The sequence below is a fragment of the Argentina anserina genome, chromosome 2 (genome assembly GCF_933775445.1).
Source record: "Argentina anserina chromosome 2, drPotAnse1.1, whole genome shotgun sequence".
In the NCBI taxonomy this organism is placed as follows: Eukaryota; Viridiplantae; Streptophyta; class Magnoliopsida; order Rosales; family Rosaceae; genus Argentina; species Argentina anserina.
In genome coordinates this window covers 22564978-22684122 of record NC_065873.1, presented here as the reverse complement: position 1 = coordinate 22684122, position 119145 = coordinate 22564978, and the positions used below count along the sequence as shown (strand labels likewise).

General features: G+C 37.2%; 20 protein-coding genes and 1 long non-coding RNA gene across 24 annotated transcripts; 11 read left to right on the top strand and 10 right to left on the bottom strand.

Annotated features, from left to right (window-relative positions):
* The first annotated feature begins 1640 nt into the window (after nt 1–1640).
* LOC126784518 (photosystem II 22 kDa protein, chloroplastic) lies at nt 1641–4451 on the top strand. Its single transcript, XM_050509981.1, has 4 exons — nt 1641–1920; nt 2051–2164; nt 3565–3808; nt 3945–4451. Exons 1-4 carry the CDS (start codon nt 1696–1698, stop codon nt 4187–4189), a joined length of 828 nt encoding a protein of 275 aa, XP_050365938.1. The 5' UTR covers nt 1641–1695; the 3' UTR covers nt 4190–4451.
* Nucleotides 4452–7399: 2948 nt separating this feature from the next.
* LOC126781968 (uncharacterized protein At4g08330, chloroplastic) lies at nt 7400–9988 on the top strand. 2 transcript variants are annotated; one of them, XR_007670719.1, is made up of 3 exons: nt 7400–7811; nt 8483–8980; nt 9862–9988. XR_007670719.1 is itself a non-coding variant. In XM_050507098.1 (2 exons), the coding sequence occupies exons 1-2, from the start codon at nt 7720–7722 to the stop codon at nt 8889–8891; spliced, it is 501 nt and encodes a 166-aa protein (XP_050363055.1). In that variant the 5' UTR covers nt 7400–7719; the 3' UTR covers nt 8892–9139. The 2 variants fall into 2 exon arrangements, 1 of the variants encoding a protein (XP_050363055.1); XM_050507098.1 differs by lacking the exon at nt 9862–9988 and having other exon boundaries at nt 8483–9139.
* LOC126781967 (esterase-like) lies at nt 9712–12006 on the top strand. The gene is made up of 5 exons (XM_050507097.1): nt 9712–10028; nt 10560–10769; nt 10883–11052; nt 11237–11501; nt 11612–12006. Exons 1-5 carry the CDS (start codon nt 9740–9742, stop codon nt 11908–11910), a joined length of 1233 nt encoding a protein of 410 aa, XP_050363054.1. The 5' UTR covers nt 9712–9739; the 3' UTR covers nt 11911–12006.
* A 3792-nt stretch (nt 12007–15798) lies between these two features.
* LOC126784383 (esterase-like) lies at nt 15799–18091 on the top strand. Its single transcript, XM_050509846.1, has 5 exons — nt 15799–16071; nt 16514–16723; nt 16815–16984; nt 17146–17410; nt 17646–18091. Exons 1-5 carry the CDS (start codon nt 15813–15815, stop codon nt 17900–17902), a joined length of 1161 nt encoding a protein of 386 aa, XP_050365803.1. The 5' UTR covers nt 15799–15812; the 3' UTR covers nt 17903–18091.
* Nucleotides 18092–18224: 133 nt separating this feature from the next.
* Nucleotides 18225–21446, top strand: LOC126782137 (protein PLASTID MOVEMENT IMPAIRED 1). Its single transcript, XM_050507310.1, has one exon. It carries the CDS (start codon nt 18585–18587, stop codon nt 21243–21245), a length of 2661 nt encoding a protein of 886 aa, XP_050363267.1. The 5' UTR covers nt 18225–18584; the 3' UTR covers nt 21246–21446.
* Nucleotides 21447–22570: 1124 nt separating this feature from the next.
* On the bottom strand, nt 22571–24726 carry LOC126784366 (uncharacterized). The gene is made up of 2 exons (XM_050509826.1): nt 24419–24726; nt 22571–23169 (listed from the first exon to the last, which is right to left on the bottom strand). The coding sequence occupies exons 1-2, from the start codon at nt 24675–24677 to the stop codon at nt 22844–22846; spliced, it is 585 nt and encodes a 194-aa protein (XP_050365783.1). The 5' UTR covers nt 24678–24726; the 3' UTR covers nt 22571–22843.
* Nucleotides 24727–34269: 9543 nt separating this feature from the next.
* LOC126782072 (long chain acyl-CoA synthetase 9, chloroplastic) lies at nt 34270–40170 on the bottom strand. The gene is made up of 12 exons (XM_050507233.1): nt 39891–40170; nt 39018–39514; nt 38746–38826; nt 38259–38522; nt 37716–37847; nt 37380–37553; nt 37014–37243; nt 36227–36344; nt 35855–35986; nt 35603–35737; nt 35328–35534; nt 34270–34808 (listed from the first exon to the last, which is right to left on the bottom strand). Exons 2-12 carry the CDS (start codon nt 39465–39467, stop codon nt 34644–34646), a joined length of 2088 nt encoding a protein of 695 aa, XP_050363190.1. The 5' UTR covers nt 39468–39514; nt 39891–40170; the 3' UTR covers nt 34270–34643.
* A 227-nt stretch (nt 40171–40397) lies between these two features.
* On the bottom strand, nt 40398–48473 carry LOC126783493 (uncharacterized). Its single transcript, XM_050508970.1, has 11 exons — nt 48459–48473; nt 45199–45410; nt 44783–45048; nt 44043–44076; nt 43101–43237; nt 42800–42866; nt 42371–42470; nt 41774–41937; nt 41598–41644; nt 41465–41515; nt 40398–41071 (listed from the first exon to the last, which is right to left on the bottom strand). The coding sequence occupies exons 2-11, from the start codon at nt 45404–45406 to the stop codon at nt 40724–40726; spliced, it is 1422 nt and encodes a 473-aa protein (XP_050364927.1). The 5' UTR covers nt 45407–45410; nt 48459–48473; the 3' UTR covers nt 40398–40723.
* LOC126783494 (uncharacterized) lies at nt 48152–49447 on the bottom strand. Its single transcript, XM_050508971.1, has 3 exons — nt 49289–49447; nt 48834–49160; nt 48152–48548 (listed from the first exon to the last, which is right to left on the bottom strand). The coding sequence occupies exons 1-3, from the start codon at nt 49433–49435 to the stop codon at nt 48438–48440; spliced, it is 585 nt and encodes a 194-aa protein (XP_050364928.1). The 5' UTR covers nt 49436–49447; the 3' UTR covers nt 48152–48437.
* A 4-nt stretch (nt 49448–49451) lies between these two features.
* On the bottom strand, nt 49452–50265 carry LOC126783495 (sister chromatid cohesion protein PDS5 homolog B-like). Its single transcript, XM_050508972.1, has 3 exons — nt 50085–50265; nt 49744–49965; nt 49452–49645 (listed from the first exon to the last, which is right to left on the bottom strand). The coding sequence occupies exons 1-3, from the start codon at nt 50178–50180 to the stop codon at nt 49472–49474; spliced, it is 492 nt and encodes a 163-aa protein (XP_050364929.1). The 5' UTR covers nt 50181–50265; the 3' UTR covers nt 49452–49471.
* A 2123-nt stretch (nt 50266–52388) lies between these two features.
* LOC126784668 (uncharacterized) lies at nt 52389–53062 on the top strand. The gene is made up of 2 exons (XM_050510145.1): nt 52389–52740; nt 52855–53062. Exons 1-2 carry the CDS (start codon nt 52440–52442, stop codon nt 52896–52898), a joined length of 345 nt encoding a protein of 114 aa, XP_050366102.1. The 5' UTR covers nt 52389–52439; the 3' UTR covers nt 52899–53062.
* A 3709-nt stretch (nt 53063–56771) lies between these two features.
* LOC126784662 (UDP-galactose transporter 1) lies at nt 56772–60142 on the top strand. Its single transcript, XM_050510140.1, has 5 exons — nt 56772–57153; nt 57737–57986; nt 58080–58287; nt 59094–59325; nt 59771–60142. The coding sequence occupies exons 1-5, from the start codon at nt 57043–57045 to the stop codon at nt 60011–60013; spliced, it is 1044 nt and encodes a 347-aa protein (XP_050366097.1). The 5' UTR covers nt 56772–57042; the 3' UTR covers nt 60014–60142.
* Nucleotides 60143–60433: 291 nt separating this feature from the next.
* On the bottom strand, nt 60434–61998 carry LOC126784665 (uncharacterized). Its single transcript, XM_050510143.1, has 3 exons — nt 61540–61998; nt 60838–60959; nt 60434–60742 (listed from the first exon to the last, which is right to left on the bottom strand). The coding sequence occupies exons 1-3, from the start codon at nt 61951–61953 to the stop codon at nt 60592–60594; spliced, it is 687 nt and encodes a 228-aa protein (XP_050366100.1). The 5' UTR covers nt 61954–61998; the 3' UTR covers nt 60434–60591.
* A 4177-nt stretch (nt 61999–66175) lies between these two features.
* On the bottom strand, nt 66176–73692 carry LOC126784657 (uncharacterized). Of its 2 annotated transcripts, none has more exons than XM_050510134.1 (16): nt 73412–73692; nt 73218–73334; nt 72754–72927; nt 72353–72622; nt 72141–72226; nt 71866–71950; nt 71525–71716; nt 71150–71209; nt 70666–70745; nt 69622–69929; nt 69437–69528; nt 69212–69341; nt 67649–68859; nt 67272–67570; nt 66745–66910; nt 66176–66657 (listed from the first exon to the last, which is right to left on the bottom strand). In XM_050510134.1, exons 1-16 carry the CDS (start codon nt 73643–73645, stop codon nt 66541–66543), a joined length of 3621 nt encoding a protein of 1206 aa, XP_050366091.1. In that variant the 5' UTR covers nt 73646–73692; the 3' UTR covers nt 66176–66540. The 2 variants fall into 2 exon arrangements, with proteins under 2 accessions (XP_050366091.1, XP_050366090.1); XM_050510133.1 differs by having other exon boundaries at nt 66177–66655; nt 66740–66910.
* A 4191-nt stretch (nt 73693–77883) lies between these two features.
* On the top strand, nt 77884–80274 carry LOC126784659 (lysM domain-containing GPI-anchored protein 1-like). The gene is made up of 5 exons (XM_050510136.1): nt 77884–78558; nt 78918–79035; nt 79116–79277; nt 79380–79411; nt 79795–80274. The coding sequence occupies exons 1-5, from the start codon at nt 77904–77906 to the stop codon at nt 80070–80072; spliced, it is 1245 nt and encodes a 414-aa protein (XP_050366093.1). The 5' UTR covers nt 77884–77903; the 3' UTR covers nt 80073–80274.
* A 5717-nt stretch (nt 80275–85991) lies between these two features.
* On the top strand, nt 85992–90322 carry LOC126784663 (general transcription and DNA repair factor IIH subunit TFB4). Of its 2 annotated transcripts, XM_050510141.1 has the most exons (12): nt 85992–86143; nt 86235–86323; nt 86426–86696; nt 86829–86875; nt 87436–87473; nt 87560–87605; nt 88298–88351; nt 88469–88537; nt 88970–89046; nt 89452–89547; nt 89909–90005; nt 90095–90322. In XM_050510141.1, the coding sequence occupies exons 1-11, from the start codon at nt 86113–86115 to the stop codon at nt 89979–89981; spliced, it is 891 nt and encodes a 296-aa protein (XP_050366098.1). In that variant the 5' UTR covers nt 85992–86112; the 3' UTR covers nt 89982–90005; nt 90095–90322. The 2 variants fall into 2 exon arrangements, 1 of the variants encoding a protein (XP_050366098.1); XR_007670965.1 differs by lacking the exon at nt 90095–90322 and having other exon boundaries at nt 88974–89046.
* Nucleotides 90323–90455: 133 nt separating this feature from the next.
* On the bottom strand, nt 90456–92568 carry LOC126784664 (uncharacterized). Its single transcript, XM_050510142.1, has 6 exons — nt 92231–92568; nt 92028–92139; nt 91714–91925; nt 91602–91629; nt 90949–91057; nt 90456–90704 (listed from the first exon to the last, which is right to left on the bottom strand). The coding sequence occupies exons 1-6, from the start codon at nt 92495–92497 to the stop codon at nt 90623–90625; spliced, it is 810 nt and encodes a 269-aa protein (XP_050366099.1). The 5' UTR covers nt 92498–92568; the 3' UTR covers nt 90456–90622.
* A 204-nt stretch (nt 92569–92772) lies between these two features.
* LOC126784658 (uncharacterized) lies at nt 92773–96981 on the top strand. The gene is made up of 9 exons (XM_050510135.1): nt 92773–92939; nt 93770–93875; nt 94365–94669; nt 94814–94919; nt 95003–95338; nt 95421–95497; nt 95579–95703; nt 96222–96461; nt 96689–96981. Exons 1-9 carry the CDS (start codon nt 92821–92823, stop codon nt 96712–96714), a joined length of 1440 nt encoding a protein of 479 aa, XP_050366092.1. The 5' UTR covers nt 92773–92820; the 3' UTR covers nt 96715–96981.
* Nucleotides 96982–97267: 286 nt separating this feature from the next.
* LOC126784667 (gamma-glutamylcyclotransferase 2-3) lies at nt 97268–99660 on the bottom strand. The gene is made up of 8 exons (XM_050510144.1): nt 99477–99660; nt 99303–99379; nt 98929–98982; nt 98353–98409; nt 98202–98242; nt 98050–98121; nt 97706–97785; nt 97268–97616 (listed from the first exon to the last, which is right to left on the bottom strand). The coding sequence occupies exons 1-8, from the start codon at nt 99583–99585 to the stop codon at nt 97537–97539; spliced, it is 570 nt and encodes a 189-aa protein (XP_050366101.1). The 5' UTR covers nt 99586–99660; the 3' UTR covers nt 97268–97536.
* Nucleotides 99661–101242: 1582 nt separating this feature from the next.
* Nucleotides 101243–103402, bottom strand: LOC126784660 (WAT1-related protein At1g21890-like). Its single transcript, XM_050510138.1, has 7 exons — nt 103116–103402; nt 102963–103025; nt 102744–102860; nt 102398–102632; nt 102124–102282; nt 101882–102033; nt 101243–101717 (listed from the first exon to the last, which is right to left on the bottom strand). Exons 1-7 carry the CDS (start codon nt 103325–103327, stop codon nt 101498–101500), a joined length of 1158 nt encoding a protein of 385 aa, XP_050366095.1. The 5' UTR covers nt 103328–103402; the 3' UTR covers nt 101243–101497.
* Nucleotides 103403–107615: 4213 nt separating this feature from the next.
* On the top strand, nt 107616–108496 carry LOC126784669 (uncharacterized). The gene is made up of 3 exons (XR_007670966.1): nt 107616–107875; nt 107967–108038; nt 108380–108496. It is a non-coding gene; the product is annotated as an uncharacterized LOC126784669 (long non-coding RNA).
* The last annotated feature ends 10649 nt before the right edge of the window (nt 108497–119145 follow it).

The window sequence follows — 119145 nt, the reverse complement described above, 5'->3', positions numbered from 1 at the left end:
TAACAACAAAATACATTCAAACGAGCAATATCACAATAAACTAGAAGAATAAAATAACTAACAATTAATTAAAAAAATAAACATCTACAAAGTGAGAACAATATTTTTATTTGGATGCATGTGAATTATTGAAAACGATATTATCATAGTTCTCCCTAGAGAAGCCCGTTTGAAATTATTAAGGTATTAAAATAAATTGAGAAATCAAATGTATTATATTGATATCTTTGTTTTTGGTTTTTTGTTTATTATTATATTTTTCAATTTCACATTAGTTGACAAAGTTAATATTCATTTGAAAAAAAAAGAAAAAAATATATGTACTGTGTTTTTGAGAGGTATGAATAAAAACTCTTTATACTTAAAAAATATATATATATATATATATATTTTTTTTTTGTCACTGGGCTCGGACAGCCCTTGTTATCTTGGTCAAGCCCAACAGGAAAAGAAGCTTTTTTCGAACCAGTTCATGATTCTGGGCAGATGCTTTGATGCCACAGAAATACTGGTACACTAGTGTACAAAATGTCCTTAAAAGTGTTACGTGGCTTGCTCATTGATTTTGCTTACATTATGAAGATTGCGGAATTATACAGTGGTGCATATTGTGCCACAAAAACAGAGAAATTTCAAGAAGCAAATGTTAGTGTATGTGTTTAAATATGAACTCATAACTTCAATTGTCATTTTGTTACCTTTTGCATCACCTTGTATTGTTGCAGGACTTTTTTAGAATCTGGGTGTGGTATGTGTGGTTCACATCTCCAATACTTGTGTGGACTTGCTCATTCACTGAGGTCTGAATGAGACCCAAAAGAAAGTACAAAGTTTGGACATGTGTTTTTGTATATATTCCAATTATGTTGGTATTGTCGAGCCCCAGAATCACTGTATGAATTGGGAGACGTTTAAGTTTGATGAGCCAGTTTAGTGCACTTGTTTAAGTAAATTTACATGTCTTGAATATTTTATTAGATATGATGGAAAACATATGTTTTATTCAGCATTTAAGAACAAATAAGATCGCGTATAAAAAAGAAATCATTGCAAGAGGTATGTTTCACGCACCTAAAGGTCAAACTAAAACTGTCAAAGTAATAAGACACTATATATTGCAGCATTTCATATGTGCATAAGGATTTACTTCAGCGCCATGCAATCCTTAAATCCTAATAAAACAGAGACGAAGAGATTTTTCCTAATGGTGAATGGTAATTTTCTTTTAACTGTTGGCGTTGAGGACCTGCGTTTAACACTGTTTGCCCATATGAAACAGAACATGCATGGTTGATAGTAGAATCACATTACTCCTGGTACACTAAGCAACAATTACATTGAATGTTCTGTGATATTATGGTTCTCAAGCTCTTGAAACTAGCAACCGTCTTAGTCGACCACTTAAATCTCCACATGTGTCAAATTGTCTGCAAGATCGAATGTAATTTGATTATAGACTGAGGTAGGCTCCAACATTATCTTCAGCATCACAAAGTGCACATACATATAGACGTGGGCACTCTAATTGCCCATCAACTAGCTCACACACCACATCCACAATCTCTTAGTAAGATTGAAGCGACTGGTATCACACACACCTCTAGTTCCCTCCTTAAATTGTGTTTGTGAGCAAAGACAGGAGTCTGCTAGTCTTCTCACTCTTGTGCAAGAGCAATTAAAGCCCTTGGATAAACAATGGCTCAAACCATGTTGCTCATGTCTAGTAGCAGTGTGGCTAAAACCAATGTGGTTGATTTGAAGTCATCAGATCCTTTACTTCAGCTACAAGTTCAGAGACTTAGACCCAAGTCGTTCTCTCAGCTTGTGTTCAGGCCACTCCCTTCTTCTTCGACCACTTCGTTGAGATCATCTGGCATCGTTGCTCTCTTCAAAGCGAAAACCAAAGCCCCTGCCAAGAAGGTATTCATCTCGGCGTTAGCGTCAAGTATATGCTTTCTCTATTCATGTATGCAACCCTAACATAACGTTATATCTGCATTTGTTTGATTTGGATTCGTTTTGTTGTGTTTGTTGATTACCAATTGATTAGGCACCAGCGCCAAAGCCCAAGGTTGAGTCTGGTATCTTTGGAACATCCGGAGGAATTGGTTTTACAAAGGAGAATGAGCTCTTCGTGGGTCGTGTTGCCATGATTGGTTTTGCTGTGAGACATCCTTCATCTCTGTTCCTTTTCATCTACCTAAGTTGCTTCTCTTTTTTCTTTGACCTATATCTGATCTGATTATTTGAAAGTGTATTTTTTTATTGCATTATCTGAATGTGTATTAAAATAAGAAAGAAGTTTGCTTTAAATTAGAGAGTTTCACACGTAAAATCAAATTTACAATGCTTTAAAGTTAAATATATATAATGACCAATGATGGATCCATGATTTGAACATGGGGTAGGCTTTAAGTTTGGTCGAAGGCTTTTTTTACCTCTACAACCATGTAAACTGTAAATGTTAATAAGTTTTTAAATTATGAAAATCAAAGACATTAGAAAACGCACTAATTTTTTCTTTTCAAATTGATTAGATTGAACCTCAATAACTCGTACTTATAATTTCAAAATCAATAGATAGAGAGAAGATAATTAAAAGAGTTTTTACTTAAGAAATTTTGATTATTTAAGAAGAAGAAAATTATTTTACAATATATATATATATATATCAATCAGAAACTAGAAGACATAATAGAATCATAACGGCGCTGGGAAGATCAATTTCTCTTTACGTTCAATAACGAACACGATGTGAACTGCGTCAAGAATGGAGGGTTGTGGAAAATAATAAAAGCCAAAGGTGTAGAATGAGTATAATTAAAAAAAAATTGGCTGAGAACAAATATAAATACCACAAAAATAATTATATATACCTAGTTTTTTTCTTTAAATCCCAAAACATTTGGGTGGGCTTGAGCCCCAATAAACAATGCCTTGGATCCGCCCCTGATAATGACTAATGAGGGTGAGTGAAACTGATACCAGATTGATGAGAGTGTCCAGACTAATTAGATCTATTAGTTTCTTTAAATCGTTTTATATGAGTAATCTAACTCATGAAGTGTGACTAAGATTTTAATCACCAGCCTAACCCATCCAAGAAGAATACTAATGAGAGCGGCATCGTGGAGATGACGTTCATTTATGCAATTGTTCGTCAAGGCAGACCAAATCGGTGTAAAATGTTCGATATATCTTAATAACTCATACTTATTTAAAGACTGATAATTTCGTTTTCACCGACATCTCGAAATATATTTTAAGTTAACTTTAAAATGCTGGAAAATTAGTGCAAACTCATATTCCTCCCTCTAATACTTCTTCAACCTAAAACCAAGCGTACTTTATGAAGCTTGAACTAGACTGCATCAAAGCCTCAAGATCACTAAGTTCTGTACGTTCTAAATTTATAATAATCATTCATGTAATTATCATGATTTTTGTTTTGTTATTCAGATATGCCATGTTCTTTGAGTGACACTACAGAAGCACAAAGCACACTCGAATATTGAGTACTCATGCAACTAATGTTATTTCTCTTGTATGATCTGCAATATGCAGGCGTCCTTATTGGGAGAAGCAATTACAGGAAAAGGAATTCTTAACCAATTGAATTTGGAGACTGGAATTCCAATCGTAGAAGCTGAGCCTCTTCTACTCTTCTTCATCCTTTTCACCCTGCTTGGAGCCATTGGAGCTCTTGGTGACCGTGGTCAGTTTGTGGACGATCCTCCCGCCGGAATTCCAGGGGCGGTTATTCCTCCAGGGAAAGGATTCAAAGCTGCCTTGGGTCTCAAGGAAGGAGGTAACTAGCTAACCTAGCTTGCACTACATTACCAACCTGCTAAGGGATTTTGCACTACATTAAAATTTAGTTAATCTTAACCAACCTGCTAGGATAAATGTCATCGATATCTAAATTTGGTGTCAAATACGTACAGGTCCTCTGTTCGGATTCACCAAGGCGAATGAGCTATTCGTAGGAAGATTAGCTCAGTTGGGATTTGCATTCTCTCTAATTGGGGAGATCATCACAGGGAAGGGAGCTCTAGCCCAGTTAAACATTGAGACCGGAGTCCCCATCAGTGAAATCGAACCTCTTGTGTTGCTCAATGTCGTCTTCTTCTTCATTGCTGCAGTGAACCCCGGAACCGGTAAATTCATCACAGATGAAGATGACGAGTAGAAAACGTGTCGACCAAAAAATGAGTAGGGAACTTTATTATGCTCACAAGAATCATTTAAGATCATGTATGGGATAGATAATACTACTCTCGATCTCTTCCTTCAAATTTGTATCTCATAAACTTCTACTCTTCCCCCTAGTCATGTGGAGGTTTACCTCATAGCAACCCACAGCAACATCAGAAAGTAGGTTCTTCTTTTATAAAGTAGGTTCTTGTTTTGGACATCTAGCTGAAAGACGATGTGTGACGGCATGGGATCTTTTCTTCAACAAGAGATTCCTTGCACTAGCTAGCCTTTCAGTATTCTTGTTGTGAATCATGCTAAAAAAAATAAATTGAATTGAAGAAATAAAGTTGAATCTATACTCCGAATCAGAATTTGTCTATCACATTTTGTAATATCCCGGAAATTTTATAATTTTTTTCTAATTATTATTCGGAGATATTTAAATTAGTGGTGATCCGATTATATAATACGAGGGAGAAAACAAAAGTGTTCGATTGATTTATACACGGAAACGTTACCGTGACCAGTCAAGAGATGAATTTTTATACGTTAGAAATCTCAGAAAACTTCATTCATGGAAGTCGTAGAGTTCGTCAATACGAATTCGTGGACACACATTACGCCTAAATCGGAGTTCGTATGAAGAAGTTACGAATCAAAATGTATTTAGACATTTTTGGAAAATAGTATAAATATGGGAATTAAAGAGAAAAAGGGGAGAAAAATCAGAATTCGGATTGGGTACTGTTCACCCGAAAAAAATTCAGAAATTATCTCCCCGAGCAGCTGATTTTGGGCCGCCAGATCTCTGTCGTTCGGCCACCATAGAGCGGCGCACTGGTCACGTTTGAAAGGTTGTTGCGTCCCTTGTCGATTGGTGGCAGCACCACCCGCCATCTCACTGTCATTTGGGAGCGGTGAACTTCGGAAGTTCTCCCGAAAATGCATATTTTGCCGAATTTCAACTCGTCGGATCTCCCTTCTCCGGCAACCAATCGGTAAGATTCTTGTCCCATTTTGAAGGTCTCATTCCATACTACAAACCCTCCAAAATATTGAACCCAAATCGTTGTGTGCTAAGAGAATCGAAGAAAATAAATCTTAAGTTTTAAATTGGGGCTTTTCGGTTTTTGTTAAATTGAAGTTTTTAGGCTCCAAATTAGACTTTGTGGTGAACTATAAAGTTGTTAGGAATGTCATTTAGATTGTGGTGGTGAAATTTGGTGGTCATTGGTGGTGGTCGGGAAATAGTGGTGTCGCATGAACAGTTACTGTGAACAGTGTTCATGAACAATTATTGTAAACATGGTTCATGAACAAATATTATGAACAGTGTTATGTAAAAACAGTAAACCCGAACAATGTTTAGTAAACAGTAAAACATGAATAGTGTTCTATGAATAACATTTAGCTATACTGAAATCGTCACCTGATATTTTACGTATCGTTTTCTAAGCATTTTATTATGCTATTTGACTGACGAAACAAGTGAGAGAATTGTTTTCGGTGTCGTGGAAGTTGCACGCGGGAAATAAGGTGAGTAAACCTCACAATGATCATCATGATCGAAGTAGCGTTATAATTATTGAATTTAGTTTGAGTTCTTACCGTAGTCGTTGCATCACTAGTTATAAAAATTATTTTTAAAAAAATATGTTTTGGTTTAAATTTGTGAACTTGATCGTCTACGGTTCATGGGTAAGTGAAACACTATTTTAATAAATGATTTTGAAAAAGTTTTAGTGATTATGAACTATGCTGAATGTGAGTAAATCTCACTATGACGAGTCTACCTTTGGCGGTGACTCATAGTTACGTTTTTTTTGTTAAAAGATCGAACTAGGACATGTATATGATATAGTGGGTTGTATATGTGTATAAAATGGTAAATACGATACATATATATGAGTTGCTATATTTTATATTGTCACGTTCTTATTTCCAAATGAATTATACTGTGACAACTATATTTATTTTATTTGAGCAAGAGTCGCTTTGTTGTAGTACAATAACATGGGTGGATTTTTATTGTACGTGATTTTAACATTGAGTCTTGTTAAAACGTTTTCTGTATTCGAATGTGTTTTTTTCTGTCTTCGGACGTATTTTTTTGTCTTCAGACGTGTTGGTAGTAATCGTAACCGAGCTTTGGCCGGGTGTCGTTTACGATTCAGTTAGAGTTATAATTTGTATGCCGGTGTACTGCATAAGAGGTAACAGATGGGTTGCATGGGTCTTATGAGTACCCATATTTTTTTAGTGACATTAGGTACATATGGGCTGCTCAGTGTCTGTCGGTGTACTGCATGGGGGGTAACAGATGAGTACATGGGTCTCATGAGTACCAATGTTTTACATGATTTTAGGTAACCAGATGGGTTGCCCAGTGCCTATGAAGGGTAACAAATGGGTTACCTGGGTCTCATGAGTACCCATGTTTTAAATGATTTTGGGTAACAGATGGGTTGCCCAGTGTCACATGAGTACGTTGGTCTTAAAATGTTATTTGACATATTTTCTTTTGTATGAGATGTGTGTTATATTGTTGGTTTACTCATACGAGCTGCAAAGCTTACCGGGTTTGTGTTTACAATCCCGGTGCACCTATTCGATGGTGTAAGAGATAGTTCTGCAGGTGTGGATTAGCATAACGTGAGTGCTTTCTCTGAAGATTGTCGAAGATTTATTTCCTATGTTTGTGGTGAGGATTGAGTGAATTTTACATTTTCATTGGTTATGTATTTTTCAAGTCGACTGAGTCATGTTGTGGACTCAGTTTCGATACACTGTTATTATAAGATGATTTCAATATATTTGAGATTGTTTTAAAGTTTTAATGACTTCGAATTTGAATTTTTATCTTTCGAAATTTTAAGACCGTGACACATTCACTCTTTTATTATTCAATGTCACACCTACTTACCAAATTCTTCTCTTCATCACCATATTACTAAACGAAAAAATTGCATCATCAGTTGGAGCTGGTGATCACAGTCATCAAAGTTCTACAAAAAAGGATCATGAACAAAAAACTCTACAACCTTATTAGTATAGTCAAAAACTTGAACATGGACACGTATAACGTAAAACTATATGATAATTGATCTTCTATAAATGTCGGTCAACAATCTTATAGTAAAGTCACTATGAATATTATAGCTTGATAAATGAGAAATAATATTCCTGAAAAAACAATGGACTAATGATTTCTTGTTGCCGTTATAGTCCATGACTCCATGTAAGCACCAACCAAGTAAGGGGGAGCGCATTCGGCATTCATTCACACTCTGTTTATCTCCGAATTCCGTTCTTCTTCTTCTTTCTTCTTCAACTGTCTCCGAAACTACGTCGTTTTCAGAAGAGATCCAGCTCAACTTGGCGGTTAAACTCCACCCCGAACTAGACGGGACACAATCACCACCACCCTAATCCAACTCCACCAAACTCTGTTTTACTGTTCAATCTTCTCGGATATCTCCGCCACCGTCTCTGCTGCCGTTGATTTCGAGCTGCTTGTTAAGTATGGAGAATCCGACGGCTTTCAGAGGCGGTTATCTCACCGGAGCTTACCATCCTTCATTGTCTTCTTCTTCTCGTGCCGATGTCAATTACAGGTCCCATTTCAATCTTTCAATTCATATACAAATTGGGTTTGTTTAGCTTTTAATTACCCTGAAGTTCGTTTCTTTGATACTGTTAATGTGAGAGTAAAAATCGAATCTTTAATTTCTTGTGGCTTTAACTGGTGGTGATTGATGCTTAGTTGTTATGAATTTAAGGAACTTTGTAGGATCAAGTTGTGATTGCTGGTGTAAGATTTGATTTTTAAGGTTTTCGGGCCCAGAAAAACATTAAACAAATAAGGAAGCTTTGATCTGTGAAAAGGGTGCTGTTTAATATTGCCACAACTATATATTAAGTTGAAAATTGGGTTTCCCAGAACAAAAATGTGAGGGCTTGCAGTAAGTGAATAAGTAATGAAGGTATTACTATGTCTCCAGTCTATTTTGGAAGTTGGGAAACAGGAAATACATATAGTTATAAACTCCATTTCAGTGATCAATTCTTAGTTTTCGAAACAAACTCATATTAGTCGGAACTCGTATTAGTTTTCGAAACAAATGCTAAGAGTAACAATTTATGTTCGAGGAACATTACATTTACCTCCTGCTTTGCAAACTCTTATGATTCTCGCATTCTTGGACTTTCTGTTTAGTTGTTTTTAATTTGGATCGGAGTTGCAGGACATATTATATGAAAGTGGTTTTTTGTTTCCTTCATGCAGCTGTGGTGCATGTGGCTATGAGCTGAACCTGAGCTCTAAGAACCGGAACACATCTTTGATTGGCTCTAATAAGTATGGGAAATCTATAAAGAGAGGGATCATTTCGTTCTTTTACATTGATGAGAGCAGATTTAGTCAGGTAGATGAACTTCAATGTAAACCCCATTTCTCTAGGCGTTCTTGGGGTTTGTTCAGCCGGAAAACTAAACTTCTTTGTCGCAAGTGCGGTAACCACATAGGAAATGCTTATGACGATTATAATTCTTCGGCTTCTTACTCACTCGTATCGGATGGATCAGATTCTTCATCTTCAGGCCGTGAAAGTTCTAAATGCAGAAAGTATGATGTTAGAATTCGTTCGTTGCAGCCTTCAAATTCTGAAGGATGTGGGCCTTCATTTTTAGATTGACATCCATGAACAACACTATTTGGTATTTCCCTGGTGCTGAAGAAGTTTCTGCAGCAACAGCCAAAAAATGTATTTCTGCAACAATCTGTGTAAGGGTGTTCTCTATTTTGATTGTATCTGTTTTCCTATTGCCCCTGTTTAGAAATCTGTATATAATAATTTTCAATATTCAAAGAGTTAAAGGTGGAATTTTGAAGTGATTTGAATGATTGAGTAAAGTTTCTATTCAAATAACATAGCTTCAGTGGCATTGTAATTTGTGGTAGCTAATCTCTGCACTTTTCTTTTACGTATCTACGAGCTCTTGCTCAAGTGGCTGCTGAAAAATTGGGATCAAATGTTATAGATCTTAGTTCAGATTCTGTAAAAAGTAACTGCATTTTTTTATCATATTCTCTAACGTATTACCTGCAGGAAATGTTGTGTTCTATCCACATCCCTCTATCATTTTTTTATATGTATTTTGCTTTCTATCTAAGAAATGAAGTTGGAATGATTGCATCAGAAATACAAGGTCGTATGATTCGAGCTGCTTTTTTTTTTTGGGGGAGGGGGGTAAAAACGCTTGTGATAAGTATTTGACTCATCTCAGCTTTCCCTTTCCCAGTAATTCCCGAAATTAATCTGTATGTCAAATCCAAAAGGATCACGACATCCTACTCTGAGACTCATTAGATATTCACACGTTCTTGGTCATCTAGTGGCCCCTGTTTTCATTTTGGTTGAATATGTACTTAGACTAAAGCTTAAACCAACAATTAAATCATTTAGATGCCACCTGATAATACAGTGGAAGTAAACTGCACCTTTCATTACACTATATATAACATACACAATTTAGTTCTCATATGCATATATCTTTTTGGTATTTCTCCACCATGGAGTACTTTCCTAAACTTATTGAATCTTTCTTCTGCTACTATATGCTCATATTTCTTACTATCAGTAGTACTGTGATCCCCATCTTCAGTTTGAAAGACTGCGAATTTCCAGCCATCTTCAACTTTGGAGACTCGAATTCTGATACTGGTGGACTGTCTGCATCTCTTATACCAGCAACCACACCTTATGGAGAGACCTATTTCGGTATGCCAGCCGGAAGATTCTCTGATGGAAGGCTCATTATCGACTTCCTGGGTATGTTATTCTTACCTTCATTATACATTAACATGTATAGGTTGTATCATTTGCCAAGGTTTAGGAGTTCTTCCTGGTTGACAATTCAAACACACATGGTTGTAGAAAGATACAGTGCATTTTCTCAAGGTTGAATTATCAAACTTCGTAGAAAGTTGTAGGGCCAGGATGGTTTCTAGACACTCATTTCTTGATGACATTGGACTGCACTTTATGTGTATACAATGAGGAGAAAGTGTTGGTGGATATTAACTTGATAAGTGGATGTGGTGAAAGAATTTATCTTGCTGGTCGCACTAAAAGGTTCTTCCCATGTCATTAATGTGGGCATGTTGAAACAATTAGTGCTTAGACAATAGATTAGGGGAGACCTTCCAGTTTCCAGTTGTATACTCATCAACCTTGTGACCTAATCATTGATTACTGTTTGTCTTTCATCATTTCAGCTTTATCAGAGAGATTGTATTATGTACTCTGTTTAGTTATCTGTTGTAATTTGTACTATACTCAAGAGACTGTCTTGTGGTTCAGCAAAGAGTCTTGGTCACCCTTATCTAAGTGCATATCTGGATTCTCTTGGGACAAATTTCTCGCATGGGGCAAATTTCGCCACTGCAGCTGCAACTATTAGACTCCCAGACCTCATAATACCAGCCGGTGGATTTAGTCCGTTCTATCTTGATATCCAATATGTGCAGTTCCTGCAACTAAAAACCAGATCACAGCTGATAAGGCATCGAGGTAAAGTACTGGAGAATGTCAATACTTAGGAATCACATTACTCGTGAGTCGTCACTTCTTTGAGATAAATTCCATTTTAACTAGGAAGTTGATCGGCTCTTTTTTTTTTGTAGGGGGAATATTTGCAAGTTTAATGCCAAAGAAGGAGTACTTCTCCAAAGCTTTATACACATTCGACATTGGTCAGAATGATCTTGGCGCGGGATTCTTCAGTAATATGACTGTGCAGGAAGTAAATGCATCTGTTCCTGATATAGTCACTGGTTTCTCAACTAATATTAAGGTAATCATTAGTATTACCAACTATCAACCACCTCTTTGAGGAAAAGCTTGTCAATTTATCCCACAAAGTTGATTTCTTTTGCTGAAGGTTTCTTAAAACACAAGCAACAATGGTTACATGTTGAAGTTGATTAAATTCATATGTTGTAATAATAGTTGTTCATTCTATATTTGTGCTGATGTAGAAAATATATGGTTTGGGAGCAAGGTCATTTTGGATCCATAACACGGGGCCGGTTGGCTGCCTACCATACATTGCGGCAAACTTCCCATCAGCTGAGAAAGATGAGGTTGGCTGTGCAAAGGCCTACAATGAAGTAGCTCAACATTTTAACCACCAGCTGAAGCAGGCTGTAGTTCAACTCAGGAAGGATCTGCCTTTGGCTGCATTCACTTATGTAGATGTGTATTCTGTCAAGTACTCTCTTTTCAAGGAACCCAAAAAGTATGGTAAGTTGATATATAAGCATTACGAATCTGGTACAAATCTTCTTGACATTTTGAATTCACGGATTCACTCGCTTGAATTGTATAAACCAACTGCTGGCATTTTTTGGCAGGATTTGAGCTCCCACTTGTTGCTTGTTGTGGCTATGGTGGTGGTAAATACAACTATAACAGTAGTGCAGAATGTGGAGCAACAATTACAGTCAATGGTAGCCAAGTCTTTGTTGGTTCATGCAAAAACCCCTCAAAGAGAGTGAACTGGGATGGTATTCACTACACCGAGGCAGCTGCAAAATTTATTTTTGATAAAATTTCAACCGGAGCATATTCAGATGCACCTCTGCCTTTCAAACAAGCTTGTCACAGGAGTTTTGATCGAACTTTGAACCTAAATAAGAACTTAGTGAAATAAATGTGCTGTCTCGTTTATATTACGTATGAGTTAAAGATAAGAAATTATGTTTCACAATAAGTTAAAAGTTGATTCGTTATGTTTTTATATTTTTAATTAATTTTATTTGTTTTTAGGTATTTTGAAATGGAATAAAGAAGAAAAGAAAAATATGAAATTCCGGTAATTTTCTGAGCACCACCAATTTATAGAGGAACAACACATTGTTCTATCACAACTAGATCTCATCTTTTTAGTTGAGATTTAACTACATTATTTTTCTCTTTTTCTCACAAAATCATGAATCCCTATTGTCCAAAAATCTACACCTATATTATGCAAAAATCTGATTTTATTTTGAATGTAATCATCACCTATATGTCCATCGCTACTTTTTTTATCACTTATTTCCTCCATGATCATTCACTTCTTTCATAATCACCAATTTCCTTCCACTTCATTCTATGATCACACAATTCTTTTCATGACCACTTACTTCCTTCTTTATAACTCACTTCTCTCCATGATCATTTACTTATTTCATGATCACCCACTTCATTCCACTTCTTTTCATGATCACTCACCCCACTCAATACATCATTATCTCTCACTTTTCTCTACTTTTTCCACCACAATTCTTCTATACAAAAACCTCCATCATCACCATCTCCATACACCATTTTTTTCACAACCAACCAAGAGAGAGAGAGAGAGAGAGGGGGGGGGGGGAAGAAAAAAATAGAGAGAAGAAAATAAGAGAAATGGGAGAAAACGGACATAGAGAGCCGAAGCGAAGTCACTTTCAATCTCCTCAAGTTACAACTCACATCTCATCAAGGTGCTAAAATTTCATCAAGCCTCCACAAGAAAAAGGAAGTTGGGTCTCTTCTCATTTAATTCATCTCTCATGTATCTTTGATGCTTTTATTCAAGATTATGTGTATCTAAATTCCTTGATAGTTAGGGGCTAATCAAAGCTTTAGATATGTCTTCGATTTCAAACTCCAATTGATTTATATAATTTTAGATGAGAATTTCTTCACTGATTGTTCATTGATAATTGTATTACATGTCTCATTGAGTCGATACTTTGATGCATGTTTTAGGATTTTATTATCTTGAATATGTATATAACCGACATATCGTTGCATATTCTATGAGAGATAAGAAGTTCTTTGCATGTACTTGTGTGAAGTGATTCCTTAGTAATTTAAGGCTACCGACATTGACCTTAGATTCTTTGTTGTTACTCAAACGTTCTTAAAACTTCATGATTTAATTATTTTTGGTCTAGATACCGACATTTCGCTTAATATGACAAGTAAGAGAACGTAATACAGTTAATGACCTAACGATATTGGCTTAACTGTGAGTGCATTCATCTATAATTTTTGACATTGTTAGGGGTGATTGAAGCATATTTAGTGGTGGAGAGAAGTTCTTAGTTATTGTTTTTCTCATATTTACATCCATATTTATTTTTTAATATTCTGTTATCAGTAGTACTTTTGTCTTATTTATTTTTGTTCACTAATCAAACCAATTCCGAATACCCTTAAAATTTGTGTGTTAGTCCGTCACTGTGTCTAGTTAGTGTCTATTTAATTTCGTAATTTTTTGTTGAGTCTAGATTAGCTAATTAATTCGGTTTCCGTTCCTAGATCGAGTCTGCCAAATTTTTAATTTACGCGTTTGTTTGTATTTTTAAGTCTTAGTTTCACTAATCATCTGCGGGTAATGATCCCTATTTACCATTTACTATATTGATATAATTAATTTGATAACATGATATTTTTGTAGGTGTTTTTGCGCCTATCAATTTGCCCCTCTGTAAATTTTTATTTTTACGTCTAAACTGAGGCTTAGGTCATAGCAGCACAAGGCCAATACATCTGAACGCCTGCTTACTCAAATTCAGACCTTAACAATCCTTTACTGCAAGTTAAAACCTCAAACTCGTGCATGAATGTCACTGTCTTGGTCAAAAGATTAATTACTTAGATAATCTAGACAAATTTGTAACCGTGCTCTGAGAGAAGGGGAAAATATGACAGAGAGAACAAAACGGAAGAAGATGAGGGATCGACCGACTGAACACTACTCTTGACTCGTACACTAAAAAACAGACACAGCTCAGCTCTCATGTGCATCTCTCTTTTGGTACTTCTCCACCGTGATTTCTCTGTTCTGCTCCTATATGCTTATATTGCTTACTATCAGTAGTACTGTTATCCCTGCCTTGGCTTTGAAAGACTGCGAGTTAATTTAATTTGCAGCCATTTTCAACTTCGGAGACTCTGCTGCATCCCTTCTACCACTACCCACACCTTGTGGAGAAACCTATTTCGGTATGCCAGCCTGAAGATTCTCTGATGGAAGACTCATTATCGACTTCCTAGGTATTTTTTTGTTATCTTCATATTAAATTTTCATTTATAGGTTTGTATAATATGCCATGCATGGTTCTGTTAGAGTTCCTGTTCTTCCTAGTCGACAACTCGACATTTCAAACATATATGCATGATTGTAGAAGCAATAACTGCTCTTCTAGTGTTTGAATTCCTGTTCTTCCTAGTTGACATTTCAACCATACATGGTTGTAGAAGCAATTACTGCTTTCTAGAGTTTGAATTATCAAACTTCGAGACGTACACAAAGTGGTAGGCCCGAGATATTTTCTAGACAATCATTTCTTGATGAATTTGAACTGCATTTTTATGTGTAAACATAATGAGGAGAGAAAATGTAGTTGGGATATATCACTGGATCTGGTTGAAGAGCTTATCCACAGCTACTTAGGTTAAAACTAATTAGCTAGGCGTGTGCTTCATTATTGATTAGAGTTTGTCTCTCATCTAGTTTTATCAAAGACATGGTCTAGCTCAAGGAAATTTTTGGTGACATAAGTAAATGCAGCTATTCCTGATATGATCACAGGTTTATCAACTAATATTAAGCTAATCATTAGCATTTACCTCCATTTACCCCACAAAACTATTTTTTTTTACCGAGGGCATGTGCTTGATCTAACTCTTTTTTAAAGGACAAGAATCATTAATTTACCCCCGCCTTACATGTGCGTATGCAGCTTTTAGAAACATTATAGTACAACAATCACATTCAACGGAACCCAAATCTTGGTTGGCTCATGCAAAAACCCCTCAACTAGAGTGAACTGGGACGGTGGTCATTACACCGAGGCATCTGCGAAATTTATTTTTTACAAAATTTCAACTAGAGCATTTTCAGATCCACCTCTGCCCTTGAAAAAAGCATGTCATAGAAGTTTGAACTAAAGATCTTGGTGAAATAATGATCTTTTAGATTACTTATCGCAGGAGTTCGAAATCAATTATGTTTCAGAATAAGTAGATAATTCTAGCTGGCCAAACATAGTTGTAATTTTGTTGTCTTAAACTCAGCCATAGAGCACAATATATTTAGCCACTCAAATTTTGTATTTTGGCAAAGAATTATGCGCTATAGAAGCATAGAGTGCTGGAGTTTGGCAATCAAGGACCTGTTGGCCGAAAGGCTTTCACAATCCCTAGAGAGACAGTTGCCTTATGATCTCGTCTTGTTCCTTGGAGTTGAGGACTTGGTGTTGTAACCTGTTAATGAGGAGAACCTAATTAAGGAGGGTTCTTAAGATTAACTACATATATTCACACGTTTTGGTGATCGATCTTGTTGGTAGCTCTCAACATGGTTGGCCGGCCCTTGCAACTTTACCTCGAATAGAGCCTAAACTACAAAGACCAGCCTTCTAAAACTTTCAACATGGTAGGATGGCCCTTGGACCTTTTCCTTGACAAAAATACAAAGATGAAAGACCAGCCTTCTAAAAGATTATGCATTGCCTCTTTTATTACACTACACAACACCTTAGTCCTCATCTCTGTCCTTTTTGCTATTTCTCTACTATGGAGTACTCTCCTAGAGTTACTATCTCTCTGTTCTTCTCCTATATGCTTCTATTGCAGATTACTATCAGTACTGTAAGCCCTGCCTTGGCTTTGGAAGACTGCAAGTTTCCGGCCCTCTTCAACTTCGGAGACTCGAATTCAGATACTGGTGGATTGGCAGCAGCCATTTATCCCCCACCTACACCTTTCGGAGAGACTTACTTTCATATGCCAGTGGGAAGATTCTCAGATGGGAGACTCATTGTCGATTTCCTGGGTATGTTCCTTCTTATACCCTTCATTGCCAGTTCTCAATTAGCAATTTAGCATATTACAATGTAAAGATGATTGGGTTATATCACACGCATATGTTCAGTGTGAGTTCTTTCATGGTTTCTCTTCAGACATATATCATTGTGGAAGATAATATTGTTTTTTCTATCCGAATTTACCTTCTGTGATGAATTGTCCAACTGGTAGTCTGGTACACAAAAGTGGTAGACCGAGAAGGGTTTTCAGACACTCCTTCCTTGATGTTTAATCAGTAGATTATTTACCATTGGCCAGTTTAAGGATAAATTTTGCAGACATTTGTTGTTCTACCTGCAGTTCGATATATGATTGTATTTCACAATTTCAGTTTTATCCGAAAGACTTTCAGATAATCAGAAGGTTTATAACATGCCTGATTGAGTGAAATTATCATTTTTTTGGTTCAGCGCAGAGTATTGGTCACCCTTATCTAAGTGCCTATCTGGATTCCCTCGGGACCAATTTCTCGCATGGTGCAAATTTCGCCACTTCAGCTTCCACTATCAGACTTCCAGAGATCATTTTACCAGCCGGTGGATTTAGTCCCTTCTTCCTTGATATTCAATACGTACAGTTCTGGCAACTGAAGTCCAGATCACAACTCATAAGGCAACGAGGTAGAGTACCGACGATTCCGATATCTATGAATCACATTATATGAAGATGAATCCCAGCTTTACCAGGAATGTGACTCGCATTTGATTTTAGGGGGAATTTTTGCAAGTTTGATGCCAAAGAAGGAGTACTTCTCCAAAGCTTTATACACATTCGACATTGGTCAGAATGATCTTGGCCAGGGAATTTTCAGTAACAAGACTATACAGGAAGTCAATGCTTCTGTTCCTGATATAATCCCTGGTTTCTCAGCTAATATTAAGGTAATCATTTCCATTTACCAACCACCCCCTTCAAAAACAGTAAGACAAGTATGCATTTGTCAATTTCTTAAAGGACAAGCAAAAATATAATCACATGTTGGGTTTAAGCTGATTCGAATCTTCTTCTTTATAAGTTATGTACTGTATCTGTGATTATGTAGAAAATATATGATTTGGGGGCAAGATCATTTTGGATCCACAATACAGGGCCAATTGGCTGTGTGCCTTACGTTTTGGTAAAATTCCCATCAGCTGAGAAAGATGAGGTTGGCTGTGCAAAGGCTTACAATGAAGTAGCTCAACATTTCAACCACGAGCTGAAGCAGGCTGTAGTTCAACTTAGGAAGGATCTTCCTTTGGCTGCATTCACTTATGTAGATGTGTATTCTGTCAAGTACTCTCTTTTCAAGGACACCGAAAAGTATGGTAAGTCTCAACACTATTAATATTCTCCGAAAATTCTCAATTACTCATATTCAAATTCCGGATGAATTCTTTTACATCTCGATGTTGTGTTTATGTTCCAAAATTACAAGTGGCATTTAGTTACCTTTTGCGCGGCAATATAATGTTATCACATTTGAAAAATCATACTTGCTAGTGCATGAAGAAAACTCAAAATTATTTGGTCATTTTGATCACTGCTGGCCAATTTTGGCAGGTTTTGAGCTCCCACTTGTTGCTTGTTGTGGATATGGTGGTCAGTACAACTATAACAGTAGTGCAGGATGTGGCACAACAATCACTGTCAATGGAAGCCAAATTTATGTTGGCGCTTGTAAGAACCCATCAACTAGAGTAAACTGGGATGGAATTCATTATACTGAGGCAGCTGCGAAGTTTGTGTTTGACAAAATCTCAACTGGAGCATATTCAGATCCACCTCTGCCCTTGAAACAAGCATGCCACAGGAGTTGAAACAAAAGCTTGGAGAAAAATTAGAAAGTCTTTGAGAATACCGTGATAAAGTTTGATCTCAACAGTAAAAGTTGGGAAATGAAGTTTTACTCCCTAAAACAAATACTACTAAAGTGCCTTGTGAGCACGTCCTGTTGGTTACTTTGTTGGGAATGAAACATTACTAGTGGCATTGAGCCTTGCTTGAAATTCTACCGAAAAAGAATGGCTTTGTTTGTTGTCCCATTTCGCCATTACTGCAAATTATACCAAAACTACCTGTCATTTTAATTCACAATCATGGAAGCTAACTGTGCTTAATGAAGTTATAACAGAACAAACATTCAAACAATGCCGTAGAGTTCATAAGAAACTTCGTAGTTATACACTTCTCACATTTGACGTTCCAGAACAAACCATATTTAATTCTCTGGGACCATGCCAACTTCCATGCCTAATGTTTCAATCCTGTCTCTTTCACTAGTTTAGAAATGAGGATCAGAAACGTCTTCCTCTTCTCCTTCACACAAATTCATTGGCTCTGGAAGCTGCAATTCCTCCTTGTTCATGGCAGATTCTCCACCTCATAACCTTTCTACTGAACCCTTATCTCTCATTCTCTTCCAATTCTAGTATCTGCATGTAACATCAACTTGCACCATTTCACTTAATCTCAGATTTACTACGTACTTTCCCTTCAACAATGGCAGCAGCAGAGAATTCATCAGGTGCAGGCAGGAGGAATTCCAACACTCAACTCCTGGAAGAGCTCGAAGCGCTCAGTGAATCACTCTACCAATCCCACACGTCCACCACTACCACTCGAAGAACTGCCTCCCTTGCTCTTCCAAGAAGCTCAGTTCCTTCAATCCCATCCAAAGATGAAATTTATGCAGGGGCTAAATCTGAGGACATCAAAGCTAGTGTTAAACCGCTGAGAAGGCGTTTGTCTTTGTCGCCTTGGCGCTCACGTCCGAATGATGATGAGCAGAAAGATCGCGGCAAGGGGACAAGTAGTACTAATCAGTTGGAGTTGAAGAGCAATACGGAGGAGGAGAGATCAAGTAGTACTGAGAAGAAGGGTATTTGGAACTGGAAGCCGATTCGTGCTATATCCCACATTGGAATGCATAAGATCAGCTGCTTATTTTCAGTAGAGGTTGTCACTGCGCAAGGCCTACCTGCTTCAATGAATGGCCTGCGTCTTTCGATTTGTGTGAGGAAGAAGGAGAGCAAAGACGGAGCAGTTCAGACAATGCCATCAAGGGTCACACAAGGAGCTGCAGATTTTGAAGAGACCCTTTTCTTCAGATGCCATGTGTATTGTAGTTCTGGCCAAGGGAAACCGATGAAGTTTGAGTCACGGCCCTTTTGGATATATGTGTTTGCAGTTGATGCTCAGGAGCTTGATTTCGGGAGAAACTCCGTGGATTTGAGTCAACTAATTCAGGAGTCCATTGAGAAGAGCCATGAAGGTACACGAATTCGCCAGTGGGATAAGAGTTTTAGATTGTCAGGGAAGGCGAAAGGTGGAGAGCTAGTTCTGAAGTTGGGGTTTCAGATTATGGAGAAAGATGGAGGAGTTGGAATCTATAGTCAAGCTGAGGATTTGAAGAGTGCTAAATCCAAGACATTCTCATCTTCTTTCGCAAGGAAGCAGTCTAAGACTTCTTTTAGTGTGCCTAGTCCAAAAATATCAAGCAGAGAAGCATGGACTCCTTCAAAATTAGGACAATCTGTTCATGACCTTCATGGAATCGATGAGCTGAATCTCGATGAGCCAAAACCCGTTCCAATATCTTCCTCCTCTTCAGAACCGAAGCCAAAAGAACCAGAAGTGCAGAAGGTAGAGGATCTTGATCTTCCGGATTTTGAAGTAGTGGATAAGGGAGTGGAATTCCAAGACAAGGAAGAGGAATATGGAGATGCACAATCAGAAATATCCCTTGATGAAAAATCAGCAACATCAAGCGAGGTTGTTAAGGAAATTCTGCAAGACCAGGTGCATGTAACAAGGTTGACAGAGCTGGACTCAATTGCTCAGCAGATTAAAGCTCTTGAATCTATGATGGGAGAAGAAAAAATTGTCACCAAGGACGAAGAAAGCGGATCACAAAGATTGGAGGCAGACGAAGAAACAGTTACCAAGGAGTTCCTTCAAATGCTTGAGGCCGAGGAGATCATAAATGAGTATAAGCTCACCCAAAGTGATATTCCACCACTACAGCTTGAAGGAGCTGCTGAGGCTTCAGCAGAGGCTGAATCTGAAGTATTCCTTCCTGATCTAGGAAAGAGCTTAGGCTGTGTAGTTCAAACCAGAGATGGAGGATACTTGGCAGCCATGAATACTCTGGATACTGTGGTAGCAAGGAAAGATACACCAAAACTTGCCATGCAAATATCGAAACCATTTGTTTTGCCATGGGACCAGTCCATAAGTGGTTTCGAATTGTTCCAACGGATCGCAGCCATTGGACCCGATGAATTGAATTCCCAAATTTCAACTCTCATGAGCATGGATGATCTGATGGATAAAACTGCAGAACAGATAGCTTTTGAAGGCATTGCTTCCGCAATCATCCAAGGGAGGAATAAAGAAGGTGCAAGCTCAAGTGCTGCACGAACCATTGCTTCTGTGAAAACCATGGCAACTGCAATGAGTGCAGGTAGGAAAGAAAGGATTTCCACAGGGATTTGGAATGTGAATGAAAACCCATTTACAGCAGAGGAGATTCTTGCATTCTCAATGCAGAAAATTGAGTCCATGGCTCTTGAAGCTTTGAAGATTCAGGCCGAAATGGCAGAGGAAGAAGCCCCATTTGATGTTTCACCGTTGATTGGTACCACAGCAACTGGAGGAAAAGTTCAAAATCAACCACTTGCTTCTTCTATATCGCTTGAGGACTGGATCAAAGACCACAGCTTGGTCAGTGCTGATGACTTATTACAACCAGGCGACGGCCATGCCGAGACAATCACACTGGCAGTGGTTGTTCAGCTGAGGGATCCATTAAGGCGGTATGAGGCTGTAGGAGGCCCAATCATTGCAGTTATCTACGCAACACGAGCTGATAACACCGCTGTAGTAGAACATTATGAGGAGGAGAAGAGATTCAAAGTGGCAAGTTTGCATGTTGGAGGGTTGAAGGTGAGATCAAGAGGTGGTCAGAGAAATGCATGGGATAGTGAGAAGCAGAGACTAACTGCAATGCAGTGGCTGGTGTCTTATGGATTGGCAAAGGCAGGGAAGAAAGCCAAACAAAGTGCGAAAAGTCCAGATCTGTTATGGAGCATTTCATCAAGAGTAATGGCTGATATGTGGCTCAAATACATGAGAAACCCAGACGTAAAGTTTATAAATTGATCAGTCTGTATTCTTGGGCTAGCTATACCAATTTTTTTTTTGTTCTGTATTTTATCTGTAGTGAGATGTACAAGGGATGAAGATTGAAGAGTGCAGGTTCTGTGATTCAATAGTTAGCAGTGAGAGTGACAGAATATAAAAATTTCATAGCAGCTCCAATAATAAAGTTTGACGCATATGTGAATAACTCTGTCTCAACTTCATAGTAGAAACTACAGTTTCTCATATCTTCATGTAAATAGAATCTCTTTTATGGCTATCAACAATACTAAAAAACTAGAAGTCTTAAATCACACCACACATGAGGATAGACCAAAAACAACGAAAAGAAGAAACTTAACCAAAATATGATTTACTGGAAAGGGAAAAGTGAGCAATTGGAGTGGTACTCTACCTCCTAAAACTAACTGAATTGTGCCAAAAGTCCTAAACAGTTCTATGGACGAAGGTTCCTCTGCAAAACAAACAAGGAAAATGTACCAGTGAATTTCGGTTGGAAGAGTTAGGGTTCATGAGCAATAATGTTGTCCTGGGAATGGATCATCTTTCCAAGAGAAAGACTTCAATTTGCAGATGATATTAGATCGTGATCTCTAAGATAATATTATCCCAAGAGTGACATGAAGGATATTTTCAATCACATATGGCATTGGAGTCAAATTGTCACACTTATTGATAATCCATGCCATCGTAGTTTATGTTCATATTGTGCTCAACTTGTTTAGACATATCATATCATGCCTAGTATGACAAAGTGTAGATTGTGTCTTATTGTATTAGAATCATTCTAAACCTTATTATGTCTCTCTGACTCATTTTATACCTCTACTTATTGATGAAGTTGGGTAAAAATTCAGGTCTTGTCAATTTCATCCACCAACTAAGAAACTTTCCAAAAGGCTACACCGTGGTCCTAACACTAAGAAAGATCAATGGTCCTTGGATTGGTTTGAGCAAGCCAGAACTCGGGGACAAATTACACCTGTGAAGGAGACAAGTAAACAAATTTGACCTAATCAAAATTGCCAGATTACCATCACATGGATGATGACTTGCACATGGGGAGAGAATAACATAAATAAGACTCATTAACAAGGTTCTAATCCATCATTAAGCACATGTTTCGACATTAAAACATATAATGGTGACTTACAGTTCCATTTTGAGCTACTTAATGTGGGAGGATGGAGGGAACACGATAATAGACAAGTTCCAGAACCACAAGAATGGGGCCTTTGCTCCATTGTTTCCCACTTTGTGAACCTAACATGGGTCTGTGCTTTAGCTGCTTTACAATGTTTGGTATGGGAGAGGAAAACAAACACTTACAAAGTAATCTTTATCTTTCATAAAAATGTGAAACCAAAGCATATTTCAACAACCCTTTTACAGCCTGTACTGTTTTAAAGAAATGGAGGAAGCAAAAGGAAAAGAGAAGAAGCTCAAAGAGTTGAAAGCAAACAAAGCACATTTTTAGGGAATGATAAAGTAAAGAGTTTGACTCTACCTCCCTCAATTATATACGACTTTAGTGAGCTTCTACCCACATATGAGTATGGGGGAGGGAATACTTGTATCACTTTCTGTATGAGCTCCCTTTATTCCATGGACCCTCTCCTCTTTGTCAGACTTCTTATCCAGCCCTTCCTTACCTTGACTCCTTCTACCTTGTTGCTCACATGGCAAACTGTGCTCTTGTTGGATCTCTTCCATCTATTGAGCTGGAAGAGATGTCCAAGCCGCTTTCGCCACCTAAGTGGAGTATGAGATTTCCCATGCTCTATCACACTCTTGGTCTCCGTGGAGTCTTTGCTAAAGGTGTGATTCCAGGGCATGTTGCAATGGTCTAAAGACACTTTGGAAGCCTTGTTCTTCTCCCACGAGGCAACTCCATTCTCTTCAAACTTGATTGATATGAATGAATCTGCAAAACACATTTGCATTGTGAGTGTGTGATTCATTCAAGAAATCTAGGGCATGCACATTCTTTACTGCTGATATTTGATAAATACAGTCACTTATGCAGATGCTCCGAACATGGTAAGTTCATGCTTCAGGACAACAAAATGAACTCCAGAAAAGACCAAATAGGTCCCCCATAGATTTTTATTTGCCCACTGTGCATGATCAAATAAAAACAAGTGCATAAAATCCAATGAAGAAACAGTGACTACTAGATTTTGCTTAATTCTTCTAATTTGCTTTAATATGGGTTAATCATAGCTTAACTGCTCTTACCACTTGAGCTATGTGACTGCTAACAAGATATATCAATCAAGTGAACTTTCATGATTACACATAGATAGTTGGTATGAAAAGAGCAAGGGTAGAGTCTAAGCAAAGACAGAAACGAGAGAGCATTGAAAGTTGCATAAAGAAATAAGGTAAATCTGTAATGACCTAATGGATCATACTATCTGTTGCACCTTAATATATTAAATAATCAAACTAAGCTGCTTATAATAATTGAAGAATGTATGTTGAACAAAAATAATTGAAGAATGTTGAAACTTTCAGATTGGTCTAAAGAGGGGTTTTTTTTTTCTTTTTTTTAATAATTATGTTGAACCGAAGGAGTTTACTACCCTTTTGCTTATTTTGATGTGAAACCAATGTAACTGCACAAAATCAAATAAAGTCTCAGGAATTCACTTTTGAAAACAACAAAGTCACAAAGCTTGGCACAAAAAGACGCAGCTTTTGGGGGAATTCGTCAAACTAGACTGCTCGTGGTTTTACTTTTTTCTGGTGATTATATTAAGAACTTACTAGTTATTTTTAAGAATCCATAGTAAATCATGAATGATTAGACTATTTCATGAATGCAGAAAAAATTGCTTCCAATTAAAGTATGCATGTCCCTGAAATCCCAACTTCTACACAACTGGTTTTACTTTGACATCTTCAATTTGGTGCTAAATTACCACTGTAATTAAGAAAAATCAAAAGCCTTTGTCCTCAATCTGTCGTTACACAATTGTATATTAGCCTATACTTTGACCATAAGTTTGTCATTATTACCCAATAAAGCAACTTAATCATCAAACAACACACTCACACAATCACACAATCACACACAAATATTCAGAATTCACTTCACAGAACCACTAAAATGTGCAGATTAAGCATAAAGATCAAAACTTTAGAACTACCCAGATGAAAAAAAAAGTTACCTTCTTGGCTGGTAGAAGCTTCCTGATCCAAGTAATCTGGCTTGCGATTGAGGAAGGAGCCGAAAGCAAAGATCTTTGGAAGAGAAATGGGTCTGTGAGAGAAGCTCTGGGTGCTTCTATGGTGGCCTTTTTTGGCTGCTAAGATGAGAAGCCTCTCAGTCAAGCAGAGTGCACAGACTCCCACAACAACCTCCTTGGGGTGGAAATAACAAAATGAGTTGTCTGGTTCTCTGTAGCCATTGTTCATGTTCATGTTCATGGTTGAGAACTGGAGAAGAGTGAGAAGAAGAAGAAGAAGAAAATATATTATGGGGGAGAGTGGGAGATGGGTTTGGAGGAAAACACATGGTGTGGAATATGGTGGAGACATTTATAGTTTTGATCAACCAGGGGAATCATGAGGTGGGCCCACCACAAGATCAATTTAGAGGAATTGATATTATTATGAGATTTTCAACATAATTAAGTAAATATATTATGATTTACTGAATAAATCATTGAGTAAATAATAAGGTAGTTCTGCTTCAATGTATAACTTCTAGATTCAAGAGTTGAACACAACTAAGTTAAGGATTTACTAAGGGGAATCATTACTTTTTATTGTGTATTAACTTCCTGATGTGTTTACTGAGAAGTAGATTATTAGGGATACTCAACTATCCTAACTAAGTAAGGAAGTGTTTGGTTATCTTGGCTAATCAACCAAAGATGATCAATTAACGACATAATATGTTATTTAGACATATTATGTCTACCGCTTAAAGAACACAAAACGGGGTGGTGATTCAAGCAGACACTGATAAGTTGTGGTTAGCTCCAACTTATGGCTGACCAGCCAAGCCGGGTAATTTTTATTTATTTTTCCATTGATTTCTATCAGTGACTTAAGGGTAATATCACTAAGTGCAGTACTTGGTTTTAGTCACTCTTGGCTCATTCCAAAGGTGGAAGAGTCAAACCGCTAGCCGTGAAAAGTAGTATATATAGCCGTGTTTTCTCAACACATGCATGAAGCTTCATTGACAAAATAAGGGGAGAAGGTTCTAAATATAGTTTAGCTTGTCATTTTTTCGATGACAGAACAGATAATTAAGTTAGTGGATAATGAAAGCATTTGCTATCGAATAATTGATTTCATTCCTTGGTGTCAAATCGAATCATTAAATACATCGTCTCCTCAATGCAAAATCTTAATAAATTACAAAGGCGAGTAACTTGATGTAAGAAATCAAATGAATGACAATATTTCATAAATATTTATTATGAGCTTATATCTTACGGTATTAAAATGTCTTGCTAAAAGCAATTAGGACATTCTTTGTCCAATAGTGAACTAATCTGAACTCAATTACCTGTTTTAATCATGAAGTCAGTACTTCGACTTTCAAAATGATATAAATCCCTTCAAGTCTTTAACTACTTTGGACCGAGAAGTTTCTGAAAGTGAAGTAAACCCTCTTGTGATTTGAACCAATAAGCTTGAATAGATTGGCTGCTTCTATTATCATATTATCAGATCTATTACAGAAGAATGCAATACGCATCAAATGAGGAGAAATATCATATTTATTCATTGATAAGAGATGTCTTTATATAGGCATTACATTGAGTATCATGTAGATTCATGGATTATATATCATTCATTATCTATACTAACATATACTAATTAGGACAAGATACACCGGAAGATTACAGAAAATAATTCTCCTACAACACTCCTCCTTGTATCGTGATCCTATGTGTCATGGTGCATAACCGTTGCCTCGGTAAAACCTTGCCAAGTAAAACAAAAACCTTTTGGGTAAAATAAAAAATTTGGTCGAAAGGAAAAGGAGCACAACACACCAACTACAGTTGAAGATAACATGTGGTATAGACTCCACTTGAAATCTGCAAAACAACTCCCTCTGATTGGTAACTCAATCTCGGAGTTAAATACATAGCATATACGAACGCTCTTCACATTCTTCAAAAGTAGCAATGAGTCAATAATTTGAATATCAAATCTCGCCAAACATTCTTAAATCAGACATATACATTTATCCGTACATGGATCAAATAAAGAGAATTGCATAACAACTCAAAATAAGAGTTTACAATGAAAAACATATTCACGCGTGGTATGACCTTCATGCACTTAAACAGTTATGATTTCTTCGTTACAATAGATATGGATGAACCGTAAAAATTTCTGGAAACACCCGTGGCTTTCCAATGATATATGGTTAACAATCTAGCTCATTCTGAGCTGATCACAAAGCTTCGTCAAAGTTGACTCAGCTGCAGTTTCCGGACATATTCATCTTATTTTACTAAAACAGCTATAACTCACTCAATATATGCTCAAATGGTTGATGTTCCTAGAAATTAGACACATAGAGCTTTCCAATGGTATTAAATTCACTATTTTCCAACAAGTGAGCTGCCATATAGGTCACATGGAAGTTGACATACGAATCTGGACAGATTCTGACATCGCTTCATTAAAGTGTCTTTTTTGTCGGGATTTAGGATTTGATGTCATAAACATGGTGTGATCAAGTATTGACATGTGTGTAGACGCACTCAGCCATCATCTTGGCCTTATGAGTTTAAACCGAATGATGTGTCGAGTCATGTATATTAGAACAAGTACATGCATATACATATTGTACTTAATTGTATAGAGTTTCATCTCGTAAGACTTATCATCGCTCATATGGCGGAAACACGTATTTTATCACTTCGACTGATTTATGGAATACTTGTAGATATTAGTTTAATGTCTTTGTTGCCTTTAGCCAACCAATGAACAATATCATCAATAACGGTCATCACTTTCGAGACCTAATATTCTCAAAATCATTTTATTCTAAGTATAGTTGCATGCAATATTGCATATCTCCAGACAGTTATGGGTAAATTACTTATGTGTAATGAGGGCCCTAGCTATAAGCTTTAACTGCTTAATTGTCGCTCATGCTCATCCATTCATGCAGAATGAACATGGGGGTTACGGGGATGTCCAATCCCGGCTATGCAATAAAAAGTTTTCGAAATGAATTCTCCTACATTGTCAGGGTGGTGATCCCTGAGTTATGAGCAAGGAGATTCGGAAAGCAGCATTTGGCTCTTAGTTCATCAAGAGTCCATTACACTCCGTGTTCTGGAGGCACTTGAATTAGGTGAAAACCAATCCACTTAGGATCTTTATCTAGATCTCTTAACTTAGCCCTAACAGAGATGATATGTGACCACAAGCTGTAAACTCAGTTGTTTTGGAAACCATCTAACTAACAAGGTATTATGAGAACAAGCCGTCTCATATTTGATTCTAGGGCGTTTTGCTAGAGAGTTGCGCCATAAGGTGAGTCTAAACTATTCTCTTTCTCACTTCGCCTAACAAAGGTATAACATATAAGATTTACAATTGCAGTGTTAGCATTACCTGACCAATGACATATCTCTTTGTTAAAACTGGATCCTACGGCTTTCCAAGAGGCAGTGGCGGCGACATAGGTCGATCATCACCATCAATTATTGTCGGATAACACTTTCTATATAGGCCAATCTACAATGTTGAATTTTACTTCAACATAGTATGTATAGTTCGACATCAAACTCATTCAACATCGTCATTCTTCGAGATCTCTCATTTGGATTAGTATTGACATTGAGGCGTCCCCCAATGATAACCATCATCCAAGAAAACAGACGAGTAAGTATCAGTAATCATAGATCAAGTTGTGCCATAACTCGCATTCAACAAGTATTATCGAACCAAGTGGTCTCTCTACACTTTCGTAAGAGCCACGGCCTAGTGACACCATCTACCACATTTGTGGAGTCACCACGTCACCAACAAAGAGTGACTACATGTCCATTTCTCGGACATCAATCCTTACAATCATAGTTACAGCATGCATCTCTAATCTAGTCACTTCCATTTATAAGACTATTAGGAACATGATGAGGCACAGTGGGACAAACCACGACAAAACTAAGTCGTTGAACTTTAAACAAACGTGTTCTTCTCTCCATCTAATGATGGGGAGACTGGCTCATCAAAAGTGACTAAACGAGATCGCTTGTTAAAGTCTTTATATAAGTGGACATAGGTAGAAGTTCATGTCTTATTCAAAGACAAAATTCAACATCAAATAACCTATCATTATACATTTGTGGAGGCGTAATTTGACACATAAAATATGTGGACGATAAACCGTTAACATAATCCGTTAACAAACATGCATATAGTTAGACTTAAAACACTAACATGCAAATCGTTACAATCGTAGCGTCAATAATGGTGGTATAGATGGATACCGTCAAACAAGACACACTACAAGTCGTAGCTTATCGTTCGAATTGTTGGTTCGTTAGAAGCCTAGGCACATCAAAAACCAATACTGAACATCTATTTTACACTTCCTTGAATGGTTCACTGACTTTCTGAACCCCGAATACTACGAAATATTAGGATCAAGTAAACATGGGTATTAAGAATCCAATGCCACCGGTCTCACTTCAGGAACCAGTCGGAAAGGCACCAAACTGGCCGGAACACTCACCGGAGGTCAGTGACCACTTGTGTCGAGCACTTCACCATGTTCCAGGTCTCCAAATGGGCTCAAATTTTGTTAGTAGGTAGCCTTGGATGTAAGGAATCAGTAGACATAAGTAGCACCCAAATAGCCCACCTGAACCGGTCATCACAATGATAAGTCCGCAATCTATAAATCCTGAAAATTTAGGCTTTTTCAACTTTTGTCATTGTTTTGGGTGCTCCATAACATCTAAGTGTTATAGTTTGAGTTTAACCATGATATATGTATCACCATAATATATTTTATCCTCAAAAGGAATCATGATAAGCGAATTTTGGCTTCCATCTTATGTCACATTCTCCTTAGCGTAGAAGGGTATATGACACTCCTAAATTTTGCTAAAGAATAGGCTTTGAGATTGAGTATAGTCAATGAATGATCATAGAGGGTGCTTATGCACTTGTTAACGTATATCACTTGTTGACGCATAGATTACATCTCTATTAATTTAGAGGAATTTTATTGATTCGTATAACATCTTTGCTCAAAATAATATCCTAAACGAGTCATCGATTCATTATCTGAATCATAGTATCGTGAAACAATACAATTCACATTATTTCGACTCATGAGATACGTTACATCATTAGAAGCGATACATAAGAACTCTTTTACAATGAGTTTGTAGGTGATACATGTTGGCATATGCATTGCTTTCAAGTAGCTTATCGTCTCACCAATTTTATTTATGGTTTCGTTGTTAAGTCAACAACATAGACAACTAATATGACAAAAACCATTTCAGAGGTTCAATTGTTGTCTTGATGCATAAAAACATGTGACTTGAATCATAATGTCGTAAGACATTTAAACTTGAACACCTAAACCGCTCTTGATTCTATATGTGATGATTTCGTCATCATAGTCACAATGGATTAAAACTAAATATATTAATAGCTTTCATTTAGATATGCATTCAACGTCTCTTTAACATATTCATAAATAAGAATATAGAGACAAGTAGTCTTAGGTCAAGACATATAAATATCACAATATAAAACTTGGCAGTGTATTGATATAATCCTGAATGGCCGCTTAACGTTACTTAAGGGTTTTAGACCCTCAAACATCATTCACAAGTGATTTTGACATGCAAATATCATGCATATACACCATAGATCCAAGTACAAGGATTGGTGTAGTCTAGACATACCCAAAAAGGATTGCTGGCGTAAAACAAAATAGAGCCAAAATGGCTAAGAGTTCGTGAGGAGGCCGCGCAAGGGGCTGTATGGGGGCCTCGCAGGGGGTCTCACAGTTGGGGCTGCAAGATGCCTAGGGGGCCGAGACAAGAGTTTGGCCAATTTTTGATGTCATTAGGGGTAAAACCGGGCGGCGGATGGAATATCTTGGAGATAATGTTAAGGTCGTAGCTCGGGAACCTGTTATAGTTTGTCACTCCCCTAATCTTGTACGAGAGTTAGTTCAATTCGAACTTTGTGAAAACATCACCATATTTTGAAACGGTGGAATATATAGTGCATTACATGGCGAGTAACATTACAAATCATCACCAAAACAAGGTGGAAACATGTCATAACAAGACATCAATCAAGGCTTCATCATGCCAATGAGGCATAAATATGCTACAACAAGCATTGTATGTTCGAAATAAAGCTGAGAGCAAATGCTCATGGCTCGGAGTCCTTCAGTGTTTTGCAATGCTAGTTTACAAAGTGTTGATAAAAAATCAATAGATGATGACCTAATCAGACAAAGATTATGGAGAACTGAAATAGATGTATAATTACAACATCAAAGATCATATAAGTGTGCATTGCGTCACACAAAGATCATGTAAGTCAGACTTATGCCACAATTAAAACTGTGGACTTATGTAGGTAGTGTCATGTAGTATGTAATGCGTTACATTGCATTAACACATTACTTTTGGTAATGAAACCATAAATGCATCGAGACATTCTCGTATGTTCGTTTACTTGAACTACATGAGAATTTTATAGCCAACAATTAGATTGAGATCTTGACCATGAACCAATTTAAAATTGTAATGACTAAGTAACTATAGTCACACTTGAGCGGTGAATACATTCACAAAAACTTGGGAACGGATTTATAGTCATGCAGACTATTAACTGATACATTTATGCTTCATTATTTTCTTTTAATAACCGCAATGTATAATTGTTTTAAAAATCTGTAATAGTGAGAAAATATTCTCATGGTCTTCCATATAATGAATGTCTTATTTCAAGAACTTCTCATATCTCACTCTTGTATATTTTGACCATAATGTTTATGTCTTTTAATGAAACGATGTTGCACCAAAATAAATTAATCTGGACTAGGTGCATAAACACATCCAACATGAAAATGTCAAATTTCAGAGGCATGTTGTGATCATTAAGAGGGAAGATTCATTATGTATCAATGTCCGATACAACTTCCAAGTACTGAATTATAGGTCAAGTCCCAAAATATGGTAACTCAATTCAATAAACCGTGAAAAATTCCGTCACAATGGTATAAGTGACAATTTTCGTCACAAACCAATGGTATAAGTGACAATGTCCATCGCAAACCGATGTTTGTCCCATTTTTTCAAACATTGTACCTACACACAATGCCTACGGATGGTAACAACGACACTCCTAACCCCTGCTAAAACTCGGTACTAGGGGAATCATATCCATGTATACCACCCGAGAAGCGAAAGAATCGGGTTGAAAAGGAAAGAGAGGTTGACAGTCCCCAATGAAAGACAAAATGTAAAGGAATTTAAATTTTCATGAAAGTAACAACGTTAATTAAAAACATACTTAGTTGTTTGCCAGATAAATAACATAATAATTGCTCTTGCTTAATTCCATAGTCATGCCTGAATCCACAAATGCGCAGTGACTCTCATTCGATTTTGTATCGTAATGTGATAAATTTCACCACAATGAAAACATTGGTTAATTTAAATTCATCACATAGATAAACAATAAAACTAAATGAAGAATTACGGTAGTAATAATCTATTTTATCATCAGGTAAAAGATTTTTAACCAGAGATAAAGAAAATTACAGTTATGTCTCTTTCACTGTTTACCAGAAAGGTAAATTCTCTCCTTTCAACCGAGGCAGTCGGAATTGTTGTTGCGTCTGCGAGCGTTGGAGGTCTGGCTAAGCGAATTCGCCGTAATCGCATCGGTCTTGATCAAAAGACGCCAGAATTTGGGTCAGAACACATCCGGGTCGAAACCCAGAACAAAGCTGAGGCCCCAACCTTGGGGTGGCGTGAATCATTGCGGTAGTCGGGTCGATTTGGCCTTGGCGGCGGAGGCTTCGATGCTTGGATGTCGAAGCCTCCGAGGACTGACGTCGGTCTGGGCAAGGAGCGCACGGCTTCGTCGAGGGGTTCTGTTGCCGATCTAGGCCGCACAAGAGCGACATTGCAACGGGTCGTCGACGAGAAGGAAAACGCGATCTGGGATGGGAGGTCCAATCAAGGCAGATCTGAGATGGAGATGGGGTGCCCAGTTTCTTTAGAAATTAGGGTTCTTGGCTATCAAGCACATGACTAGAACTACGTGCTGATAACATGTTACAAAAAATGCAATACGCATTAAATACGGAGAATCATCATATTTATTCATTGATAATGAAGGTTTTTATATATGTATTACATTGACTATCTTGTAGATTCAGTGATTATATATCATTCTTAATCTAGACTAACATATATTAATTAGAACAAGATACACTGAAAAATTACTAAGAGTAATTCTCCTACAATATAATCTTAATTATTTTAGATTTTTTCTGGCGTCTAGCACGGGCAGCATAAACAATTCTGCCGTTCCATAGAAGGAGGAAAAAATAAAATAATGAAAACAACCCCACGCTGTCAATTCGAGTATGACTACACATAAACATATTGTACTTCTCTAAAGTTTGCTCATTATTTTGGTTATGATTTGACAAACCAAACCAAACTGGTTAAAATAAAACCGATGGTCGAATTGGTGAGAACCTCGGTGTGGAGTCCATGCCTAGGTTCTAATTCCGAAGACATTGAAGGAGTTAAAATTTAATCTATACGACTATACCATATAGTCGTATAAAATTAAACATTCTGAATGATCTCCAAACACGGATTATGAATCAGGAGTCTTAAAAGAGACCGTATGATCTCGATTAAAAGAATTAAACCAATCCCGATCCATCCTAGGCATAGCGGAGGTGGAGTTATCCAAACTCAAAAGGCCATGCATGTGGGATTCAAGTCAAGAAAAGCGACTTCCACTTGTTTTTGCAGCAGGGGCACTAGAAGCTAAAGCATAGAGAGATTGCAAAGTAAGCTGTTTAGGACTTATTAGAAGAGTGCATGAACTCACACAGGCCACATGAGGCCGTTTTATTGAGTGCTCTCTGTATGTGTCTTGTAATTTGTGGTTCTTAGCTTTGTCCAAGAAGATAAGTTTAAATACAACAACTGTGTCACACTAGCATATCTAGCTAAGGCCTAGATGTTGCAAAATCCTTGGAATATAAGAAAATTTTCATCAAAATTGTGAAAGCAAATAATGTTCTTTTTCGTCCTTTTCAAAAGTTTGGAGACATTTCTTTGTATTGTACTCTGAATCTCCAAAAGGTTACATTTTGGATTTCTTGCAAATTATGAGGTATGCCTGTCATTAATTGATCTTCAATCTCCCACTAATGTTAGGAATATTCGTAACTAGTGTCTGAAATCGAGTAGAAGTCTTCAACTCGTTAAAAAGAAGAAGAAGAGATTATTGATTCAACAATAAATCATTCTATCGACCAAAAATATGAATGATTTCATTCTTATGGTTAGTAGACTAATGTTGAATGCTTTACTTCTTCGTTCTACGACGGTCATTTTGGCTTAAAGAATGGCTAAAACAAAGAAAATAAGCAAATCGAAGATCAATTAAAATCCGACTAGATTGCGGCAATGCAATAATTTAAGAACACAAGTTAGTGGGAGAAGACATGTAAAAGGAATGATAGGAAAAGGGAAGTGACACTGAGATCCAATATGCAGTAGAAGATGATAAAGAGAAAGGTTAGAAAAGGTGATGGAAACAAGCAAACCACAGGGAACATGGGGATGGCTATGCTTCCGGTCTAGTTAGGTTGCCTGAACCTATATTATCATGGACAGTGGACCAGAGTTTGATTCACAAATCACAACTCTCCCTCCCTTCTTTGGCTATCATTGCTGAGTAGTATATTCGAATCTCAACATCACTTACCAACATTCATGGAGATTTTGCTGGAACAAGATCCCATTCTTCAGAGGAAAATTAATTAAGTATATGCAATTTCCGGTCGTTCTGATACAATCCCAAAATTGAACAATCTTTGGAGGCTGTGGAGTTCAATATGTAAATCAACGAATTCTCAATACCAGTTCAAAACGCTAACCATTTTGCTCTGAGTAGCTAATGTAATTGGAACAACTACTAATTTTATTGTTTGGACTTTGGAGTAAGGTACTACTATAAAAAACTCTAGGAATGCTTTCTTCTCTCTCACTTTTTCCAAACACTAATCCTTGGCTTGCATTACATCTAGAAAGGCAAAATTGAAGGACAGATAGGTTCCATCTAGCAGGGTCATGAAGATTTTGCACACCAAAGAAGCCCATTTTTGGTGAAGAATCATCAAGCATATAACTTGGAGAGGTCTTCAGAGAAAGCCTTACGGATGACATCTCTCTTGAGCTTGAGAGCTGAGGTGACCAGGCCACTTTCAGGAGTCCAAGGCTCGGAAAGCAATTTGATTTTTGCAGGGATCTCAAACTTCTGCAAACGCGCCTTCTTTGCTTCCTGGTGATGGAAAGTGAATGGTTAAAACAGATCAAACCAATGTATATGAGCAAGTAACTCACTATAACTTATAAGTCAAGATGGAATTTTCATACGTTCAGTGGGAGGTTATTTGTATTTCAACAATAAAGATGATAAATGATTACAGAAGACTGACTAAAAAAGTAACACATTTTGTTATTATATGCAATAAATTAAGAATTCACAAGGAAAACTCAGGTAATCAACCAGCCAGAAGAATTTAAGGAATGGATGCCATTATGAATCTATTTTAAGCTCAAGATATTATATAAGAATTATAAAACATGTAATCAATCATCGTTCAGCAATTCAAGGTCAAATGCAATTAGTTTGAACAGATATGTTGGGCTGCTAGAAAGAAGTTGTGCTCTGATAAAAAAAATTGTGGAAAGCTCATGAGATGCATAATGCATATGAGAGTCCCTTCCTCCAAACTAAATGGTTTTTACAGAGGCGGAGGGGCAGTTCAAAGTAAACTTGTCAAATATATAGACATACCGATAACAATGATGCCTGCACTTCTTTTCTGGTTTCTTCTTTCTCACACAAGTCTGAAAACTCACTAAAATCAATCCCTCGCTTTGCGGCCCAATCTTCCACTGTGATTCGAGAAGCAACCACAAGAGCAACACAGTAACTATGAAAGGGATCAGCATGCACCATGATATTGTCAATATAGCGGCATACTGAAAGAGCAGCCTCAACCTGTAAAAAGGAAATATTAGTCGCTGAAGAAGGAATGCCTGAAGAATTGCATCTTCCAAAACTGATACCTTTCCCAAGGAGACATACTCCCCATGTTGAAGCTTAACTATATCTTTCCTGCGGTCTATTATCTCAAGGCAACCATCAGCATGGATTTGCCCAATATCACCTGTATGGAACCACCTCATTCCTCTCTCGTCAACCTTAACACACAAAAAAGAACAAGAATAAAAACAAATCAGCAAAGTTAAGACTACAATGAACACTTTTCGTCTGGGTAGTCCAACCAAACTATGCATAAGCTATATCAATATGCTTACCTTGTATGACTCGTTCGTTTTTTCTCCATTTTTGAAATAACCGACTGTAACATTTGGACCACCAATGACAATCTCTCCACGAGGCAGTGGGGAATCAGTAATCAGATAACCTCCTTCGGGCCAATCAATTAGCTGGATACAGAAGATCAGAATTTAAATGAATGTATTCCATCACCTCAAGACCTCAGAAACAGTATAAAGCTCAACTTGTATTATTAGACATGAATTGAAATATAATTTTCATTCAATAGATAAAACAAACACTACCAAGTAACTGTTGAGTATGTATCTAACAACTATGAAGGACAGAAGGACAGAGGTGTAAGATATATTAAGCACATATAAGTGCACCTATTAGGTTATGAGCATTACCTTGATAAACGAGCAGGGAAGTGGAGCTCCAACACGACCAACAGAGGTGTCACCAAACTCTGAGAATGTTCCACCAGCGCAAGTTTCTGTGAGACCATACCCTTGACCAATTGAAGTACTGCCAGCAGACAATAGTTATAAGATCATTACAGACAAACATAATATTACAATTAAAACAAGGAAAAAAAGTATACGAACAAAAATAAACAAAATTTAAGCTGACAAGAAGGAAGAACTAGCCATCATGCACAATAGTTATTTAACGTACTGATGAACAACATGCCTACAAGGAATAATAAGTGTGCATTACATTGTTACATGGTAAGCCATCATATTTTCATTTCTGAGAGCTCCTTTGCAGCTCTTGTTGTCCCTATTTCCTAGAGTTCACTTACATAAGTTCATAAGAGCTCAAGATCTAGCATAATCTACAATTATGCAGACTTTTCTGTTGAGTCAACCTTTCTACAAGATCAAAAGTTTATTTTTTATTTACTGTAACTTTAAGCCATGAGTCATAAGATGACTATATGTTGTTTTGTATTATTTTCAGAATTGCATGCAGAGAGATTATAATCGTTTTATAAAAAAATGGATTTCTCATATTAACATAGTAATCAGAGTTGTAGTTACAACTTGGCCATTACAATTTACTAATCTCCATTAAAAGCCGATCTTATTCATGTTTCGTGCTTAAGTGATTTCGATCGAGAAAGTTAATGATATAGGTGGCAAATTAAAGGTTCACATATTTTCCAGCAGAGTTAAAGTGCTAGCATATACTAACCCAATGCAAATGTTAATGAATCTTTGAGTATCACCAGAAAGAGGAGCACCACCAGATAGCATGTAACGGATGCGACCTCCTAGAATTGCACGGACCTTTCTAAACACAAGAAAATCCCACAGAATCCTTTCCAGGCCCCAAGCCCCAAACCAGCTGCCATTCACAGCAGACAACCTACGAGCATACGCCAACTCAAACAATTTCTTGGATAGCCCACCTTTTGCATTTACCTGTAGCAATATGAAGATGCAGCATTGAGATAATATGCATAATTTCAAAACCGGGACACATACACACAGACATGATCTAAAGATTCTAAACAGATGTACATGTGCACACAAGTACATGTATCAAAATGCATATTACCTTATTGAGCACCCCATCTCGAACACGATCAAGAATTGCAGGAACAGCTGTCAATAAAGTTGGCAAAAGTGTAGTTGCATCCCCCTTTGTTCCCTTTTTTATCTTACTTGACGTATCTGTAAGAGTCAAAGGAGATCCATACCCTATAGCACTTCCCGCAGCAACCATTACATTCTTCAAGATAAATAATAAAAATTAAACCAAGTGGCAGGAAAATATGAACTCAAAGACAGTGGTCTTTTATAATACAAACAAAATATCATCACCAATAAACAAAGAAAAGCTCATGGAATTACAGTGGCCGTGCATTCCAGCAAGCTTACATATTCTCCATACCTCCGCTGCTAGTTCCAGGATATGAGCTAGGGGAAGATATGCCATATAGATATCCTTAGTGCCGATGCCAGGGACAATGGTCATGACGGCAGAAGTAACAGCTAGGACATTAGCATGTGTCATCATTACACCCTGTACAAAGTGCAAAGCGATTGTGGGTGGATTAACGGGCTTTGTTGATTATCTCTGTTATCATTTGGAAAAATAATTGTGTAAACTACAATAATGAAATGCCAAGGGGACTCAAAACAAGTACGTATACAAGAAAAGGGTAGAATTAATAACTCAATACACATATCATAAGCATCAGTCTCAGTGAACAAAAGCACCTCTCTTAATTTAAACAAAAGCTCATTATGAAATCTATATGGCCGACCTGACGATGATACTACAAATAATTAAAGAGGAGAATATATAATGTTGCACAAATGTCGCACAGACCTTGAGGTATTCAAAAACGTCCCAGTTCATAATGAAATAATAACAATCACCATCATGGGTGAACGTAAATTAAAGTGCGAAGGTATATCAAGAGCTACAAACCTTGGGCAATCCTGTACTTCCACTTGTATACATAATGACCGCTATATCTGCAGGTACGGGTAAATCAGGATCAACAGGGTTTTCTCGTCCAATTTTCTCAACATCTGCAAACGTATTGATTCTCCACCTGCTCTCAGCAGATGAAGCACTAGATGGGATCTCATCATCCATGCATATGATGTTCTTCACTGTGTCAAGCTGTCCACTTATGGCTACAAGTTTCTCCAGTTCTTTGTGCCCACAAATTACAGTTGTAACTTCTGTCTGGAGAAAGATCAAAAGTAATGACCAGTTAGAACAAAAGCTGTCAAAGCTTATGGAAAAAATAATGTCAAAAGTACTACGATGATATCAACACTGTCAGTTCATTTCCAATCACTGAAAAAATCCCACCAACTAGACTTTAACTTTTGGATGATTGAAAGGAAAATGTTAGCATTTGGAAACGGAAACATATTGCTTGATAAGAGAGAGAGAGAGAGAGAACCTCATTTAATGAGTGACATAGAGCCTCCTCTCCAAGAGATGCATATATAGTAACAACAGTGACATTGCGCCTGAAACAACCCTGAAATAAGAAAACATAACCGGAATTCAGGAATCAGCCGTATGTTTCTTGATTGCACTTAATGGCAGTAGTAAGGCCATGAAGGCATGAAGAAGTCTTTCACTACACATCATATGTGCAACAAAATAATATATCAAAACCTGTTAAAAGCCTGATTAACTTTAAGTAGGAAGATCAGATATGATAAGCACCTGCAATGCAAGGAACCACTCCTCTCTAGTGTCGGCAAAGATTGCTACTCGTTCTTCCTTTTTATGTCCAATTTGACTCAAACCAGAAGCAAAGTTGCACACAACTTCAAAAGCTTTTTTATAAGTTAACCACTCATAGTCTCCCAAGTGAAGCTTCTCAAAGGACCTCCCATCCTTTGTAACTTCTACCTCCCTCGCCAACAATGCCCTGGTTCCAAGAAAGCATTTGTTTTGAAACTTCCCGCATGACTGCTCAAAAAGCTCAGCAAGAGTTGAAATCCCTTCCCAAGCTGACTCCACCGGGGAATCCGAATGATGGTTCCGGATTGCATAGCCAGGCTCCCCACCAACATTAACAAGCAAACCCCTTTTCTTCTCCTTTTTCGACTTCTGAAGCAGAAGAGTTAACACAAGCGGCACAAGGGCACCAACAACATAGGTGGGAACCATCTTTCAACTGCTCTATCCTCCCAAACACAATGTCCTTAAATCCAATCCTGAAAATTCAATCACTTCATCAACCACTCCAATCACTCATCCAACATAATAATATAATAATTGTCACTCTCATAAAATCTTTGATACCATTCTCCAAGTAAAGAGGCCAATTCAATCTTTGCATATTTTGCGTTTTTATTTATTATTAGTCAAAACTGAATGATACATTACTGCATGTTATCTACGACCTAATCAACATTGAAACACATCAAAGGTGACATTTTTATTTTATTTTCGTTGCAATTTTCATTCTTTCGGTGCAAGCAAGCATGACAAAGCTGAGCTGTCACATGAACTCATATTGCAGAGTACCAGAATCTCTAAAAGAAACCCAGAAAACCAAAAAAAATTGAAGCTTTATGGTAATGGGATTACCTTTTGATGAAGCAAAGCAGATTCAGCTCAGCAGCATTGGGAGGATGATAATGAGATGAATTGAGGAATGAAACGATGATGTGAAATTTGAAGGAGATCAAAACGATGCGTTTTAATGGGGGTTGCAGGGAGAATCTAGAAGAAGAGTTTGAGAGAGCGGAGAGATCGAGGAAGAGAAGAGTTGGAGACTCAGAGACTGACTGAGAAACTGACCAAGTGGTTGGCTTCTCTTCTGTTTCTTTTTGGCTTTTTTGTTTTTTGGTTTTGTTTTCCTCACAAAGCTCTCAAATTTAAGGCGCGGGTTTGGCTAATATGGGCCCAATATTACTGGTCTTTGCTTTTGTGTCTTCAACCAAATCCAGAACATTCAAGTTTACCTTTTGAGGACAAGCTAGGAGATTAGGCCACCAAAGTTCTAAAAGGTAGAGGTTGGTATGCCTACGTTGAGACTTTGAGTTGAGATTAGTGTAGCAATTCTCAAGGAAGCAATCAAGTTTAAGCTAGTGATTTGATAGACAGTTTGATGTGAACATCATGTTTACGCCAACTTGAAGGGTCTTCAACTTTACAAAAAGCTAGTTGGTCACGGCCGATCAATCTAAAATAACAGAAAACAGGGCGAAATATCCTACCAAATTACTTTTCATAGATAGATAACCGAGTCTAATATATAGAGTTAGCTATGAACTTCACTCCCTTTCCGGATTCCTATGTTGATGCCTGTGTATACAACTGAAAGAAACTTCTCACTGAAGACGGAAAACCACCTACTAGAATGCACAGTGGTGGTGAGAATGTGTAGAGTTCCTAAAGAGTTTCATGTTTTCATAAACTTAGTTTGGTCTTGGTCCTTCATTTGGAGTGTCCCGCCCATTTCCGTTGGTTGCTGCCCCAGAAAACATTTGCATCACAGATTGTAAAGCTCCAGACAGCTCTGCGGGCAATTCTCCCAAATTAACATTCATGCTGTCAACCCTTATTTCTGGTTCATCAACTCCATTACCATTGCTGCTATGGTCACCACCTGGGCTATCTTGAGAATGCTGTCCTTGGTATGCATTGGCAGCCATGTTCATGAACATATTTGCAAAATCAGCAGAACCAGAACCTGTATTGAATGGCATAGAACCAAATGGAGATGATGCACCCTGGCTGCTACTGAAGGAAAATGACCTTGAGTTCTGAAATAGGTAGATAAGACAGGAAACTGTTACTTGCAGTAAGAAAGGAAATCTTTGCAGAGCACAACATCACCAGATAACACATTATAACGTACAACCTCCCTCAAGTGTTAATAGTCATACTTAATGTTGGTAGGGGATAAGTGGACTGTAGCGGTTAACCTAACACTGTCTTCAGAGTTCGAAAACGCGGCAAAGTACAGCAATTGTATTGAATTATTACATAAATAAAACATCTTTTAAGTACAAGATGGCCTATTTTTTCCTTTTATTAGTTTGTTCTGAATCAGAAATCAGACATTAAATTTCCCAATAAAAAACGATATCCTTCTTTCGCAACCTAACAAAGTTTTATGGACCTATCTGTTTAACTCTGTTAGGTTAATGCATTACCTGATGCGATCCTGACCGTTGTTGCTGCTCTATCAATTTCAGCTCAGCCACCTATTGGTTTCAGAATAATAAAAAGCAGTCAAAGAAGGAGTTGCAAAAACTACAGAAAGGAGGAATTACACAAGTTACCAACCCGAATATTTTCTTTGACAGCTTCATTATTTGGATCCAATTGCAAGGCTGCAGCAGAAAATTCCTAGTTACGTATATGAATATGATTACTACCACCTTCTTCTGATAGACAATTACTTCCCACTTTCAATAAGAGTATATAAACTTGGCAATTAGATGGTGCTCAAGAGAACTAACCTTTCTTAAATCCCTTATCAATAGCCTCACGGTAGTTCCCTATTGCATAATAAGCTAATCCCAGACGACTATATGCCTTGCTATAGTTTGGGTCAATCTCTATAGATCTAAGGCAATCTCTGACTGCTTCAGAATACTTGTGTATCTGAGTGTAAGCAGCAGCCCTGAGGTTGTACACCAGATATTTGATTAACTTGCATTTTTAAAAAGCAATAACAGAGCAAAACAATGACTCAACTTTCTAGTGCTGACTAAAGTAACACCAATTTTCACAATAACTGTAAAACTTCTCCTGAATTGTCCTCATTATCATACATTTCTTTGTATTACAATTCCTTTTGAAGAATTTAAATATGCAAACCACAAAATAAAAAAGGAGGAAAATTGGCCTTTCGCTATCAAACTTCTATCAAGACTCTAGCTGCAGTAGCATGCTAAGGTATATAATCTGAATATACAGAGGATTTTCCTAGGTCGCAACTCTGTCATTTTATCACATTAAAATTTAAACTTTCTGGCTCCAGAAAATCAAGAAAAGGAAAGTTGTTAATGAATAGATAGTAGGATAAAAAGTTTCAGGATAAGATGGTTGTGCACCTGTTACAGCGGTAAACAGCATTATTTTCACAAAGTGCAATAGCACAGTCATACAACTCGATGGCCTTGGTATACAGCTTTGATTGCATGGCCTTGTTACCTAACAAAAATAAATAGCATGATTAGCCTCTGCAAATATTTATTAGAATGAAGATGGTCATATTTATTGATCCAGTGAGACTGAAGCTAGTGAACAATACCTTTCTCATCAGTAACACTAAACAGGAGTCAAGAATTATTCAAATGGGATGCTTATTTGTCTTTCACAACGATATAAATTGGAATGACATTGTAGCAGAGAGAAAGTGGAGAAGGAGAGATCATATAAATGAATTATATTAAGGTCACTCCAGCTAAATTTGACATTGTGAATAGTTCAGAGGCTGCAGACTGCGGACCTAACAAAAGGCACATATGAGCTTTAATTACCTTGTGTTTTCAACGTCTCCGCCAAGTATTTAGGACTGAATTCCTCACAACCAGATTTTTCCATCTCCTGAAGCGGGGGCACATTAACGTTTATTAAGGAGAAACAGTAGCATGAACATACACAAACAGTACTCCTAAGCACACAAAACTTGCCAGTATAAAGTAATAATGGCATCCAAGCAATCGAACTGTGTGTCCCCAAAAAAAGTGTAAGTGTGTGTGTGTGTGTGTGTGTGTGTGTGTGTGTGTGTGTGTGTGTGTGTGTGTGTGTGAGAGAGAGAGAGAGAGAGAGAGAGCATACATTTAAAGCGTCACAGAAAAATTGAGTTGCTTTCTCCAATTTCACTGGATCATCACTACCATCAAGCAAGGGCACAAAGTAACAAGTCCTCTCAAGTGCGGAAAAGAATTGCATGAACAGAGCATCTCTGGACTCCCCTGCCAATATATCAAGAGCGTATTCAATTCACACTTACTCTAATGTAAAAAATGCAGAACTGATATTACACTATATTGCTAATTCACTTATATATAAAATATGAAAATGATGTGCATACTAAATCAGTAGTCCTGAACACTTCCCCTTTTTTAGCAAGATCCTTCTGATATAATCTCACACTAATTGATTTGACATTATCTCCTTTACGAACAGTTTCTTCCATAAACCAACTCAAATAAAAGAAATAGTTAAATTTAATTCATTTGACAAGAATCATTACCCTGTACAAAAGTTGTCTCACACAATTATAGAATAACAATGACAACTATATGAGCTTCCTTAATCCTTTATATTATATGCAATTTTCTAATTTCATTGGATGTCTCCGAAGGGCTGGAAAACTGCTAAGAAAATTGTCCATAAAAAATGCAAGCTATCCGTGCATTAAGTGCAATGACATTTCTATTTATCCTTAACAAGATTTTCTACAGTAAAGGTTATCACTAAGAGAACCACTCATTTGATATCAGTCAAGCACTCACCAAATTTGAACTCTCTTCTGTATTAGAATCCATAATTCCATAGTGATCCGATTTGTCCAGATTTAATATATGCAAACACATGATGAGATGGTATGGTACATTTATACCATCAACAGAAAATGGAATAGATGGGAGGTCTCTACAGATGATATGAGTGATTGCAGATACATCATCTATTGTTCCCAACATGAGATGCACCCAATAATGAGACTAATTGACAAAAGTGGGGAGGAGAAGCAAAAAAGAAGCAGAAGAGGAATACCTAAATCATGTTTTTTACCCGTCAAATCCTGACCCTGATTCAATTACAAACATTAAATAGTGTCAAACTCAATGTTAAAAATCATTTTTGGTAGCAACTAAGTTACGTAACAAAAATAATCCCAGGCCTGCAAAGCATCATTCAAGAATTACTGTATTAGTCTCATATATATATATATATATATATATATATATATATAAAGCAAATGCATTTAGAAATAAACATATCCTGAATCAGAAAACAGTAGAGAAGTCTGTTATCTAACCTTTTACTGGATAACTAAACTCATTTAAAATAAGTCCTATTTAGGATGGACCATAAAGAATATATGATAGTAGACATCAACCTTAAGCTATATTTCATATTTATTCTTAGACATTATCAATCCCCACTTCGACCTCATTTAAAAATTCACTTATCTGAATGAGCTCCGTAACCGTCAACTCACATTGATCAGAAGAGAAAGAAACGAACAAAAAACCCAGCTTGGTCTTGTTACCCTTCTTTCCGCTTATGTATTACCCCCTATATACCCCTCTTCTATCCTCAGTTCATCACATTAGAGCACAATAAAATTCCTACTATTCCACACAATTCCCCTTGGTCCAATTGTAAGCAAGTTCACATTTTTCACTATCACAACATGAACACGAATCGAAAAAGTTACTACATACAATGCATTTACACCATACTCCGCATCAAGTTTCAAACGAGTAAAAACAAGTAAACAAAACAAGCACCAGAGATTTCGGTGCCTTTGAGACATTGGCACCCGCAGCATCCTGACCAGCCGATGAGCTAGTAGCCGGCACGGACCCCTGACCATGAGAGGCTACATTCTCCGGAACCTTGCCCTTTCCAAGTGAGCTAAACATTTCGACTAGCGATTCCGGTTCAACCCCAGGCTCACCAGCTGGAAGAGGAGAGGTGTTAAGCTTGAAAGCCTCTTCCAGACATTCCCTTGCAATCTGTAAGCCCTCAACATTAACACCATCTCCAGGTTCAACTGCCGCAGTAAAAACACAAACTTACAGTCAGTAACTCATTCTAAAACCACCACAGCTATCGGAACGAAATCGCAATTCTGATGAAGCAGAAGTCAGCCCTAGATATGATTTGAGTGTATAAAAAGCGAGAGAGGGGAGAGAGGGTTTACCGGAGTTGAGGAAATCCAAGAAGGAACGGACGAGGCGGCGAGAGAGGGGAGAATCGGTGGTCAACGGCGGAGCCATGGAGTCAAGGGAGCATGTGCTGAGTCGGCAGACGGCGTCGTTTTGGGGGGTTCTGCGAAGTTGGCTGAGACTGGTTTGGACCGTCGCGACTGTGGGGGTTGGTGTTTTGCTCTGATACCAGGGTGCCGTCATCAGTCTGGGGATTTAAATATTTCAAAATGAGGCTGTTTTCCAATATATGTAATTGAATTTGTTTTCTTATTCCCACCAACCACAGTTTGACACCTGTATTTTGTACCATTTTCATACCCAACCGCGTTGGCCTTTGGAATTAGTAACAGCCAAGGGTCATTACCAACATTCTAAAAAAAAAAAAAGGGTCATTACTCATTACCAACATGACCCAGTGTCACTACTTTCATTCTATGTAAAATTACAACCTGAAGTAGTCTGGTTACCTTGTTTTTGAGTTCTGCTAGGTGAGTCAGGCGTTTTACATGTTACGTTTTATATGAAATATATAATAGAAACTGGAAACTAGTAGCATTGAGAATAAATGTAATCTTTTAATGCGTAGTATTGGTATTTGGACGTTTAAGTGTACAACAGTGAAGATACTCAGCTCATATAGTTCGTGTTCATCCAAAAACTCATAAATTCTTCTACAACGAATAGCGCACTCCATGTATATGACTTGCACAACAGGTACCTAATAGTTGCATGGTTTGCTATTGTAACACTTGTGATATGAAAATTGATGTAACCAAGCTCCAAATAATTCGAGTATGTTCGATCAAGCAGAGAAGGATATAACTCTTCACCCAAAGCATCAGCTATCAGGGTGGAATTGACCGAGCTAGGGGTACTAATCCTTCCGACTGTCTCAGTATTATTGCCCATAGCTAGCTAAAGAGTCTCAAAATGACAAAATTAAGCTGTGTGCAATGGTATAGGACTCTTGAAACTATTTGTGTTAGATATGTGTGGAGAGGGGAAAACTCATGGAGATGTACAATTAGGGAGAAGTATGAATAGAGAAGCTGTTGCTGTGTTTTTTCTATTTATATAAATTGTATACGTGAAATTTCTCGAGGCCGGGACTGTAGAACGTACATTATATTAAAACTGAAAGAATTTGAATGGTATGAAAAAGTTGAGCACATTATGACATACTGTTCGAGCTTCCCCTAAAAAAAAACCCTTGTTCGAACTAGACAAGTATTATTTAGAGCAATATATATTATAACGATGTATTTCAATATTGCTGGTTTAAAGCTCCTGATGGCTCAGCAGACATAGTTAGCAATATTGAATAATGACTACAAGATTGTTGCTAAGCATTTAAGCCATTGTGAGAATTATGCCCTCATATAAAGGCACTGAGAGATCAGGCTTTGATGAAAACCTTTCAAGTGCACCCAACAAAAACTTCTCCCAAAATTCTCATTACTTACAACAGAATCTACAGTATATAGATCTTCTACTGATATGTGGGATACTGGGAGGCATCAAGGCGTAAACTCGTATGGGCCATTTCAGGACCTTCTCAATTAGTTAGACTTGAATACATAATAACTTGTAGGTGATACGAATTTGATTAGCAAAAACAGTGGATATGCACATCTGATCTGCACTCAGCACTTTCCGGTTGATAGGTTAAGGCTATATACAATTGACATTTACCAGACTACTTACAGGCTAAGAGTGAAACCTCTGGAACTGACTACCAGAACAAAACCATCAAAGCACCTTTGAAATTGTCTGCCTGAACTGAATGCAGTTATCAGACTCAATAGAAAACAGTATCATACATAATCTAACTTCTTTTGGCGTCGAGTTCTTCTGGCAACCTGAAATAAGCAACCAAATTTGTAAACTGGAATACCCAATATATAACTAGCGGTGAAGACTGGAAAATATTCAGCAAATTAAGCAAGAATATATATATTGCTCAAGTCTCAGCATGGGGCGTTAAAGAATAATACAGAGCTTAAATATCCTCCATTGTAGCTTGCAAGGGGTTTTACTATTCATACCCAATGTTCTAAAAATCCCCGCCTAGGCGGCGTCTAGGCGCCCGGAGACCTTTGGCCGCCTCGATTTTAGGCCGATTAATCCCCAATTAATCCGATTAATCCCCGATTAATCCCCGATTAATCCTCTGGGCGCTGGTTTTTAGCTGTCCGCCCGATTAACGCCTAGCGTTTTTTAGAACCTTGTTCATACCTGCTGGTTTTTTTATTGATTTCACTGTTTTTGGTTGAACACAATTTTATTATTACAAAAGAAAAAAAAATCATCACTACTAACACAAGGAAATGTCTATAATTCAAACACATATATGTATGGAGTAACTCCATTATGGTTCTATTCAAAAAATAAATAAATAATAATAATAAGCTCCTTTATGGTCAAGCTACTATAAACTTCAAATTACTTGCAGCAAGTGATCTTGTATTTGGACATCAAAACCAGTATGCATGAATGTAATATAAAATAGCATGAACTATTATTAGGAAATTTATGATGATAAGATTTAGTTAAATTCTTTGTTCCCCGACAATATTAGAAAATTTATAGAAAGAAATAGTAAGACTTACAGCATCGACATTTATATCAAGAACTTCTGTTACAGATGTATCTACAGAAGCTTTCTTCCTCTTGGTCTGTTTAGGCTGCATCCAAACCTATAGTTAGAATCAGATAAAGTAAATGGCACAGTAACATTAAACTACCGTCTAACAATGATCTATTGCAGTTGTTTACCACACTTGAAAATTTTCAAACTTTTGTAGTTTTTTCACTTGATAAGCCTAACACTTGCACCTAAAAGCACTGTTGGTGGAAATCACTCATCAAGATTTACAAAATCTTGAATGCAACTTAAGGATACACTAAACTAATAAACAAAGCATCAAAGCATTCAATGATAATTGTAAATATTGATCAATCTAATAATAGTCATAAATACGTAGGAGATCAACACAGACAGCTCCTATAAAATGTTGTAGTCGATCTTTCCTTATCTGGGAGGGGGTAGTCGAATTTGGATCATCCTCAAACAAATAGAACAAAAGCTAGTTCGTAAATTACTCTATTTATTCTTAACCTAGCGAAAGATTTTTCTTGAGCAGGAGCTACTGAGCTAGTTAAACCAAAGCAGAAACAGAGCTTTCTTCAAAGTTTCTAACTTGAGTTGGCATTTGCAAGTCAATCAAAGCATTCAAATCATAGTATTCCTTACCCTTTCCTTCAGCGACTCATCAGTTAAAGTTTCCCCGCTATCAGTTTCCAAGAGTTCAGTTAGTATATCCGCACTACTCTCACGTGTGAACTGCCAATAGGAGGGGAAACAAGTAGAAGCATTGAGGCCACAATATTCGAAGTCGAGTAGAAGAGAGAGAAAAGATAATCCGTGTATGAAATATACATGAATGTGCTTCACGGCTGACTGAAAATGAGATGTTGCATGTATAATAACTGTATACTTAAGAAAATAGCAACAGATAAAAAAGTACTTTGTACTCGAACACATTTCATATAGTTGCTTAACTAAAAAGATTGGGTATTCAAAAAGAAGTAAAAATACAATTTAATCACATTCATTACTCAAATTTACCTTGTATTTACTGGGATGATTAGAATGTTCCTTATCGATGCTCCTATTCACATTAACATTTTCCATCAGAGCAGTGGTACTTCTTCTCACATTCTGATCATCCAGAGATGATTCTGTAGCTACAGAATCACAAGATGAAACTACTTCTTTCCCCAGACTAAACTCAGACTTTTTAGATGCCCCATTTCCATCTGATCCAAGGGCACCTGGAAAGAATGCCTGTTTTCGCCTATGTCCTGTACCTGTCCCTATGTCACCCTTGATAACATTAGATTTTGTGCTATTCTCTTGACACTTCCGCCCATCTTTAGGAACAGTACTTGAAGGCTGATGTATGATCAGAGATTTATCAACAAGAGTATAAGTAAAAAATATATATATATATAAACATATATATTAAGACATAACCTTAGTGCATATAATTGAAGCAGTAAAGGAAGCATAGAAGGACGTACCAAACAGATGTTAGATTTAAATATTTGAACTACTCTTTGGACCAAGTGCTCATCGAAACATGATTGAGCATGGCTCCTAGAATTAGACTGCAAAAAAACAAGTAGCCACAAGATTAGAAGTTGGCATTTAATGAATTTATACATCATTAACCGAACTTCCACTTTTTAATGGAGCCTGAAACATCAGCTAGAAGGTAAAGAAAGAAATTTCAAAACATAAACAAACTCAATGTCCAACATGATCACACAACATTTCAACTTGGCAACAATCTCCACAATCTTAGCCCTCCTCGAAAACAGCGAGTTTGCGGTATCACCTAGCTCAGCAAACACACTCACAAGTAGCTTAAACACATCCTGAAAGCCAACATTCCCTTACTAATATAAACAAACTTTCAACAACAAACATATACAGCGAAAACCGGCACACAAAAAGCACATCTCAGAGAGCTTACTCTGAGATCTTTATCCTCAAAAGGCGGCTCCGGCGACATGAGCCTCATAATCTCAGTGGCGCAGATGGCCACTAAAAGCCTCACATCCTTATCCCGGTGGCGGAGCAAGCCTTTAACAATGGTTTCCTTCAGAGGCTCAATCGCCGCCTCTAGTTTCCGAGTAGCATCCTTCTTGTTGGAGCCTGAAGGCTGCTCTATCTCGGCGAAAGCGGCTGTAGCTTCCTGTCAAAACCAAAAGCCATACACAGAACCAAAACCTCGATCGTTTAAGGTTTTCAACGGCGGCGAAACTAAGCGATTGTAAAAGCTACAGGGAAAAGGAAGAGGTGGAGTCGACTTACTCGGAGGGATTTGACGACGGAATCCTTGTTGGGGCGGGTCTGACGGCGGAGCTGGTTGCCGATTTTGGCGACGAGTAGCAAGGCGGACTCGGCCATCGGATGCGGCGGTGGTCGGAGAGAAACCCTAATTCAGTGGAGGATTGGGGTTTTGCAAGGGCATTTGATCGGAGAGAGAGAGAGTGTGTGTGTGTGTTGAGCAGTGTGAACAATGTAGTTGAGACTGTGGGGGGGGCTTTGATAAAGAGAAGAGGCTCCCGCCCTTAATGCGCGTGGAGGTGCGCGCCAGATTTGTGTGTAAATGAATTGGGCTTTGGAACCTAGTTTGCCCAAACGGAATACAGTACAGTCTACCTTGTGTGACGGTGGAGGTCGTGTTTTTTCAAACCTGTGAACTTTTGCCACTTTGAAATTGGTGTGCACACAACAATATATTCTAGGTAAATTTTGATCAAACAAATTAACTTTCTCGAGCTACTTGCTACGGCTGACACTGAGAAACGCTATTATTATTATTTTCCGTGTGATAGGCTTTAGAGAGAGTAAAACTTAAACAAATGTCATTGACGATTACTCAATTTTTATTTTTTTAGTGTGACTAGGCCCTTAATTTTAACATAAAATACAATCACTTTTATGCTTTTTTTTATTCATTTGATTTTCTAATGTGCCAAGCCTAAGAAATTCAAAACTTTTGATCAAATGTCGGCATTTCTGTCCCCATTGATTTTTCTCATGTCATAGGTCTTAAAAATTCCAAACATTTGATCAAATGTCAATAGGGACATAAATATGGCGTCATTTGTCTATCTCGTATTATCTTTTCTCATGTGTTAGACCTAAGAAAGTCAAAACCTTTTAATCAATTGACAACGGGCCCATTGACTCTCCCATATATTTTAGTTTGTGTATAGCAAATATAGTGTCTTAAACTATGATCGCCTCATAAAATGATAACGTTTTTCTGACACAAATAAACTCTATTGTTTTTTTTTCATGTGTTATGCTTTACAAAGACTAAAACTTTAACAAGCGTCGATAACGATATAAACAAAATAGATCATGCACTATTACTCAATTTTTAGTGTGCCTAAGGCCTATAACTTTGACATAAAATACGATAACTTGGTATTGTTTAATTTCATTGATTTTTCTCATGTCTTATGCCTTGGAAAGTCGAAACATTTGATCAAGTATCAATATGGACATAAATATAGCACCGTTTTTATGTACCCTATTGATTTTTCTCATGTAGCAGGCCTCATAAAGTCCGAAACATTTGATCAATTGTCAATGGGGACAAAAAGATGATGTCATCTCTCTGTCCCCTATTGATTTTCCTCACGTGACATGTCAAGCCTTAGAAAGTCGAAACATCTTATCAATTGTCAATGTGGAGAAAGATGGCGTCATCTTTCTTTCACATATTGATCTCATGCGCCAAGCCTTAGAAAGTCTAAACACTTGATCAATTGTTTATAGGAACAAAAAGATTGACTTTTGCATAAATTTCAGTGTGCATATGATAAATATTGTCTTAAATGTGATCATCCTATAATATGACATCGTATTCCTGACAGTTGACACATAAGTATTCGATTAGTTAATATATGATCCCTACGATTCATTATATGACCGTGCGAACTAAACTTACTACTACCATTTTTATGTTGATGGTTGATGTCCTTTTCAATCTCTTGTATGATTTTTTTAACTCCAATTAGTTCCTACTAATATATAAGAGATACTTTTGTAAGTTAGTTTGCCAAACATTCTGCACTCCAACTCATTGACCACTTGAGCATAACGAATAAATCGCCTTTAAAACCAAAAGATTCTATTGCAGCTCTCCTATCAAACTTATAGTTATTCAAAACAAAATATTCTATGTTCAGGACTTCTTCTATGGAATATGTGTTATCACTATTCGGTAATGTCACAAACTCTTCAACCCGAGGTGCCCAAATCTCATATTTTGACACGACCATCACACAAGTAATGCGAAGTAACTGTAACCATCATCAATTCATAGTGTTCTTGAAAAGGTATCGGTCTATATAACTCATCAAACGAACTCAAGCCAACTGTTTATATAAGCTTGTCACCTATATCGCCCATTTTTCATATTCAAATAGTGAACTTCAGTGGCCAAACTATTCGGACAAACTCGCAACCTCTCATATTTACGAATGTGAGACTACGTCACTAGATCAAGTAAAACAAAATAGTCATTTTTTCTTCTAAATAATGTAATTTAATTTTTTTAAAACTCATAAACCAAAAGCCTATTTTTGCAGCCATCGAGTCTCCATCATCGTCGACTTGTCGTAGGCTTTTGCTCCCGTGAAGTTTTCGAAAATGGAGGCGGCGAACAAGCTGGTGAGCTTTGGAATGCGCGCGGCGAACAACAACACAGTGATAAGCGTGGGCCTCGTCGGAGCCTTCTTCGCCCTGAGTGCAAGGTCAATGCATCAGCAAAACACAATCGAAGCTCTAGAGGCGGAGAAGGCCTCCCTCATCAAATCGAACAAGGCCACCAAGCAGACCATGTGGGACTGGAAGCAACAGCTCTACTCCGAAGCCGACTCTGACTCAGCCCTCGTCCCGCTCTCCAGGCTCAGAGCCATCTACGGCGAATCCCCTACTCCCCCGAAAATTGGTACTCTCTCTCAGTAGTTGAGCTCTCTATGGGTTTTTTTTTTGGGTTTAGAGATTCAGAGAATTGGGTTTGATTCATTTGAGCTGTTTGATTTGTTTTGAATTCGTTTTGCAGCTGAGGAGGTAACGGAATCTGCCCGCGCCAAATTCGTGGTCTGAGTTGTGCTGCATTTGGCGGGTTTGTTTCTTCTCGATTTAGTATTGCAGGCAAGGTGTTTGTGAAAATGACTGTGAGAACTTGCGACTGTAGCCCTTTGTGAACTTTTGTGTTGTTTGATGTGTTATGTGGCATTTGCAACAAGCTCATAAATTTTCTTGATCAATCACATTTTGGGTTGGAATTAAGCTTCCATTAGAGTTGAAGTGGATTGTATGTATTGCAAGCAAACTTCGTAGGATTGGTATGCCATTCTTTTCATTTTCTTAAACCCTACAACGTTGAAGAATAAGAGGAAGATATCTCCTCACAGAATTTAACAAGGTATTTGTTGCTTATGTTGGATCTTGAACACTGTATTCAATCTTTAGTGGTGCCATTTATCATGATATTGAAAGACTGAAAATGCAAGGTTAGGCAGGCGAGGGCTAGCTCCTAGAATTTATGACAAAATGTCAACAATTTGACATTAGTAGATGGACAAGGACCATCCAACCTCTACTTGTTTCAAAATTAGGTCATTTACGATTCTTAATGATCAGAAGCAGACCTATCTCACCAATTACATTGAAAACAGAGGAAAAGTTGAAACGGAAGGGAATGACCAAGTTGTTTTCATGTGTGGGAGATCCCATGTATCATGTACGGTTATTTTCCATCCCGTTCATTAAATAGGGGAAAGTTTTAAGCTCTTTAATGGCCTCTGATGCTGATATGCTACTAACCAACAATGTTCATTTTGAAAGAGACCCATTCTGGCCTAAAAACCCATACTAAAAATAATTTCTTCTCCTCTTAGTTTCCTCACAATAATGCAACACGGCATATACGTTGCAGATTCCAAATTAATGTTCTAGTAGAGTAAGAGAACCGTCATAACGGGGGTGATAATAAATTCATTAGGAAAGATAACAAAAGGCAAAACAGTATCAAATTGGTCCTCATTATTCATGACAAAAATGAAAAGATATAGCTGAGGAACAGATCTTTCCATGGCAACACATTCATTTCAAAGCTTCAGGGACAAAAACTGAGAAAAGTGCCCTGGAAACTTCGGGTTTTAAGACCTTTTAAGGGTAGGTTCAAAGCACATGCGTTGTCGGCTGTGGAAGGTTGAGTACATCTACCGAATGGTCTAAATATTGTTTATCGTTATCGTATCGGTCGAGGGGTAAAATGATATATCGGAGATATATCGGTTTTATCGGATTTACTTATTTTCAATAAAATTTATAAAATTATACTTTAATATGTACCAAATAAAACTAAAAAACGGTACTAAATAAACTAAAGAAAATAAATACTTGATTTTGTGACAATTAAAATACACGAACGCCACCTAATAATAAAATAGGTATTTAAGAATGATTATTTAGGCTTAAAATTCATCATATATATTTAAAATATATATAAATCAAAAATATTTATGAAAAAATGAAAAAAAATATATTAGTTTTTTTTAAAAAAGAGGAAATAAATATTAAAAATTTAAACAAAAATTGAAAAGTAAAAAAAAAAAATCAAAGTTTGACTGATATTTGACCGTTGACTGATATATTTAACCGATATGGCGATATCGTATCATTTTCTAAATATTACCGATGTATCCGATATTTAAAACACTGCATCTAAAAGAAGTAAGACAAATTGACTTGTGGAGGAAACATGTTGATATAAGCTATGGACTAGTTGCTTTCAATGGCTGCTAACCTTCAACTTCAAGTCTTCAAGGAATTTGGAATTCTATGGATCTCGGATTCTCGGGTCTTTGCTCCTGCTGCACCTCTCTTCTATGAGTACATCATCCTGGACGAACTGAAATAATGTGATCAAATATTGTGATTTACTGATGATATGATTCACATTTTATAGGACGAATGATGTTGTTTGATCCATACGCTTACTTTTCACTGTAAAAGATAATGGAGCGAGCTGTAAATTCAAACGTTGTTTGTACTTTGTTACATGACTGTGTATATTAACGGAATGTATTCCGAGGAAAGCTAGCGTACACTTTTAGTCTTTATCACTCTTTCCGATTAACCATGCATGCACATGAGCTTGACTTTGCTTACATAAATAAGAAGTACTAGCTCGCTTTAGAGAATTGTATCGCACCCTAAGAACTCGTTCAACTTACGTTGTCCAACTGGTATAATTTCCTTTAGTTGCAAGTGCGTGATGATCCACATATGGTGCCGGAACAAGTTCTCCATAATCTCGATCGTCCTGTTATGAAACTCGAGATCTAGTTCAAATTAAAAACACATAGAGCATATAGATGGAAGTTGTCGTATAATTCGAATAATTTGATGAGGAGAGGGAGGTGGAAGTTGTCGTTTAGAGGCTAAGCAACGAGGTGGATGGATCTGCTGCGACCATGCAAGCATATATATTTTGTCATATTATTTGGTGCTGTCTATTTTGAACTTTGGGTCACTGCAAATGCAACTATGCCAAAAATTGAAAAGCTGACCTTTTGGATTGAGGTTGCTAACTTCTGCTCTTTGAATTGAGATTTGTCCAATTTTCAAATCAAATTGTCAGGCACTGAATAGTGGGTACTAATACCAAGTTTAAGTTATAAGCAACTTTGTCGATTGGATTGAGCTTATAAGTCTAGGGAACTTAAGGTAGCCTTGCCGAAACGTAATACGAAAAATTGAGGAATACAAAGTGCGAATCAAATGAACACCATCAACCATATGATGTAGTAGTAGTGATGTACTACCTCAAAAATTTACAAGTCATATATGCAATAAACGCGGGTCATAAATAAGTTACATATTAACATGATTTTCCCACATAAAGTCATGATAAGACTTCAATAACTCAAATCGTAAGAAGATTTCTACAATTAATCTATCTTATCATATGATTCATGACGATCAATGTCATTACATGTTCGAAATTACCCTATTCTAATCATTCTATAATAATTAAGAGCAGCATATTCAGATATCTACCCCCCGCCGTCATCTTTCTTTATTACCAAATAAAATTTAACTCTGCAACCACATGGACCTGGATCATATCATCAAATGTTTGAATAAGGAACATTCTCATGAGTCCTCATATGAAGGACAGTAGAAAATGGGATTAGTTTATGCTGCCAAATTGCCAATGCCAGCCACATGAGCACTGACCCAAATACGATCGTCGATTGGTTAAGTCACACACAATCAAACCAAATCATAAGACGTAACAAAAACGGGAAATTCCAATGCACATTCGTCTCCTCCAGTAGTCTTCCCACATTACCCCCAGCATAATATCTAGCTAAGTTATTGAACTTTATATTTTATAATCTGTTTTACATAAAATTTAAAATTCCCTGCTAAAATTATGAGGTATCACCAAACTAAATGCCCACAACAATTTTACGTATTTAACTCTCAGCTCATATGATACGCAACTCAATATATAACATATCGATTCACATATTTACTAGTATTGAATAAAATACTAACTCGCCCTAGTTATACCTGTCGAGAAAGAAAACGAACTCTCTAAAGGCCTTCCCCACAAGGCACAAAACCTCCTCAATCAAACTAAACCATCAAGGACGGTGAAACTGAAAATAAAAAGACGTGACGAAATGCCAATTTGTTCCATATAGAAATAATTAAGGAAAACCCAGGTCAATGGCAAAATCCAACAAAAAGCAAAAGGTATATTCATCTCACGGCTGGGATTTCCTGATCCCCTAATTGAAACGAAACCTTGGACGGCCTACCCCACGTGCGACCCACAGCCCCCTTTTGAGAGAGAGAGAGATAGCGTTGGGCCGGTTGAGGCCTGTTGTTAAAAAGCTGACGAGTCTTTCGTTACAGAAAGAGAAGCGCATACCATTTTCATGGCGTGAGCAAGACGAGAGAGAGGAGAGAGAGAGAGAGAGGGATTTAGTTTAAAACGTCTTAAGAAGCTGAAGAAGACGTGACAAAAGTGATGGGAGCAGCTGAGGGACAAATCACATGGTACTAGAATTCCTCCTCCTCCTCCTCCTCCTCTCTTAACCGCAACTCAGAGAGATTAGGGTTCTTGTCTCTCTCTCTATCTCTCTCTGTTTTTGTTTCTGGGATTTTGGGGGAATTGGGGTTATAGTTTTATCAGGGTGGAGTGATCTGGGTGGTCTGTGAGAGAGAGATGGAGGAGACTCGGCTGTGCCAGTGGAGCGTGATTAGATCTCTTCTCGCTGTGCTTCAATGGTGGGGCTTCAATGTCACCGTCGTTGTCATGAACAAGTGGATCTTTCAGGTCCTCTCCTGATTCCTCTTATTTGCTTTGTGTATGACATCATGTGTGTTTATATCTAATTTCGGGTTTTCTATGGTTTTATGTTTGCAAATGTTTGATTCTCGGGTTTACCTGCCTTGATTTGTTTATTATTATTATTATTATTTGTCAATCGAAGTTGGATTGTGGGAGTGACGCTATAAACGTTAAAATTATGACACTGACCAATGCTGCCTGGGTAGGAAATTTAAAACATGACATACTGATGAAGCTCTTTGTTTGCCGCTTCGCCCAATCGACTGCTACTATTGGGAAACAGTATTTTGTTGAATTAATAGGTTTTACTGGGTTCTTGTTGATGATTATAATGAGGTGTTGGACTGGTTGATCTTGTGATCATTATAGTTTGTACTCCCCAGTAGACGGTCTTATGCACTGGGTCGTCAATTATTCGTTTCGGCCAGGCCTTGTGGGACGATTATCATGATAAGACGATGCATCAAATTGTCTTTTGTATACTGGGATGTGTTTTTCTTTAGTCTTGTTAAGTTTGCTCCATGGCTGACACTCTGTTCCTAATTGTGAAGCGTTTTCTTTTTTGCAGAAACTGGATTTTAAGTTTCCCTTGACTGTATCATGCATTCACTTTATATGCTCGGCGATTGGGGCATACATGGTAATCAAGGTGTTGAGGCTTAAACCACTGATAGCAGTTGAGCCTGAAGATCGCTGGAAAAGGATATTCCCTATGTCATTCGTGTTCTGTATCAACATCGTCTTGGGGAATGTGAGCTTGCGTTACATTCCAGTTTCTTTTATGCAGACGATAAAGTCATTCACTCCTGCGACCACGGGTCAGATCCAAAATTGGCTAATATTATATACCAGTCGTCCTTATGAAATTGTATACTGTGTTGTAGCTTTATCTAATCAAAGAATTTGAACAGTTTTTTTGCAGTGGCTGGTTTGGAGAAAGAGTTTTGACTGGAGAATTTGGGCTTCCTTGATACCCATTGTTGGAGGAATTCTTCTTACTTCTATTACAGAACTTAGTTTCAATATGCTTGGATTTTGTGCTGCCTTATTTGGTTGTCTGGCTACTTCCACAAAGACTATCCTTGCAGAGTCTCTGTTGCACGGATACAAATTTGACAGGTAGTCTTTCTATTCTTAAGGATGATAATCCTATTCACTGTTTTTTCTTTTCTTTATTTCCTTATTACCTTCTTTGTTTTTTTTCTTTCTCAAATCCATTTCTTTTAATTACCACAGGTTTTATTATATGTATAATGATCCAGATTCGGTGCTATTTTGATTTAATATTTTTCACATGTTAATCTTTAGGTGATATTGACAATATAAATATGCAATCAGGTTCCACTTTATGTGCCTACTTTCCATAAGAGCGTGTTTGTGTAATGAAGAGAGGGTTTTACATCACATAGAAGATATAAAACAATGTCTTTATACTTGATAGACTCGGACTTAATAATTATGTATAAATTGTCTCAAAAAGCTCATTATGAAAGCAGGTTATGAATTTATGATGCAATCTTTGAAAATTTACTGCGTAGAGAAACAGTTTGTAGGGTGTTGTGGCCCTAATTACTAAATTTTTGAGTTGTGAAATTTTTTAAGATGTTTGGCTTTATATCCTTGTGCGAAAGAAAATAAGGTCTGATATTGTGTCTCCCATACTGGCGGTACTGCAGACAAATTAAAATCTGTCATCTGCTCTTTTTATTTACGACAAGTTGCATGTACATGTTCCTCATATTTCTGTTTGGAAATCTTGCCATTTAGCTTCTGGCTTCAGTGATATTTGTTTGTCTTTCTTGCCTAGTTTTCCACACAAAACTTAGAAAGCTATACAATTTTTCATTTTTTCAGTTTCGTGTGTGTGCATGAAGTGTTTATAAGTTTGTGAATCTTGCTGATACTTGGTCTGGATATAATCTTAGCATAAACACCGTGTACTACATGTCACCTTTTGCAACCATGATCTTGGGATTACCTGCTGTGCTACTAGAAGGTAATGGAGTTCTTGAATGGCTTCACACCCATGAGACTCTTGTTCCATCCCTCACCATAATTTTCAGCTCTGGGGTATTGGCATTTTGTCTCAACTTCTCCATCTTCTATGTGATTCATTCCACAACCGCTGTGACATTCAATGTTGCTGGAAACCTCAAGGTAAATATTAAATACGGTGACTTACATTTCTACAATTGGTTCAATAATAGCCTCCATTAACTTTGTGCCCAATTAGATATTGTTGGGTTCTTCTGAGCACTTGTCATGTATGCATAAGTTTCATCATCCATGCCTAGAATATATATGCATCCGTGATTGTTTGTTTGTTAGTATGCAACAACTATTCAGCTAAAAGTTTCGACTGCTTTAGGGCAGCCTTTGGTCATTAAATTGGTGAATTTGATTCATTGTTCAACACTTAAAACTACTTATTTAGTTGTTGGGCTGAATTTTTCCAAAATGCTTGAATAACAATTGATCAAGCTATAAAATAACCCGTGGTTGCTTGGGTTGGGTTTGTCCTTTTAGCTTGAATCCAATTTTGGGCCATACCGAATATGTTGTCATTTATCTCGTATTCACATGTATCGGATTCTGCCTACAGGTTGCTGTTGCTGTCCTTGTTTCATGGATGATATTCAAAAACCCAATTTCTGGTATGAATGCCGTTGGATGTGGAGTAACGCTTGTGGGATGTACTTTCTATGGGTACATAAGGCATCTCCTCTCCCAACAGCTGCCTGGAACTCCTCGAGCTGCCAGGACTCCACCCAGGACACCCAGGACTCCACGAGGTCGTATGGAGCTGCACCCTCTTGTAAATGATAAGCTAGATGACAAAGTCTAATGGTTGACGACGAGGCTCTTAACAGTCGGGAAATTATTTATAGGAAAATGAGTACACAAAACTTACTATTCACTTGCTTTGTAATCTTGGTTCAGACTACAAATTTTTAATATAAGTTATTTTTCCCATGCCAAACTAGAGTAATTGAGTAACCATTCAGCTTCTTGTGTGCCAGTTCCAAAAGCACCTTGCAATTTCACCATCATGGGTCATTTACAAAGTATTCTGCAGCTTCATAAAACTAAACTACCAGAGCCTCTTTAAGTTTCTGATGGTGAAGTTGACCTTTGGAAATAGAAGCTTTGATAACACCGTCAGTGATGCATTAATAGGATTTTCTGGATCTAATTGAAGGTTGGAACATAAAAGGCTGGAAATCCAATAATGCAACTGGGGCAATATTATTTTAACATAGAGAGATTTCTGGTCATTTCATTAATACAAAGGAAGGATCCCCTAGTGATTCTAGTTCTAGTTAGTAGTTAGACTAAAGATTACAAGCTAATCACTGTATACTTAATTACTTATTAGATATGACTCATGTGAGGAGATCCAGATCCTTGTTGGGGGGAACCAAACTAAGCCAAGAGCCAGAAATCCTTCTGCCATCTAGTGTTGATGAGATAGCCACCCACACCTTTGCTTTGCTTCCTCACTCCAATTGTCAAGCACTCTGCATTGTTGATGCAATGTTCCACAAACTCCTCAGTTATGCTTGTTCCATATAAGCTGGCATAAAATGACAAGAATCCCAGATTAACCAACAGAGTGTTTCAGATTCATGAGAAGGGTATTGCAGGAAATGACTGGCTAGGTGTGATTACCAGCTCATGAGGGGAGAGGCTTTCTTCTGACCCAGAACTAGGACTGAGACCTCTAGCTTCTTCACCTGGCTCATCACTGTGGCTAGCCTAGGTCCTTGGATCACAAGTGCTTCCACTTCAACCTGAAAATTCCCCAAAGATAATAATATTAATAATGTAAGCACATGACTGGATATTAGATTAAAAAAATGTAACATAGCCACAGAACCCATGTCCCCCTCTCCTTTTCTGGGAAAGGGCAAAGCATCTGATGAGAAGTCAGTTCACTGGAAAAAGGAAAGGTTTGAGAAGGTAGCGTAGCTGTTGTCTCTGATCCAAATCATTACCCTTCTCCATCTAAAGAAGAGAAAACAACAATAGGAAATGGTAAAAGAAAATCTTGAAGATAAAAAATCCAAAGTAAATAGGGAAAAAAGAGCATAAAGGAGCTATTTCAAGATTGCAAGACAGCTTGGACCAAGAAAAAACAGCATTGAAAGGTAAAAAGGGAAACAAAGCTCCAGTTGGGATCTAGCAAACAAAGATGAACTAGCACACTCAACCCTTTAAAAACTTACAGGATCTATCAGAGAATGAAGGAGACTCATTAGACCCTTAGTAAAGATCTTTCTTGGTAAGTAAAAAACATAAACAGAAGAAATTACAAAGTAGAAAATTTATAAAAATCCATTGAGCCTTGTTGAATACAGGAAATGAACAAACCTCAGGCTTGCAAGCCTTGCAAAGAGAGCCAAGAGTGTTTGCAAGGTATGGAGAACCAGCAGAAGAGTCTCTGTGAGAACTAGAAGGCATGATGTGAAGAAGAGTGAGCAAATCACCCTTGTTGGCAACATGAGTGAGAGCCCACATCATTGCATGTTTGGAATGAGAAGAGTCATCCACCACCACCATTACTCTCTTCCTCACTGTTACACTCTCACCATAACCATAACCACCACCACCATACATGCTGCTAAATCCTTCCATTTGTTTCTTGAAGCTTCCCTCAGAGTGTGGAGTTGCACCACCACTGTTTCCACCACAAGGATTGCTTTTCCCACCTCCCCACCTGCTTGAAGTTGATTTCCAAGCCTCCCTAACACTCATCTGCCTCAGAAATGAACTTGAAGCTGGCATTTTATGCTACCCTTTTCTGCTCTACAAGTTCAAGCACTGAGTCCACTAGCTGGTACTAGTTCTACTGTGAGAGAGAGGCAGATGTACTTGGTTATTATAATGGGCGGAGAGAAGGGAGAGAGAGATGGGGTTAAAATACTGATTAACTGATGATGCAAGGCCAAGATTTTATCTTTGTGCAGGTAAAAGTAGTGTCACGTGAATCACTTTTGGCAGTGACTTTACTCTGAGTAGATGCGGTGAAATAATCACTGTGGTTGGCTTAGTTTAATGCGTGATGATGAAAGAAAGGATTCTCTGTGTACTGCTATAGGGTTTATCTCTTTCTCAGTTTCTCTTACATAATATCTACTTCAGATTCTTGTTCAGGTCATTTTCCGATCTCTTATCTGGATTTTGCGTGAGGAGATCCTTGTGTGACAGTGATATATGAATCGTGTGACATTTTATCTGATCACAAGATAAACATTAGGAATCACAATTCTGGGAATAATATTGGCATTTCATGTCACAAGGGTGTGTATACTATTATCCAGAGCCTTCTTCTTTCCTGGGTCTTTTTTTTTATGAACACCTTTAGATGAACACCATCACCAAAACAATGCATTGCCCAGTTTTTCTCAAGCCTTTCAGGAATCTGTTCCAAATGGTGAAATGGAAGTGGTACAAAGTAAGTAAACATCAGCCAAGGGGCTTATTGTAGAGCCTACAATATGAATCTTAGTGGCACAATGAGAGGGAAAGAAACATGTATGGGATAGTCAGGGTGAGCATTAAGGTTTTTTTAGTAGAAGTAGGGTGAGCATTAAGGTTTGGGACATTTGACACTGGGATTATGATCTTGAATTCATTAAGGAAGTTGATTATTAAAGGTGGTGAACTGGTTAGATTAGTCTGAGTCACATGGGGGCAGTTTGCTGCTCAGGACAATTATAAAATTTTCTGATAGATAAAACTGAAATATTTCATTTGTTTTGGCCGGGAAACTTAATTCTGATTTTGTTGGAGTTGGACTAGACTAGAGTTAATTTTGGGTCCTAGAGGATTTCAAATTATAATTTAAGATATGAGAAGAAAACTGAACCCAAAATATTATTAATATATGTGGATTTTTGAACCTTGTTACCATATAACAATACCGATGCATAACTGACCAAATTTATAGTATTTAACCAGGGTTCTTCAAATCCTCAATTGTAAAGAACTCTTGAATGATTGATGAAGAACAGACTTCAAATGAGTCTTTGTATGCCACTAGTTCTACTTGATGAAGAACTCAAACCTACATTTCCTTGGTAGTTCATGTTCAACAATTTCCAAAACTTGGATATAATTTGATTGATCTAGCTTATATACCTTAGTTTTGGTCAGAACTTAAAAAGAAATTATGGTGAAATAGATCAATCATTGGATGTCCTCATCTTAATTTCATTTATGTCTTGAAAACCTGCCAATTCACAAAAAAGGGGAACAAAAAATCAATTTTCACAAGAGAACTTGTTTCAACTTTCAACCTCATATTTCTGATTCCATTGAAGGAGCTGGTCGGCTGGGTTTAATTTTCTCTGTCCTTGTATGAGCACCCCCATTAATGTGCTCAACAGACCTGTATTTAACTTCAACTTTCATCTCCTCAAAGGCTCACACTATCTCATTTTCGAGTTCCTTGAAACGCATAAACTATTCAACTGGGGCTGGACTGGAAGGTGGTACATAGCTAGGGTTGCATTAGTTTTGTCACTGTGTAACCATCAAATTAATGTCTACAGCTGAACAGTTAATATCACATTAATTGTATTTTGTTACTCGATCGGTATCTGAAATTGACCTATGTATTCGAATTTGGTAATGCATTATTGCATCTAGCTATGAATTGAAGCCCTGCTTCCAATGTTATATTGAATCTTAGATCATCACCCTATGCCCCTGTAATAGGTAGATAGCAACTAAATATGTTGATTCGGCTTAAAGAAAGGGTAAAACATTTTGAGATTTTTACAAACATCAACTTAATTAATGTTAAAACTTTATTCTTTGTCGAACAATTTTGGTACAGTTTAAGCTACCAAATAATATGCAAGCAGTGAAACCGGAGTCATGAGCTTCTTCATCTTTCGTGGTTAACAAACTTCATCCCTTGAGAGAAGCTCTAGTCGTAAAATCTTCATTTCCGGTTGTTCTTGAACTGCATTTTTGGTGAGACTGAGAACTGAGTAGTGTGAAGGGGCCAACTCCACCCTCTACAACTCTCTTTCTTTGTGCAGACCATTCGATCAATAATACTGTCTTACTTGTTATTAATCCTGTGTTTGTGACTGACCGACAGATCTATATAAGAAGCTAGGGCCATATATGAAATAATGAACTGAAATAAAGGGTTGTTAGCTAAACCAAACCAGAGGGGCAAGCAGAGGAAAGCCATTATCACTGTACGTCCGAAGCTCACCATCAAAAAAGTAAATAGGGTCCTTCTGTTCTGGTTCTGAGTTTTGCTTCTGGTTCTGGTTCGAAGGGTCCCCTCGTTACACTGTGACCAGTGGTGATCATCATTCAGCAAAAGAAAAGATAAATCTGCACGTCATGCATGGTTGATCTGACTGCAGACAGCCTATAATAGCATCAAATTTAGAGTGATTTTGTATTTTGTTTGCATTATAATGAATAATTAATGAGTAGGCGAGGTTTAAGAAATGTCAGAAATGGGGGACCTGGTTGGTTTCAGAACCAAAAGTGAGGAGGAAAACTGGAAAAGGAAGATGGAGCCCCCTCGTAAATTGGGTCTATTTGGTGTGTTTTGATCCGGACAGTCAGAAGGTGAGGTACTTTCAAATAATTACTCCCGGGCAATTCGCCGATCACCTCCTCTGTTTCACTGTTCTTTCGTCTCTGTCTAAGCTACCATCCTCATCCCGGGTTCCTGACCTATGCTTCAATTTTATTGAACAAAAATAGTGCTATCCATACTATTGAACTCTTCTGAATGCTTCACACAACATTATGCATATATTTTTTCTTTTTGGTTACAACATTATGCATATATTGTTCTCCAAACAAATAGAGGAGTTTAATCACTCGAAAATGCGCTCGTTAATGGATCATTTTTGGATTGATACTAGATTTATAAATGGGGCTTCATTATAGTATAATTTTTGCGAGGAAATTGAAGATGCTCCAAAATCAAATACTCAAGGAAACTGGAGTGCAAATTGCCACCTTATCCAAAATGTTCTTGTTAGAAAGTGGTTCACCAAAGTGACGTATCTTATGAAACATAACACGTCTATCTTTCAAGCACAGAACAACTAATCTGTGACTACACTACTATACTGGCTATCAAATTTATGCACCAGGCACAAACAAGTCATGGGAACTTGAGCCAGTTTCATGCATATGTAAGGTGAAAGAAGGTTAAGGCAAGTAAAACTGTAAACGAGTCAACATGAACGCCCAGAATGAAAAAACAGTGAATCTTGTTCCACTCTCGTCTCTAAAGCCTACACAAACTTCAGGCATAAAGACGAATTAGCATTCAGCAACAGCCCTCCTTGCGACTCGTGAAATCGTATAAACAAATACCAAGCACATAACGTAAATCTTCTGCGGTGTGACGGTGACGCATGTTCTTAGTCTTATTTTCTATGCTTACTTCTTTTGGGGGTTACTCCAAGAATCTAACATTCGTTTGTTATCAAATTTTTCTTTAGGTTTTGGTGCTGCTCCAACTTTCAAGTGCTGGTTTTGAGGACCAGTTCTCTCAAAGAAGACTAATCTATCATTTCCTCTGTCCTTGTTGAGTAATTAGAACAACTTCTCTCTCTGGTTTGCGGCCTCATTTGGCTCATTCCGACACATATGGGATTTGTAACCTCATTCCCAATGGGGAGGTTTCGTTTCCCGGATAATTTAAGCATCTCTGTCTGTGCATATTTATGTTTGGTTTTTCTCTCTTATAGAGTTTGAGTTTCACTTGCAAAACTTGACCTTGGATCGGGATTAGTGGTGACTACAAAAGTTCAAATGTATCCATCCTTTTTGACAGCAAAGGCAGTTTAAGCTCACTTCAATCTGCGTTCTTTCCCAACAAATGGATTGCTTCAGTGAAAGAATTTGCGCCACTTAAACTAATGACACTAATTGAGAACAGTTACTGTGATAAGCAAAGAATTAGTAACTCTTAAGAAAGGTACAAGAACGTTGTCAAAAAAAAAAAAGGTACCGAGAAACTTGCCAATGCAATCTCAAGTCTCAATTTTACTGCCGTTAAAAGTTAAAACAAAGCTTTCCCCCTAAGGCGATCTAATGCCCAAATTTAGACGCCTGTTTAAACTCTTCTATTCTTATTTAACATATTATCAGAAAGGATACCTAGGAGCCCAGAAAGTGATGAAATACAATCACTCAAAGCTTTACAATGAGGTAAATGGGAAGGAACCAGTAGCCACCTTTCCTGTTAATGAGATTCAAGCCTTCACAGTGATTCCTTTCGGGATCTTTCCTAGAGCGGCCTTATTGAACCACACTATCTTATTGAGGATCAGAATTTACTCTATCATTAGGTTAGTTTTCTATCTGAGGAAATCTATGGAGTTACATAGAAGAGGTGGTGGTCTTCCCACATAAGTTATACTGATCTAGCAATGATAACTGTTCAGGAGACAACATTCTTGCGCCACTGCTCAGGTAGTGTGGAGCAACCCTTTTCCTGCATTAGAAAATCATGCTATATAACCGGTACAAGGTAATTAAATAACTGCAAGAAACAAACTTAGCAGCGGTAGTTGAATACCTTCTTCTTCTTGTGGTGTTCTCGACACCCTTTGACAAACGAGAAGCTTCTGATCTTGAAATGTGACGAAGTGAGGAAAGATACTCGATGTATGCACTGCCTCTCAATGTCGACTTGAATTTGGAAGGAACAATTGACTGGACCGCATCAAACACGCGTGACTTGATTTCACTGCATTGTAGACACAAGGAGTAAATTGGTATTTTGAAATGCCAAATAATAAAATATATCCACAAATTGAGTAAAACAATAAATTGCAAAGATGCTTTGTTATGTCAAAAAATAGTATAACAGCAGACTTCATTTCAAAGTTGATGGTGACAAAGAAGCCCCTTATACTTGGGCAATACCAATGTAAAAGTGAACAAATACAAGTTTGAGACTTTGAAAATAAAAATATATTTCAGATTATTGATAGGCAACCATAGAAACCCCCTTGACTAGTGTTTATAGAAATACAAAAACAGAGGAAGCATATTTACGATTGGAATTTCGGTTCTCTTATAGTATTCTCCCAGAAAGGATTCAATACCTTGTTATTACTTTTGGCTGATGAATCTCTGTATTCCTTCCAGCATACGATATCTTAATTGTTCTCATACCTTGTCCAACCAACTGACCTAAGGCCATCATATTATTTGTGTTAGCCAACATCTCTGAGGCTATATCCACATCCACCCTCGTACAACCAACGTTTGATCCTACTGAAGAAATGCCCTTTGCGTAGAAGCAAAATCCATGATGGGCAATTGTGGATGCCAATAGCAACTGCTCATCACACCAGCTGAATGAATCTGACTCCACCGAGATCTTTGATGGTTCCACAAAATCCTGCAAAGATATATAATTGCATTGGAAACATAATGCAAAAGGACATGTGACATCCAACACGAGAATAAAAACACTTACATTCATGAGTGGTTTGCATTTAGAAAACATGATGTCAGTTTCTGATATCATATCACTCATTCTATAAGCAAGCGTAACAATCTGAGAAGCCCTTTGTTCTGATGCAACATACTGCCTTAGATCATTACGCTGTCCACGAAGTTTGTTCCATGAATCTTGTACAAGATCACTGACTGCCAAGGTTTTTTGCTCCTGTATAAACTGAAACTGATTATTAAAATCCACGCGGCTGCACTCATCCATCAATTGATAAGCTTTTTCAGTCTCCACATGTTCACTTTGAGAATCTTCCAACTCCTGATGTGAATATTCCGGAATCGCATCACAATTATTTCCCATCTTGTCAAAATTTATCTGAGATTCTGATTTACATTGAGCAGGATTTTTGTCTTCAACTGGCAGTACTTCAAAATGTACTTCATTCATCGTGTTAGCAAAATGGCCAGAAGACACTGTTTGTGATAACAAATCTGTTGCATACCGGTCTTCAACAGGTAATTCATCGCCCAAAAATACTTTGTTTATAGAGCTAACAAAGTGACCAGAAGACATTGTTTGAGACAAGAAATCTGTTTCACTATCCATTTGAGTTTCTGGAACAAAAGACGATTCTGGCACACGTGATATATCTGCGACGTTGCACATTTCACTTGTGTTAAATTCATCTGCTATTAAACAGTCATAAAGTCCTCTATCTATATTCATCACTCCGGGAAAAAGTAGCATCTCTGATAATGAATCAACTCCAGAAACTTCATGGTTAGAATCTCTATCTGTAACTGTAGCTTTTCCATTCTTCATAGAGTCATCTTCAGAATCAGAAGATAATACAACACCATGCATCCTCCGAACATTTCGCCGGGGGAAAGGAAATGAAGTACCTGAATCATTAGAAAAGTCGGTAGCAGTATCAGTTGTGATAAACTCACTGCAGTCAGGAGTATCCCCGTTCCTGCTCAGCATCGCTACCTTCTTGGCCTCTATATTTTCCATTTCACTATAAGCCATGTTCAAACTACAATGCACTTCTGTATTGTCATCTACCTCCATTGAATCTTCTTCCATCATGGATAATGATTTGGTTATCTCTTTCTCTACTAAATCAGATAATTGAGAAGGTAAATCCCAGGGTAATAATTTTGGCAGCATCTGATGACCAGTGTCAACATCAAATAGCAATAAGTCATATGTCTCTCGCATCATTTTTGTATCTGCATTGTCAGATACATGAATAAGTTTGTTATAGCGTATAACAAAGGAGATGTTTGAAGATCTTCCTTATAAAAGTGGTAGAAAAGGATGATAGCACCCGAAGACAACATACTTCAACTAGACGCTCTAAGCAAAGCAAGCAATTATACACATTTTAGTAAGTTCCCAAAAAGCAATTGATGGCACAACATCAATTTTCAAGTAAATCAATTCAAAATAGAAACTAAATTTTGTTAAGTTCATGGGGATCTAACACGGTTAAAAATCAAGTGGCTGTGCACAAAATTTGAGTCTTAATAGACTTATTCAAATAGATCTAACCACAACTACATGTATGTGTCTCCAACTGACCTTTCCTAAAACTTCTACCTTGGCACCAGAACTGAAGATGCATAATAACTTTCCGAATATCTCCTCCACAACATTCAATAAACCGCTCAAGTAAGTCTGGCTGTATGCTGGTTTTCTCTGAAGCGCAAACCTGAGAAATAATAAGAGAACAAACTTAAGAACATAAAGTTTGAAGTGCAGACCATGACAAATTTAGCCAGAAAATTGTTTGCCAGAATTACATACCATACGTGCATGGGAATACAGCTCTGCTGATGATGGCAACATGAAATGCACTTGTAATCTATCAAAACTATCTGGCAGCTCAGGTTTTGGACCTACAAAGTTTCACAATTCTAATAAGTCCCTGCACACTTCAAACCCAAAAGTCCATGGAGTACATCAATTTTAACAACAATTAAACCTCTTACTATTGCTAGTCAATATTATGGGCCCATTCGCAGTTTTAGCTATCTGTTGTACTGCAGAAATAAAACCACGATCTTCAAAAGTAATGTCCACATCCTCAAAAAGTATAACAAGTTTATCTTTAGAACACTCTTCCTTGAAGGCACATGTTATAGAACTTCCAGTAGCATCCTGACATTCTTCATCTGATATGGGTATCAGTTCAACAACATCATCATCATCCAAGTCTTGCCCTGTCATACCATTAGCCCCAAGAAAGCGAGACTTCATAATAAGCTTGTTCTGTGAGCCAACGGTCTTGGCCACTGACCTGAAAGAAATAAACAGCTGATAAATAACATGGTGGGGATATACTACTCTATGCATTGCCGATTGAAGTTCATAAATAATGATCATGAACAGTTATCAACATGATTTAAAAGCTATGACAAAAAAAAAACATGATTTAAAAGCAACAGCTTTCTGAACTTAAAAAAAATCATATACATATGCATATAACATTGGAGAAAAGACAATAAAAGAAGCTAGTTTTGGAAATATGAAACACCTCACATTATTAACTTTAAGACTCATGGTAAATACCCTCAGTTATAGGTGATATCAACTGTCTTATGTTAGATGCTCGATTTTCACATTAAGTTATCGTGAACTGATCAGCAATAATCCAGAGCTGAAGTTGATTAAATCATAAATTCTCATATCTTAATAGTCCATTCACACAAACAAGGACAGGAAAATCATTTTTACCCAACCATCAGACATCAGACATCAGCCATCAGACATCAGACATCAGACATCAGGCATCAGGCATCAGGGGAATAGTTTTAAGGTTTTGAGACCATTGGATCCAGAGTCTTAATTTTCAAAATTGACAAGAATTGTTAACACTAGGATCAGGTAATGTTGTAGATGTAAACTTGTTTGAACAGAAGAAACAGAAAGATCATTGTGGACCTGGTCAGATAAAGAACCCAAACAGAATCATCCAGTTTATGGCAGTAAAACAACAATTAAACCAATACTTTTGAAGGATAAATAAGGCTAACCTTTGAAATTTGCGAGATTTGAAAGCCTCTCCAAACCTCTTGTTTACTTGGGATCCACTCCGACACTCTGATGCACTGAGCTGGTTCGACAAGATATAAAAAATAAACTATTTTGTCTGAAAGGAGGTGTAATGAATTATGTAGAGTTATCAATATACCCACAGATAATAAAAAAAACAAATGCTGTAATGAGAGGATTAGTGATTGCCTTGAATCCCCACACATCAACCAGGACCTTCACTCCACTCTTGGAGTCTGGACTAAAAATTCAACTTGAGCATACAAGTTATTGGGTAACAAGCATCTTTTTCATATTGTTTCCATGCCCTACAACCTAGATTCATTCACTCACCCACTCACTCAGTCTCACTCACTCTCTCTCTCTCTCTCTCTCTCTCTCTCTCTCTCTCTCTCTCTCTCTCTCATCATTCACAAATCATATCTCAATCAAAGACTGCAAACAACTAATAATAAAATTATTTACCTCCAAAACCTTAATTCCTTGCTCTTTTGCACATGCATATATAGCTGCAGACTTTCCACTCTGCAAGGTGAGAGGTATACTTTAACCAAAAAACAATGAGCCAAAAGGATCAGCAGAATGTAGTTTGTCTATGCCTAACAAGTTTTATACACAAAGTAGTTGCTTGATGGCGAAATTTTTTTATATGTTGAGGGTCAAGGTAAAGATTGGGATGAAAGATACTAGTACCCAAAATCAACATGTCGTATGGATTAATAACACATGTTTTTTTCATATCATTTCAAACAAAAGTTTTAGATATTTTGCGAGCACAAAATCAAGGAGAAAAATGTAAACTAGATTGTGTAAACAAAAAAACAAAAGAAGATATCATACCCCAATTGGCCCTGTAACTAATAGAACATTCTTTATCTTCAAGACCTCATCATCTTCACTCTCTGAGTCACTTTGAGTGCAATTATAATCAATGCTTTGCATGTCGCCATCTTCACTGGTTTGAGGATCTAGTTCATACCACGAACGTAGCCACTCACTCAGAAACTTCACAGATTCATTATTACCACATACCTGCATAATCAAGTTTTCATGAGAAGAAACAATTCAGTGCGTGAAAGAGGCAACGACATGCTTTACCTACCTTTGAAGATAGAAAATTCAAGTTTGATACTGTTAAATGCATAAATGTGATATAAAGATATGGAACCCAGATTTCATACCTCTGTAGAATTCTTTGGCTGGTACTTATATGTCCATAAGCTATTCTCATATTGATCACAGCAACCAAGATTGCTTGACACCGGCCTGAAATATATGATTCACGAAAGTGAGCAAACCTCATCATATATAGATAGGTTACATATAAACTTAGCATAGGGCATCGGTATTTATATTAGTAGTCTTTGACCAAGCAAATGAAAGTTGATACTACATTTTAAACAATTGACCTTAAAATTTATAATTGCCAAGACCATTGACATAGAGAATATTCAACCTTTCCTCAAGAAATGTATTCTGCTGCTCAATCTCTGACTTCTTCATGCAACCAGTATGCTCATAAATTATTTCAACCTCACAATCCTGACAAAAGAAGGAATCATTAGGTTAAATCTGACTTCCTTAAAATTGTATGAGAATTTAATGGGTTGAAACCGTCTCCCTTCAAAAGTTAAAATGTATCATTCATATGGACAGTGAAATATGTACCCCTACTTCCTTTGAGTGCTCATAACACCTCACTTGCTCGGATGATGTTTCATGAGCACATTCCTGTTGAATACGTCTCTGATCTAAAGATGCTGTGTCTTGAAAAGTTGATACTATGCAGGGTTGGGAAACACTAGACACCTTATTAGAACTTAAGCACTCTGCAGAGCCATTGAGGATTGAGGGCGTGCATTCAAGATGAAGACTACTAGTCGGACTGGTTTCCTCACAAAATGTCCAATTTCTCCAATCAAGAAACACAGCATCGTCCTGCATAGCAGATGGGATTCTTTCTAGGTCAGAAAAATAAATGCAAACATTTAAAATTTAAGAACAGATCATATCAATAGATACTAAGTATTGAAATATGATGTAAATATGTCTAAACCCAAGAACAATACCTGAGTGTTTTCAAAGACATGAATTGGACCACAAGTAATATATGTCTCCTTACTCCCAATAAAGCTAGAACTGCCCTCAACTTCAATCACCTCCTGACTTTTCTTGGCAGCTTTCGAACACGCAAAAAAGGGATGTATCTGCCTCCCCTCCTTCGTCCATATCCGTGAGATTTCCTGACAAAACATATGAGAAAGTACAATTAGAGCAAAGCAACCAAGCAGACCTTACAATCCCTCCATAATTTACTAAACACTGACATTATAATAAAAATATAATATCCAAGCACATAATGGTGACAAAACCAGCTACTTAAATTGAATTATGATGCTTAATTTAAGCTGAGCTGACCTAAACCAAAACAAAACTAAGCACAATGTAACTAAGCACATATTGCACATAATCAAAATACATCTAACAAAATCAAACGAACACGAAAACGGTAAAGATTAACAGAATCACTAACCGCGCCTCTCAATTTAGCCTCCAATCTCAAATCAGGCATAATCAGAGGCCCGTCTTCCACCAGCACATCTTTCCCGTTCTTCTTCGTCGGTGTACTATTCGCCGATCGCTTACCGCTCTAGTTCCAAACCAAAATCAGTAGCCAAATCTACACAATGCATCATACAAATCACAATTAGAGCTTTCAAAATTCACCTTCTTAGGAGCTTTAACCGGAGGCGTCTTCTTCGCCGCCGCCGCCGGCTTCCTCTTCCGCTTGCTCTGGCTCCCGCCGACCTCCTCATCCTGCTCGTTCTTCTCCTCGCTCTTCAGATCGCCGTTCTCCACCGGCTCCGGCGGCTTGACGGGGAAGAGCGTCGACTGCACCAGTCTCCGGCTGGTCCGCCGCTTCGGCGTCGCCGGAGATTTCTGCGGGGGCGAGTCGTCCATGGGAATTGAGAGGTTTGATTCGGTTGGGGGTTTTGGCAGAGATAATAGGGACTGTGTCGTTTTTTTTTTTGTTTGGCAGAGTTTGGGTGTGTAACGGAAAAGTGAATAGAGAGAGAGATAAAAAGAAGAAATTATGGAGGGAAAATAAAGATTTTGTTCCCGCCTTTGGAGGAGTGAAACTCGATTTGGGCGTTTTTATCTTATCTTATTATTAAATTAAGATTTAATTTAAACTCGCCTGAGGGTTTCAGTTGTTTCCATACTGGCATCAAACAACAGTTTTTGCAAATTTATTTATTATTTATTAATTTGATTTTTACGACTACATCATTTATATATTAAAAATTGATCTAGGGGTATTAACGTATTTTCACATAGATTTTAATTAATAAAGTGTGTTTGGATTATAAGAGTATAGATATAGATAACTTAATCACTATTTTAAAACTGAATTTGAATTTTTAATCAACAATTGAGATCATGGAGTCATCAAGATTAATGACAGGGTGATCCTTTTATGTAACTTGTAGTTTCTACTCATTGTACTGCGTAAAACTACAACATAAATATTATGTTATACAACATTGACTAGTTGTGTTTGTTTAGAGTTGCAACAAATACATATCACATCGCTGATGATAGCATTGATATATTTTCCAAACTCAAGGATTTCTTATCAATGGGATCATTGCCTCATTGGGATGCTTTGCAAACGAAGGACTCTTTTGGCACATTTAGGGAGGGTATTAGAGAGCTAGTGAACAAACGTGGGTGACTCAATCTGTCCCGTCCTGTGTTTAAAAGTTAAACAACAACAAGGGAATGTGGTCTCGAACTCTCGATTGAGTGGTTCGATTCGTATATACTGCGATTTTATATGTTAGCGGGAGGGGCCTGTCTTCTTCGCAAATAATAAGGCAAACATGCAGAAGCATCGGCATACCAAGCAGCAGGCTCGTCCGAGAACAGAACATTGCTGCCTGCATACCTGTGCTGCTTGAAACAAACTCGACGATGATGTGAGATTCTAAGAGCATGAATGACACTTCGAGAAAGCATTAAGATACTAAATATTAGCATTCTCATAATTTCAGGAAAAAAAAATACATAATAGAAATTAGAGAAGTCATCACGGTCAGCTATTAAACTAGTTACTGACCATTGAACAAGGGAATAAATGGAAGTGCATGATGAATATAGATTGTTAGGTTCGGATGCGATTGCTAGCTAGTGACAGCAATTATCAGTTTGATTTGTTGAACCAGTTAAGCTTCCTCCAAAATTAAGTCCGCGATCGACGCATTACTGACATTCTATCGGCCATCCTCTCTAAATCTGTCAAATGACGATCTAAGAATGGCAAGCTTTTCTTCGAAGCTGCAGGGAGAGTGGGAGGTCTCATGTGTTTCCATGAATTCCCATACATCATCATCGATCGTTACTTGATGATCGCCAAATTCGGTAGCTAGTTTACTAATCACTTGCACCTCCACCATGATTTTGTTTCATGGAATCAATGTCTTGGGAAAGGGAAGTGATACATTTCACTTGTTTGAGAATCACAGGAAAAGAAGAGGGGAAATAAAATAATTTCCATATCATTAGAAAATTGGTGAGAAAACGGTTCTCTCCACACACCTCATATGTATGGAACCATTTTCCCATCTCAACTTTAAACTCATTAGACCAAACTAACCATTAATTTTGTATTACTATGAGGGTATTATGGGAATTTTATAGGATTTTCATTTACATTCCATAGTCTTTCCAAACATAAGAAAAACAATTTGATGGAATTCAAATTTCCTATGACAATGGAAAATGTGAAGGAATTCATTTAATTTCCTTTCAATTTCGTGAATCAAACGAGGGCTAATAGGAAATCGAAGGATAGCCCCTTGAACCACCTCGAACACATTCCTAAGAATAGTTGCCTGCTCATCATTTGGGATATTCATCTGGCCAAAAATTCAGATAGACTGCCATGATATCTAAGTACCCTTTCCATGATCATTTTAAGACGAGTGAGAGGAACCCCCATTTGTGTGTCGAGGACGAGTTGTGGATACTATAACCATTGTCTTCTGCATAAATAATATTACGTTTTACCCTGTGGAGCCTTGTTTTGATGGGAAGCATGTCAGGGCGCATGAGGGGTTCACTCGTTTTGGCCTGTGTTGCTTTGCTACGAAAGAACTCAAACCATGTTTGCCGGTAAACGGCCGCATCTGCACAGTAACCTTCATTATTGCCGGTTCCCTCAACCCTCTTCATCATTATGTTTGAGCCTTGAAGATTAGGATAAGACTAGTGACTTGTGTTGCTTAGTGGTGTTGGTTTAGGTGCTTATATAGATGTGAAAACAACCTAAAGTCCTAAACTCGTTCCTTCGGGGTTGGGTTTAGAGTTAAGGCAATTTGTCATACGTAATTGGCAATCATAAAATTTATGATATACCCTTTATTTATCAAAAATTTAAATATTAGACAATAGTTTAAAAAGTGAATTAATAAATAAAAAATAGAAAAAAATGAAAATAAATTGGGGGTGTGGGAGAAATATGTGTCCACTATCTAAGATTGATTGTCATATCTACTATTATAAGTGGACACCCAAAAATTTCACTAAATTGTAAACTTTCTGATAATGTAGTGAACTGTACTGATGCAGTACGCTACACTTCTCTGTTGATGCGATACGCCGTGCTTCTGGTTTCTTTCCTGTCACAAATAGCACGAGTCGTTAAAGTGGAGACCACGGTGGCGTGGTCTTCAACTCTCTGATGCTCAAGTCAGATTGGTAATAATTTATGCAGAGTAACAGTGGGTAGTTAAGTACACTTACGTTATGAGGTCAAGGGTTTGACCTTTTATTGTTGAGTTGAGGTAGATTATTTACTCATCTTTCGGTGTGGGACAAAGTCTGATTAAGGTGTTCTCTTGAGTCTTCTTTGGGATGCGCGTGAGGACGCGTCTGTAGTTGGTTTGGGCCGCGGGGTGGCCCATTGCACATCTAGTGTGGTTGGTTCATTGCTGGTATTGCGAGGCTGGACTATTTATTAGCTTTAGTGCGCTGATAGTTGTGTTGATTATGGCGGACATAAGCCTATGCCAGCACTTTCGAATATACCCACTTATTACTTCTATTGTCAAACAAACTACCAAGGGATTCTAGTCAAAATTTAAATAGATTAATTTAAAAAAAAACTTGCGTACAACCTAGTATGTACGTGTGTGTTCGAACTATCTCTTATTTGTCTATTTTTCGCAATGTAAATAAAAAATGTAAACCGTTCAAAAGTTAATTAAACTAATAAAGATCATGTTTGCAAAAAATTGATGTAAAAATAAAAATCGTCTTCATAGTCGATTGCATCAAACAAATTGACAGTTGATCATGAGACTATTAACTTTCACCATAACCGTTCATTTGTTTGATGCAATTGACAAAATAAATGATTTAGTAATAAACTAAACTTTTGAACGATTAAAATCATGTATTTGTATTTCCGAAATGTGCAAATAAGTGAGAGTTCGAACGCATGAGTACATATTAGGTTATACGTAAGTTTTTTCCATGAAAAAATATTATTTATTCTCTAATTTTAAACACCAATTTTTCATGTAGATAACTACCAAAATATTCACGTCATAAGATGTTGGGCGGTTTCTAGTGTTTAAGAAGCACGCGCGTAGGCGTGAGACTAGTAATCGCAATACGCAAATCTACAAAGTTTGGCAGATCACTTCTGAGGCTCACGACCCATACATTCGGGCTGCGCCCGAAAAGCAGAGGATAAAAACCTCCCTTACTATTTGAATGCGGCCATGCGGGGCTCACCCAGATGCCCTCATGATCTGAAAAGCAACACCTGAAATACCCAAATAACCCCCGTACGCCCCTAAACATGCGCCAATCCCCACGACAAAACGACGCCGCATGAGCTGGCCAACGGCCCAACACCACCTTTTCAGTGTTGGGTAATTGTAGGTTTGACGAGGCTATATTGGTCCACACGAAAGTAATGTCCCAGACTCAAACCTCGAGAATCTGACTCTGCTCACACTCCACTCTATACAACACAGTTGTCTCTTCTTCTCCATCTTCAAAACCACTTTACTTTCCTTCGATCTTCATCTTCTTCTTCTTCAGACAACAACCGCAATCCCAAATCCTAGCAGCATTCCAAGCAAAGCAACCCATCTTTCTATTTTGGGGTTTAAGCTACAAACCCCACCCCACCCCCCCCCCCCTAAATATGCGGCACCGAAAACTCTGCTACATTTTCTTCTCGGTTCTAAGCAATGTACTTCTCCTGGCATCCTCAAAGTCCACAATCGAGCCTTGCTCGAACTCTGACTCCTGCAACGCGCTCCTCGGCTACAAGGTCTACACCGAACTCAAAGTCTCCGAAGTAGCTTCACTCTTCCAGGTCGACCCAATCGCTATCCTCACCGCCAATGCCATCGACATTTCCTACCCCGACGTCGAGAACCACATCCTCCCGTCCCAGCTCTTCCTCAAAATCCCAATTCTCTGTTCCTGCGTCGACGGCATCCGGAAATCTGTCTCGACCCACTACAAGACAAGACCCTCCGACACGTTAGCCTCCATTGCCGACGAGGTTTACTCGGGGCTGGTGTCTGCGGACCAGATAAGGGAGGCGAACTCGATTTCGGACCCGTCGGTGCTCGACGTGGGGCAGACGCTGGTGGTGCCCTTGCCGTGTACTTGCTTTAATGGGACGGATAATTCGCTGCCGGCGATTTACTTGTCGTATGTTGTGACTCCGGAGGACACGCTGGCGGGGATTGCGGCGAGGTATACGACTACGCTGACGGATTTGATGAATGTCAATGCCATGGGGAGCTCGGCTATTAAGCCTGCTGATATTCTTGCTATCCCTTTGCCCGGTATTGTCTCTCATTTTGCACATTGTACCAGGAACTTGATTTTCATGAGTCATTGTTGAACTTAGTTTGTTAATTTACTTAATTCAAGTTTGATATGCAATTGTGTAGTGTGTAAATGTAGCTTGTACAGTTTTAGTAGTGAGTGACTGATGGTGCTACTGCTTCATCATGTGTTGGTTATTTGAGCACTTGTTATTGTTACAATGTTGGTTACAGTGTTGGACATCATGGGGATCATGAGGTTTGTGCATGTTAATAGGGTTTAATCTGAGCATGAGCGTTCGCGAAATGTAATTTTATTAAATTTGTCATTATGAGTTGACATGGTGATGTCTGAGTTCTGCTTCTATCTATTGCAGCCTGTGCATCAAACTTTCCTAGCTATGCTGCAGACTATGGCTTAATTGTGCCCAACGGGAGCTATGCCATTACAGCAAGTCATTGCCTTCAATGCAGTTGTGGTCCTGGGAGTCTCAAGTGAGTGATGAGATTACTTCTGCATCTGTTGTTTCTCTTATGGGTACTTATTAATCAGCTTGGTTGTGCTTTTGTTACAGTTTGTACTGTGAGCCTGCTTCATTAGCAGTTTTGTGTTCGAGCATGCAATGTAAAAACAGTAACCTCATGGTCGGGAACATTACAGCACAGCAAACTAGTGCTGGTTGCAATGTCAGTTCTTGCAACTATGGTGGTTTTGTGAATGGCTCCATAATCACAACGTACGTATGGTTATCCCTTCTGATTTTACTTCTTACTTATGGTCATTTTGACATGTTTCATATTCTTGTTGAATGTCAAGCTGATTCCATTCTGCTCTGCAGGTTGTCCACCTCTCTCCGGCCTCGCTGTCCAGGTAAGATTTTAGATGCACTTGTGATATGTGATTCTTGCTGGACCAGTTATAACTTATAAGACATTTTACGATTATATTTCCCATGAAACATGAATCTCCTAATTTATACTGTAATTTTGTTCCTTCTCTTCGTCTAAATTTGGTGTTGTCTCTCAAATCTTTTTTTCATAGTGTTGTAAACTGCTATTTCAGTTCGTGGACTGGTTTGTTTATATCAACTTTTTTAGTGATCTAAAGCATGTACGCAGGTTCTATATTACATAACATAAATATAGAAACAAATTGAAACACCTATACTGAAAACTTTAGTTGAAGAAAAGCTTCATGGAGCTGGATTTTCTCTGTAATTACATTCTAACATGTCTTAAAATGCCACTATACAGGACCTCAACAATTTCCACCACTAATAGCCCCACCAACTTCAGTAATCCGGGACACAACATTTGCACCAGCACCCTCACCGCAGTCCGATGGCTCAGGAACAGGAACACCCCAGTCTACAGTGCCTTCAACAACGTCCAGTTTACTTCCAGGGTTAGCCCCCATAGGTGGTCCTTCTGGGAGTTCTTCCGCTGCGTCCTCCTTGGTTATGCCATTGACCAATTTCCCAAGTGCAGTATTGTTAATCTTGTGCATCAAATTCGCGATGGTCATCTTATGATAGTTATGATTGTGTGCTCTGCACGGTTGCTTCAGTATTTGAACAGTCCAAACTTGTCTTGGTAGTTAAGCCCTTCTATTTATTTGTAGTGAAATTGCAACTCATTTTGTGGATTTGGCAAAACCGTGGGGCTTTGGTTTTCCGATGGGTTTTGTTTACCTCTGCTGCCTTATTAAGTTATTATGCACAGGTCGCCAACTCTGCAATCTATTCTTGTTTTCATCTTCCGGAGTTTTAAATGTTGCCTGAGCAAAGTTTGTTCTTTCTGAAAATATCATCTAATGCATGGAACAAGGAACTCCATTGGTAATCACTATTGCTACTCAAAACTCGAAGTACTACAGCATGACTACAACATTGCAACAATGACGAAGAAACCAGCAAGGGTCTTCATCTTTCTCCAGACTAATTTAAGGAATAAGGACCATATTTACTCCTTCATCCACAATCCCTCCGACCAACCAGCCGCCACCTTTGAATTGGTAATTGTAATCCAAGTCACCTTCATGAAGATTTCAACGATTATGCTTCTGTTATTTTCCATCCCATAAGAGGACATCGATAGTAATTGGTTGTTAGAAGGGTCGATCCGAACCGAATCGAAGGGGCGCTCTTAGCTTTTGGTTGGAAGAAACTTTCAACCAGTAGCTTCCTTTTTCTTATTCATCAGAATTTTCGAAGAAAACCTTGAATTGTGATTCAATTTTTGTTGCAGCTCTTCTTCTTCTTTTTTTTTTTTTGAGAAAGCTGCAACAACTATTCATTATGACGAGGAGACAGTGCAGCTGCATTAACAATGGCCCCAAGCTTATGGCGACGAATGTGGATACCAAACACTTGCCCTTGGAAGTGCTGGAGGCCTGGAGCTCATCCTCTTGAGACTGCCAGTCGAATCACTCTGCTGCATCCGGTGCGTGTCCAAGGCAATGTTAAACATGGTCGACACTCGACAGGTACTCATTCATGACGCTGCACACCCGGTTGCCGGTGACCTCTAGTACTCACGATCATGTGCCTGACCTTATGCGTTTCTCCATAATTCACGATCATCCCAAAACCCCTCAAGGTTATGTGGAAGTAGCATCTCTGCAATCACTCAAGTACGATGGCGACACCACCTTTACACAAGGAAAACATGCACTTACCTTCTTTACATCACATCCTCCCGACGATCACTCATACAGTGTCGAATTCGTTTTCTACAACTTGTTTTGCCTCAGAAGTATAGAGTTGAGGAGCTATGGGCATTGCTTCTTAGTTGATCCTCTCCGTGGAAGCCTCATAATTTCTCCAAAAATTTGGTTACTCTAAGAGCTTCTTAGTTGATCCACTCACACTCGTCTTCTAAAATTGAAGGTACATGAATTGGCCTCCATGATGATGATGAATACCCAAAGGAGTGAAGCACAATAAAGGGGGAGCATTGATAACATTTCCTAGTCCGACTAGGAAACATCTTGCAGCAAGGATTTTGTGATTTGGCCGAATCGAATATATATGGGATTATATATGGGTAAGTATATTTGGAAAAATAGTTTCAAATATATTTATATTAAAATGTATTCCATATATATTGTTTTTCCTTTTCTATATAATGATGTATTAGGAAAGGATTTAAGTTGGTTGCCTATTTGTACTAGGGTTAAGGGATTGATGGCCGGCTGGTATATATAGGATATATAGGCAGTATGTTATGTAGCCTCTATGAGAAACGTGAACAAGAAACAAAGAGGAGAAAGAAGGTGAAACCAAAGAGAAGAAAATTCACAAAAATGAGAGCTTAATGTTAGGAGATATGTGTGACTCCATTGAAAACCTTAGTGACAACATCAACGTTTTTAGTGAGGTTGATCATTCGTGTGACTACAACGATTGTCATAATGCATCTAATACAAGATTAACCTGTGTATCATTTTCGTACTCATGGTTATTATGATTGATATTTTGGCAAGTTCTCTAGGGTAATTGTTTTTGTTTCATGGTTAGCTAATATTCTTTCTTGCCGTATGCATGTGTATGATTCATCTATATGGAAAGCTTATTTTCCTTTTATGCATTGATCTCTCTGTTACCCTCTTCTTACTAGAGAAATATTTACATTTTTTATGGCTTGGTTTCCTTCTTTATGAGCTTCACCACATGGTTTTTTTTCCGTGTATATCTATATTTGCATGGTGCATGCATTGGTGCGCAGAACCCTCCTCTTGACTGTCCTCGGATTGCTTACCTATCACTGATTGATTTTGTGTGATTTTCTTATCTTCATCACGACATGTAAGATGTGCATGTATTTTGGTTGGTTCTCTTTTCTTTTGCAGCTAGGGTTACTTGGAATCCACCAAGATTTGATTTTCTGACGAGATTCTTGCTTAGACCTTTGTTTGGTTTTCCTCTTTACTCCGTTTTGCATTAGGGATTTATGCATTAGTGCCTATATATATAGATGTCTACTATGTGCTTGCCTCCTCATCTTACTCTCTCCTTTGTTGTCTTCATGGTTTGTGTCAAGTGTGCAGGCGTATCTACCATGAGTGGAGCAGGACGATCCCGACGTGAGATGGAGGCAGCTCTCCGTGCTGCTGCCAAGGAGGGCGGTGCTACTCGTCCCGTGACTCTTTCCGACCTCAATCAAGCGTTTGGACGTATTGGAGTGCAGTTTCAGACACAGATCAATCGAGTTCAACTCATGCATGCAATTGGTCATGACAATGTCACTCGACATCTTCATCGCCTCGAGGCTGCTGTGCAGCTGTTGGTTGATCTTGGCACAAAGATTCAATCCATGGTGGCTCATCGAGGTCCTCCGGTACTTGCTGCCCCCCCCCCCCAAGTCCTCCTGGGTATGGCTCGTCCTCATCTTCCTTGAATTTTGATACCATGTTTCATTCTCCTCTTCCAACGGAGGGGAGTCCATTGTGGGATGCCATCTTTCAGGAACGAGAGCGTCGTGCCGAGCGGAACATGCTTGCAACTCGGACGGCGTGGTTGGCTGATCACGAATGTCTTCAAGGACCTCAACCTCATTCCCAAGAATCACTTCCGGTGGTAGTTGTTGATGCTGCTCCTCCTTCCCCTCCGACATCCAATGGTCATGTTTTTCAGAATGGGGAGATAACACCCCATGAATGGACAAATTACAACTCCATAGGTGGTCGTAGGCGGAGTGCTCGTCGAGGACGTGGGCACCGTGGTGGCCATGCCTAGGATTCTCCCTTGATCAAGACTTCTCCTCCTTTGGCTTCATCACCTTAGGGGGAGACATCAAGTCCATATTTAAGCTTTAACATGTTTTATTTTGCTAAGAACTATTTTCAATTAGTTTGGTTTTGCTTTGTACTCTAAGTGCTATGCACAAACTATGTTTGGTTATTCATGTTTATTTGAATTCTGAAGTTGTTATTAGTTTTTGTTTATTAGAACCTATGATCATGTCACTTGATATCTTGAAAAGGATGATCATTGATTCTTGATACCAAGTGATGTATTCTCGTATTGAGAATTGGGGAGGTTCAACTTGTGATTTAGATTAGGTTATTTGATTAATCTTGTACTTATAGTGTTCTTTTTGAGTGTATAGGTACTTGATGGTGAAAGGTGCATGAAGGGCCAAAGTGGGAGATTGAAGATACATGAATTGACCTCCATGATGATGATGAATGCCCAAAGGAGTGAAGCATAACAAAGGGGGAGCATTGAGGACATTTCCTAGTCGGACTAGGAAACATCTTGCAGCAAGGATTTTGTGATTTGACCGAATCGAATATATATGGGAATATATATGGGATCATTCCCTATTAAGAGTGAACCTTCACTCTGAAATTACAGAGTGAAGTTTTAATTTTGACACACTTTTTAGTCAATTTTTTTCACCATAAGTTATTCAATACGTAGGTATGCTATTCAAGATCATCTTTACAAAATTTCATCAAATTCAGATATTGCTAAGGTATTGAAATTAGATTAAATCAATGAACGAACTAAAACTGTTCAACGTGAACCGTTAGTGTAAATCTCGATTTTGAAAGCTCAAACCATTGTTAAATTGGATGAAATTTTATGGAGATGATCTTGAATAGCATACCTAAATATTGAATGACTTATGGTGAAAAAATATGACCGAAAAGTGTGCCAAAATTAGAACTTCACTCTGTAATTTCAGAGTGAAGGTTCACTGTGGATAGTGTAAATCTCGATTTTGAAAGCTCAAACCATTGTTAAATTGGATGAAATTTTATAGAGATGATCTTGAATAGCATACCTAAATATTGAATGACTTATGGTGAAAAAATATGACCGAAAAGTGTGCCAAAATTAGAACTTCACTCTGTAATTTCAGAGTGAAGGTTCACTGTGGATAGAGACTGTATATGAGATTATATATGGGTAGAATAAAGTATATTTGGAAAAATAGTTTCAAATATATTTATATTAAAATGTATTCCATATGTTTTGTTTTTACTTTTCTATAGAAGGATGTATTAGGAAATGATTTAGGTTGATTGCCTATTTGTACTAGGGTTAAAGGATTGATGGCCGGCTGGTATATATAGGATATATAGGCAATAGGTTATGTGGCCTCTATGAGAAACACATACAAGAAACAAAGAGGAGAAAGAAGGTGAAACCAAAGAGAAGAAAATTCACAAAAAAGATAGCTTAGTGCTAGGAAATCTGTGTAACTCCATTGAAGACCTTAGTGGCAACATCAACGTTCTTAGTGAGGTTGATCGTTCGTGTGACTACAACGATCTTAGTGAGGTTGTATCGACACTTGAAGCAACGATCTTATTGAGGTTGTTTCATACTTGATTGTGACTATCGAGTAAGAAGTATTTTTACTTTTGAGAATAATATTATTATTGATTAAGGTGTAATCATTGTAATATTGTTTATTTAATAGAAAAGTAAAATTCTTCTACATATTCGGCTGCTATTACTCGTTATTGTTCTATCTTGTATTTTCAAAAATCCTGCATTTAGTTACTCTAAGAGGATCTCTGGCGACAGTGGATACTTGTTTATCAACTGATGTGACTATGAATATTGAGATTTGGGTGTTGAAAGACTACGGTAAGAAATTATGGACGAGAGATTACACCATAAGTATTGAAAGGGCTGGATTGCCTTTAGATGTCATCTGTGGCGAATGGGAGCATGGCGTATTTTTGAAGAGTTCCAGATTCGACGGTAACAGCTATTTCTTGGACCTGAAGCGTCATTCGATGAAAGTTGTACCATTTGTGGATGGATATATTAGTAGGATATATGGTTATACTAAAAGCTTGATTTCCCTGAAAGATTCACGTACTACTGCAAGTCTAAATAGTTACGGCCGATTGGTTGAAGGGGGAGCGGAAGACTTCAGTTTGAATAGATACCATATTAAGCGAAGAACATCATCTTCTATAATAGAAGCTTGGATTCGACGACCAAAGGAAGTATGTCAGCAGTTGCTCTTGGTTGAACCAAACTGCAGGCTCGATATGATCGTCACTTGTGTTAATTAGCGTTTCCTGTTAATGGCTTCAGCATATATTGGACTCATAATCAATTATGCAAAATGCTATTATTCTTTCGTTCAATTTGATCATTCATGGCTTGTCTATTATTGTGGTCGATCGTGACTCTTGAGACTAGTATTTGTATTTCTATCCGAAAAATGGTATTGAATATGGAGTTTTTTTTGTTAGTCTTTGTTGAATATTGGTAATTTCATTGCATTATACAGACCGTACAGACCAACGTATTGTATTCTTTTTCGTAGTGTTTTAAAGAGGCCCGCATAGGCCCACTGCGCCTATGAATTTTTATTTCGGAAATATTTATTTATTTGAATATTTTTTGTTCAGAATATTTATTTGATTTCAATAAAAAAAATATATTTATTTGATTTGATAAAGACCCCTTTACAGTGTAATCTGAAGCTCTCAACTAAGCAAACGGCGCGCTCCTCTCAAATTCTCAGTCGCCGGGGAACCACCTCGCCGGCACCGTCAAAAACACCACCGATCACTTTTTCCGACGCGCCTCAAATCCACCAATGGCTTCGGTTCCTTCAAAGCTCTATGCCGGTCACTCACTCTCTCTCGATTTCCAGTGACGCGGCTCTCCCGCTATTGCCATTGTTAATCTCTCTGAGCTTTTCCGATTCCGTTTTTGCAGATGACGTCAGCCTTCTGATGGTCTTATTAGACACCAACCCCTTCTTCTGGAGCTCATCGTCTCTCCCATTCTCCAAGTTCCTCTCCCATGTAATCTCTCCTAAACCCTAACCCTCTCTCTCTCTCTCTCTCTCTGATTTAAAAAAACTGAATTAAGAACTCAGTAATGTTAATGAGTGTGTGATTATGCAGGTGCTTACATTTTTAAACTCGATTTTACTGCTTAATCAGCTCAACCAAGTGGTGGTCATTGCTACCGGGTACAGTTCATGTAGCTACATCTACGATTCGGATTCGGCGCCGAGCCAGGGCTCTGATCAGGGGAGAATGCCGGCTCTTTGCTCCAACTTGCTGCAGAATCTGGAGGAGTTTGTGGCCAAAGATGAGCAGTTACTGAAGGAAGGCTCGGCCGAAGGGATTCCTTCATCGTTGTTATCGGGGTCGTTGTCAATGGCTTTGTGCTGTATCCTTTTTGTCAATGCATTATAAGTTTATGAGTTTGATGTACTGGAATAATGTTTGAGCAGTGCTGTGTTATCTGGTCTGAACATCTAGCTGCTTCTTTAATGTTTGCTTAACTTTATTTGACATGTAGATATACAGAGAGTTTTTCGATCAGGACCACAGCATCCTCATCCCAGGGTGAGTGACTGAGGTGATTGTAGTTTGTTTGTGAGCTTCTCTAGCTTATTAATGGTTCATGGTCTGATGATACAAACGTGTTATAGAACTATGGGAAACTGTTGGTTTGATGTCAGTCTATGAGCTGATGCCATGTACATTGTAGCTCAGTTTTTTTCTGAAGAAATTGTTATATGATGCCAAAAATAGTCTAGTAGAATGAAGAAACATGTTTGAAGGGGGGTCGTGTTGGTGGAAATATTTACATTGGCAGCTAGATAGTGACATTGAGATAAAACATACAGACATTAAGCTTCACAGTTATACTCATTAACTTACCAGGTTGTAATATATTGCTGCACTTAGGTGCAACTGATCAAACATACTCGGAAGTGGCCTTCTTTTTAGAACAGTCATGAATTTGCCTAAACAATTCATAGCTATGGTGATTTCTGAGTGTGGATAGTTATGACATTTAGGTTTGTAAAAGAGATGTATGTGACATGGCTTTTGGTAAATTGTTTACATTCTTTCACAAGCCTTTTACCTTATAAGTTATCTTACTAACATACGGGAGACAGATTTTATGCTTACAGGGATCGTCAGATGGTCCTGAGCAGTATGTTCTTTCCCACCTCTTGCATTGCTCATTTTAATTGCCATCAAATCTCTTACTTGGGAGGTTTCTTTTAATGCCCCTTTCAGATATGTTGCAATCATGAATGCAATATTTTCTGCACAGCGATCTATGGTATGGTTTGATCCCTTTCTTGTTTCTTGTAAGCATATAGTTTTTGTATCTAATTGTTATTTTTGGCATGCCAAATTTAATGCACATACTCTTTATCACTTTTAGTATGTCCTATTTAAAAAGTACAGTAGGTGGAAAATGGCTGGTTTAATGTTTTGAAGTTCATTTTCTAGTTTGGTTCTTTCGGTCAAATGATTCATGGTATGAGTTTTCCAGCTTCCTGTTGAATTCTCATTTTCATATTACCATATTGGCCATTTTTCTAGTATTTTACAATTGACTTGGCTTTGACAGCCATTTTTTATGAAGTTTCTGAGAATGAAGCACGTAAACAAGTGCATTATTTTTCCTCTGATGTAAAGGAGTGACATACTACAATCCTTTTTTTTTTTGGAACTACTATTCCAAAGTTGATCATGTTTCTAACCAAAGATGGTCATAATTTTCTGACATTCCAATGCCATTTGCCTACCATCCCTTCCTCTCTCTCTTTCCTCCCTCTTTATAATCAGTGGGTATCTCACATTGACATACTGGAATTTAATTGGTTACTGTCAGATATCAAACTTTGCCCTCAAGTTGTAATATATTTTTACCTTTATTTAACTAGGTTCCCCAATACTAGCAACATGTGATTTTTAATTTCTAGCATAGGAGCAGTCTAATGTATGCGTGATTTGCTTCATTTGTAGGTTCCTATAGACTCTTGCTATATGGGCTCTAGTAACTCTGCCTTCCTACAGCAGGTAGAGGGGCTTTTATCATCTGTGTCAGATATTTGCTGCAGATTTTGATACGTAATTCAGTAATTATGTCTATTCTTCTGCTGGTTTTGATGATTGCTTCTGATTGATGAGTAACAGGCTTCATACATTACTGGTGGTGTATATCTGAAGCCCCAACAGCCAGATGGACTGCTTCAGTACCTTACGGTAGGTTAAGAACTTGATTGGGTAACGTGCAATAGTTTTCCTCTTATTTTCGCACGCTTTACTCCGTACCTTGTGTGAGTGAGGCCAAACAAAATTGGCTTCTTCGTAAGAATTATAACAAGTCATGAATCTGGCTTAAGATCAACTTGGCTTCTAGTTTTAAATTTTAGTGGAACTAAATATTACAATTTCATCTCACTTTCTGCTGAATATAAGCACAACTTTGTTACTTAGTGACTCAGCTTACTAAACCGCAATCATCGCATTTGTTATTGCGCCTCTTTTTTATTTTTCTTTCTTTTTTTCTTTTTGCCGAGTCTCTGTTTCTTAGTCACTATCTTTGCTTTTTTCTGTGTCACTATTTTGGATTATATTTAGTCTTTATTCCTTTTGGTTCCAACTATTTGGAATAATTTTTTTTTTCATATGCAGACAGTTTTTGCCACTGATTTGCATTCCCGAGCATTTTTACAGCTTCCGAAATCTTCTGGAGTGGATTTTCGTGCTTCGTATGTGAACAACATGTGTATATTCAATTTACTGGTTTAATTGTGTGACGTATTAAAACAAATAGGGTTTTGCATGGCTCATGTTATTGTATAACATGGATTCTCCTTTTGGAATTATGACATATAATATGAAATCTTGAATGTGTCCAAAGATCTATTATCAATATTAACATCAAATGTACTCAATGGGAGCAAATAATGATATGTTCCCAAAAATATCTAACATTGGTAGGACTTAAGAGGTGCTTCAGGCATGTTTTACAGGAAACTCCCAAATGCAATCTCCCTTTCTGATATGGTGTTTTAGTTAGTTGTACCTGCTAGTTAGTTACCATGTAGGTACAGGTAGAGTAATTTTTCCATACCCTGTGTCTTGCCTAATCTGTCAATTGCTGACTTCTGCAGGTGCTTTTGCCATAAAAAAACTATAGACACTGGGTACATCTGTTCTGTGTGCTTGTCCATATTCTGCAAGCATCACAAGAAATGTTCAACTTGTGGGTAAGCTACTTTCTGAACATGTACACTGAGAATGAGAGTTGATTTGAATAAACTGATTTTCCTCTGGAGTGCTTATTATCTGGCTATCTGCTTTTCTCTATGGCTGATAATAGCCTGTGATTGGCCAAAAACTAAATGGCATGAGCCAATTATTGTTACTTAATGTTCATCTGGTTTGAAACTAATAAGAATCACTACATAATGATTCCTTCGACAATGTGTAACAAAATATATATCTAGTGCTGTCAGCAAATCATTGGTTTGTTTGTTTAGAAGAAAGAATAACTAATCCGGCATGCAGAGATGCTACTGTAACTGTTAATTTCCCCCTGATTGAGTTGTGGCTGTGGGCATGTTGCAGGTCAGTATTTGGTCAAGCTCAGTCAGAAGCTTCCTCAAAAGCCAACAAAAAAAGAAAGGCTTCAGACACCTGATGATGGTATCCAAAAGCGTTCCTGGTATGTATTTAATCGAATTTTGTTTGTGATCTCTGAGATATCAGGAGTGTATAACTAACACGCTTTTGCTCATGATTGCTGGCAGTGAGAGAGAGAGCCATCACAAAATCTTTTTTGTTCACATTTACCGGCGCTGATGATATATCTGCACGCTGTCCAGACCTTAAGCGGAGCATCTTTTGTGGAAGCAAGATAAGATCCGGCCGTCATCGAAGTAAAGATGGACCTATTCATGATATTCATGATTTATCAACCTGGTCTCTTGTCAAGAGCAATTGCAGAATGTATTCATGAATTACATATTTCTTGCGATCCTAACCCACCCTTTTGGTATGTTAGTACCAAATTACATCCGTTCTTTATTTGATTACTTGGCATTCCAGCCATTGCTGAATTTCAGTCAACTAGTCAGACACCATTATAATTTCCAGAAAACACAAACGGGAAAAGTAGAATCAATCAAACAGTCGATACCATTAACCAATCGAGTTCAGATACAAGAGCAAGAGGTATTTACAATTATACACATCGGATGGGAATTCTTATAACTATCCAAACACAATCTAAGTGCAGATGAGAAATATAGTACAATTCAGTTGCAAGGGGCAACGCACGTCTCACATTGCCCTCATAAGCACTTTGCCTGTTGTATGCACCCCCATTGCAGCAATCTTTAATACGGCACGGGTCTGGTACAACCTGCAGAGAAAATCGGTATAATTTTTACATTCTTGAGTGGGTTGAAAAACCACTAGAGTAATTAAGATACTACTAAAAGAAAACAAGACACTTAGAAAATGTGTCTAGGTATTCCAAGCATTTGCAAAATTGCAAATCCTCTCTCTATCTATAACCACAATGTGTCAGGAATGTCAGTACTAACAGTCTCAATCACATGTTAAATGCAGTATTGCTATTAAGTATGCAGGCAAGAAAAGCTCACCCGGCTAGAGCAAGTCCCCAAGTGGACAGGGCATAAAACAGCTTCCCAGCATGCCAAATTCCCAAAACCTTCTCCAATTTACTCACACCAACCATTGCTTTTGCTACAACTGCATATTTAGATTCACAAAGATGAGTTACATAGGCTCACTAGCTTCTGCATACAAAAGTGAAAATATAGAGGAAGACACCAGTCTCATAAGCCTCTTCCATGAATGGACATAATTGACAGACATCAGACTTAGAAATATTGTCTATTTTCAAACTTATAGAGAAAGACACCACATTTTCATAAGCCTCTCCCAGGAATGGACATAATTGACAGAGATCAGACTTTAGATAAATTGTCTATTTTCAAAGATGTCACCAGACATCAAACGCCTAGTAGGAAAGGCAACCTCCATTAACTAGATCATACATAGCCACAAATAAGATCTGACAGAATCTTATTCATTCTATGCCACAGTGACAAGTCACAAACTGATTGGCACAGGGTTCAGTATCTCCAGAAGGTACAAATTACCAACACAAATGTTGCCGAGCATGTAGAAACATGTCTACCTCAAGTTGGGATAACAACTCGCTAACATATGTACGTTGAACCCAACATTTAAACAAATTGGTTACACAAAGGCAATCAATTGAGAAACTTACTTTTCTGCAACTCCTCCGGCTTCATATTCTGCAACACCAACAAATAAAAATCAGACGACGTAGAAAAATCAACAATCTAGATAGCAACCAAAGCGCCAAACTGTACACATACCGCAGCTTTCGGGTTAGCCATAATACACTTAGCCATAAAATCAGCCACCCCATCCACCACATGCTCCTCACTAACAACCACATAAGTATCATTATCAATCCCACTCCTCTCCTCCACCTTCCCCGGAACCATATCCTCTGTCACCCACACCCACCAGCTCGGCTCCTTCTGGTTCACATTGATCATAATCTCAGCTTCCTCCAAATCACTCCCTAAAATATTAACAACAAGTCACAATGCAAGCTATACAAACCATCATATAACTTCTTAGGGTCTTAACCATATCGAAAATCGACACAGGATTCTATGCAGACCTGTAGCAACCCTGAAAGGAAAGTGATTGCAATCCACAGACTTATGCTTAATCGCTTTAATTCTCGTCACGAAGTTCTCAGAATTCACTGCAGCTACAAGCCGCGCGTACAGCTACACCACCACCACCACAGAATTGCCGTCAAAATTTAACAAATATTCACACAAATTTAATTCACAAAGTAAATCGAAATCAATTGCTTACGTCAGGAGGGCAATCGTTCAACAGAGAAGGAGACTCGGTTAGGTTTTCGAGCAGCTTGAGATTCTCCTCCAGCGACTTCCTCAGCCGCCTATTCTCGGCTCGCAGCGCGTCCAGTTCGTCGTCGGAAATCGTGCCGGCCTTGGTTTCTTCCTCCTCGTGGTGGTGGTGGTGGTGGTGGAAGTGGTCGACGCACTCCATCGCCTTCCACGCCACGTCAGCGACCTCGATCACGGTCTTGGCCACCTCTACAGCTCCGTGTCCTCCCATCGCCGCTCGTCTCTGGAATCCGCGACCTTTCTTTCTTCTCTGATTTTGCCTTATCGATTGAGAATATCTGAGGGGCAGTCTCGCAATTTACTCCAACTTGGCGGTTTTTATTTACTTTTTCCCTCACACGACGCGTCGTAAGACTCGTAAGGAAGACGCATTATAGTGAGGTAAAACGCGCCGTTTTGATGCGTCAAAAAACCCCCTGGAGTCTCTCCCCCTTTCGCTTTTCAAAAAGCACAGAAGACGAAGAAGCTTCAATCGCTGGCAGAGAGAGAGAGAGAGAGAGAGAGAGGAAGGGTTAGGGTTAGGGTTAGTGTGGAATGGCGGAGGTGGTGGAAGACAGCGAGGCTCCTGTGAAGAAGGAGGAGACGAGCGATATGGAGTCCAAGATATTGGAGGCTATGAGGGCTCGAATCCCACACTTCAAGGAGCAATCTGAGTAAGGAGCGGTGGTGTTGGAAATGTTAGGGTTATTTATTTATTTTGAATTTTTGATGATAAAAATAAGGAGCAAACAGTTCTGTGATTTTGTACTCAAGTGTTTGGTTTTAGCCCTTTAGGGTTTAATTTCGAGTATAATTGACTTTTGAAAAAAAAAAACGGTGTGGTGTACTGTTGTTGTTTAAGGATTCTGCAGCTACGAAAATGTTTGTACTTGGTTTGGGTTAACTCTGCATGTATGCGAAAATGAAGCACATATTTTTGACCTGTCTAGCATAATCCACCAGAAAGGTCTTATCTATTCTGGAGAATAACAAGGATCCAACTTTGAATCTTTATGAGCATTTTTCCCAGTATTGGTGATTATACAAATCTTTTATAGTTCTTGCCTAAATACGAATGCTAAAGACACTTCCTTTTGCTCGTAGAGTTTAGGCCTTACTTTAGAGCATTTAAACCCAAACTCTTTTCCCGAATTGTTACCAGTACTTGAAACGGTTTCAAAAGGGAGCTTAAGAGGCTCTGTAGTTCCCTTGGAACATGATAGTAAACTGAAGTGCCGGTGTATTTAGATAAGGACAACTTGTGGAGTTAGTGTGTAGTTTTTAATATCTTCTCTTAGCTATGTATAATTTAAACAGTAAGTCCTAGTAGTATTGATGGTTTTGGTAGAATTGTATATATGCTTTCAGGAATCGACTATTATATATGTTCAGTAAAATTAAAATGGATGCATGTAAACATCTTTTTTAGATTTTGGCTGTGGGATAGAACCTGCTAGGGCAGTCAAAGATTGATTTTTTGATTTACTATGTTCTTAAATTGCAGTTCATTGACCTTTGTGAATGTACGAAGAGTATTAGAGAAACACATGGGTTTGGAGCCATCTGCATTGGATGCGCACAAAGTATTTGTCAAGGAACATCTGTTGAAGGTATCTTCTTTTCAAAATTTTAGCTTTTATTCATTTTGGCCCTTTTATATACACTTAACATCCAACTCCTGTTTTGCTTCTTTCGAAAAGAAGTACAAAGTTAAGGATTGCCGTGGAGACACTTCTTCTATGTTTATTGGATCTATAAGATGTGGTGGCTGTTCTTGATTAAATTAAAAATGAGTTCACATTGTGGCCAGAGTTCCTAAAATTAGTAACTGTCTATAAACTTCCAATCAAGTAATAAGTTTTTGTACACCAAACTGGCGTAGGAGACCAATGAAGTTGCAGAGTTTTAGGCAAGTAATGTTTAACTAAGACCGTAATAGATTATCTTTGAATGCCATTGGCTGATTCTGTGACCATAGTTAAGAGTCCCTAGCCTTACCTCACTATGTTATTAATTTTGTTTTGTTTTTCTCTTGATGAGTTCATGTTCTTGGTATTCAATCCCATTTACCTATTCCTTGTATATATTCGGTATTCTAGTGCTTAGAAGGTGCTGGTGAGGACAATACCTCAAAGAGTTCTGGGCAGACTGATGATAAAAGTCTGACTAAAGGAGAAGCAACAGGATCTACTGAAGGGCATCAGTCAAGTAAAGATATGAAGGAAATTAGCGCAGATGAGGAGAAGGTGGAAGACTCTCCTGCATCAGATGCTCTAACAAAGCATAAAACAGCTAAATCAAAAACTGAGGGATCTAAAAGTTCCAATAACAAAAAGGCTCCAACTGAGGCCATGATAAAGCTAGCCCTTGCAAAAAGAGGTTCTTATATCAAAGCTAATATCGAGTATGTTATTTTCTTTCCTAAATTGCTCATTATTCATTGATATCTATGGTATTACTTTACTGATTCTTTATGTATGGTCTGTCTCGTTTTGATTTAACTGCAATGGTTTTTGTACAATCATAACTATACACTTTTCCTCTACAGGAAGCTTACCATGGGTGAACTTCGTCGAGTTTTAGAGAAAGATCTTAAACTTGAGACCAATAGTCTTGATCTGTATAAGAAGTTTATAAATCAGCAATTAGATGAGGTACGGTAGTTTTTCTCATGCCAAGAGTTCCTAACATCTACTGTTGAAAATTTTATTATTGTCTTAATATTTTTCTTTTCCAGGTTTTAGAATCCTCTATAGCTCCTGAACCTGTCAAAAATGTGAAGAAAACTGTTAAGAAACCTCAGAGAAAACCAACTCCTGAGGAGATTAGTGAAGAGAGCTCTGGTCCTGCAGATAGTGAAACTGATGAGGAAGAAGATGAAGTTAAACCTAGAAAAAGAAGTGCTATGAAAGTTACAAAGAAACGGAAAATATTGGCAAGGGAGACCAACATCTCTGGAAAGAAGCGGATTAAGTCTCTTAAGGCAGACTCAGAGGAAAAAGATGATGCAAAAGACGGTGCAAATGTGTCTGAAGATGAAGATTCTCGTTCATCTGCTGAGAAACCTGTGAAGGTCGTTACTTTGCATATTTCTGTCCTTTAATTAGATGTTGGGTGTTTTTATCTATTAAACCATACTCTTTATCCAAGTGCAGAAGAAAGAAGTTTCGGCACCTGCATACGGTAAACGGGTGGAGCATCTAAGATCCGTTATCAAAGCTTGTGGAATGAGGTTTAACTCCTTCAACTTGCTGCTTACAGAACTACATCCTGTATACTGTCATTGTTCTGATGTTTATTATCTCTTATACAGCGTTCCCCCCTCAATTTACAAGAAAGTCAAGCAGGTGCCGGAAAACAAACGTGAAGGTCACCTGATAAAGGAGTTAGAGGACATACTTAGTCGTGAAGGGCTATCTTCGAGTCCCAATGAGAAAGGTGATTTTATTGAAATGTAGTCTTTAGTGGTTATCACTGAAATATGTGCTGTGGGTATGGTTTGGTATAGTCTAAACATACAAGATGCTATATAAGGGGATTCCAATCATTGAACTGTGCAGTCTGTTTTTGTCCATCTTGGAATTTATATATATTAACATCAACTGGTATGCTGTTCCTTGAAGTACTTAAGAAAGCTGAATCATAATCATTGGTCTGTCCTCATTACTGTGCATGCCAACATGAATCCCTCTAGATGCCATCAGTATGTGACTATGTGGATAGGGCTGACATGGATTAGGTTTGATACGAAACATTCATAAATTTTTTTACATGCTATAGATATTTGGTCGTAGGTCTAGTGGTTCTCTGTTATGGTTACTTGTTTGCTTAAAGCTATATTAGACATTATGATGTAGTGTTTACTCAACTTCCATGTATTTGGTGTAGAGTGTTAGTGTTTCACCATCCATCTAATGTCTGAAGTGCACATATTGCAACTGCACCTCTTTTTTCAGAAATCAAGGAAGTCAAAAAGAAGAAGGAGAAGGCTAAAGAACTTGAGGGCATTGACATGAGTAATATTGTAATGAGTTCACGTAGAAGGTCTACCACTAGTTTTGTACCTCCTCCCAAGCCCAAAATACCTGTAGATAGTGATTCTGATGCTGGAAATACAGATGATGACAATGATGAGGAAGAGGATGAGGTTGAAGATAAGGATGATAGTAGTAGTGATGAAAACCATAGTGAGAATGGTAAGTGTTTGTTCATAACTTCATATCAGGTGCTACCTGTTATAGACTATGAGGATAGTAGTCATGTAATCTACATGTTGCTTCTGCTGTGTAAATACAATTTTTAGATTGGGATTTATAGTTTATTCAAAGCTGTAATTACCAGTTTTGAATTCCTATCCTGTCAGTTGATTTTAGTCTTTCGGTTGCATTCTATAGCTTACAGAATATTTCCTTTATTTATGCAGATGACGGCGATGAGGGCAGTGATTAGATTATGCAAGGAGTACATTTGCAGAACACCAGCGACGGATTTAGTTTTGAACTATTTATGTACAATTAGACCCAGTATAGCATTATTATGGTGTGACACCAAATATCAGTTAAGTTCGCAGCACCTTGCAGTTATATTACCTGTAAACTATAGACAGAAATTGCTGTCTTTGGTGGTAAGAACAATGCGCGTCACTTTAAAATATTCTTAGTGTTTTGAAAGGATCAATGTGATCGGAGTTAATGTGAATGTTGTTAGCTTGGATTTCATATCGAATCACTTCCCTGTTCTAATTTTTTACGCCCTTGTTGCGCCTTCAAATTTGTGAAGATCGATATTATAACAGTCTTGGGAAGGATTGAGAATGCAACAAGCACGAGTAGATGGCTAGTGTAGTAATCTTTTTGGAAGAGGCAGTATAAAGCTCGATGCACGTTCAATCCTGAACGCATTATTCAGTTTACAATGTGCTAGGAAAAAGATACTGTCATTATGTACGTATCCGGTAATCTATGTGAAAAGCCCTTGCAACACTGGAATATGCTCATACAACTCGTGGTGTCATGGTAGGTGACTCTTTTTTGCTTACTGTCAGTGTATTAATGGGATGATTCTTGTTACATGAACTAGAATTTAGCATGAACAAGAATTCAAGAATGACCTTTATGAATGTCACAGTGCCATCATAATAAGGAATCGATATGCATACGACCACAGATATTGTTTTCTCCAAGGCGCTAACCACACTTTCTATAAGAATTATACATGACCGATTGCTGTGTTGGATGATGGCCTTTTTACAGTTCCCATTTGTTCCCGGCTTCATGAAACAGTTAGCTCCCTCCCTGAAATGATGCGCCTCACTTCGTTTGCAAGATCCGATACATGTTTGTCTTTGCAATCTGTGGCAAAGAAAAAATCAAAGGAAATGAAGTCGTTTTAATGTTGCATGCATAACAATAGAAATTCATGGAGCATGAATTAACATTACCAAAATGAAGAAGAGCTTCTTCGAGTTTAAAAAGGTACTCTCTATTAGGTCCTGAGGGACCTTTCGCCTCAACAATCTGTCTGCAGATCGAACAGAAAAGCTAGAATATCACAAACGAAAATCAATACTGATTGGTTTAAAGACTTTGGCTATGGATCACTTAACTAATCAAACTCACAGTGACCTATCATCAATCAACAAGCAACTTGTTAAAGAAAATATCCATCATAATACCATTCTTCATTTCTAATATAAGCTAGATCGTGCTTCTTACTTAATTAATTGAGGTTGTTAAAGAAGTAATCATCCAATCAAATAACAGCTTTGTTGACGAAATTACATACTTGGCAATATCTTTAATCGATGCAGGACCCAAATAGTTCATATTACGCTTTCTGTCTGGAGAGGCAATGTATCTAACAGTAGGAGAGTCAGTCCTTATGTTTCGAATAAAGCAAATTAACATGTTCGAGTTCATGGTGAATTCGGTACTTACACCATTACTCCTGAAATAGCTGGAGTCGTAGCCGTTGGCTCCTGGAAGAAATTTCAATAACCCCCCAACTAATGTAAATGTCTAAATGGTAAATTAAAAGCTAGAGGACATACACTCACTGATACAAGTGGTTCTTCAATATTAGACTTACAGTATAGAAATCAAGATATGCCTTCTCGTCATACTGCTTCTCCCTCACTTCCAAGTGCTGAGTAATAATGTCAACAAAAAAAAAAAACAAGTTGTATAAGGAAACCATAATTGTGAGTGACGGAATGAAATAAGAGTGCATTTGGATATCACTCATATCAGCAATCTCTAACACCCACAGGTACAAGCAAAACAACAAGTAACAAGCACAAAGTGAGAGTAATCACGGTCAGCAGAAGGATTTGTACCATTTGCAGTTATCAAGCTTCAAGTAGCAAATATAATATTGATAAAGCTTTGATATAAAATGTTGCATTGCATCCTAATTTTAAGGTTGCCGTTGATTTCAATCGAATATGCGACTTATTATGTACTGCTATTTAGGTTTGCTAAACTTGGTACTTATAGGTGTTCTGTAAGATATTCAAACCATGAAGAATATTAGTATAGCAAATCCAGGCACGCAAGCGCAGTAGCACATAAACATGTTTACAACAGAAAGATAGCAGCTTATTCACAGCTACAAAACGTGAACTAAATTACAATGAAGATTAACTTTAAGATACAAATGCCTTACCTCTAAAGCATTTTCTTGATCTTCCTTCTTTGATATTTTGTAGGCTGCTCCCCACTAAACTTACAAAGTGAAAATAGCCATTAAAGTTGTATCCTGGTCCAGTTTGTTAATATTTCGAAATCAACAATGATATCATCACACCACCACTAGAAACTATAAAATAAATGTGACATACATCCACTGATTGGAAGTGGTTATCTTTCCTGGTATATTGAGCATTGCATTTTCTCATAAATAAAAAATCAATGAAATAAACGTGTGAGAGATATGGAAATCAAGCACTATAATTTCTACGATGACAGATATTTGAGTAATACAAAACATTGTACTGATCAAATCTGCAAATGGGCATTGAAGTTATTGAAACAACTTACACAGACTTCCCCCTCTGCAGGTTCCAATGTGACTGTTCTTCCTGGAAACTCGGGAGTCCCTCTATGGTCAGTACTGCCTGATAAGAACAAACCCATATCAGCAGACATGAGTATATTGAACAATCCATAGCTCAAACACACATAAGAAGAGAAGAGAGAGAGAGATAAAGAGACCTTGATAGAAGACTCGGCGATACTCTCTGATGAAACCGACGACGCGTTCATCGAAGTTAAACCCGGCCTTCCATATGAGAGAGCCATAACCAAACACCCACATCACCATATTGAGTTCTGATGCTTTTTTTTTTCCAATCAAAATCTTGCAGCTTTTCCAGTAGTGATTCTCTGTCGGAAAGCTGACTTGGTTCAATGATGTAAGTCCTAGATTTCCCGATTACTAGGAGACATGGTACTGTTACTATTTGGCTACTTCGCCATAGACGCCGTTAAGTACGTCATCCAAGGTAAGAAAATCCAGGATTTACTTTTGGTCTTTTCCTCTTCATCTTTAGTCAGAACTCAGGAGAGAAATTAGAGATGAAAGTTGTAACTTTGGGAGAGATCGATAGCAAACCAGAAACTAGGATGACCGGAAATGACCCGATGCTTTTGGGTCGCGTTCTTCGGGACTCCGGGAAAGTGGTCGAGACCCGATTCTTTTGGGGTCTTTCTTTTTACTGTGCAGAAATTAACGTTCGTTCAAGCCATTCGGCAATTTCCCTCATTTCTAGCTAAAAATTTTCCATTTTATTCCCAAGATTTTAATTAGATAAAATATGCCTAGAAGTCAAATGTAGATCGTAAGACTGTAAAATTGTTCCCTTGACATGTATCATGACAAAATTACTCGATTGTTACAACAATATAATTTACCCGTTACAGTGACTATGACAAGTACATGTTGAGTTTGTACTCATTTTCAATGTTGTGCAAACTATAGTACTAAGATATTGATTTATCTCTTATGATGATTCTAGCTAATTTTAACATTGAGATTCTTCACTAAACTAATTACGAAATAGAAAATCAGAGAATTCCAGGTATAGAGAATTTCAGTGTTTACTTACACATGTGAAATTATAATAGGTGTGAGTCTCACCTCTTCATCAGGGATTCAATCTTTAACAACTTGGAATTGAAAATCTAAGGGGGGAGGTGGGATTGTGATTGAAACATCATCAATCGATATTTCTTCCGGTAATAACCTCTATTAATATGGTTTTTAAAAATAATTTTGACAAATTTTAGCATAACTCTCTTCAGTCTCTTGTATGTAGGAAGTTAATGTTAATGTATAACCTAATGATTATGATATATATATTGTACTGGTTAACTTGTTAGTTTCACATGTACATAACTTCTCAATCAACTAAGGCAATTAAAACTACAAAATAGAGAAAACCATATATATGACAGTTTGTATTGAGAGTGACTGAAATGTATAACTGTATTTTTAGGGTTATTTTAGTAGTCAATTAGGAATTAGTTCAATTCCTAATTCTAATTTCATACGGTAAGTAAACGTTTGATGGATTTCAAAATCTCTCTACTAATATTATTCCACCACTCATTCATTTAACCACCTATTCTTGATGGAATCCATTATAAGTAAGTAAACGTGCCCAGAATGTAAAAAAAATGTAGTATTGTAGGAGAATCATCTCATATGCATTCTCAGTGTATCTTGTCTTAATTAATATAACCTAGCTAGTTAATGAATGTTATCTTATTCATGATTTATCGGAATCTTTGATGTAATGTCTATATATAAGGTAATATATCTATCAATAAAACTACTGTTATTTTCTTAAATTCATTATATTGTTCCATGTTATCAAGTACGTAGCTCTAGTCCTGAAAATCCTAAGCCTAGAACCCGAAAAAAAAAAAAAACTAAAACCCTAGATATTTTTTTTCTAGCCGGCCGCGCCCTTGCCCTAGCCAAAATGTAGTATTACATATATTCCCCACATTCTGAAGATATGGTCAAAAAAGCACATATATCTGTCATGTCTTTTTGATGAGATGGTTCATAGGAAATCACCTTCTGTTGTTGTCACATGGGTGTTTCAGTCCCAAGCTTAAGAGGGTATTACGGGATTACCCTAAAAAGACAAAAATACAATCTCACACAATGTGATTTTGAAAATTGTAAATTAAACTCCACTTCGAATCATGGTTCATGGACAGAACTCTCATGATTCTTCTGGGTTAATTGGAACTTTAACAACATTCTCCTCAAGTCCAGTAGTATCATTCTTGCTAGCAACAGATGTTGAAGATATGGTAGCACCATTGGTGATTGGCAATTCATGATCAATAGTTTTCACATCTTTCATTGAGGCTGAACGTTCTTTACTTTTACCCCACACAACAGCATAGAGACCAATGACTATGAGAATGGTTCCAATCACACTGAAAAGTTGACACAAAAATGCATTGGTAAGTCACAAACATAAGACAGTAATTGCACCAAAGATAATCAGTGGAAAATAAAACTACTATAGAGGTGTGGTATTTCATGTGGTTCATAACTTCATATATAAGTGTTGTGCAGTATCATGCACATTTATGTATACCTTCCAAGGCGGACTTGCTCGGATAAAATGATAGCGGCTAGAGCAGCAGTGATGATCATGGCCAGCGGGCTGAAAGCTGTGACGAACACAGGGCCTTGTTCCTTCATCACAATACCTTGCACATAAAATGCGATTCCGGAGCAAACTATCCCCTGATAAAAATCAGAGAGAAGTCATTGCGTCAAACACTTACTTTATCAGAATAATCTGTTCAGAATTAGCTGTATAAAATGGCAACTCACAGAGTAAGCTGCAGCAAGGAGCCTAGAATCCCAGCCTATAACCCAAACACTCATGTTGTGTTCGATTACTAGTGTAGCTACGGCACCTTCCAAAGCACCCATGAAGCAGATCAAGGCTGTGAGAGAGAGCTCTGCTGGGTATACCTTCAAAGTAAAGGACTGAAACGCAAAGTATAGATGTAATTGATTAGCTCATTTTAACAAACTCCGTAATAAGAATTTACGTGTGTATAATAAAACCCTAGCTAGCTATATATAGCTGCGTGTAACCTACTTGGAGAATGAAGAAACCGGACCAACCACAGCAACGAGCTAGGAGCATGACAGTGCCGAGAACCCAATGCTTGTCGGAGGCGGTGGCAGAGGTTGCATGGTGGCTAGCTTGTGCACTAATGAATTCAACGATTGGGCCTTTGTAAAACGTCATGAGCATTGCTCCACTGACGGTTATTACAGTTCCGATCACCTTTGCTATGCTAGGGATCTTCTTCAAATTGATTTTCTCCAACCTATAGATGACATGGTGATCGATCAATAATTCCACCAACTATATATATAGTAAGGTGAAGAAAAAAGAAGCGACTATTTTGTAAACCTATATATAGTAAGCTTTTAATTACCTGAAAAGAAGTGCGAAAATGAAGGTAATAGCAGGGAGGATATTAGCAGTGGCGGAAGCAAATGTTGCTGATGTGTATGTCATTCCCACAAAGTACAAGTTCTGAGCTAGCACAGGCCTGCATACAATATAGCATATATATTGTCAAATAAACGCCATGCAACTCAAACGAGAGGATGATCAGCTGAGCTACCATACGATGATATATACAGTGACTTACTCGAGGAAACCAAGCACCATAATTCTTAGGAATATGGGGAGAGTCAATTTCGGCCTTATTTTCCTGAAAGAAACAATGATACTATTAATCATGTGTATATGATACCTGACACATAATATTGACCTAGTACAAAGAGAAAGACGAAAGCCGAACCTTTCGAGAACAAGTGCGAAGGGTGCGATCACAGCAAAGGCAATGAAATGCCTATAGGTAGCGAGGACAAAATGGTTCATGCCGCGCTTTAAACCAACCATGCTGATAATGTACATCCCTGCATATCCAAATTGCAGAGACACCATGGCCAAGTAAGGCTTAATCTTGTTAAGAAACACACTCACTTTTTCTACTGAACCTTTGTCTGCCATCTTAAATCCTCTCTATGTGATCAAAGAACCCTTTGTTTTGCTATAGCTCGATCACTCAAAATGCTACGACTCCCAAAAAAGTTGCTGCTGCTTGATCTATGCTTGCCTTCTCTAAATTGAGAGAGGACCTTATTATAGCCCCGAAAAAGCAGAAGGAAGAAATAAATTAAGACTTAAGAGAACGCAATAACAATTAGCTAGCTGCATGTTTCAACTTTTTGCGCATATACGAGCACTACGTATTCTCATCTTGCATAATCCTATCCATTAACAACATTAAACAAAACTATTCCAAGGAATTACAGTAATAATTAAGAACGTGGAGTCTTACGAAATAAGGTCCTCCGGCTTTTCATTAGGGGCCTACCTTCCAATGAGCAATTATTTCGATCCTCAACTGGCAAAGATTGCCTACGTTATCAATTTGGGAATCACTTTCCTCACTCCATGGGAGGTAGGAACTTAAAGATTACCATGCATGATGCATGATTAGCTCAATATATATGTGGGTTAGACACTGTAAGGGGTTGCTTCCATCGTGTCTACTTGTATACAAATTTCAATCTACAACTAATTTCCTAGATAAAATCAATGATATGATGAACCAATGCTGCTGAGAAAATGTATGAAGTTAATTTAAAGTGTTTAAATCACTCGATATATCCAGTATATATGATATTCTTGTTTATGTATCTAATGAGTTTAGTTTTAGGTTCAATGGGGTAGCTAGTTTGATTTCACATATGAGAGTACCTTTTTCAACATTCGGAATGTGACGCATGAGTTCATGAATCATGAGTATTGGTGTACAAATGGATTTATCCTTACTTTCCTTTTCATTGTTTCTTGAGAATAATCAGTGGGGAATTGATTGACCATCAAATGAAATATAGAATAAGTGCTCTTTTGCATGATGATGTATGCAAAATTGCAGAGGCTAGCTTATATATGTGGGTGGTGTTTATATGGATATGGGTGCTAGTAAGAGTGGCCACCACTGGGAAAGACATGGCCAAGAGGGAGTCACTGTTTAATTTTTATTGGGAGTTAACATATATAGGTAAGCAGTGTGAGTGTAATTTGGTATGCGCAGTGGAGGACTGACTATACATGATGCCCGTAGATTAATAAATAATCTAAGATAGATCTAGATCGATTACTTCTCTTCTAATCGATATAAGGAATGTTAAGCACTTTTGGGTCCATCGATCTCTACTCTCTAGCTACGAAATATAGCTAGTCTTATGCTCATTCTGATTATATCATATCCAATGTCTTACATCATTGAAAATGCAAAGTTAGCGCTTCCTTATTCGGAATCGGATATTAGTGTTGTGTGCGCTGCCTAGCTATTCATCATTTGATCGATGCCAAGCATAGAGGAGGAGCCCTTTGAATGCCATTTTAAAATGGATGATATATAAGACATGTCTAGTTTAGTACGCCGTGCTGTTATCTAAATAGCTTGGTCTGACTCCCTGAAAATTATTCAACATACAAAGAAATTTAGAGTGCGTACATATGATGATAATAAATCCCATTATTATCACATCAGTCGGTATGTTGGTTTGGTGCAAGGCCTTACTGTAAAAGTTCCTCATAGATAGATTTGAATACGTTCTCTCTTCTTCTTCTTCTTCTTCTTCTTCTTCTTCTTCTTCTTCTTCTTCTTCTTCTTCTTCTTCTTCTTCTTCTTTTTTGGTTCGATCTTTTCCTAAATACAAAAGATGTGATGGTTGGTTCAAGCTCTTGTCAGTAACTTATAATCACGAGAAAAGTCGCATCAATTAGTGTCTTTACGTAAACTCGCAATTAAGATAAATGCACATAAACTCTACCGGCCAGTTGCAACCTAAAATATCAGAGTTTATAGTGTTACATATACTTATTTTTTTACGTACTATTATGGGTGGGCGAGTGTGTAGTTGTACGAAACACAAACTCTCATATTGAAGCAATTAGTCGATAATGATAAACTCATGGATGACATGTTGGGTAATGCAGGAATACTATTGATCACTATGGAAGAAACTAAACGGGGAAGAGAAACAATGACCGAACAAAATAACAAATGGGGAGTGGGTGCTTTCGTACTTGGATCCCAACAAGAACCCAGCTTGGTGCGATCTTACCTCACAGAAATGGAATATGAGCGAGGGCCTCAAATACTCAAGTATATAAAATTCGTACGGACAAATAATAGAAGAACACAGACATGGAAGCTGACTAGCTTAGTTACCTAGATTCCTAGGTCATCAGGAGGCTGCTGCTGCAGAAGTCTTCAAGTCTGTACGTACCAGTACTTTCTGGGTCTGAAACAGATCGATCGTACGGAACACGTAACACCTGATGCAGTGAGTCGCCAGATCTGTGGAAAGGTAAATGCAATCAGCGATGGAGATGCTGCCGCGTTGCGGTAGTGCTGGCTGAGGTCGGCGGCGTTCCATGGTTGGATAAGCACGGAATCGCTCTCGTGAATCCTAATATATATATAAATTTAATCCGTAGTTTAATTATTGCACGAAAGGGATTTAATTGATTAAGGACATGAACTAATCTCTCTTCTTCTTCTTTTTTGGATAGAATGAACTAATCTCTCTTTGTCTACGCGGCGCAACACCTTTCTTGTGTAATTTCTACTACCTACAACTGTTTGAGAAAATTGCTGTTCTGCTTCTCATGAGTGCAGAAAAGTGGAAGCATGCAAGTGATGGATGGATCATGGAACTGAGTGTTTTCTTAGGTGAGCGCCTCCTTTGTCTTCTTCTTCCCCCAACGTATGAACATATCTCCAAATATCATATCTAGTCTAGATACAAGAAAATTCATTCGATGAGTTAGAACTTCGGGGGAAAAATGTTAGCTAGATAATGAAAATTGTAATCGAAGATATGGTGATAAAATTAGGTAAACTAAAGAAAGTGGACCAGCTCAAGTTGACATGTTTTGGACGCTAGGTTGCACGGACACGCCATTGTAGTGGCGTATCGCGTGTCCGACACGGACACGCCGGACACACCCCAATACGCGTGTCCGCATTCGGACACGGCCCACCAACTCATAATAAAAGTGAAAGTGCTTTTGGTGAGAATCGAATCTTGGTCATTCAAGACACTCAACAACTCCTCAAACATTCCAACAGATTCCGTTTTTGTTATATTTATGCACACTTTAATATATATAAGGAGAGAAACTCGTGATAAAAATAAGAATGCTTGTGGTGGGATTCGAACCTTGGTTATCCAAAGTACTTATCAAGTCCTTAGCCATTCTGACAAGTTATGTTTTCATCATTTTAATGCACACTTTGACATATATATACATCTAAAATTATAAATACTTTCAAATTTTTAAAATAATTTTTTTAATAAATATATATATCAAAAATAATATTTAATTAACGTGTCCACCACGTGTCCGTGTCCAAAAACATTTCTATATGCCGTGTCTACGTATCGAATCGTGTCCGTGTCCGTGCTATTTAGTTTGGACGTGTACATGATAGTGTGTTCTTATTTAGACAGAAGCACAGAAAAAGTACTTTTGGAGATCCTATCTGATACATATTTCTACTGCTGAAATTCAAAGCTAGCTAGCTCGGTCTAATTTTTATCATAGCTTATTAATGAAAACGATAAAATTAGGGCATGCAGTCCTAGTTTAATTAACTGTAATCAGCAACTCTTAACTTTTAAATAATTGGATCGTTAAAATGCTTGTCTTTAAACTATGGTGGGCAACATCTTACATGCTCAAAATATCGGTATTCTGATGTATTGACAATATAAGAATTGTTAGTTATCATTAAAAGTAAAAATCTAACAATCGAAATTGATACCAACATGGCTGAGTACCAAAACCACGAGCATAACTTTTGACTATGGTGTAATCTTATCTGAGTTTGCTTAAATTTCACCAAGCCTATTTTGTTAATTATGTAGCTTATACCAAGCAGTTTTTGACACTTAAAAATTCTACCTGCCAAAATGCCAAATTCAGTGTTCTATAGCTAGATTCTACATGTGTGCTACATCATTATGGTGACGCGCTTAATTTTCTTGATTAATCATGTATAATGTATTGTCGACCACGTCATTAGAGACGACTGGAATACTGGTAATTTACTAAATATTAAGCGCCGTGAATCGGTACTGTTCACAAGGGTTTTTGACTTATTTACCATTTTGCCATTCCATCTGATTCGGGTTTTAGTTTACGCGTGTTTTTGATAGTTGTGTTGTTTTCCATCGGTTCCTGCACGTCTCTCCCATTCTTTCTCTTCCTTTCCTTCTCATGAAACCCTCTTTCTTCTCTCTCTTGCCCATGTCTCTCCATTTCTCTCACTTCCTAAATTCGTAAATTTCTTTTGCTCCCTACCTGTCTGTTCTCTCCACTTGCTGGGTATCATTGATCTCATCTACTGCTTCACCTATTAGTTTGCTACTTGCTTTCTGGGATTTTCATTTTGATTCTTGATATTCAATATTTCAATTCAGCCACCAACTGGGACTATAGTGGAGTAACTGTTTCGTTCATCATAGCAATCAGGTTTTAATTGGTGTTAAACTGAGAATCCATATCCCAAGTTTTGTTTCAGATTAATTGGTACTATTGTTGATTTTGTTTGTTTCATCCTCAGAGATTGCTCGATAGTAAGATTCTGGGCACTTTCATCGTGGAATCGATTTTCTTCCGTCATCGGCAAGATCGGGTACTCTTACTTCTATCGCTTTGGGTGATTGATTTTCTGTTTTGGTTTCTGTTGTTTGGGTCACAATTTTAGGTCTCTTTTGTTATCTCAATGAGTCTTCCAACTTCTTTGGTTATCTTTTGTTTGTTCATTTGTTGATTGGTTTTGCCATTTTCGCATAATCGATTTGTTGGCTGTGGGTTGGGTTCGGTGTTTTCTGTGCTCCAGGTTAACTTTTTTTTCCCTGGTATTTTGTGTGTTGTTGGGTTTGTTTGCGGCTGGCTTTGTTCATCTTTTGATCTGTTTCGAATAAGAGTGAAATTTTTGTGGGATTAAATGGTTGCCAAATGTCTTATTTGCAGGGGCTAAATCTCAAGCATCGGCTTGCAGTGGCTCAAGCTTCTTTTGAGTGAGGGAACGATTGTGGAAGTAAGGGATCTTCTCCTGAGGTAATATTTTTCTGGAGTTGTTGTTTATTCATAGATTCTTATAACATGGTTTATTCATAGATCCATTATTTTTTATGATAAAGACTAAATGATCAGATATTTTCATTTGTTTCATATGGTTATTAGTAGTTGCAGAAAGACAAACCAAACTTAATGCCTAATCGGACCAGAAAAAGATATGAAGTTGTTGGATATTATAGGCATATTTATAAAAGACGATAGTTATTTTAACTCCATATTTGTCATATTACAGTATATCAAAATACCAATCAGAAAAGTAAGGACATTGAAATCATCAACTAATATGCAGATATAGATAGGTCATTCTGCTTTATTTGGATTTCGGTAAGATTCTCATTTTGTTTCTCCTGCCTCATATTGACACTCCTCATTTTATATTGGCTATGAAATTTTCTGGGTGTAATTGGGTTTGTTGAAGTCAAGTTTTTGAGCTTTCTAATTAGTTTTTGATAAATTTCTGGGTGTAAGGGGATCACTCATATCTGGGTTTTTACTTTTTTTTATGGGGTGTTCTGTTTTTTTTAAATATTACTTGATTTGGTGTGTTTATTTTTAATTGACTAGAATGATATAGTTAATGGATTCCTATTGTAAATCTGTGTTTTTGAGCTTTGTAATTGGTTTTGAATTTGGTCTGTGTTAGGTTTGCTATGATGTTTGTTATTTTTTGGGTTCTAATTGGTTTTCGTTGGTTATTAGTTCTTTGATTTCTTACGTCTGTTTGTTTCTATTACTCAATCAATCAGGACAAGCAAATCATTGGCTAATCTAATTATTTGGTTAGCTAATACGGATATCATATCACTTGGAGTCAGCTTACAAGTGATACAAATATCATATGTCATAGAGCTAACTTAGAAGTAGCAGGATAAACATGATGATAGTTATCTCAGGAACAATTACCCTCTTTTGTATACATAAATAATTATCTCTTTGATAAAGAAACTTCACTTAGAAGTGTGTAACTGATAAAACACTAACCATGATTGAATATGTATCTATTATTCATTAAAAACGAATAGAGAAAGTGATTTTGACCAAACTTAAGGCATGGAAAGTTGAAAAACGATGAGCAATATGGTCATTTTTTTATTCTTCTTGAAAATGGTTTATCAATTTGGATTTGTATTTGTTTTTTGCACCTTGGGTTTCATCTCAGTCAATCTTGGTTTGCTTTTAATTTTTTGATATCTCATGATTCTTATACATAATAGTGGCAGCGTTTTCCCTATGAATTTGACAATAGACTGAGGTATGCTTAATTAGTGGTTTACAGTGTTCAATCAGTTTTGTTGTGATTAACAATCATGTAATTGCTTTGTAGGTATCTGGAATATATCTTCTTGGTTTCACTTTGAAAAGGTTATAAGTTGTTGGTTTTCTTACTAATTATACTTGAAGTCACCTAGGGTTGCTGAAGGTACTTTTATGGATGTATCCACCTGTAGACTTCTAAATTAGGTCAGAAATCTGAAAAAAATAACTCTATGAAGAAGAAGTGCAGTGCAGTAGGGAGTTAAGAGGAAAGTGCAGTGCAGTAGTGAGTTAAGAGGAAAGGTCTGGGTTCATTTGTGCAGATGATAATGGTTCTAAAGTTGTGAAAGAATAATGAGTTGTAAGAAACACTAATAAGCAAGCTGAGGAGTAATGACTTCTCTCTATTGTTTAATTGTAAAATTTGAGTTTCATCATTATGCTAGAAAGTTTTACTGAATTATGTAATAATTGAGAAGCAGTTTATGGTCTTTCTTATTTCTCATTACAGGTGAACAAACTCGGATCTACACTTGGGGAGTTTCTGTGTAGATCTACATTTGTATAATCTAAACTGCTTCTTAATCAATACATAATCTACATTTGCTCTTTCTTAATTACAAAGTTTAGATTGAACAAACTGCTTAATTACATAGAGATATAATAGTATCAATATGAATTCCCATTGAGACAAATCATCAAACACTTTACGGACATAACATTCATTCCACTATCTATTTACTATATCTTTCATTTGTTCAAAATTAATATTGCTCTCCATCATTTCAATAAGATTATGCATTCATCTTTCACACAATAACAACGTGTAAAGGGCACAACACATAAAATAGATCAATATAATGCAAGATCAGCAGTAGAAAGAAAATGTTCGATTAAATGTTTGTGAGAAAGAAAACTTACTGTCCAGATGCCGACGCATTGTGCGGCCAACAGACTAGTAATATTAAGAGTACGTACTACTAACTAACAGGTTAATTACATCCAGTCTGTGATTCTTCGATCATGCACAGTGCTAATTGAGTAATCCACTAGCTACTGTATATCGATCTAGATTGAATTATATATATATATATATATATATATATATATAGTTACGTGATTTCACCTAATTACTAACAACAAAATTATAACTACATACTAGTTACGAACTTTGATTTCTACAATAATTAATTGGATGTTTCTACTGTTTCAGTTAGGTTACCTACCATTCGTGGAAAATGATAAATTTTCTTCATATAATATGAAAAAGGCAAAATGTATACACCCAACAGACTGATAATAACTCTTCCACTAATATATATATATATATATATATATATATATATATATAAGCAAAGCGAAAGATCGAAACCTATTTATTCCTTAACTATAATACTTGGATATGAAATATGTGAAAATAGTTGAGAAGATCTAAAGCTGGAACTAAAGGCGAAGACAATCGATCTTACTACTGTGTTTAAAAGGGAGCCAGCTGCAAGCCGGCCAATGAAGACAAAAATTATGGCATCAATTTCCACGTACAAATTCCACATTCATGTTATGTTTCCATCAACTTTGCAACGTACTGTTCTTTTTGATATATATAAAAAATAAAAATTAGTGCTTTTGCATATCTGATCGAGTATGCTGAGTGTTCAATTCGATTTCAGCGTTATATAAGATATTTTCAATCAAAATAAAAAAAAGTTATATAAGATAGTTTGTGTTAAATCAGTAAGTTTTCTCTTCCAAATGTTAGTTAATCAATTGCCAAATATGAATATGTTTACATGCATGTTTGCAGTACTAATTAATTAACATTCATAAAGTAGTCTAACGAGTTCTAGCTCATTAGGATTGTAATGTACATCAAGACATCCGCAGAAATGGTAGAATCGTATGACCATTTCTACTGTTAATTAGAAACTCTTCTAATGTTCTGCTATTTGATTACTTGTTTAGACGTTAGACATCATTTTCATTGATGAGTCATAATCATTGTCTAATTAAGTATAATTATTAATGTGTTATGTACTGTCACGAACCGATTAAATTAATTAGTCACACATGTTTTCGGTGTTCATATGATGGAACCAACCTCACTTGAATTTCATTATTATACCAATTTGAGACGTACTTAAGATCTAATCTTCGCGTGTACGTACCTTAGCTAATATTTTGCACTTAATATAAGCATGTTAATTAGTTGCAAGCGCGACATGATCTGATGATCACAATATAATTCTCCCCGTGCTAACAAAAAGTTCTTGAGGTTCTTAGACCATCAGTAAATCTCTGGAGATTGTCTTCGTTGGGCCTTATAGCGAAGTTTAGGTTGGTGTATCTGGCCCACTATTTGCGGCCTAGTTTGTATAGTCCTTTGGACATGATACAACGAATTTATGTTCTTTTTTGGACAAATGCTATACATCCTTATGTCATTAATTTATTGGCAAAATTACTAAAATACATCACAAACTTAGTAAAATTGTCAATTTACACCTTATACTTGCACTTGTGTCAATATACCTCATAAACTTGGTAAAAATTACTGATTTGCATCCACTCTGTTATGTTTAACTATTTTCATCCAATTTTGCGTCACATGTTCACTCTGTTATGTTTTAAAAAAAATTATACAAGGAGGACTTTTTTTAAATTAAGTATTTACTTACATCTTTTTTCTTACATACTCTACCTTACATCGAATTATATATTCTACATACACACCAATTTCAAATATAGTCTGTTGCGTATATAATTATATTTGTACACATTTATTTTTAATTTTTTATGTTATTAGATATTTATTTATATATATTTAAATATCTTTAACATACCATATCACATAAAGTAATAAATATATATAATAACATGTTTCGAAAAACAAAAACGTACCTAATATCAAGTCTTCCTCTTAAGTAATTTTTTCCTTTATTTCATTATTAAAAATGAATAAATATATAATGACACCCTCACATGCTTGGCATGTGACTTAAAATTAGATGGAAAAAATTAAATGTAACGGAGGGGGTGCAAATCGGCAATTTTTACTTAGTTTAAGAGGTAAATTGACTCAATTACAAGTTCAGGGTGCATACTGACAATTATGACCAAATTTAAGGTGCAAATTGACATTTTTACCTAATTTATTTGAATTGATTAGTTTTACTAATTCAGACTGAATAAGTTGCATCATTATGTCATTCAGATTTATTTATTAGTTATACTAATTCCAAAATACAAGTATTGAGTTGCAATTGCGCTCTTAATAATTACACTAATTATGTGTTATCTTTCTGGATTATATAGCATAACAAAAATTATATTTTCTAATACAACCGTTGTCATTACCTTGAAGTCTTGAACATAGAGAATATGTTCACTACATGTAAATGCTCATATGTTGATCGACTAGACTAGAAACGTTGCTCTACATATTCTTCCGTGGAACAACTTGTTTTAACTATTAGTAATTTGTAAAAGTTAATAACCACCACAAAACAAATTGACAACATGTTACACCCACTTAAGCACACAAGCCTAAACCAAGTCTACAATAAGCTAAGACGACCCAATGGCGCAAACTGATCAATCTCCACCCTCAATTCACCAGCCTTTCTAGTTAAGCAGTTATGTATTAGTTATATTGGCAACGGCTGAGACCTCAAATAATACAGTCAAACATCCAACATGTTTATTTCTACTCCACTTGATTTATTCTAATATCTTACATAAAAGATATGAATGTACATATATTGGCCTCCATATAGTTGATGAAGATCCAAAGGTGTGGAGGACAAGTCATGAAGGTTTGATATGCAAAAGGAGAATTAAAGTTTGTTTCCTAATTGGACTAGGAAAAGATTATGGTTTGTTTTTCCTAACAAAAAAGTCTCCACCGATTTTATTATGGGTAGATTGATATATATTTGGGTATATAGAAATTGTTATAGAAAATAGATTTATTTTAAAAGGTGTATTCCATATTTATATGGATTTTTTTCCTTTTCTATCTAAAGTTGTATTAGGAAGAGATTTGGGCTTAATACCTATTTGTGCTAGAGTTTAGAGGATCTTGCCGTGAGTTATATATAGGAGGTATATATATGTAGTGGGGTGTGGTGAGGCAGAAGGGAATCTAGCCTCCCAAGAGATACACGGACAAGAAACAATAGAAGAAATAAGGTGAAACCAAAAAGAAGAAAATTCACAAAAAGGAGAGCTTAGTGCTAGGAAATTTGTATGACTCCATTGAAGACCTTAGTAGTAACGTCAACGTTCTTAGTGAGGTTGATCATCCATGTGACTACAACGATCTTAGTGAGGTTGTATCGACACTTGAAGCAACTATCTTAGTGATGTTGTTTCATACTTGATTGTGACTATCAAGTAAGAAGTATTTTTACTTTTGAGAATAACATTATTATTGATTAAGGTGTAATCATTGTAATATCGTTTATTCAATAAAAAAGTAAAATTCTTCTACATATTCCGCTGTTATTACTCGTTATTGTTCTATCTTGTATTTTCAATTGGTACCAGAGCAGGTCACTAGACGTATTTAGTAAGATCTGTAGGATTAAAGATGGAACGTCAATGATTGAATCAACCACCCATGCTCTACAGTATGGATTTCGCTCAATGGAAGTTTCAAATGAGATCCTTTATATATGGTATTGATTTTCATGCATGGAGAAGCGTTGAACGTGGATGTAAACCTCCAATGAAAGATGTTGATTCAAAAGCTACTGGGGGGACATCCACTGGTGAATTAAAAGACGAAGATGAGTGGACTGAAAAGGAGATTAAGGTTAGTGAATGAAATCACAAGGCTCTTAATGCTCTTTATGCGTCAATGAGCAGAGAAGAAAGGAAATAGTTCAGAATTGCGTTACAGCCAAACAAGTTTAAGATAAACTTTATGTTTTAAATGAATGTAATGATACTGTAAAAGAACAAATATTACAACAATATTATTCTGAAATCGATGCTTTAAAAATGAGAGATGATGAAACTATTGATGATTTTTATAGTCGTTTTACTGATCCCTCTAGTTTATGTGAAAGGCTTGGAATACCTTTACAAGAATATGATATTGTAAGAAAAATATTACGGTCTCTTCCAAAGTCTTACAGGATGAAATAGACAACGATTCAGGAACAATATAATCTCAACACATATTTCGTAGAAGGAATGATTCCAATATATACCATGTTCAGATCGCTGTCACAAATTTTGGCACAGGTACACAACATACATGAACACATAGTGGCTGCATATAACGTGAAATAACATAACATGCACGGGTGAATTTTATAATCAACTTAATTGCCGCTCCATCTTTCACACGTACCTAGACTTTAAGTAAGATATCACATTGGTGGAAAAACTTAAGCATGAAAGGTTACCATCATGCATGCAATTATAATTTTTAGCAACTTAAACATGCATCATATTGTAGACACATAAAATTTAATGGAATAAATAATATTTATTAAATGCTTAAATTGACTATGGCCCAATAAATTGCATACGTGATTTAAAAGTCGATAAAGCCAACAACGTTTTGAGAGGGACATGCGGTAGTAAATAAATAGATAGTCGGGAATAAAATACTTTAATTCTAACTAAAATAAAGTATTAAATATATTTGGAAATTTGGTGTCAATTAAAATAGATTGATCATCAAAATGGATGTCGGGCATTTAATTAAATTGGTCAAATTCCTTAATAGTTTTAATTAAATAAATTATTTAAATCTAATTGATTTAATTATTGAAATAACTATATTAAATTAATCGAGTAATTACGATTGATTTAATTATACGATTAAGAAAATAAAGTTAATTCGGTGTCATCAATTCATTTTATACGTGGAGAAGTCTTGACATTATAAATACCGTATCCAAAATCAAGAGACTTCGACGAAGAAGAGGATCAAGAGACGAGGAAGATTTCAAGCACGGAGACGACGGAGAAACCAAAGAAATCATTATGAAGCTCATAAGCCTTTCAAGCTCGCGAAGAATCAACAAGCTGTCAAATAGCCGATTTTTTCACAAGTTTCAAGCCTCGAAGTAGTCAAAATTCCTAAAGAATCAATAAGCTCCCAAGTAGCCGATTCATTCACCAAATCAAACTCTGAAGTCGTCAAATTCCCGAAGAATGAACAAGCTCCCAAGTAGCCGGTTCCTTCACTAAATCAAGCTCCGAAGTCGTCAAACTCTTAAAGAATCAACAAGCTCCCAGGTAGCCAATTCCTTCACCAAATCAAGATCTGAAGCTATGAAATTCCTGAAGAATCAGCAAGCTGCTAAGTAGCTGATTTCTTCACCAACTTCAAGTCCAGAAGTCACCAAACTCGTGAAGAGCCATCAAGCTGCCAAATAGCCGGTCTCTTCACCAACTTCAGATGGAGTACAAATCCCTACACGACATCGCTCGTGGCCTGAACCTAATGAACATCAAGCCTCAATGGCCTTTGGTCGACCTTCATCTCCAAGTCTACAACAAAGCAAAATCAAGTTCTTCAACAAGCTCGTAGAGGGTCAATAACAAGCAAATGTGCTAATCCATCTGCTATCAAAGTTGAGGAACATTCACCATGTGACGCTGCTCGTGGTTCAAATTCGACCGAGATCAAGCCTATACGATCCTTGGTCAACTTTCTTCTACAAGTCATCAGTAAGATCATAAAGTTTAAATCAAATATATTCAATTCAAGATTAAGTGTTAGTTACCCTTAACTTAAATCATGGGTTAAATACTTGTGACACCCTATACTTTAGGTGTAAAAACAGTTTTGTCCTTCTACTTTCAAATTTAATTTGTATATCCTTTAACTTTTATTTTTTAACAGTTTTGTCCATTCCGTTAGTTGACCGTTAAAAAATTCCGTTAAGCCGTTAAAATGTCTAAAATACCCCAAATTCAAATCATATTTTTTTTCTTATGCCTTTTTTATTTTCTCTTTTGGTCTTTCTTTTTGTTTTTCTTGTTTTTAAATTTCATTCATCATATGTGCTATCAAATATATATAATTGTAATCAACACAAATTATCAAATTAATTGTAAACATCTTATAATCAATTGGATAATGCCTAAAATGACATGTGAGTGCTAGTACTCAAATCCAATTATAAACTTTCTTTATATTATGATACTCTACAAACATATTTTGATTAATTTCTATAATGCTAAGAAAAAAAAGACTTCTACTATCATATCCATACTTTGATGCAAAAATAGTTTCAAATTATTTATTTCCAACTTGATGTTAAGCAATTGTCATTAATTCTCCTCTTGTTTACAATTAATTTGATAATTTGTGTTGATTACAATTAGATATATTTGATAGCACATATGATGAATTAAATTTAAAACCAAGAAAACAAAAAAAGAAAATAAAAAAGGCATGAGAAAAGAAAGAAAACAATCTTATTTGAATTTGGGGTATTCTAGGTATTTTAACGGCTTAACGGAATTTTTTGACGGTCAACTAACAGAATTGACTAAACTGTTAAAAAAGAAGGACAAAAATGTTAAAAAATAAGAGTTAAAAGAATATACAAGTTTAATTTGAAAGTAAAAGGACAAAACTGTTAAAAAATAAAAGTTAAAGGATATACAGATTAAATTTGAAAATAGAAAGACAAAACTGTTTTTACACATAAAATATATGATGTCACAAGTATTTAATCCTTAAATCATTATCGGAGATTACATCAGAGGACATTCAAAAAATAACCACATAAACTATAACCCACAAATTCATAAATAAAATTATATTACTTTGTATACGTGTCTTTCTGTTACTTGTCACCAGATTTTCCATGTCTACACATATATGCTTCAAACCTAGCTAGCTAGCTACCCGCTTTGAACTCGATCCCGGCCCTCTTGCTTGCATTGGCGCCGACCATCACCCTCCATAATTAAGTATAATCGATCATATATGGTCGTTGCTTAGTGCAACTTGCCGCCAACAGCACCCCCACCGATCCACTCAATCCGTACTCCCCGTCATTGCCGACCAGATTTTAGCAACATTATCGGTGCACTACGTGGTGTGCGTCTCTGCCCGGCAAAAAAGAAAACACCACCACCTTACTGCCCACTATTTCAAGTTTTCCACGTACACGGACTCTGTAGTCTCTACCATTGCCTACTCTCTAGTATATATCTACCTGTGCTACCACCATCGCCACCACCACAACGTGCTTTATATATGTTTTGATGTCATTGCCAACCCAGCTACAGCGGCCCGACCCCTTCTATACTATTGTGGGTTGCCACTATGACGTGTAGCAACACCATCACCAGTACTCCTCCTCGTCCATTATATGGACCTCACTGTATTTGAATGATGGCGTTACCTTTTGCCATTATGCATATGATCGAGTAACACTTTGATCCCACCACCTCGTAGTTGTCACCGTTGCTGCTGCACCAACCAGCATCAATGCATCATCCTTTTATCCCGTGGCAGATTTAGGATGTAGATGTCTAGGCTAATTAAGTGTGTTGAAATTTTTTTTCTTATCAATATTGTTTTCAAGTATAAAACTTGATCAAGGAGTATAAAGTGTTTATACTGAAGTAATAACCCAATTTTGTTTAGAGAAATGATAAAATAATTGTTTAAGAAATAAAATAGGAACAAAATTTTATTTTGTAATAGAAAACTGAAAATTAATGTGAAGAAAAATAAGACATAATAGAACACTCGGAAGAAAATGTAAAAGAAAAAGGGAAAAAAAGACAAAGCAAGGGGGACTATTAATACTCAAACCTAGACACATCAGCTTGTATGCTTATAACTTAGCCAACTCAACTAGAAAACAACTTGTGAAAAGTATCTCATATAAATTAAATATATCTTGGTAAGTTTTGGTATGGACTTGAGCCCATAAAGCCTTCAACATGTATCAGCCACTGCTTTTATCATATGACATCGTTAAGTTTTTTGGCTAGCTGCGTTGATATGGAAAACGAAAAGGAGAAGACTAGAAATCACTGAAACCAACTATTATGAGCTCGTTTTCAACTAAATCAACTTCATTATATGATTGGGAAGATTCGAGCTATATATTTTTAGCCTAAACCCTAACCTTAGACCAATCAAGTCATCTCAACTAATTCCGAAGATAGATAACTGTTACTTGTTTTCTTTCAATTTATTAAACGTCAGCACTCAATGCATAATTTTGTACGTCTATATGTACTAATGTACATTAAACAAACTTACAAAGGCCAATTGGGAAATGGTTGAGTATAAATTCCCCTGCCAATTGTAATTGGTTAAACACGGAAGAGATTCATCTTAATTGATCACCGCATTATGTAAAATATCAGTACAGTGATCACAAAATTTATTCAAAAGGGTCAAATACGTACGCGAT

What these genes read in the sequence shown, in the direction of transcription:
- LOC126784518 (XM_050509981.1), top strand. Translation starts at nt 1,696, where the DNA reads ATGGCTCAAACCATGTTGCTCATGTCTAGTAGCAGTGTGGCTAAAACC. An exon ending in TTGCCATGATTGGTTTTGCT is followed by an intron (nt 2,165 to 3,564) that starts GTGAGACATCCT and finishes TGCAATATGCAG; the next exon opens with GCGTCCTTATTGGGAGAAGC. An exon ending in CTTGGGTCTCAAGGAAGGAG is followed by an intron (nt 3,809 to 3,944) that starts GTAACTAGCTAA and finishes AAATACGTACAG; the next exon opens with GTCCTCTGTTCGGATTCACC.
- LOC126781968 (XM_050507098.1), top strand. Translation starts at nt 7,720, where the DNA reads ATGGAGAATCCGACGGCTTTCAGAGGCGGTTATCTCACCGGAGCTTAC. An exon ending in CGTGCCGATGTCAATTACAG is followed by an intron (nt 7,812 to 8,482) that starts GTCCCATTTCAA and finishes TCCTTCATGCAG; the next exon opens with CTGTGGTGCATGTGGCTATG.
- LOC126781967 (XM_050507097.1), top strand. Translation starts at nt 9,740, where the DNA reads ATGCATATATCTTTTTGGTATTTCTCCACCATGGAGTACTTTCCTAAA. An exon ending in ACAGCTGATAAGGCATCGAG is followed by an intron (nt 10,770 to 10,882) that starts GTAAAGTACTGG and finishes TTTTTTTTGTAG; the next exon opens with GGGGAATATTTGCAAGTTTA. An exon ending in CAAGGAACCCAAAAAGTATG is followed by an intron (nt 11,502 to 11,611) that starts GTAAGTTGATAT and finishes ATTTTTTGGCAG; the next exon opens with GATTTGAGCTCCCACTTGTT.
- LOC126784383 (XM_050509846.1), top strand. Translation starts at nt 15,813, where the DNA reads ATGGAGTACTCTCCTAGAGTTACTATCTCTCTGTTCTTCTCCTATATG. An exon ending in GTTTCTCAGCTAATATTAAG is followed by an intron (nt 16,985 to 17,145) that starts GTAATCATTTCC and finishes GTGATTATGTAG; the next exon opens with AAAATATATGATTTGGGGGC. An exon ending in CAAGGACACCGAAAAGTATG is followed by an intron (nt 17,411 to 17,645) that starts GTAAGTCTCAAC and finishes CAATTTTGGCAG; the next exon opens with GTTTTGAGCTCCCACTTGTT.
- LOC126782137 (XM_050507310.1), top strand. Translation starts at nt 18,585, where the DNA reads ATGGCAGCAGCAGAGAATTCATCAGGTGCAGGCAGGAGGAATTCCAAC.
- LOC126784366 (XM_050509826.1), bottom strand. Translation starts at nt 24,677, where the DNA reads ATGAACATGAACATGAACAATGGCTACAGAGAACCAGACAACTCATTT. An exon ending in AGCTTCTACCAGCCAAGAAG is followed by an intron (nt 23,170 to 24,418) that starts GTAACTTTTTTT and finishes TGTGTTTTGCAG; the next exon opens with ATTCATTCATATCAATCAAG.
- LOC126782072 (XM_050507233.1), bottom strand. Translation starts at nt 39,467, where the DNA reads ATGGTTCCCACCTATGTTGTTGGTGCCCTTGTGCCGCTTGTGTTAACT. An exon ending in AGTGGTTCCTTGCATTGCAG is followed by an intron (nt 38,827 to 39,017) that starts GTGCTTATCATA and finishes TTCTTATTTCAG; the next exon opens with GGTTGTTTCAGGCGCAATGT. An exon ending in GAGATGGGGTGCTCAATAAG is followed by an intron (nt 37,244 to 37,379) that starts GTAATATGCATT and finishes ATATTGCTACAG; the next exon opens with GTAAATGCAAAAGGTGGGCT.
- LOC126783493 (XM_050508970.1), bottom strand. Translation starts at nt 45,406, where the DNA reads ATGACGGCACCCTGGTATCAGAGCAAAACACCAACCCCCACAGTCGCG. An exon ending in TGATAAGGGATTTAAGAAAG is followed by an intron (nt 41,645 to 41,773) that starts GTTAGTTCTCTT and finishes TTTCTGCTGCAG; the next exon opens with CCTTGCAATTGGATCCAAAT. An exon ending in CTGTCAAAGAAAATATTCGG is followed by an intron (nt 41,516 to 41,597) that starts GTTGGTAACTTG and finishes TGAAACCAATAG; the next exon opens with GTGGCTGAGCTGAAATTGAT.
- LOC126783494 (XM_050508971.1), bottom strand. Translation starts at nt 49,435, where the DNA reads ATGATGTATAAATTCATTAAATGCCAACTTCTAATCTTGTGGCTACTT. An exon ending in TTAAATCTAACATCTGTTTG is followed by an intron (nt 49,161 to 49,288) that starts GTACGTCCTTCT and finishes ATCATACATCAG; the next exon opens with CCTTCAAGTACTGTTCCTAA. An exon ending in ATCATCCCAGTAAATACAAG is followed by an intron (nt 48,549 to 48,833) that starts GTAAATTTGAGT and finishes TCCTATTGGCAG; the next exon opens with TTCACACGTGAGAGTAGTGC.
- LOC126783495 (XM_050508972.1), bottom strand. Translation starts at nt 50,180, where the DNA reads ATGGCCGAGTCCGCCTTGCTACTCGTCGCCAAAATCGGCAACCAGCTC. An exon ending in CCGTCGTCAAATCCCTCCGA is followed by an intron (nt 49,966 to 50,084) that starts GTAAGTCGACTC and finishes TGGTTTTGACAG; the next exon opens with GAAGCTACAGCCGCTTTCGC. An exon ending in TTGAGGATAAAGATCTCAGA is followed by an intron (nt 49,646 to 49,743) that starts GTAAGCTCTCTG and finishes GTTGGCTTTCAG; the next exon opens with GATGTGTTTAAGCTACTTGT.
- LOC126784668 (XM_050510145.1), top strand. Translation starts at nt 52,440, where the DNA reads ATGGAGGCGGCGAACAAGCTGGTGAGCTTTGGAATGCGCGCGGCGAAC. An exon ending in CCCTACTCCCCCGAAAATTG is followed by an intron (nt 52,741 to 52,854) that starts GTACTCTCTCTC and finishes TTCGTTTTGCAG; the next exon opens with CTGAGGAGGTAACGGAATCT.
- LOC126784662 (XM_050510140.1), top strand. Translation starts at nt 57,043, where the DNA reads ATGGAGGAGACTCGGCTGTGCCAGTGGAGCGTGATTAGATCTCTTCTC. An exon ending in TGAACAAGTGGATCTTTCAG is followed by an intron (nt 57,154 to 57,736) that starts GTCCTCTCCTGA and finishes TCTTTTTTGCAG; the next exon opens with AAACTGGATTTTAAGTTTCC. An exon ending in CACGGATACAAATTTGACAG is followed by an intron (nt 58,288 to 59,093) that starts GTAGTCTTTCTA and finishes ATATAATCTTAG; the next exon opens with CATAAACACCGTGTACTACA.
- LOC126784665 (XM_050510143.1), bottom strand. Translation starts at nt 61,953, where the DNA reads ATGCCAGCTTCAAGTTCATTTCTGAGGCAGATGAGTGTTAGGGAGGCT. An exon ending in GCAAGGCTTGCAAGCCTGAG is followed by an intron (nt 60,960 to 61,539) that starts GTTTGTTCATTT and finishes GGGAATTTTCAG; the next exon opens with GTTGAAGTGGAAGCACTTGT. An exon ending in GCCTCTCCCCTCATGAGCTG is followed by an intron (nt 60,743 to 60,837) that starts GTAATCACACCT and finishes ATTTTATGCCAG; the next exon opens with CTTATATGGAACAAGCATAA.
- LOC126784657 (XM_050510133.1), bottom strand. Translation starts at nt 73,645, where the DNA reads ATGGACGACTCGCCCCCGCAGAAATCTCCGGCGACGCCGAAGCGGCGG. An exon ending in TAGTTACAGGGCCAATTGGG is followed by an intron (nt 71,210 to 71,524) that starts GTATGATATCTT and finishes CTCACCTTGCAG; the next exon opens with AGTGGAAAGTCTGCAGCTAT. An exon ending in CAGCCAAAAGTAATAACAAG is followed by an intron (nt 66,911 to 67,271) that starts GTATTGAATCCT and finishes TCTACAATGCAG; the next exon opens with TGAAATCAAGTCACGCGTGT.
- LOC126784659 (XM_050510136.1), top strand. Translation starts at nt 77,904, where the DNA reads ATGCGGCACCGAAAACTCTGCTACATTTTCTTCTCGGTTCTAAGCAAT. An exon ending in TGTGGTCCTGGGAGTCTCAA is followed by an intron (nt 79,036 to 79,115) that starts GTGAGTGATGAG and finishes CTTTTGTTACAG; the next exon opens with TTTGTACTGTGAGCCTGCTT. An exon ending in AATGGCTCCATAATCACAAC is followed by an intron (nt 79,278 to 79,379) that starts GTACGTATGGTT and finishes TCTGCTCTGCAG; the next exon opens with GTTGTCCACCTCTCTCCGGC.
- LOC126784663 (XM_050510141.1), top strand. Translation starts at nt 86,113, where the DNA reads ATGGCTTCGGTTCCTTCAAAGCTCTATGCCG. An exon ending in CACAGCATCCTCATCCCAGG is followed by an intron (nt 86,876 to 87,435) that starts GTGAGTGACTGA and finishes TACGGGAGACAG; the next exon opens with ATTTTATGCTTACAGGGATC. An exon ending in TTTCTGCACAGCGATCTATG is followed by an intron (nt 87,606 to 88,297) that starts GTATGGTTTGAT and finishes CTTCATTTGTAG; the next exon opens with GTTCCTATAGACTCTTGCTA.
- LOC126784664 (XM_050510142.1), bottom strand. Translation starts at nt 92,497, where the DNA reads ATGGGAGGACACGGAGCTGTAGAGGTGGCCAAGACCGTGATCGAGGTC. An exon ending in TGGCTAACCCGAAAGCTGCG is followed by an intron (nt 91,630 to 91,713) that starts GTATGTGTACAG and finishes TTGGTGTTGCAG; the next exon opens with AATATGAAGCCGGAGGAGTT. An exon ending in TGGGGACTTGCTCTAGCCGG is followed by an intron (nt 90,705 to 90,948) that starts GTGAGCTTTTCT and finishes TTTTCTCTGCAG; the next exon opens with GTTGTACCAGACCCGTGCCG.
- LOC126784658 (XM_050510135.1), top strand. Translation starts at nt 92,821, where the DNA reads ATGGCGGAGGTGGTGGAAGACAGCGAGGCTCCTGTGAAGAAGGAGGAG. An exon ending in CACTTCAAGGAGCAATCTGA is followed by an intron (nt 92,940 to 93,769) that starts GTAAGGAGCGGT and finishes CTTAAATTGCAG; the next exon opens with TTCATTGACCTTTGTGAATG. An exon ending in TATATCAAAGCTAATATCGA is followed by an intron (nt 94,670 to 94,813) that starts GTATGTTATTTT and finishes TTTCCTCTACAG; the next exon opens with GAAGCTTACCATGGGTGAAC.
- LOC126784667 (XM_050510144.1), bottom strand. Translation starts at nt 99,585, where the DNA reads ATGGTGATGTGGGTGTTTGGTTATGGCTCTCTCATATGGAAGGCCGGG. An exon ending in CTGCAGAGGGGGAAGTCTGT is followed by an intron (nt 98,983 to 99,302) that starts GTAAGTTGTTTC and finishes TTGTAAGTTTAG; the next exon opens with TGGGGAGCAGCCTACAAAAT. An exon ending in TCGATTAAAGATATTGCCAA is followed by an intron (nt 97,786 to 98,049) that starts GTATGTAATTTC and finishes TTCGATCTGCAG; the next exon opens with ACAGATTGTTGAGGCGAAAG.
- LOC126784660 (XM_050510138.1), bottom strand. Translation starts at nt 103,327, where the DNA reads ATGGCAGACAAAGGTTCAGTAGAAAAAGTGAGTGTGTTTCTTAACAAG. An exon ending in TTCGCACTTGTTCTCGAAAG is followed by an intron (nt 103,026 to 103,115) that starts GTTCGGCTTTCG and finishes TGTTTCTTTCAG; the next exon opens with GAAAATAAGGCCGAAATTGA. An exon ending in ATTTTCGCACTTCTTTTCAG is followed by an intron (nt 102,633 to 102,743) that starts GTAATTAAAAGC and finishes TGTCATCTATAG; the next exon opens with GTTGGAGAAAATCAATTTGA.